This window comes from Aphis gossypii, unplaced genomic scaffold, assembly GCF_020184175.1.
Source record: "Aphis gossypii isolate Hap1 unplaced genomic scaffold, ASM2018417v2 Contig00225, whole genome shotgun sequence".
Taxonomy (NCBI): domain Eukaryota; kingdom Metazoa; phylum Arthropoda; class Insecta; order Hemiptera; family Aphididae; genus Aphis; species Aphis gossypii.
Genome location: NW_026083033.1, coordinates 146,569 through 290,747, shown reverse-complemented (window position 1 = coordinate 290,747; position 144,179 = coordinate 146,569). Strand labels below are relative to the sequence as shown.

Here is a 144,179-nt window from a genome sequence, read left to right as displayed (position 1 = left end):
AATTTTATATTATTATTATATTATTATTATTATTATGTATTTATTTTTAATTACAGTAAAATACAACGAAATGTAATATCAAAAAGAACACGTATGAACGTAATTGGAAGCGGACTTATTCAATTAAATCGGTTTAAAAAATGTTCAAAAACGTTTGTTTTAAAAAACGATTATAATTTCATAGACTTAAATCAATTTTTTGACTACGGTTTTGAAATGATTGTAAATTAAAAAAAATGACACAACAAACTAGTATTAAATTTAACTTATATCTCGACTGTGTTTATGTACATGTGTTAACACAGGAATACCGAGATATTTCATTTAAAACAGTGAATGTGTTGGCATATACAAATTCAAATTTCGAAAATTTATTAAAAAAAATGTTTGATAAAATTAACAAAGAGGAAAGTAATTTTGTAACTAAAGGAAGTGGTTGGAGTTTATATTCAATTGATGCATTACAATTAAGAATCAATATTGTAAACCCTTTAACCGGATCTTCTTATGTAATTTTACCAGAATGTATAAGGAATAAGAAAGCTGTTATAAATGTAAAAAATAATGATAACAAATGTTTCAAATATGCAATTTTAACAAAATATAATACTCGTTCAGATAAAACTAAATTTAGTAATCAATATTTTAAAATACTTGAAAAAAAAAGTAGATTAAATTTTAAATTGTATCGATTTTCCGACACCAGTTAATCAAATTAAATCATTTGAACGTTTAAATAATGTATCAGTTAATGTTTTTAGTTTAGATAATAAAAATGTTGTTTTCCCATTATATATGAATAATGTGGAAAGTAAAAACCATTTCGATCTGCTTTTAATTAATAATGGTATAACGTCACATTATTGTTTTATTAATGATTTTTGTAGACTTATTCGTAATCAAAAGACGAAACATAAATCTAAATTAATTATATGTAAAAGATGTTTTACAGTTTTTAGTAATATTCCTTGTAAATTCAAACTATGGGGTATTGATGGGTTAACATAAAAAAATTTGTGGAAAACATAAACTTGGAAGACCTGTAATGTTTGATAACGGTGATGACGATACTATTTATTTTAAAAATTTTAAAAGATCTCAACGAATACCTATAGTAATTTATTCTGATTTCGAATGTTATTTAAAACCTATAATAAACAACCAAGACATTAAAACTAAGACATTGATAACTCATAAACATAAACCTATGAGTTATGCATTTTACGTAAAAATAGATTATGACATTATACCTAAATATTTAATAAAAAAATATAAAATTCCAACAAAACTTCATGTTTATAAAAATCGTAATGCAGCAAAACATTCATAAAGACAATGATAGATATAGGTTCAAAAGTGTGTAATCTTTATAAGATAAATATACCCATGGACAAATTAACTGTTGATGAAGAGCATAAAATTCAAAATGCTAGATTATGTGAATGCTGCTTCAAATCATTTAAAAACGATAATTTATTTAAAGTAAGAGATCATAATCATTTTACAGGACGTTTTAGATCAGCTGTTTGTTTAAATTGTAATTTTGAATTAACCAATGTTTCATTTATTCCAATATACTTTCATAACTTAGTCTATGACAGTCATTTTATTGTTCGTGAACTTGGTTGTAATGAAAATGATATTCATGTAATACCTAATTCATCATAAAAATATATATCATTTAGTAAAACTATTTAAGATAAATTCAATATAAAATTTATTGACACATTTCGTTTTATGTCAGAGTCTCTTAGTTCACTAGCTGATAATTTATCTGAAAACAAAACTAGATTTAGAGAAACATTAAAAATATTTTCTTTGACGACATTAAATTTAGTTACACGAAAAGGTGTGTTTCCTTATGAATATATTGACCATCCTAATAAATTAAATGAAACTTGTTTACCACCAAAACAGTTTTTTTATAATTCATTAAAAGATGAAGATATTAGTGATGAAGATTATGCGTATGCTCATAAGGTTTGGAAAAAATTTAATATAAAAACATTAGGAGAATATAGTGACTTATACTTAGCAACAGATGTATGTTTACTTTCTGATGTTTTTGAAAATTTTAGAGATCTTTGTTTACAAACACTTAAACTCGATGCTTCACATTTTATGACCGCTCCAGGATTTGCATTCGATTGTATGTTAAAACATACTAATGTTAAATTAGAACGGCTTAAACAGTATGATATTCAAATTTTTCTGGAGAACGGATTACGTGGTGGAATTTGTCATTCAGTTAAAAGACATGTAAAAGCTAACATTCCTAATATTCAAAATATTATTATGATTCAAAAAACCTGTAACGTGGTTAGCTTACTTGGACTGTGTAAATCTATATGGAAAATCAATGCTATCTGCTTTACCTCATAAAAATTTTGAATGGTTTAACGATTTGGCAATAGATATAACACAAATTGAAGATGATGCTGAATATGGTGATATTTTAGAAGTAGATGTTATTTATCCAAAACAATTACATGACAATTACGGTAAATGTAAGTTGCGTCCCAAAAAAAAGGTTCCGATAACAACATACGTAAGTTGCGGCCCGATATTTCTCAGGTACATATGTAAGTTGCGGCCCGTGTTTCTGTCATGTCTATCAATTGCGTCCGATGGAAAATCCGTAAAACTAACATTTATAATGTTTTTATTGATGGCTGGATAATAACGACTCATATCAAAAGAGTATATCCGGTTCTCTATCTGCTAAATTGTCTAAATTTTACTGTATAGTAACATTACATACGACAAACACGTATTAGTTCAGCGATAACCGTTCTATACGAATGCACGTGGTGATTTTTAAAAATGAACGTAATAAATAGTGAAATGCAAAGTGAAAAAAATAAATCATTAAAAGTGATTTCAGGTTATAAGTTTCGTTTTCATAAGTTTTTAAAAAATGATGTTGAACGTTGGTGTTGCACCGTCAAAACATGTAAGTGCTTTGCAAAATTAATTATTGATACTGAAATTGAAATTTTTAATGAACATAACCATGAGTCATTACCGGAAAATATTTTAACTAGGCAAAAAATTAGTAACAATGTAAAACGAAAAGCAGTTGATGACATGTTTGTTAGACCATCGAAAATTTTACATTCCGAATTAAAAAATGATGATATTGAAAATATAACTTCTGGAGATGTTTTATTAATAAAAAGAAATATACATAATGCTCGATATTCAAAGTTACCCAAATTACCAACTTCATTAACAGAAATTCACGAGACTTTTAAAAATATGGAATTTAAAACAATTAAAGGTGAAGACTTTTTGTTAGTTAATAATAACGAAACAAATATATTAGGTTTCTCGACAGTTCGTAATTTACAAGCTTTATGCAGTTTGAACACGATATTTGTAGACGGTACTTTCAAAAGTTGCCCGAAATTATTTTATCAACTTTTTACTATTCACGGTGTGTTAAATAATAATTATATCCCACTTGTTTATTTTTTACTGCCATCAAAGTCAGCTAATTGTTATAAATATGCATTTCAACATTTAGTAGAAGAATGTAGAAAAAATGACATGCAATTCAACCCAGTCCAAATATATGTCGATTTTGAAAAGGCTATACATACTGCTGCAAATGTTATCTGGCCTTCTATTCAAGTAAAAGGGTGTAGATTCCACCTAGGACAAAGTTGGCACAGAAAGATTCAACAGTTGGGGCTTAGTAACGATTATAAAAAAAAAAATACAGAAATAAGTAATTTTTTAAAACTCTTTTTTGGACTTCCTTTCTTAAATCCACAAGATGTTGAAAATTGTTTTACTGAAGACATTATGGCAATACAACCGCAAGATGCTCGAGTATTAGAATTCACAGACTATATATTAGATTCATATATAAAAAATGACGCTGACTTTCCACCAGAAATATGGTCAGAATATTCATCATCGACATTACGAACGACTAACAATTGCGAATCTTTCCATAGAAAATTAAATAGTTCATTTAATTCCTCTCACCCTAATATTTATAATTTTATAGATGTTTTAAAAAATATACAAATTGATACTTATATAGCGTTACGAAGTCAGGGCTCAAGAAACAGAATAACAATTGAAAAAGAAGAATATATTAAAAAAAAAATGAAAGAATTAGAAACTAAAAAAATTAATCAAATTGAATTTGTGAGGCAATTGTCATTCAAATTTTTACCTGCTTTTATATAGACTTATAAGTTAATAATTGACAAAGTAAGAAAAATTCAACAGCTTAGTAACGATAAAAATATGCAATTTTAAATAATAATAAATAAATACCTACAACAATAAATATTTTTAACCATACCAACATTATAACAGTAATGTTGACAGTCCTAAGTCTGATAAAATGGGAAGGAAAATATTGGTTGTAAATTGGTAATATACATTTTAATATTAAAACACCCGGGACGCAATTAACATATACCAAAAAAATACCCGGGACGCAATTTACATAAAAAAGGTAAATTGGGACGCAACTTACAGTCACCCGACAATTATAATGATTTCCCATTTTTACCTGAGAATAAATGTCCTCCCAATTCAAAAGTAAAAAAACTATTAACAACATTAGAATCGAAATTTAATTATGTAGTTCACTATAGAAATTTGAAACAGGCCATCGTTAATGGATTAAAAATGAAAAAAGTTCATAGGATTCTGCGTTTTTCACAATCTCGTTGGATGGCAACATATATAAATTTATGTACAAATATGAGGGTTAAGTCAAGGAATGAGTTTGAGCGACAATTCTGGAAACTGTTAGTGATTAGTGTCTATGGAAAATGTAAGAAAACGTATGTCAATGTTTCTAGTATCTAACGAAAAAAAAGCACATCGATTAATGTCGAATACAACATTTAAAAATCGAACTATATACACAAAAAATTTAATGGCCATTCATATGAATAAGGAAAAAATTAAATTTGATAAGAATATTTATGTAGGATTTGCAATATTGGATATTTCAAAGTCGATAATGTATGATTTTCATTATAATGTAATGAAAAATATGTATAGAAATAAAATTAACATTGTGTATTCAGATACTGATTCGTTAGTTTACGAAATAAGAACTTCTAACTTTTTCGATGACATAAAACGAAAATTATTTTCTTACTTTGATACTTCAAATTATCCGAAAAATCACTATTGTTCTAGTGATCGTAGAAAAAATCAACCAGGTTATTTTAAAGACGAATTAAAATCTGAAATCTTATTAGAATTTATTACTTTACGTCCTAAACTCTATGCATATAAAACAAATAAAGATGAAGTAAAAAGAGCTAAGGGTGTTAAAAAAATATGTTATTAATAATCACATGAAGTTTGACGAATATTTAAATATATTAAATGCATATATCAATAATTCAGCTAGTCAACAATTATGTAAATCTATGAATTTTATACAATCAAAACACCATTTTGTTTATTCTAAATCTATAGATAAAATTGCTCTTAGTGCGAATGACGATAAAAGGATTATTATGCGTGATGGTATTAATACTATTGCATATGGTCACTGTTACGGACCTATACTGTCCGTATCGATTATTTTATATGCATAAGATCATACAATGTCAAATTTCCTAACTTGTAAAATTAATACCACAGGCACACGAGTACAGGACACGAGAGAGTAGAATATTATATTAGTATAATAATTTGACAATTAAAGTAAATTCACACGTCTCTTTGCAAAAGTCGAAACTCGGTGTCTTAACGATTCGATAAGAATCATGGATAAGAATACACAAGCAGTCGTTCCGGGACCCCTCGTATGACGAAGTCACCGCCCACTCTTGTAAGAAATCATATATAAGAGGGATCGAGACAAGAGCTCGACAGACGGTTACAAGTAGCAGACGGTTACTGTATAACCAACGAATAGGGATATCTATGACACTCAGAGGCCGGTCGTAACACCACTCAAGTCATTTTGATATCAGTTTCTGAGGCAGGTCGTAACACCACTCACCATCTTATTTTATATATTTTACATTAAGCTTATAATATTTGTATTCGTGCAAGACTTATTTTAATAAACAATTAACTTATACTTGAACAACACAACGTATTCATTTTGTACGTTGATGCATGAATCGACCTAGTCGGGACGCAACAGAAAAATTGGCGCTGTGGACAGGGTTGATTTCCGAGAACGAGACAGATCAGAAATATTGCTAATATTTTCCTGTCAACTTCTTCAACCAGAGGCAATTTCACCAAGTGGATCACCGTTGGATTGAGACGTCTTTCCAACAACTCTGTGGAAATCGATCTACAATCATTGTTGCAGTTCAGGCACGGCGAGAAGATCAAGCAAGCAGAATGAAAACAGCAGTTTTGTAAGCATAATTTATATATGTAATCGTCTCCTTTGGTCTATTGGTCCATCGTAGTAGGGAAAATTTTTTATTATTTTTATTTTGGGAATATATGCCAGTAAGGTTATTTGAGAATTTTATTATTTTGAGATTTATATGAGATTATTTGAGAATTTTTTGAGATTTATATGAGATTATTTGAGAATTTGTATTGAGATTGATGAGAATTAATTATTTGAGAGATTATGAGATTAATTGTGAATTGTATTTGAGATTATATATGAGAATTATTTTGAGATTTATTGAGAAAAATATTAATTAATGAGTACGGGTTCTGCAGAAAAGGACGCCGAAATTATTGACGACTTTGAAGAAATAGCTCGAGAAACATTAGATAAGATAATAGGTATATAGAAAACGATAGTAGTATTGTAGATTTAAATGATAGTAGTAGTGAATTAATTACTGAAGCAGAAATAAGTAGATTAATTAAGGAAGATATAGAAATAAGTAACCCAGCAGATTTAAATAAAAGTATTAGATTAATTAATTTAGAGGAGTTTGAAAAAAGTCCTATTACAAATAATACGCGTACAATAGGATTATGAAGCAATAAAAATATTGTTCATTCAGAATATATACCAGTAAAAAGGGCGGTAAAAATTAAAAAAATGGCAACTCCAAAAATAACTACACTTAAGGTAACCGAAGCTTAAAAAATAATTCCCCAATACTCAGGTCTAGCAGAGACCACTTATCCGTTTATTTCCGCATGCGAAACCATAATTGATGCAGTAGAACCCGATCAATTACCACTTTTATTAAAAATGATTGCAGCAACTAAATTAACTGGTAAGGCTTACAACGCGACTAGGTATAAAGAAATTAATGCCTGGGAGGACCTTAAACAAATAATTTTAGACGCGTTCGAGTCACCATACGGTGCCACGAATTTACAGATAGTATTAAATATTATAAAATTAAAACCTAACGAGTCCATACATTCTTATAATAATAGAGTAGAGGAAATATTTCAAAAACTTTGCAATGCGGTAGCCGTAGGAAAAACATCGTCTCAGACAATGACATTACGCGAAAACATTGGAGAACAGGCTCTGATTAGCTACATTAATGGGTTAACAGAAGAAATAAAATTTGAAGTAAAAGCAAAAAATCCGACTACTCTTGAACATGCTATGCAAATAGCTCTAATGGCCGATAAAAATATTCGAACTTATAACGATGTACAAGACATTTTTAAAAATAATGAACCGCCTAATAGACCTTTTAATAAGAATTTTTCTTATAATGAAACACAAAATATGTTTAGAAATAGTGACCAGTATAATAATAGACCGTATAATCAAAACTTTAACCACGAACGGAATAATAATCCGCCGAATTATAATAGATACAATAATATTAATAACGTTAACAATGGGAATACTAATGGCAACCAAAATACTAGGTACAACAATTTAATTGTTAGGCGCTGTTTTACGTGTAACCGCGAAGGTCATTTCGCATCGCAATGCCGCATGAATGTAAGACCACCCAATCGATTTAATCAAACGAACGACGGAAATGGCTTCATAACATATGCAAACGAAACGTGTTCATATTGTAATAAACGGGGACATATGGCCGATGTATGTTATAAAAAACAGCGCGACGAACGTGGAAATATTATTAACTCGGGAAACGGACGAGTGTCACACGTGACTCGCGGAGCGCGTGCGATAAATTACGTATCCGTGAATCCGACAGAGATTGCTTCCCAATCATACTCACAACAATAAATAATAACAACCATGTTAAATGCATTTCACCTGCTTGTATAAACGAGTTGGAATTTCTTGTAGACACAGGTAGTGAAGTGAACGTTATAAAAACTGATGTTTTACGTAGCGGATTAACAATAGACAACACACGAAAAATTTATTTAAAAGGGATAAGTGATAATACAATACAAACGTTAGGCAAAATAACAATACCCTTAATAATACAAGGACAGGAAATAAGTACAGAATTTAATTTAGTAGATAAGCATTTTCCCATAAGGAAGCATGGTATAATAGGTAATAGTTTCTTAACAGAAAATAATTCTATAATAGATTTAGCAAATAAAACATTAGCGATTAATATAAATGTAGACAATAGGAATATAGTATTAAAACCTAGGACAGAAACTATAGTATCTATACCTATAGCTGCGAAAGATGTAGAAAATAAGGACATTTTTATTCATAGGCAAGAAATTAAGGAGGGTGTATTTTGTGGAAATATTGTAAATACCGTACAAAACGGTGAAGTAGTAATAAGTATGTTAAATATAACAGAGGAACCTCAAAATATATGGGGACACGATCTGAACAAAATTCAATATGACCGCGAGTTCGATTATAACATTCAACCGGTAATAACTAATAACAATAATAATAAGCGTGTAGATAAAATTAAAAAATTAATTAGAAGTGGGCATATGGATGACGAACAAAGACAATCCATAATAGAAATTTGTGAACAATTTCAAGATATATTCCATTTAAAGGGGGATATATTAACGCACACAAATACTATGACGCATAAAATAAATTTACAAAAAAATCAACCGCCTATATATAGGAGGCCATACCGCCTACCCCATTCGCAAATGGAGGAGATAGATACACAAATAAAACAAATGGAAAAAGACGATATTATAGAGCCATCCTTTTCACCATGGAATGCTCCATTGTTATTAGTGAAAAAGAAACTTGACGCGAGTCTAGAGGAAAAATTTAGAATAGTAGTAGATTTCCGAGCTTTAAATAACGTAACAATTAATGAATACCACCCGTTACCTAACATAACAGAAATATTAGATCAACTAGGACAATGCAAACTATTTAGCATACTAGATCTTGCATCAGGATTTTATCAAATTAAATTAGATAATGACAGTAAGGAACTTACCGCCTTTTCAACCAACAAAGGGCATTGGCATTTTAAAAAAATGGCCATGGGGTTAAAAACCTCTCCTTCTACATTCCAGCGTCTAATGAATAATGTAATGACCGGAATAGTAGGCATAAAATGTTTAGTCTATTTAGACGATATAATAATATACGGAAAAAACCTAAGTGATCATAATAATAAGTTACGTGATGTATTTGAACGATTACAAAAACATAACTTAAAAATACAACCGGATAAATGTGAATTTTTAAAACAAGAATGTTAAATTTAATGGAGACCCATGATCTAATTTGTAAAACCAACCATAATATAACCCATAGTCATGACCCCATAGCAGACGTAATAATCACAAAATGTCTGTTTAACTATATTATAAAGGATATGGGACCGATACAACTTTATAAGTTGTGTAAATGAAAAAAAAAAGTTAGAAATATTTGACCAATAGATTAGGGAGCGTCACATATATATAAATTATGTATATAAAAAAAAAAGGTACTGGTTTGTTATAGCCCCGCCGCGGCGGGTGAAAACTTTATAGCCCCGCCACTCAGGTTTGTTATCGCCCCGCCATTCATATAACAATAAATACATCGAATAAATATAAATATAAAATAATGAGACGGAAAATACGTACCATAACTGTTAGTTGCCTATCATAGGTGTACATCACAAATAATCAATAATATAATAATATAATAAACCGATATTATACCGATCAAACATCACAGTACGACAGTACGCGTTTGTTCGCATTTCATACATCATCATTAAAATGAATTTTAAGGATTTGTTAACACAAGTGCCCGATATAAATGCCGGAATTAAATTTCTCCAGTCCAAAAATATAATTGAAATGACCAATACATGTGAAAATGGCCACGAAATGTTTTTGAAAGGGTCGAGATGGCGATGTCAACGAAGGGATTGTCGTGAAGAGAAAGGTAAAAGGGTAAATAATTGGCTGAACGGTTCGAGATTGCCGATAAATAGTATTGTGTATTTTATATACTCTTGGGCTCATGAACTTACTTCAGTGACATATTGCAAACGTGAATTGAATATTGGAAAAAATGCGGTAGTCGATTGGAACAACTACTTACGAGAAGTTTGTGTTTGGCGCATGGAGAGCAACAACAATCAAGTAGGTGGTCTAAACTTAATAGTGGAAATTGATGAAAGTCTTTTCGTACGGCGGAAAAATAATGCAGGACGTATATTACCTCAACAATGGGTGTTTGGTGGTATATGCCGTGAAACTAAGGAATGTTTCATAGTTAGTGTACCAAATAGATCAGAAATTACATTGATACCTATTATTAACCGATATATTAGACATGGTTCTATCATTTTTTCTGATAGTTGGAAAGCTTATGCTAATTTGCAACAACATGGTTTTCAACATAATCAAGTCAATCATAAATATAATTTCGTGGACCCTAATTCAGGAACCCACACACAAAATGTCGAAAGAATGTGGGGTGCGGCCAAATGGGGCAACAAAAAACGTAGAGGGACGGATAGAAATTTTTTAGATTCGTACTTGGCAGAATTTATGTGGCGATCAAAACTAAATAATAGTGATCCGTTTGAAACAATTTTAAAAGATATACAAGAATTTTGGGAATCACATAAAGCATAAATTTTTTGAATATTAATTTTTTTTAAATCAATAAATAAACATTTTTAATTATATAACTTTTTTATATTAATTATTATTCAATTTTTTAATATTAATTTTTTTTAAATATTTTATCAATATATCGTCAATAAATATACATTTTTAATTATATCACTATTTTATATTTATATTTATTCGATGTATTTATTGTTATATGAATGGCGGGGCGATAACAAACCTGAGTGGCGGGGCTATAAAGTTTTCACCCGCCGCGGCGGGGCTATAACAAACCAGTACCAAAAAAAATGTTTATGTATTTAATTATAAGACAAAATTGTATTTTACTTGTAAGACAAATATATGTCATATAATATATTGTTAAATTAAGATATTAATAGGTAATTTTAATTTTCAGCAAATAATGTCTATGAACGTACTATATTTAATTAGAACTTAAGAGACTAACAAAAAAAAAAAAATAATAATAATATTTTATGTTAAAATTTTAAAATTTTGTAAAACACTAACACTAAGTATTAAGAAATCTTACATTAAATTTTATTTTAGATTTCTGTTCAAGGATGTTGACGCCCAAATAATATGCGATCGCGAATAACGCAGACTAGTACGCGATAACCGGCCGTCCGACACACACACACACACACACACACACACACATAGGATATCACATACTGTTTATTTATATTGTTTTATTTTGTATTTTAATGTTATGTGAATTATATAATGGTAAGATTACGCGTGAGGAAGCTTAATCAGCCACACTTGTGTGTCTTCCCGTCCGTCCGCGTCGGCCGTGTAATATATTATTTTAAGATTTAGTCTATTCTCCAGCGTTGTCGCAATAACGCCGTACGTGCGCTAATCGCCGTCGTGCATTTTTATATTTTTAATTGTATTTTTTGGGTGCTAATCATCAGGCTTTAATCAGCAAGTGAAAAACGTGAGCGCGAATCGCCACTACCCGAGTAACAATAAGTTGGTTCACGGTCGGTTCACACGACCGAATGGTGTATGGAAAGTGCTAAGTTCAAATATCGAACTTTTAATAATTTTCCTATTTGTCGAGGTGGTTGGTAAGTTCAAAGAGCCAATGTTCAACGGTTCAGTGATGTGAACTTAAGATCTTTATTTGAAGGTCGTGCAACAGAGCTGGTGTGTAAACATTGAACGTTCAACCTTTTTTTCTTATCAGTTATCAATAACATTTGTCTACATAATTTATTAATGTATTATGCGCGTGTGGAGACTTCTTTTAATTAATTAATTTTAAATAAACAACTACATTACTACAAGTTCCTATTAGAAAATTTACTAGTAAACAAATGACTAATTTTGATACAAGAAGATATTACGAGAAAAATTCGTTAGATAACAAGTATATTATTCATTATGGAATAGATACGTACTGATACGTTACGTTTCGTTAGTATATTACATTTATGCACCGATACGTTACGTTTCGTTGGTATATTACACATGTGTACCGATACGTATCTCTTTAGTATACTTGTCTATGGTCTTTACCGTTTCTTCACTTTCTTTACACATACCTACACTAATTTACAGCGCGTGTTTTGTGTTCTCTGTTCTCTACATAAATCGCGGAATAATATGCAGACAAATCATGTAAGTATATTAAATGTAATGTATTATACAATATTAGTTGATTACTATAATAATACAAAATATCAATATATTATTGTTAATATACCTTTATTTATAATGCCTGAAATACAGTTAATAATTTATATTACTACCTATTATAGATTATTATAATAGCACTATTTTTTCTAATTGTATACTATGTAATCATATAAATTACTATTAATTTAATACACTTATGGTTTATTTATGATTTAAATACTATTTTTTATATACCTTGGTATTTATTTAATCTCGCAAAGTAGGTAACTAATTCTTAGTTATACAATATACATGCACACATAAATAGGTATATAATTCTTAAAACCTGAAGTATATAATTCTAGATCAGTACCTATGTATTTGTTTCAGTTTTAAATGGTACTAATAAATTGTATTTCTATAACATAATAATTATTAAATAGTAATAAATACACCTTCTGGCAAAGTAAAAGTGAGTAAGGTACTCTATAATATGTAGTTGATTACAGTAGAAAACTTTGTATAATTAATTGACTAAACTTCAGAAATCATGTTTTTGTATTTGAATAAAAATTAAGTAATAATATTGTTTGTATAATATAATTAGAAAAAAAAAGTTGTTAAACAACAAGCTTAAACATTAGAATACTTTTTTAAATTTTATAATTTAGAACTAATTACCTACCTAAATTAAGTTTTGTTTTTAAGAAGTTACTAATTTTGTTGTATTTAATATCCTATGTTTGTATTTCAAGTAATAAGTACTTAACCAAAATTTACATTGGTACCAATTTAATAATTTACATTTTTATTAAATAAAATTAAATAAAATGTTAATTATTTTCATAATACCTAGTATCTACCTATGGTTAATTGAGATATCTTATATTACCCTAGCAATACTAATACCTTTATGTTGTGTATATATTATATTAGATGGAGTAATAACATAAATTAAAAAGTTTATAAAAATAAATAAATATGTCTTATTCTACCTATAATAATATTAATCTACAGCTAGAAAATAATTATTAAGATTTTTATAGGCATAATAATACAACTATAAAAATACAATTTTAAAATTGTATTTAATAATAATTATAAAACATAAACTTAAGTATTATAATAATATTATTTTACAGCTAGAAGATAATTATTTAGATTTTTATATGATAGACTTAACTACTTAGTTATTACAATATATTATAGCTATATAAATGTTTATAAAGTATATTTGGTATTACATTAATAGTTCATAATTATTATGAAATCATTAATTCATTTAAAAAATGGTTATTTTATAGTTACACATGATGGAAGGCCTAAATAAGAAATTAAAGCTCAAAGTTAGCAAAAGTTCTAAGTATAGGGCTAGAAAAAAAACTACTGCTATGATATATGCTAGTTCTGACAGCGAGAACGATTTAAATCAACCCATAAAACATAATGTTTCTGCAATAACACCTCTTTGTCATTTAAATGATTTAGTATCTGGCCAACTAAATTTGAACAATTGTTATAATGTTAACTCTATGTCTCTTGAAACTGCAGAAATTGAAGATACCCCATTAGAGGTTTTTTCAGATGGTGATGAATGCTATTCAACTTCAACATCTTCTGAATATGAAAATCCATCTATTGATAGTGAAGATTTATGTTCTGTACTAGCAAAATGGGCTTTATTATTTAATATTTCAAAAGTAGCAGTTAGTGACTTACTTAAAAGATTAAAATTAGTATTGAATCTAAAGGAACTTCCACAGGATGCTCGAACATTACTAAAGACACCAAAAATTACTCAAGTAAGAGCTATGGAAGATGGACATTATTATTATTTTGGAATAGAAAATTCAATCAAGATGTTAGATGAAAAAACTGTAGGCCAATTGCCATCAGAATTATTGTTAGTGGTTGGTATTGATGGAATATCTGTTACAAAAAATCCACCTAGTCATCTTTGGCCAATTATGGGTTATTATTCTAATTTAAGTTTTAAAAAACCAGTTGTATTTTTGATTGGTTTATATTTTGGAAAAAAAAAACCAAACGACCCAAATAATTATTTAAAAGAGTTTGTTGATGAATTAAAATTTATGAAACAAACAATAATAAAATATAATAATAAAGAAGTTACAGTTAAATTGCATGCTGTTATCTGTGATGCCCCAGCAAAGTCTTTTGTATTAAATTGTCGTGGTCACACTGGAAGATACTCTTGTGTCCGCTGTACAACTTCTGGCGAACGAGCTCAAAATACATCATGTTTTCCAGAGTTAGATGCACCTCTGCGAACTCATACCAGGTTTATTAATTACCAATATGAAAGTTTTCACAATGGTACTACAGTACTAGCTGAAGTTCCTGATTTTGATATAATATTGTCTGTGCCCTACGATTATATGCATTTAGTTTGCATTGGTGTTGTTAAAAAAATTATATCATTCTGGATCTCAGTAAAACATAGACATAATTTACCACCGAAATCAATTGCTGTCCTTGATAATAAGCTCACTTCATTAGCTCACCACATTCCTGTTGAATTTCAAAGAAAACCTTCAGAATATTCTAGAACACATCCATTAAAAGATATAAATAGATGGAAAGCTACAGAGTTGCGTCAATGTTTGTTGTACACTGGAATAGTTTTGTTTAAAAATGACATAATAGATCCTGATATTTATAACCACTTTCTTGTTTTATCTATAGCAATGAGAATTTCATTATCAAATAAATCAAATCAAGAATATTTATATTATGCACAAGACCTTCTAAAGTATTTTGTTGAAACTTTCAAAAACATTTATGGTACTAATTTTGTATCACATAATGTACATGCTTTAGTACATCTAGCACAAGATGCATTAAAATATGGACCACTTGACTCTATATCAGCATTTCCATTTGAAAATCATATGCAGGTTTTAAAAAGAGATGTAAAAACAGGAAACAAACCTCTACAACAAATTGTTTTAAGAAATGCGGAACGATCATTTTTTAAAATGAATATGTCACAAAACAATTTACAAAAAGAAGTTGGTCCAATTGAATGTAGACATGACAATAGTAAACCAAAAGCATTGTTGTCGAACACTTGTAATCCTCAATATAATGGATGGCAATTTAAACATTTTATCATAAAATTAGACAAGGCCAATAATTGTGTGAAAACAAGTGATGGACAAGTAGTAATGGTTGAAAATTTTGCTACCTTAACTTCTAATAAATCGCAAGTTGTAGTAATTGGACGTAGTTATGTTAGAAAAGAAGAATTTTTCGACAATCCTTGCAAGTCATCGTCTTTAGGGATCTACAAAGTTTCTGAGCTAGGACCACTTATTAGTTGGGAAGAAAGCGATATTGTTGAAAAACTTGTTTGTTTGCCTTTTGATGAAGTGCATAACATTGTAATTCCATTTATTCATCAATAAAGTTATTATAAACAAATTATCTATAATACCTATAATATTTTTATTATTTATTTTCATTTAAATAATTTTATGGAATACATACATGTATATTAATATAATTAATTATATGTGTACTAACTAAAAATATAAAATTAAGACATGACAATCGTATCTTTCCAGTTCAATTAATAGCATGATTTTCCCATTTTAGATTAGTATTTATATAGTAATACTTAGAAATTTTGCTTTTTAAACTGAAAAAATAGAAGTAAAATTACACTTACTGTATGCAGTTATGCCTTATGAAATTGTGCTCGTTAATTCCTACCTATTGAATGAACACGATGTAAAATTAACACGATAAAATAATAATAACTATATATAATATGTACTTAATAAATTTTTTTGGTGGTTTAGGTCATGGTTAATCGTAGAATTTTCTGAATGCAATAGTATACAGCATGTTCCATATAATTGGTACAAGCCATATACTCAAGAAGATCCGACTATTGAAGCTCCTGGAAAATGTTGGTTTCCACATTCAAAAGCTGATCTTAAACTACCACAGAAAGGATTTTCGTTTTTTAAAAACCAACAAATTGATAAAATGATAAAAGAAGCGTTTGAACCAAACACTATAGATGGTATTTGGCATGATTCAATAAAAATTGCTGGACCATTTGGTAAAGGAAATAAATTAATAATTTTTATAGTTTTTATGTAATTACATCTTATTTATCATTCAGCTTTTATTATTTAATCTGTAAAAGCGTTTTTAAATATTTAATTTTTTTTTTAGATAGTGTACTAATTGCTAGAAACGTTGCTAAAGCATGGTCTGGGAGCGATAACGATAGTGATACTCGTGTGCATGATTCACATAACAATGAGAATCGCTGTAGAAAAGCACCGAAACGTTTCTTACCTGATATTGACAAGACACTTAAAATAAAAGTGTTAAAAAGTATTACAAATAAACAGTCAACATTACCTACAAATATGACATTACCAATACCACCAAATACAAGTTTTTTGAACCAAATCAAATTGCATCAACTGTAAGTACCATTATATAATCAATACTTAGAAATTATTTATTTTTTATTATTTGATTTCTAGTTGATAATGATTTGAAAAGGTTTTATAAATTCTACTATTAACTTTTTAGAGTACTGTATTAAGACCTTTGAAAATAAACACTAATGAAAACACAGATTATAACTCAACACCTGCAGATTCAAGTTGTACAGAAAAGAATGAGAATGAGAATACAGCAAATGTAGATGATTATAAAGGTCAAGCAACATTAACACTAAATATGGTAAAATAATAGAACAATTTAAAATATATCTTGTGATTTTAAAATTATAAAAAAATTTAATATTTCACATAGGATATCACTAATAATGATTTAAGTGGAAATTCTAATAATGATTATTTACCACTTCATTCAACAATCACTGACAGTGCGTTTAATAATACCCCAGCTAATCTACATACAGCTAATGAAGTTGCTGCTAAAGTTGTATCTGATTCATTAGTATGTAATTAAATCAATCTAATTGTTAACCTTAATGCACAAAATATATTTATTAGTTATAAATATTGTTTTAGATAGCTGATTTTTGTAAAGAAATAGAAATTGATGAGAGTTACATCAATGAGAATAATGACAATTACTGCAGTTATGAAATTGACATAAACACTGTAATATTAATTAATATCTATGATAATTAGTATAAAGTATAAATATGATTTTTTCAATATTTTAGTTTGAACCTACAGTAACATCAAATCATGTTGAAAATGTAAATGAAGATAATAGTCATGTAACACCTACTGCAATGGAAAACAATATTTCTGTTTCAGGTAAATCACTAAAATGAATATCAACAACGTTAAATATTAATTTATTATATTTTTTCAGAGGTTATTCCGACTAATTCAAATTTAAATTGTTGCTGTAAACAAATAGATAAATTGAAAGCTAGTATTATGAAAAGAGAAAACTTCATCCTAACTCAATTTACATTATATAACACTCAACAAACAAAAGTCTCAACTTTTCTCAGCAATTTAGATAAAAAATTAAATACATTACTTAACAATTCTCGATCTGCTATACCTCTTCCAAATTTACCAACACCTTTTATTGATTTCTTACCATTGAAATCTATGAACAACTTAGATTTGGTAGAACAAATATTAAAACCAGAAAGTGAAAATTCAAACTTTAACTGTCATGCTGAAGAACTAGTAAATTCAATTACACATTGTATAACATAAATTATATTCTAATATGGTTTACATATTTGCAGAAAAATTATTTGGTTCTCCAAACAGGATCAAATCTTTCATTGAGTGCTGCTGTTTCAAAATGTTTTGATTTATGTTTTACCAGACATGTGGCGTCAAATTTTAGTTTTCATGGAAAAACAAAAAGATCATTCAAAGTATTACACTTGTACAAAGTAATGAATGGTATGTATATTGATGTATATTTATAAAGAATATCTAACTGTTATAATTTATTATTATTTTAATAGTCCTTAATATAAATAATTTTTGAAATTATCTTATGTCTAGAATCTTTATCTGGACGCATAAAAACTAAAGATGACGTTTCTGCAGCTATTCAAGTCATCAATAACATTTTGAAACACTCTAAACCTCTATTTGTTGATTAATTTTTATTTTATTCATATGTATGATTACAAAATGTAATAAATATATATTTTTTCTTATTTTATAACATATATATGCCTTTATATTTTTAAATTTAGAACACCTCTCGAAATTATAATAAAACTGTTTAAAAAATGAAGTACTTAAAAATTTAAAGTTATTATTAATTACCAACTAAATGTATTTATATATGTATTTTAGAATAAAATGTATTAGCAATAAATACTTTACTTGACTGTCTATTAAGAAAATTTATTATATTTAATTTACAATATTTGTGAATATTCAAAATTAAACCAAAACACTGTTGTAGCATGGTCTAATAATGAACAGTGAACTAATTGGGCACCGCCCTAACTTAAACCAAAACACTATTATAGCACGGTCTAATAATGAACAGTGAACTGAATGGGAACCGTCCTAACTTAAACTTATACACGGTTACGTAACGTTCAATAATTGAACCTTCAGACCGGTCAAAATTTGAACTTTTAAACCTTTACAGCACTCGGTTCACACCAGGTTAAAATTTGGTATTCAAAATAACCAACGGTCGGGGCAGGGAACCAATATTGAACTGAGTGCAGCACCGTGATCTCAGTGTAATTTGAACTGAGTAGGCACTTGAATTGTTACTCGGGTAGCTTTTTACTTATATTTTACAAAGATATGGGCGCGAATCGTCACCATTGATTATCATTTTGTCGTGAACGCGAATAGCCCATATTATTATTATTATATTAATTTTTTGTTGTACGCGAATCGCCACACATTATTATTATTATATTCATTTTTTTTGTGAGCGCAAATCGCCACACATTATTATTATTATTATTATTACATTCATTTTTGTCGGCGCTAATCGCCTTACCTATTTGCTTATTATTTTTGTGTATTATTTAAATTATTATTTCCGTGTTGTGTGTGTTAATTTTTCATAGGATAGTTTAGGTAGCAGCTGGCCAGCCGAGCACCTACAAAATTGTGAGTTTTTATTTAATTTATTATTACCTATTCATATTTATACTATTTTCTATTATTTTATTGGTTGTGCCGAACCGGCAGCGTTATATTATATTATTGATATTTTTGTATTGTTGGGCCAGAAGGGCCGTAGTTAATTATTATTATTGTATTATATATTATTACCATTTAAACTGAGTTACCATACCATTTATTAGAGTTACCTATCCGTGTTAGCATTTAAGAATACACACATACACACCTTACACAGGTCGGTCGGTTGTGTGAGTTGTAGCGTACGAAGCATTTGGTGACCGGGCATCACGGGCTATTATTGTCCGTACCCGGCCCGTACAAAGGATTTAAACATAAATCTTTTTTTTGGTAGGGAGGTGTTACGGATCTATACTGTCCGTATCGATTATTTTATATGCATAAAATCATACAATGTCAAATTTCCTAACTTGTAAAATTAATACCACAGGCACACGAGTACAGGACACGAGAGAGTAGAATATTATATTAATATAATAATTTGACAATTAAAGTAAATTCACACGTCTCTTTGCAAAAGTCGAAACTCGGTGTCTTAACGATTCGATAAGAATCATGGGTAAGAATACACAAGCAGTCGTTCCGGGACCCCTCGTATGACGAAGTCACCGCCCACTCTTGTAAGAAATCATATATAAGAGGGATCGAGACAAGAGCTCGACAGACGGTTACAATGTAGCAGACGGTTACTGTCAGGGGGGTGTAACTCTATACGGTAGATCTGATACTACGTTTAAGACACGCGGCATACCAACATAACTAAACATCTTATATTCCCTTTATACGGCGACACTTCAATATTATACGGATGCGTCATCTAAAAATTTTATATTTTGAAAATGATCTGTTATTCGGTTGTCGGTTCATCGTTCATGTGTATTGCATGTGTACACTGTACAACACCGATGTCCGACATTGTAACATTTGTAACTCACAGTTTTTTTTAACTTTATATTTCGTGGTTCCATTCTGTTATATTGTTTCACTAACTCATATTGTACTTCCATTGCTCCGTGATCGTTTGTTTATTTATTAGTAGTTTTTTTTTTAAATAATAATAAATAGATAATGCCTTCCAACCATTGTATCGTCATTGGATGTGATACAAAATACAACGATAAGTACACCATTCGACATCGTTTTCCTAAGGACGAGGAGACTTGTAGTGTATGGGTACAGAAATCTGGAAATAATAAATTGTTGAACAAATCGGCGATACAGATATTTCAATCTTACGTGATTTGTGAGAAACATTTTGACGCCAGCTGTAAGAGCCCGGGTTTTAAAAAACTTATTCATGGTTCAATTCCTACACTAAATCTGCCAGGTAAAACATTATTCTTCTACCTATCTAATATAATAAATATTTAAGTATTTTGTAAAAGATTAATTATTATTGTAATTCATATTGTGTTTGATGCACAATAAATGATAGTAATATAATTACAAATAGTTTTTTTACTTAAGTACCTATCTACCTAATTGTTTTTTTTTTCCAATAGAAATAATTACTGTTGATTATAAGAATATAAAAGAAGATCCCTTAAAAAGGTGTTAACATTTCAGTTATTTTAAGCTGTCTTCATTTTAAAATCTTTTTAAACTGGTCGTTAGCTATTGAAAAATATTATTTTCTTTAGCTAATTGTATTACCCTAACCATACTACTACTAATTAAATGAGTAAGTTTAATTCTAATTAATGTACCTATAGCATTTAGCATGATTGATTGCTGTTAATTAAGAAGGTATCATTAGTGTTGGCATGTAGTTGTTACATTTTTAGAGAATATGTTAGCATGACATAGTAGTTTGATATATTTTTATATTTTAGTATATTAATTTACATTGATACGTTAGTCTTTAACTTAAAATTGAAATTATGTGCATGAATAAATATTGCTTGCCTACAAGTTGAATACCTAGCAAAGTAAATTTGGTGTTATAAAACTTAAATTTGTAAATAGCCTATATCATAATCTATATTTAGACTTATAACAGCCTGTTCGGTAGCTTGTAACATGATACATTTATTTATTTGCTGTATATACCTACTATACCTAGATTATAATATATAGTATTATACTATTTATTAACTAATAATGAATATTATACATATTTTTTAGTTGCTTGCCATATTTCTGATACTGAAGTTGAGGAGAATATTGAGCCATCAACATCTACTGCTATGAACATGTCTATCAATATGAATCATTCTGATGGTAATATCATAAATCTTTTATATTAATAAATAGTATTTTTTGAGAAAAGCTATGTAAATATCTAGTTTTAAATTAACTGTAGCTATGTATACAGAAGCATGACTAATAAATTAGTTTTTAAACTGAATACTAATGGTCTTTTATTCATATTTTTTTTAGATTCTTGCAATATGTCAGTTACTGAAACTTCTGAAACCTTAAGTTCAACAATTATTATGGACAATGATGCAACTACACCAAATTGCAGGGAAATAACACTAAAACCTAAAAATTTGTTTAATAATGCCAAAGGTACCTTAGAAGAAATAAAAACATATCGTGTTAATGATCTAACTCCTCGAAAGTCATTGTTGTATCATGCTTCTCAAAGATACAGACAAAGAAATTCAGTTCTTCGACAACGTTCTTTAACTGCAAAGCAGCGAATTTTAAAAGCTGAAAGATATATGCAAACAAATATAAAATCAATGGGTAAATTAAACACATTTACACAACAGTTTATTCAATCCCAGATACGTATGCAACCTCAAAAACCTCGAGGTAGACGTTTTACTACAGATGACAAGGTATTTGCTTTATCTCTTTATAAACAAAGTGGTAAAGCATATAAGGTACTTTCGAAAATGTTTGCATTACCCTCACGGAAATGTATTTTGGATTTGTTAAAGAAGATTCCATTTGAAGCCGGTATAAATAAACGTATTTTTGAACATCTCAAGACAGCTGTACAGAAAATAAAGCATAAACTTGATCGCTATTGCACAGTGGTTTTTGATGAGATATCACTTTCGGCGTCATTGCAGTATTTGGAACAATATGATAAAGTGATTGGGTTTAAAGATTTTGGTGGACAAAATCGATCATCTGATTTTGCAGATAAAGCTTTAGTTTTTATGGTCAGAGGGTCACGTAAAAAGTTTAAGCAGCCAGTTGCATTCTATTTAACTAATGGTAACATGGACAGTACACATTTGTCAATTATTATCAAAGAAGTTATTAAAGCTGTTCAATTGACAGGACTTACAGTAGTATCTACCGTTTGTGATCAAGCTCCTACAAATGTTGCAGCAATCAACCGATTACTCAAAGAAACAAAGGAGAAGTATGTAACGGAAGGTAAACAAAGTAGATTTGGTTTTGAAATAGGAACTCAAGACATTATACCTCTCTATGATGTACCTCATTTGTTGAAAGGTCTGAGAAATAATTTAGTTTCAAAAGATCTTCATTTCACATATGACGATAAAAAAATGATTGCATCATGGAAACATCTCATTCAGTTTTATGAAATGGACAAAAACCAAAGTACTGGAGGGGATCGTCTAGCTCCTAAGCTTACAGATAACCATATATATCCTCAAAAAATGAAAAAAATGAAAGTTTCGTGTGCCGCTCATGTGTTTAGCCAAAGAGTTGGTGCCATTATGAAAAGGTTACCTTTTATGTTAAATACATCAAACGAAGAGTGTCCAGAAAATAAAATAGTTCAATCTTCTATAGAAGATACTGGATCCTTGTGTTTATTTATTGATAACTTATTTGATAGTGCCAATGGTAATACAATTAAACCAGTTGCTGGAAAAGAATTGCGAAGTGCGGTTTCTTTCAATTCTGTCCACTGGGACTTCTGGCGCAAAGCTTTAATTGTGTTACAAAGTATGCAGTATGAGACAAAAACCAAAAAAGTAATTCCTTCTGTTGTAAACTGGATTAAAACTATTAAAGGATTACAAGCACTTTGCACAAAGCTTCTTAATGATGGGTTTAAATACATACTCTTGAGAAATTTTAACCAGGATCCAATTGAAAACTTTTTTGGTTCGATACGGAGCCATGGTGTACGTAATATTAAACCAACGTGTGCAAACTTTATTTCATCATTTAAGGCACTACTTATTAATAATTTTACTTCAAGTCACTCATTTGGGTCCAACTGTGAAAATGACGACTGTGATGGAGCTCTAGACAACCTAAAGGATTTTTTATTCAATGATATTCCAATTGATGAGACTAATTTAGTGGATGACGAAATCAATTCAGTTTCTTTGGAGACTCCCGTTCAAGAATTTCGACCTCATCATATACTCAATTCAAATAGTAGAGCCTATGTTACTGGTTGGGTCATCAAGAAAATTAAGAAGCTCACAAAAAATTGTAATTATTGTATGGAAAATATCACTTCTCACCAAATGTTAAAAGAACATATGGTAATACAAATTCGTCAATATGACAACTGCAACTTAAATTATCCAAATGAAGAAGCAATGGACATCTTTAATTATTTAATAGAAATGTTCAATCTCAATTTTGATAAATTTGTATACAAGTGTAACTCTAAGACATCATTTAACTATTTAATTACAAACTTTATACCATCTAGTTATTTAACATGTCCTATACATGATTTATTTAATATGTTTTTAAAGACTACTACTAATCTTCTTATTTATTCTTATATAACTCACATAAATAGGATACTGACAAAAGGTGAAAAATCTGTAACATCTGATCAGATAAAATATAATGCTATGGTATACCATGAAAAATATGCAAAGAAGAAAAATGTATTATTAAGACAAAATGTAAATTATGTATAGTTAATTATGTAAATGTTAAATTTGGAAATTGTAAAAAAAAAGAATTATCTATTTGTTGTATTAAAATATTTGATTAAATATAATTTTTCTATATAAACAAAGTATTTTTTTTTTTAATGAAAAAAACTTAAAATGGGTGAATATAAAATATAAAATTAAAATCAGTACGATCTATACACGATATTATCGATAAACAGCTATCGATTATTTACTATCGATAGTATAGGATTTAGTTTTTAAGACAGCCACTTGGAGCGATAGTATCAATGGTCATATCAAAATGTTCTACAGGAGTCGCCTTTCTATTTAATCTCTTTTCTATGGTTACTGTATAACCAACGAATAGGGATATCTATGACACTCAGAGGCCGGTCGTAACACCACTCAAGTCATTTTGATATCAGTTTCTGAGGCAGGTCGTAACACCACTCACCATCTTATTTTATATATTCTACATTAAGCTTATAATATTTGTATTCGTGCAAGACTTATTTTAATAAACAATTAACTTATACTTGAACAACACGACGTATTCATTTTGTACGTTGATGCATGAATCGACCTAGTCGGGACGCAACATCACTATCGTTTAAAAAAATAGTTTATTTTATTATTTTTAATTATGTAAAATTGATATAGTATTCAATAAAAATAATAATATTAATAAAATAAAATATAGGATAAATACAATTTAAAAAAAACAAAAAACGTTATTTATTCATTATTTTTATTTTTATTACTAAAATGCATGTTTAAACAATTAGCTAAACAGTATAACATTTAATTTTTCAGAATGAACAAACCTAGAATATTCGTTCAAAACCTATAATTCCAAATTAGAAATCGATATTGAAAATCTGAGTGAACTCTATTTTATTTTAGACAAAGTTTTACATCGATTGCCAGATTAGTAGGGATATGGTAATAAAAAAATTAACGGATTTAATTTAATTATAACATTCGGTAATCAATTAAAAAATAAATTAACATAAAAATGAAATAGATCCAAACATTGTAATAATAAAATGGTTTATACAATTAAAATAATAAATATTGATTGATACATTTCGTTTATTTACTATTTTAAAGTATCGTTTACATCAATCCACGAATTATGACTGTTGTTAAAACCTAACCATTTAACATATAATTTGTTTTTTTTTTTTTTTATAATACGTTCAATGAGAAAGATGTCGGGAAAAAATGTTTTTTTTAATTCTTGTGTATAAAAACAGCCTAATATTATATTATTTGAACTATCTTTTAGTTGATTAGTTAATGGATCTGTATTTAAAATTTTAGAAATAGTGAACACTTCTGTTGACCAATTTGGTGTATAACCTTTACTGAAATTATGTTTATACTTAGATATTCTTACTTTGTCATTAATTTTAAATTTAAGTTTATTTGATGTATTAATTTGTAATGTTTTTCTTTTAATTGTAACCGGGTTGATCCGAGCTTCGTGTGGTGAACATTTTATTGTTGAATGTTTTGTATTATTATAATTATATATTAATTTAAAAATTGAATTTATCCAATTCCATGAACCTGTTGATGTAAAATATTTGTAAATTTTATTTTTATTGTTCTTATAACGCGTTCAACCATACCAGCCTTTATACTGCTGTATGTTGAATAATGTCTAATATGATACTTATTCATTATACTTTGAAATTCATTATTGTAAAATTCTGTTCCGTTATCTGTTTGTAATAATTTTGGTTGATTTTTTTTTAGTATTTTTTTTTAGTATTTTTATTATACCTTTTGTACACTCCTTTGCTGTTTTATTTTTTAGTGCTTCTACCCACACATACTTGGTAAATGTATCTATAATAATTAAAATGAATTTAAAACCATTATTTTGTCTAGAATGTGGTTGCATGTCTATTAAATCAGCTTGCCAGAGATCATCTTTAAACCGTGTTACTACGCTTCGTCTAGGAAATATTTTTCTCGCTGGTCCATGTAACTCCTCAGCTAAACTGGTTAAGATTGTCATTATACTATAATATTTCTCTCGCGTAATTCTTCTAAAATTGATATAATTTCATTATTGACACCAGTATTACCAACATTTTGTGATGATGTTAGAAGATTTAATCTAGTTACTAGTTCATTCGGATCGTCATAATAAACTAATTGTGTTTGAGGTATTACATCTTTATATAAACCAGAACCTCTCTTAACCTTTGGGGTTGCAGTAAAATTAAACATTTTTTCATTCTTTGGATCTGTAGTCATAGAACTGTTTGCTGTTGGACGAAATTCAAATGGATCATTTGGTATAGTTGTATTATTATGAATATTACTACGTTTAGTGTTAGATCTAGATAAATGATCGGTAATTTGTGCTAAACTTAATCGAGGAGTTCTTGAGTTATTAATTTTATCTATTTCTTCGTTTAATTGCTTTTCCTCATTTTTCATTCTATCGTATAGAGGTTTTACAACATTCGTCCATTTATGAAACTTTGAGGTTTTAGGTTTCCCATCTGCTTTTAAATGAGCTCGTGAAGTTTTTAAAATGTCGTAATAAGATTCCATATCTTGTAGAGTTGTATTTTTTGGTTCTTTCTCACATAGTAAAGACCATAGTCCATCAGTCCATGGATAGTATTTATTAAATAACTGTAAGTTACCATGACTAAAAGTTACAGAGTAGCCTCCTATTTTATATGAATCACTGGCTTTATCATAATACATACCATATGATTTATCATATCGTTTTGATGTAGGACGTTTATTGAAAAAATTTGAAAATGATGAATTTAATTCGTTATCATTATCATCATCACTAACGTCTGAAGTTTCCGGTTTTATTTCATCAGCCGGTTGTGTATTCTTTTCTGTTTGGTTGCTCAATGGTTCTATTATTGGTTTAAATGCTTCACGAAAATAGTTGTCGGAATCTATGATACCACGTTTCAATTCCATTATTTTTTGTTTTATATTTTTTTTTGAGGTTATTAAATTTTCCAATAAAACTTTTTCTTTAATCATTTCAAATAATAATGTGAATATAACTGTATCGTATGACTATTGACAACACAATGTATATAATTTCAGTTATACTTTATATTTATATTTATACTTACATTTATTTTATTTTAATAAAAATATGAAAACCACATCTATATCTTCCTTCATTCATTTCCCGAGTTTTATCAATAACCATAAACCCATAATCACTATGATTCCAACATAAATGAGAAATTTTCCGAAATTCAATGAAATCCATATCTGTAGACGAATGATCATTGAATATATGTCGTAAATTTGTATCGTCTTGTTTTAGTATTATTAAAAAATTTGAGTTATCTCTTACTAACTGTTTTGGTATTTTAGAATATGTTTGTGCTAAATAAAATACTGAACTAGCACCTGAATGTCTACAAATTGAGAAGTATTCTCTGATTACTGACTGCGGACCACATATAACGTCATCAAAAATTATAATGGAATTTTTTTTAGTTAAGTTTGGTTTTATAACTTTATCAGCACTTGTAAAAATGAAAAAATTAGCACCTTTTATATCATCTATTATTTTTTTTAACAAAACATATTTTTCTTGATTTGAGGTTTTAGAGTATAGATAAATATTTTCAAATCTTAACCCGTTTTCATGGGTAATTAAATTATACATTATATTTGTTTTTCCTGAACCACTAGGACCAACTAATATAGCACGTATGGTATCAGGTAATAATGATCCATGTTTTGATGGTTTTTTTTCTATCTGAACATCAACATTTGTAATATCTAATTTATCTTTCTGCTCAATCAAGTTCATTTTTTCGTATAAATACTCATGCATTTTTACTTTATAATCAGTTATAAATGATACGTTCAACTCATAAGTGTAAATCAGGTAAGACTGGTAAAGGATTTGTAAACTCACTTATAAATAGTCATCCGTTTGAAGCTCGTATTTCAAACTATTAGTATTGTTGACATGGTGCAAAATTAAAAAAAGTGACTAGATTGTGTTGATAAAGGAATAAACCCGTTGATTACTGCATGTTACGATCAAGGTATTTTGCATGCAACTAGAAAACATTTAGAAGATAGACATAAAGTGTTAGAAGTTCGGGCTTGGGAAAGATTTAAAGCAAAAGATACAATTAGAAATAGAAAATCGTCGCGTACACCGTAATAAACGCAATGAAAGCTAAAAGAAAAATAGGAATGGGTTGTAAACGTAAACGGAAACGTACTACAAAAATAAAAATAAATGGTATAATGTTAGCGAAAAAAAAAATGTTGGTAAAAGGTTGATTTTAACACCAGGTCAGACAGGTGGTGCAATTTCCTTAATACCTATTTTTGCAGGATTATCAGCACTTGGTAGTTTAATGTCTGGAAGTGCCAGTGTGTATAATGCAATACAAAATTCAAAAAGAAAGAAAGGTAATGGATTATATTTAAATAATAATGGATCAAGGAAAAAAAACTGATGAATACGCTACCTAACAGACCACTAACTTCTAGAGATATTATAAAATACGTTACAAAGTTTAATATCAGTCATTTCCGCGGAGAATTTTCACGTGATAACTTACCTAAAAAACCTCTCGCAATCGAATGTGGTATATTAAACTTAGACGTATCTTCCGGTAATGGAAGTCATTGGGTAGCGTTTTATAAAATTAAAGATAAGGTTGAATATTTTGATAGCTTCGGTGATTTACCTCCACCGATTGAACTACAAAACTATTTTAAAGGAAACAAAATTAAATATAACTACACAAATTATCAAGATTTTAATTCATTTAATTGTGGACCTTTATGTCTTAATTTTTTACAATGCAAGAATCAGTTACTTTAAGTTTATCTGGTAATACAACCACATTATCTGTACATTATTGTCCACCAATTGATGTATACGATGACTCGGAAATTGCTTTGTTAAATTTGCAAACATAAACGAAACTAATAACAACTTCGTAATATATTTAGAAAACCCCGATCGTTTACTAAATAATAATAAATTTCCAATCTGTTATATCACACTGAAAAAGGGGTGTTACGATATTAAGGATATTAAAAATCAAATTTTGACCCAAATAGATGACTTTAATAATGATAACGATTACTTTAGAATAAAATCGACAGAGAAAATGACTTTTGATATCGGGATTGATCAAATAGATTTTAGAACAACCATATTCAGTAATGGTATAATACGTTTTAACGTAAAGAACAGTATAGGACCTTTATTGGGGTTTGAAAAAAAAAGTTATGAACCACACAATATGCACATTGAGGGTCATCGATCACAGAAAGTGACAAATTTAATCAGTGTTAACTCAATAAAAGTAATGTGTAATATAGCTCAAGGTTAATTCAACAACCACATGTCAAGTCATTCAATTTATGAGTTTTCCCCTAGTGAGAACATAGGGTCTAAGCTGATTCAAACACCAATTAACCTAATATATTACAAATTAAATAAAACAAATATCGATTCAATAACTATACAATTAGTTGATCAAGATCATAATCCGATAAACAATTTAGGTGAGAAATTAATAATCAATCTACATATTAAACGTTACGGATCTTAATATGGGATTAAAATTTAATATAAGCCCATTACATAAAATAAATCTTGTTAGTCAAAAGACTAAAGCGGTACCGGTAACATCGAATAAAGTAAAAAAAAATAACAACGAAAAATAAAACAATTTTAAAGGCTTTAGGTTATAAATTAAAGCAGAATGCCTGAAAGTGATATTTTAGATATAAGTTCGCCGTTTGAAACCGATTCTAAAATTATGAAAATCGAATATCATTCATATACACCGTATACAACTTCATTTAATAATAGTGATGAAATACGTACATCAATTCAACAAACAGATGTTTATCCATATCTGAATGAAAGCTTTATATATTTAGAAGGTCAAGTATCAGATGCTGGAAAAGTAAAACTTACTAATAACGGTTTTTCCTATCTCTTTGATCAAATACGACTTGAAATCAATGGAATAGAAGTAGATAGAACACGTGTACTTGGTATTACCAGTTCGTTAAAAGGTTATCTATCAGGTACACCTGATAATTATAATTGTTATGAAAATGCTGGTTGGATTTTTAAAAATAGTTCAAACCCAGCAAATAATAATGGAGAATTTAGTGCATGCATTCCGTTGAAATATTGGTTAGGTCTATTTGAAGACTTTAAAAAGAAATTAGTTAATTCTAGATTAGAACTAATATTAACTCGATGTCATAACGATTTAAACGCTCTAAAGGTAATAACCAGTGCAAGTACAAATTTTGGAAAAGTTGATTTGAATAAAATAGTTTGGAAGGTTCCACATATTACTGTTGATGATGAAGAAAGGTTAAAATTATTAAAACTTATTGAAAAAGAAAAAAGTTTGTTTATCCCGTTCAGATCTTTTGAAACTTTTGAATATCCTGAACTCGGAACCACAAAAAAAGTAGTGTGGAACTTGAAGACAGCATCAAAATTAGAAAAACCAGTATTTATCATAATTGGATTACAAAAAGGACGTAAAAATTCGTTAGAAAAAGATTGTAGTATATTTTATCACTGTAATATAACAAACGTTAAAGTATTTCTTAACTCAATAGCTTATCCATATGATAATTTGAATTTAGATTTTACGAAAAATAATTTCACCTTATTATATGATATGTATACATCGTTTCAAGAATCGTACTATGAAAAAAATATACGAAACCCATTATTAAGTCCCTCTACTTTTCTATCGAACGCACCAATTGTAGTTATCGATACTTCAAAACAGAACGATTCGGCTACAGCATCATCAGTAGATGTGCAATTGGAAATTGAAGCATCGGAATCTCTTACAGGTGTAACTGCTTATTGTTTATTAATTCATGATCGCATTGTTGAATATGTACCTTTTACTAGAGAAGTAAGAAAACTAGTGTGAACAATATTAAAAAACTGATTTATTTAAAATATTTGATGTTAAATACTATTAATTAATTTAAAATAAATAAACAAAATGATAATAAAAAAAATGATTTTATTTATTTCAGAAATTTAAACGAAAATGATTCGTTTAACTAATAACTAATCATGTTTTATTTTCAGTAAAAGTAATAGGGAGATTTTTTATACTGAAAGAAGGACATTCCGCTTTAAACATTTTTTGTGTCCCTATAAAAATGGAGCCAAACGCCTCATGGTTTCCCTGAAACAACGTGGGGCGACTGACTCCATTTAACAGCGGGAATTTCCTCAAACTTTTTTCATCTCCGCTGAAAAATGGAGCCAGACGCCCCATATTTATACTAAGAAATGGTTAGAAAAACCATGGGGCGTCTGGCTCCATTTTACAGCGGAAATTTCTTACACTGCAAGGGGACCATACCCCCTCAAACTTTTTTCATCTCCGCTTAAAAATGGAGCCAGACGCCCCATATTTATACTACTCCATTGAGTGCCGTCCCGGAGACGCACTCGGTGATTTTATAATTTTCTTATTCAGGCATGTTGTCTGGTGGATTGGAGAAAATATATTAAAGAAATAAATGGCCATTGCCGGGCGGGTTATACACCGGATAACGTTATATAAGAGTTACATAAGTGTTAAAATAATATGTTTGGCCGGTGTACTTTACATTAATACCTACCGTTAATTAAATGTTAATTGGATCAGTGTCGGCCGGTCAAATCCGAACCAGGGGTACTAGGCATATGTGACAGTGTGATCAATGTGTGTGTGTAGATCTCGGTATTGCCTTTGAGCGGGGGCAGAGGGGACCGCGGGACGGAGAGCGTTATCGCATGTTTTATATAAATAATGATACTAGAATTTCGATCGTTACAGTATTTTTAAAATAAGTAGTACATCAGCAACGCTTTGACTCAATGTTTAAGCTGCTAACCGAACATTCATTTTCTCATTGCGGAAATTGATATGTGTCATTGTCAGTTTAGTCCCAGCTCTTAACCCTTGTTCTCTTTCTAATTAATACAGTTTTTTTGTACATCCAATCAATAATCTCTCCATTGGAATTTTTAATAACTGACCTGTGTTCCCATGCATTTCTGATTAATTTCAGCATGTGAGCAGAATCAAGAAAAATAAATAATTTTTCATCATATTTACTAATAATAAAAGCATGAAGGTTCTCATAATTGAAGTTTGAACCTAATTTAGTTCACATTCTTGTATTTACATTTGCTCCATCAAATGATATTGATTGTAGTTTAGCACAAGTATTATGCAATAAATTAATTGCTTCCTCTAATAGGTTAGCTCTTTCTTTACCTCCTAATTTATCTATAAGAAAATAAGCCAGTGGCATCTTCCAGTAACTATTTATGCTTACCGCCAAAAAAACTAAAGCATTTTTTGCTAGTGGAATATCATCACAGTCATAATAATGCTGAGCTCCCATGTTAATATATTCATGAACATTTTTTTGACTATTGATTTCAACTTTCTGCCTAATACACATCTCATCAATAACTAAATTGCAATATATAGTGATTTCCTGCTTCTTTTTTAATTGCTTCAAAATGACTCTTGTGTGAATCCAGGTTTACCACCTACGTAATATTGTTGACGAGGTAAAAAATTATGAAATCTTTTCTTGACGTATGTGCAGGGACCAGAACCGGAACCGAAAAGAACCGGTTCTGGAACCGGTTAACCTTAAAAGTTTAGGAACCGGAACCTTTATTTCCAAAAATGAAAAACCGTAACCGTAACCGTAACCTTAATTATAAAAGGGTTATTTTGGTTAGGTTAGACTAGTTTTTTGAACTAGTAAAACTATAGAAATTACTATTTTGGTAGACAATTTTCAGGTTCAGAAAAATAAAAGTCAAGTTTTTGACTTTTTGTGTTGTACCTAAACTTAACTTGTTAGTTGTTATTCGTCCGTCGTCGACGTAGAATCATAGAGACGTAACAACTAACAACACTCAACAGTAAACACTATCAACCAATTGATTATTAATAGAAATAAACCACTAATCGAGTGAAAATATATACTAATAAGTAATAACTAATAATACGGACATATTATTATTCAACATTGAAGAACTAAAAATAGTAGATAAGAAAATCCATTCTATTTCTATATGACATTATCGACGTGCGCCAACCTGGCACGGCGGCAGTCAGCACTGGAGAGGTACGGTTGCCGGTTGGTATTGTGTTTTATACTTTTATACAGTTTGTTGTAATTTTGTAAACTTGTAAATACTATTTCTGAGTTTATGCCATTAATGACTTGTGTAGTTGAGTAATTGTGTTACATTCTTTTATTTAAAAAAATTAAACATGGGTCGACCAATTAAAAGTGCAATTCGAAACCATTATGAATATGATAAAATCAATAACGAGTCAAAATGTAAAATATGTTCTGCAAAACTTAAAGTAAGTATCTATTATACATTATTAAACCTTTGAACTTTAGAACCTATCTCAAAGTTAAAAAAGTTATGACCTAGGTAGGTAAAGTCCTATAAAATATAATTGTTTATGAAGTAGGTATTACCTAATCAAATGATTATGTCAAAAATAAAATTGTTTTTTTATTTATTTGAAAACTGTCAATAGTATTTGAAAAATTGAAAATAATAAAATATACTATCCTATTTTATCCAATTAACTTCTGATAATATGCACAATAAGTTAACTCAGAAGTGTACAATACATATAAGTTAATCAATAAACTCCTATTTAGGTACCATTAATCTTTAAAATATATCTTCCTATATTATACCTAAGTTATTATATAAAAATATTGTAACTATTTGTTTGAGACGTTTGATTTAGGTTATTTTATTCCATTTCATAGTAGGTAACAATTATTATGGAATATGGATGTAATCTAAAAAAAGTATATTTGTATTATTGTATTCAACTATTAAATGCATAAATATAATAAATTGAATATATAACTTTACTATTTAAACATACATTTGCTGATTCTTATTTCTTAAGTAAAATATTTCAAAGTTTTTATGTGAAAATGAAATTCAGATTATATTAACTTTTTAAATACATACACATCTGGAATTTAGTCATGGTTTTTAATTACTTTGTTGGTTTTTATATTTTGTATTTGTATTTTTTTTTTGTATAGACTAATCATGGAACAAATTTGAAAAAACATTTAGAGCTACATCCAGATGAGTATGAAGAATTTATTAAATCACAGGATAAAACATTTATAACTACAAAACCAGACAAAATTAATGCAAGTAAATTCAAGCAAACTACTCTTCATATGACTCCTGGAATAAGAGTGAATCATAGTATGAAAACTCTAATCGACGGATGTGTGGAAATGGTGACAGTCAATGGACGCCCATATTCAAGCTTCATATTACATTCCCAAAAAATAAAAAAAAGGTAATCAAATGAGCCTTGAGGAAAATGTATAGACTACAGAACATACTATTCTACTGTCACTGTACACCTAGATAAAATACATTGAAAACATGCAAGTATATAGCAAGTACTAGATATCTAACTTTTATATATTTTATTTCAGAAATTATGTTCGTAAAGAAGCTTTGTTATTACAAAATGATATAAAAGCAGAAGTGAAAAATAAACTGATTTCTCTTAAAGTTGATGCTGCATCGAGAATGAACAGAGGGTTCCTTGGTATAAATTTACAATATTTTTTTGATGGTCACATTAAACTAAGAACTATTGGTTTAGTAGAACTCACTGAAGCCCACACTGGTTAGTACAAATTATTTATAGAATTTATAGTATTTTATTTACATTATCATGCAATATTTAATAAAGGTTTTTTTAACTGAATGCAGGAATTTATTTAAAAGATGTGATACTTGAAACATTAAGCAAATATGGAGTACACCCAAAGCAATTATATACCATCACATCGGACAATGGTGCTAATATGATAAAAGCTGTAGATTTAGTTGAAAAAGAAGCATTTATTGAGTTAGAAAATGAGCCAGAGTCCATGCTGTCTAGTTCAAAAGAAAAAACAAATTCTAATCAAGCAGATGATACTTTTGACAGTGATAATAATAGGTAAGCTATTATCATTTATAAGTTCATAAGACATAAACTAAAGACAAACAATTACTTAACCTAAATATAGAGTTTGATAGTTTTATTTTCAAGTTTTCAACATCCAGTACTAGTTGTTTAGGTTTTATTACCTCGTGTGATTTAATGTATTATAAGTTCTAATTATTATACTATTATATTATGTTATAAATTATAATAGTATAATATTATTATTATTAAAATGTATTTTTATTTTAGATGTTTTTTTGAATAATTAGTATTTTTCATTAAATTGCTAGAAAACTATTTTGGAGTATATTTTTATTTTTAGTGCACATTTTAGGGTTTTTAAGTGTATATAAGTGCTTTTATATTTAATAATATTTTTGATTTATATGTTCTTTGTCATAATTTTAACTAACAATATTTAAAATTAAATATTGTCATTTATAATATGTTTCAGTGATTATGAAAATACAGACTTAGGTAAAATAAATAATGATGATATCAATGATTTACTTGATATAGTTGATAACAATGAATATGATGACCTGGTCGAAACAGATTCGGAACAACAAAATGAGTACTGTGAAGATTTTCTTCTTAATATTGAGTCTCAATGTGTTGGAGATATTTCAATTTTTACTGGTAAGTTGGATAATCGGATTATCTTACAAACATGATTTACTTAGTTCAATTTGATTTTTTTTATTCATTAGGTATGAGATGTGTTTCACATACATTACAACTGGCAGTCATTGATTGTTTAAAAGAAGCCAGTGTCAATGCAGTTTTGAACAAAGTCAGAGCCCTTGTAAAAAAACTACGGAATCAAACTTACATGTATTTAATTAAAAAAGAAAAACTTAAGACTCCAATTCTTGATTGCTTAACAAGATGGCATTCAACCTGTGATATGTTGGAAAGAGTACAGGATTTAAAAGTGTTCATCAAAAACATGTCTGCAAATGATAAAAAGCTAAAATCATTTTGTCTAAATTCCAATGAATGGCAGCATGTCGAAACAATTTTTAAAGCTTTATTACCAGCCAAAATATGCACAAAGAATCTACAAAGTGAACAGCTTACTCTTACAGACTTTTATGGAGAGTGGATTGCATGCAAATTCAAAACTGAAGCACAACATTCATCGTTTGCTCAAAAATTATTGCAGTTTATGATTTCCAGAGAAAAGTTCATACTCAATAATAAAGTTTTTGTTTCTGCTATCTTCTTGGACCCGCGATACAAAATAACATTAAACGAAGAACAGTGTTTAATTTCCATAGAACATTTAATAAAAGTTTGGATTCAGTTAAACAAATTGCAGAGTGATGATAATGATAATTATGATATAGACTTAAATAATCAAACTTCTATAGATGAACATTTTGATAACTCTGATTCGGACTCAACTGATGAAGTAGAGCAGTTCTTGAAGTCCAAGTCTACCGAGATAGAAACATTAGAAACATTAGAAATAAATTCTTCACAAACATCTGTCATATTCACACAAATTGAAACTATACTGAAGAATTATAATATTCATCAAAAACGAATAAATTATAAAACTGATATACTCAAATTTTGGAAAAGTATGGAATATACTCATCCGGAATTGTATCAATTAGCTAGTGTTGTATTTTGTGTGCCTGCAACTCAAGTCAGTGTTGAAAGACTTTTCTCAGGTTTAAAATTTGTGCTGTCTCCATATAGAACTAATATTAGCTCCAAACATTTGGAAGACCAGTTACTGATACGTACTAACAAACTTTTTGAAAAAAAAAAAACGACTACAGATGTAAGTTTATATTTTTATAATATACTAAATATTCAATATTTTTTAATATTATGTTTTATGATCATTTTCACAGATCTGAATTGGAAACAAACACATCAATCAAACGTAAAAAAAAATAGATTATATATATTGTAATATTATTATCATTATTATTATTATTTTTATTTTTGTATGTTTCTTAATATATTACAATGAGTATATTGTCTATTAAGTATTAAGTTTTTTTCTAGCAAAACACTTTTCTGGTCTGTACAAACCACAAAATATAAATGTTACAAATTACAATATATTTTATACTATATAGTATATACCCACCTACCTACAATGGCTATAACAAAATATAACAATAGCCAGTGTCAACTTTGTCTTCTAATTACAATTAAATTAAAATTAAAAATATATATTTCATCAAATCATAATATTTCACAATATTACAAATATGAAATATTACTTACTATTTTACAAATTTTTACTATGTGATGGAATAAAATATCTTAACTTAACCCACAGAATTATTTACATTATTATCTTATTTTCCTATAGATCCTAGGCTAATATTTATAAATATTATATATTTTTATAATTATTTTGTAACTATTACTTCATAATACCTTCTATTTTCATGAAATAATTACAATTTAAACAAGAATAATTAAAATATTTTATACTATTTTTTTAAATAAATCTTTAATAGTCAGAAATTAGAATTAACCGAAAATAACCGGTATTTTTCGGAACCGATATTAACCGGTTCTAGAACCCTTATATTTTTTTAGAAAACCAGAAAGAAACCGAAACCCTTAAACAAATTAATTTAATAACCGGAACCGAAAAACACTGTAGGTTCCAGTCCCTGCGTATGTGTACGCTTTTGGAGAGTAGTTGGTACTGTAAAGTAACAGAAAACTGTTAAATTGTGTTACAATATACCTATTTTTTACCTTCTAGACTTCTTTGAATACATTTTTACAGAATATCTGAACCAAAAGCCTAGGATGAACAAATTAATCATGTATTTTCATTCAATTATTTATTTAAAAACAGTAAAACACAAGTATTGTTAATAAAATATTAGAATAGAATAAAATACTAATTAATTACAAAAAGTTAATACTAACTATACAATGAATCATAAACATAAGGTTAAATTACAAATCTAAAATGTCTAGTAAATAAATTTTGTATGAACTATTATAGTATATAAGTATATAAATATTAGTACATTATTAGTAATAAACAATAGACAATAAATAAGGAGAAACAGAGAACATCCAACATATACATCACATTACTTTAGTACCTTCTAAAATAAATAAAACATAATAATTAATAATTTTACATTGTTAAAAAATTTCAATATTTTAACTACTTTATAACATTTATTTTATTGCCCAATAATTATATAATGATATTTTTTACTATTAATAACTTCATAGTTCATATTGTCAGCTATAAATTCAGTTATTAAAGATTTTTGTTTCAGAACTACAAACATATCATTCATTGATGCAATTTTTTTTTTCTAAACGTCTGTTTTTTGTCTCAAGTTTTGAACTATTTGTTTAACAACTTTCAGATTTCTTGATGACCGTTTAGGAGTTCCAAAATCAAATTATGTAAGTTCGCCAATTCTACTTGTGTTGTAGACTCTTTTTCTTAAGACACCTGATAAAAAGTCAAACAGTTTAAATAATAATACTAAAATTATTATTACATAAAAAAACAAGGTATCAGAAAAGATAACATATACATATATGTTTGGAGAATGCTCATAGGATAAATCTTTCTTTGATTAATGGGGGTCGAACAAGAATAATCTATAGGACTCTCACAACGTCTAAAATGTTAATTGATAAAAATATAAAACATTCCATCTCAGTTCACCTATCATTAATACAATTAAATTATAAACTGTTAAATATATAATACATACTTACCTATGTATATTGTATAGTTATAGATGTAGAAGGAATTGGTGATATTATTGATGGATCTGGGCAATCTGGTATACTTTCAAATGAATTAAAATATAATATTATATATTTAATACATTAAATAGTAGTAAACAACATTATCTGAACATGCTTATCATCAATAATAATATATTATAAATAGTGAAATACATAATACATACTCATGCATAGTTATAGATGTAGAAGGAATAGGCGATATTAATGGATTTGGAATATTTTTAGTTGAACTAAAATAAAATAATCTTGAATAGTATTTTACATGTTTATCAATATTAAAAATAATATGTCAATGTTTGATAAATAATTATATTCTTACAGCGATGGAACAGCAGATGGTTTGAGCATTTTTCTACTATAACCAAAATTATAGCATCCTGGATCAAAATGATTACAACCCACTGATTGGTTAGGCATAACTTTTGAACAATTTTTTCCCAACTTCTTTAAAAAACTATTAGATACCTACTTCATTTTTTAATATTCTTTTTTAGACATGTTATTATTATCTTCACTATCAAAACTATTATAATACTATTTTCAGTTTGTTAAATTATTTACATCTATTGTCATTATAATTGTTAATCCCGAATAAATAAATTGATTTTTTAACCTTTTATTATTATATTTATCCTCGTTTTTAATCATATTGGAATAGCCTTTTTGTCTTTAAAATTAAACGTTATTAAAATAAGAACAATTTATACTTAATGGTAATAAATAATAATACTTTGAGTTCTTGATTTTCTTTTGTGTATAAAAGAATTTGTACACCGCATATTGTTAATTTTGATATCGGTACTGGTTTGTTTGAAATCATCATACTCTTTCCAATGTCCGTCTTTTCTAAGTGCAACTGCTACATAATGTCCTAAACTTGTTCTTGCAGCAGATCTTTTCCAAAAAATACAGCTGCTCCACGTAGAATAAAAAGTGTATTCATACTAGTTATTCTAGTTGGTATGCTTTCCAAACTACAAATAACATCACCATACACTGCTTCTACTACATTTAATAAGTTTTCGTCTTCATTGTTAGAGTTTTGATAGAATAATTTATCTAAATAAAATACACAAATAGATAGCAAAAATGTAATCTATAATGATATTCTATTCGTGGAGGATTGGGTAGTGGGCAAATTTTGATTATTAAAAAATTTTAAAATTTGTTATGAGAAATAATTAAATTAAATTTATGTACTAATGTTTAAGACTTCTATTAAACATAAAACATACAATTACTAGGTACATTAATTGTTTTAAAATCTTATTACATTACACCATTTAAAAACTATTTTTAATTTTCTAATGGAAAGTTGTCATTAAACAATAATAAAAAAAAAATGTGTTTACCTTCTGGAATGTTCGAAACTTCAATTAAAATGTGTTTTTTCAATATTGTCTCAATAGTCCATAAACCTTCACAATTATTAAGATCGCATAATGTTGATTTCGATTTTATTAAGTCATCAATATGTACTTGTAAATCCCCAAAATCTTCAGTGTGAGATGAATACGTATTACACGTAACCCAGATAGCATTTCCGTAATCATAATGTTATTAATATATTATTATTCCATGTCAATAAAAATATTATTTTAAAAACATTACAATTTCATAATTATAACATTTATATCATAACATTATAATAGATATGATTTTAAAATATTATATAAATATATTATTAATTGTGTATTTATAATATTATTAAAAATATATTTTCGAAACATAATTATGATATTATAATTGTAATATCATTTTCGTAATATAATAATAATAGTAAATAAACGTTTGTACGGAACAATATAATGATAATAATGTTGTAAACAAAAAAAAAATCATTTTTAAACCAGCGTATTTTATATATGGTAAAAACAATAGATAAATTATTGTATTAAAATCATGTCTACGTGTAGTTTAAATTTAAGACAGCGGGTAAGTCCACTAGAATTATTTCATTTATCACGGGCAACGCCGAGCCGCTGCGCTTGGCGGTTGTCCCGCATACGCATGGACAACCAATATTATATAATTATATATATATTGTATACTATTAATTATTAAAATAGTACATATTATTATATATTATCATAAATTATAGAATTGAATTGTATAATATTATGGACTTGAGGCCATGGGGTTTTCTTGGTTTCTTAATCATAGACATAACAATATACAGTAACTATATATTTATAGTAAGCTCTAATAAGTTATCAGTTATCAGAATATTATTATGAGTTTTGAGTTCTAATAATAAATAATTGTGATTTGTGTATAATATGTGACGTAATCTTAAAATTACTCCGTGGACGACTAAACGATGGTAACTGGAAATCCCAATGCCGATTGCTGATTATATTGTATAAGAAAAAATAACAAGAAGACAAAGGTTACAAACTAGTGGAGCGCTGAAGCCGTTGTCGTGCTGTTATTATACTAAATATTATTCACATATTTTCATTTTTCACCATTCATCGTCAGCCACTCAGCCGTGTTGTACTTCGACATCGACACTTCGTGTTCCGGATCATTATCCATCATTGAATACCGTTTATATGATTTATAATTTATAACATCCAACAGTACAGGTAAGATATTATACTATTGTAGTAAGCCGACGGAGTCGTCTCACTATTTTCTTTTCTATTTTAACTTATCTACATGTACTACAAGGTTCTTCGCATTTAAATATTTTATTATCGTACTCGTAGCAATACGTAATTAAATTTGATGGCAATTTCCAAGAATCAAAGCGTATGGGAAAACACAGTCACAAACAACTTTTTCTTTCCCTTTTGACAAACAAACCATGCACATAAATCATAGATGCGCACGCCTTGGTATAATAGCACAACAACAAGTCCGATCCAGGGTTAAGTGTCTTGGGCGCAAAACCACTTTTGTAGCTACAATGACAACATTCTATAACACACCTTTTTGTCCATCTCCTAGTCTCTATCATGTACAACCAGGGGGTACAGAGAACCATATAAATACAGGTCTCTGTCCGTCTTAATTTTTAGAATTAGTTTCATATCTACATAGAGCTAGTCTGCGTCTAAATTTTAGATTAGCTTTTTCTCGGGCAGCTACTTAACGTGCTGTCCTCAAATTCTTATACACTTGTTTTATTGTAATAAATTATAACTTTAATTTTAATAAACTCTTGTATTAACATTGTGTCTTTGTCTCACTTTTAAAACCCGTAATCTTTTCTCGACAACTTGATCCAACTGCAGATGTCAAGCACTCATTTATAAACGATAGTGAGAGATCACTACACTATGTATATTATAATATTATTAAGAACAATATAGTAGGTACGTTATTAATTGTACATTTTTAAGCCAATAAACATTAAACGTATTTAAAGTTTTAAACTTTATGAGCTCCGAAAAATATTATTTATACAACTAGATATTATTTAGGTAGTCGCGTGTCAAATATATCGGGTTCGGTGAATTGCGTCCCAAAAAAAAAATGTTAATACACAGATAGGTTAATTGCGTCCCCGATATTTTTTCTGAATAGGTGAATTGCGTCCCCAATACTTTTGGAAAGGTTACACACGAAATATTTCGTTCTAAGCGATATAACTGCAGAACAGTAGAACCTTTATTTTATTTAATTTTTATTTATATCATTTATCGGAATATCCAAGAATTAAATAATATTTTATCTCACATGACCGTTTCAGTATCAATGCAATACGCGCGTTTAGAATCGGACTGAGTAAATTTTTATATTTATATTCGATCGTTCGAGATAATAATTGCGATAACATATAATTACTATATAATATTTGTGAATTGTGATTTCAAATTTCCCAACGTATACAGTTGACAAGCAGTCGTCCGTCAGTCCGCAGTCATCAATCGTCAGTACTCAGTATATAGTGTAATTTATTTATTTATTATTAATTTTAAATGGAGTTTTCAATTAGTGAAAAAAACAAAAAAATAGTTATAATTGAAGGTTTTAAATTTCGATTCCAAAAACTATTAAGAAATGACGTACAACGTTGGTGCTGCTGTTTAAAATCTTGTAAATGTTTTTTTAAATGTGAAAATAATTTTAATATAATAGAACAATCTACAGAGCATAATCACCCAAAACCAGAACAAAAATTATTAAATCGACAAAATATTAGTAATTCTCTTAAAAGAAAAGCTATAGATGATATTTCGTCAAAACCATCTAAACTTTTACAAGTAGAATTAAAAAAAAATGACGTAGAAACAATAACAACCAGTGTTGCCAAGTTAGTGGTTTTCCCACTAAATCTAGTGGCTTTAGGGTTCTTAATGGTGGGAGAAATTGCTACTTAGTGGCTAGTGTAATTTTTAGTGGGATTTTGAACGCTATCTAGCGGAATATGAAAAACTAAATCGGCAACACTACACTGCTGGTAACTGTAATTTTTATTATGATTAATAGGTGATAAAACTGATTAAGTAGTGGCATTGGTTATAAACACGGCTATAGATAATATTTTATCTATCTATATTATCTATAGCCGTGGTTATAAACACAGAATATTTCTAGTATAACTACAATACTTATTAAATACTAGTATTTAATATAATAAATGATATTATTCCGTGTCTCCGTGACCATACCAGTAATTCTCCGGAGTTATGATAAGGAAATTGATATAAAAAAAAAATGAACAGTACATTTAATATTTATTTTAATATGAATCGTAAAAAACCATATTATACACAGAAATGTCGACCTGAATGGAAGAATAATTCGCTACTAAAAGATTGGATTGAAGAAGTGGAAGATAGTACTCTAGTTAGATGTAAGTTTTGTAAGAGTAGTATGTCAGCAAGGTTAGCAGATCTAAGTGCTCATGCGCTTACGAAAAAACATATAAAATCTTCTGAACCATTTTCCTGTGCTCGGCAAACTAAATTACCTTACCAATCAATATCGAATGACACGAAACTTAAAGCTGCTACCTTAGAAGCTAACCTATCTTTATTTATCAATAGCCACTGTGCAATATCGTCGATTGATCATTTATCTGAGGTTATAAAATTGTGTCTTAAAGGCAATAACATAACAGATCACGTTCAGTTACACCGTACTAAATGCACTGCTATACTGAAAAATATAATTTACCCATATTTTAAATCCAATTTGAAAGAAGACATTGGATCAAGCGTATATAGTCTTTTACTGGATGAGTCGACTGATATAAGTGTCAATAAGCAGTTAGGAGTATACATCATTTATTATTCTGAGTTAAAAAAATCTATTGTTTCAACTTTTTTAAATTTAATTGAACTTGAAAGTGGTACTGCTGTTAGTGTTATAAAAGGAATTAAACAAACCCTGTCAATATACGAACTAGATATATTAAACATGCGAGGAATTGGTTGCGACAATGCCAGCGTTATGGTTGGTCAACATTCTGGTGTATTTGCATTATTGCAAAAGGAAGTACAACATCTTGTATTGGTAAGATGTATATGCCATTCAATACAGCTAGCAGTATCTGCTGCTGTATCTAATAGCTTACCGGACTATTTGGAATTTTTACTTGCAGAGACTTATAATTGGTTTGCACATTCAACTAATAAACAGTTGTCTTATAAAATCTTATATCATAGATTAAATAACGGTATTGACCCTTTAAAAATTGTTCGTGTGTCTTCAACACGTTGGTTATCGATTGAAGTTGCGGTGTCTAGAGTGCTAGATCAATGGGATATTTTGAAAGAACACTTTATGGAAGCAGGCAACGCAGAAAAGTGTTATAAAGCTAAAACATTATATAAAATGTATAGTGATGTGAATAATCAGCTATATTTTATTCTTCTTAAGCCAATTTTATCTGAAGCACAACACATCAATAAATTATTTCAATCAAATACAGTAGACCGTATCAAATTATTAGATGATCTAGTTTTATTTATTGAAGGGTTAGCTCGTAAAGTGGTTACACCAGATTGCAGGGCAAATCTATTAGAAGTAAATATAAAAAATTATTTACATCCTAACCCCTACCTTGGGTATGAGTTTGAAGAGAAATGTAGAACACTAAAAATAAAACCAGAAGTCGAAAAAATTATTCGCAATGTAATAATAAGTTTTATAATAAATCTTGTCACTGAACTCCAAAAAAGACTTCCGGACAATATAAAAACATTAAAAAATACATCACTTTTGTCTCCGGAAAAATGTTTGAATGCATCTAAGGATTCAATCGTATCATTGGCCAAATTAATGAAGGTTGAATTAAATGACATTACTAAAATTGAATCACAATGGCAAAAATTAAATTTAATTCAATAGGGTTCAAAAAAATCCACAGAAGAGTTATGGACCGAAATATTCAGCTTTAAAGATAGTTCGGGTTTAAATCCTTTCCATGAACTTGGCCAATTAGCAAAATGCCTTTTAGTCCTTCCGTGGTCTAATGCTGAGGTAGAACGTTGTTTTAGCCAAATGAATTTGGTGAAAAGCAAACTTCGCAATAAGTTATCAAACGCCTCAACAAATGCTATTTTGTCAATTCGTGCTGGGTTACGCAGACAAGGGAAATGCTGTAATGAATTTAAATTTCCTGAGAGTGTCTTACTTCAAATTGGTAATTGAATTGATGACTAATGTTTAATTGTTTGTTTATAATATTTTAAAAATTTTAAATTTATCTTCCTATAGGTACTATGAAAACGTATGATAAGTGTAATGACCAAGAATGTAATACTACTAATACTTCAACAAATTCAAGTACACCTGTAACCGAAATGGTTTATGAAGATGATGATGGATGGGATATTGACGAGCCGGATATGCCTGTATCATATGAAAGTTAGGTGTTAAATAACTTAAATATTTATTTTGTTTTTAATATTATAATTTTTAATGTTGTTAAATATTTTTAAAATGTTTTCCTGTATTTTTTAATTATAATTTTTTACTTAATATTAATAATGTTATTATAAATTTGTAAATGGTAATTGAAATATGTATTACAAATTACAAAAAGTTTTTTATATATTTACCACTTTAACAGTGATATTTGAACAAGAAAGTTCCTGATTTATATTGTTATTAATATTATAATTTATAGTGTTTTTGAAATGTTTTCCTGTATTTTTTAATTATAATTATTATTTAATATTAATAATGTTATTATGCATTTGTAAATTGTAATTGAAACATGTATTACAAATTACAAAAAGTTTTTTTATATATTTACCACTTTAACAGTGATATTTGAACAAGAAAGTTCCTGATTTATATTGTTATTAATATTATAATTTATAATGTTGTTATATTTTGTTTCGGTATATTAAATCATGGTAAAACAATGATTTTGATTTTAAATAATTGTTTTTATTTTTTAGCTGGTGCCGACAAAATATATATTATTAAAAAAAAAAAAAATAGTGGGAAATTTAGCGGATATTATCAAAATTTAGTGTAATTTGGCGCCAATTATGTAGTGTAATTTTTAGTGGGATTTTGAACGCCATCTAACGGAATATGAAAAACTAAATCGGCAACACTGATAACAACTAGCGATGTGGCACTAATCAAAAGAAATATTCGTTATGCACGTACATCTGTTCACCCAAAACTACCAAAAAGCCTTTCCGAACTTCACGATTCTTTATGCATGTACGAAATAAAAACCAATAAATTGGAAAATTTTTTATTAGTGAATGACAAACCAAATGGCATAGTTGGTTTTTCAACGATATCAAATTTAGAGGTATTATGCAAAGTACAACATATTTATATTGATGGTACATTTAAATCGTGTCCAAAATTTTTTATGCAAGTTTTTACAATTCATGGACTCCATAATGATAATTACGTGCCTCTTATATATTTTTTACTACAAAACAAACACACTGAAACGTATGTGCAATTATTTAAACATGTATTACATCATTGTGATACAAATAGTTTCCTGTTTTCTCCTACGTATGTCCACATAGATTTTGAATCCGCAATACATTCTGCTGTAAGGAATGTATTACCTACAGCTCAAATTAAGGGATGTCGTTTTCATCTAGGGCAAAGTTGGTGGAGAAAAATACAGTCTCTTGGTTTGACAAAAGTTTTTAAAGATTATAATTCTGAAAAAAGTCAATTTTTAAAGTATTTATTTGGGTTGCCTTTCTTACATTCAGATGAGGTAGAAGAATGCTTTCAGAATGATTTGCAATCTATTTTACTTATTGAAGACGAACGAATTAATAAATTCATAGATTACATATTTAAAACTTACATTACAAAAGATGCAAGTTTCCCACCAAGTATCTGGGCTGAATTTACACCAACAACAAATCGGACAACCAACAGTTGTGAGGCGTTCCATTCTAAATTAAATAATCTATTTATTTCTAGTCATCCAAATATTTACAATTTTATTGATGTTATAAAAGATATTCAATCCGAAACATACATAAAAATACGTAGTAATCGACAAAGAAAATCACGTCAAATTATTGAAAAAGAAAATTATATTCGAGAAAAAATGGTTGAATATAATAACAAATTATTAACCAGATTTGAATACGTTAAAGCCGTTTCATTTAAATTTTTACCAGTTTAATATACTTTTATAATAATTTTACTTTTTTTTACATAAATAATTGACCTACAAATTTAACTAAAAATTAAAAATAAAACCAAATTTTTAAAATTTTTAAATCCTATATTTTTATTTTAAAATTAATAATTTTTTAACATTTTACTCAGTGACATACTATATTATGATATATTTTTACATTATTAGAACCTTATGCAATTTTATATAATATTAAATTTAAGTGCTTTTTGTTCATCTTACCAATAATCAAGCTGTTTAATTTAATTGTATGATATGATATAATATAATATAATATATTATTATGCTATTACTTATTTAAATTGTATATATTTATTTTGTGAATTGTAGCCACTGGGTTGTTTCTTTTATCACGCGATTTATGTCATACTTAAAAATTTAGCTCATATTCTAATTAAAAAATAAAAAAAATAATAAATATGTTTATTAATGTTTGATATATAATTTGTAAATTATATTTCAACTAATGTATTAACTTAGTATATTTTATGTATTTGTTACATATTATACTAAGTATAAATATCTAATTATTATTAAAATGGGACGCAATTCACCTAGCATTAAATATAACAGGGACGCAATTCACCTAGTATTAAATTACAACAGGGACGCAATTCACCTAGTTTTGTGGAAATGGGACGCAATTCACCTAACGCCAAATATATAAATGCATGAACTGAAATAAGGGGATACAAGAAAATAATAATGTGTTGTTCCTCTTTTATTGTAGAATATATAATTACTTTACTTACTTATTTTCGATTTGATAACTAAATTAATATGTAACATAATATTTTTTTTTAATTTAAAATTAATAATTATAGATAGGTATAGGTAGGTATCTACTACTTTATTTACTTGAACATAATTATTTTTATAATATGTATCACCTATAATCATTATAATATAAATTAAATATATTATATTATGAAGTCTGATGATATGTTTATAGGTAATTTATTAAATTACTAATTAGGTGTCCTATATAGTTACTTAAATTATTATTATTTGTACCTATGCAATTTCCATATTTTTTTTTTATTCATACAAAAAAAGTCCTATCAGAAGAAATTAATGCCCCACATTCTGAATATTATGTATTAATATGCTAATTATGTAAACTTTATATACTATCTACTTCTTCATTGGTCACTGTAGAATTCAAATTCAAATTTAAATATACCTATTATAAATTCTTAGCAAGTATCTGTCTATAATTTTAGAATGAATAAATTTAAAAGTCGCCGTTCAAAGAGACGCCGAATTCAAGAACAGTTATTTGCCTACACTTCAAATGATGTTCCTATAATTTCACCCAATGTCTTAACTGTAGAAGATGAATCAAATCCTAATATTCAAGTCCAAACCATCTCTGAAGTTCTTCCAGATGCTTCTAATACCATTGATCATTTTTCTCCCAATACATCTTTTACGGAAATTCCAAATATCAGTATCCAACAGACGAGTCATTCAAACCAAATACCCTGTGATACTCAATATATACCTCAAAATGTTAATAACAAATTGGACAAAAATCAATTTTCTGACAATATGTCATCAATGTGTAGTATGCTCTCTGCATGGGTTTTGAATAACAATATAACTCATAGTGCTCTTGACAGCCTTTTGGTAATTCTTCGAAAACATTCATGTTTTTCAAATATACCAAAAGATTCTAGAACAATACTTCAAACTAAATCAATTGATAATACCTGTATGCGAGTTATTGACTCGGGAAAGTATTACCATTTTGGTCTAGGCAGTGGAATTGAAAATAATTTTCAACATGATGTCACTGAAATAAAACTAGTAATAGGTATTGATGGTTTGCCAATTTCCAAAAGTACGTCCAGTCAGTTTTGGCCTATACTGGCTTATATAAGACCTCATGACAATTTAGTTTTTCCTGTTGGAGTTTTTCATGGTAATAAAAAACCATCTAGTTGCAATGAATTTCTTAAAGATTTTGTAATGGAAGCTAAACATTTAACCTCAAATGGTATTATAATAAATAACAAGTCATATGAAATAACTGTAGATGTTATTTGTTGCGATAGTCCTACTAAGTCATTTGTGTTAAATGTGAAAGGACATACTGGGTATTTTTCTTGCACAAGATGTAAAATTGAAGGAGAATTTATTTAAAATCGTACTTGTTTGCCATATAATCAATCTGATTTACAGCCTTTAAGTAGAACACATGGTGAATATTTAGATAAAGTAGATAAAGAATATCAAGCGTCATTAGATATATCATGTTTACCAGAAATACCAAGATTTGATGTAGTGTCAAACTTTTCACTAGACTACATGCACTTGATTTGCTTAGGTACAGCTAAAAAGTTGATATTCCTATGGAAAAAGTGACCATATAGTGTGAGACTACCTTCATGGAAAATTGATGCAATATCAAGTGATGCAGTGAGTTTAAAAACATCATTCCCTTGTGAATTTTCAAGAAAACCCAGAAGCCTAGATGAGTTTGCTCGGTTTAAGGCCACTGAGTTTAGAACTTATTTACTGTACATTTTTCCTATCATTTTGAAAAAGACTTTATCAATTAATTGCTATAAACACTTTATGGCTTTAAGCATTGCAATGATAGTGTTACTAAGTCCAGATCATTTGTCTTATGCAAATTATGCACGCAATTTATTGAAATACTTTGTATATTCATTTAAAGACTTATATGGCAGTCATTACATATCCCATAACATTCATGGTTTATTGCATATAGTTGATGACTATGAGCGCTATGGACCTTTAGACAATTGTAGTGCGTTCCCTTTTGAAAACTATATGCAAACATTAAAATCACTTATTAGAAAACCGGATAAACCTCTAGAACAAATAGTGCTTAGATATCAAGAACGCAGGCAACTTATCAACAATGTCAAATCCAAAAAAGAATACAAATTAGCTGGTCCTCATAATAAAGGTCCACTAATACAAAGTACTACAAGTCCACAGTATAATAAATTATTATTTTATAATTTAAAATTTAAAACTCAAGTTGATGCAGATTCTTATTTTTGTTCCAATAAAAATGAGATTGTAAAACTAATAAATATAGCCTACTGAAAAAATACTAATCAAGTCATTTTAATAGGTAAAACATTTGATAGTATGCAAAACTTTTATGATGAACCTATAAAATCATCAAATTTTGGCATTTATATAGTTAATAACTTATCTAATACCCTACAAGCTTGGCAAATATCTGACATAAAGAAAAAAGTTATGATTTTTAATTTTGAAAATAAATTAATTGCTGTTCCATTTCTTCATTCCATGTAAAATATTCTAAGAAACAAATATAGTAAAGGTATATTTTGATTATTTTAATGAATGTTGTGTTTTTTTTACTAACTAGTTAAAATTTTAGGATGTATACAGTTGTTTTTTTAAAAAATGAAGACACAGTTGATGCTGTACCTTCACATTGGGTTCAGAATAATTTATGTGCATGGCCAAAAAAAAACATTAAAAAGTCTATAAAATATAAGCTTCAACCAAATGATGTAGAGTATGACTATTTTCCTGTCAGAGTATTAAAAAAAAATATTGGTAACTTAATTTTTATTATTATTACTGTACCAATTATTTGAAATAATTTGAAACATATTTACACATTACACTATTCTAGAAACTTTACAAGAAGCTAAGACTAAAGCCAAAATTGCTGAAATAACATCGGATTAGACCATGAAGTGGTAAGAAGAAAAATAAGAAATCGTGATAGTACTACAAGTTCAGTGGAAATTCCCAATCCACCTACATATATTCCGGATACAAATGAAATTGGTACGATCTATAATTTTTTAATTATATAATCTGCCTCACTATAATAGTACATAGTATATATTTAAGTATAATTTGTATTACTGCCATTATTATAGTAATAACTATCAGTAAATAATTATTATTTAGATTGTGATAGTAAAACTGCCATTAACAAACATAGTGATGACACAAGTGGAGATCCATCATTTCAGCTTTCCGAGAAGAATGATTTGTTTTTAGGTAAGAAATATGAATACATTTTAATTTTTATAATATATGTACTCATCAATTATTATAATTTCATCAAAAATGAAAATAAATGAATTATTTGTAAAAATATCAATGTATATTTATTATTTAATACTTTAATAGTTTGCGATAAATTAAAGTAAATCGGTAGTTGTTTTAGGTTTTGGAAAATAATTATTTAACGTAATTTCACGTTTTATTTTAGCATCACCAGTGTCATGTGATAAATTCAATAATGTCTCTTCATATAATACAAACCAAAGACCAAGTAAATCCCATAAAGGTAAATGCTAAATGTTTAATTATGTTATTCATTACCTATTTTACCTACTTTTACTGCAAACAAATATTTATTCATTTTTAATATTAATAGTTATTTAAACTACCTAATTTTATAATGTTTATAAAATATAAATACATATTTTTGTATAGATGACAACTTAAATAAACGTGTAAGAAGGCATCTCAATTTTGAAGACAAATCATCTTGTGATAGTAATACTTTTCATTTTTAGTATAAATAAATAATCTTAATTTTATAATTTATATATAATTTTTAATTTTGTTTAGAATCTCTTAACCTGCAAAATATAGATAAACCATCATCATCATCATTTCTAAGACCCTTAAATTGTAATGCTTCTACTTCACATATTCAAGAATCGCATGGTAGGTAGTAAGTTATTCTTGAATACTATTTGATGTATATGTCTAAATTTATTCAAGCACATTCTGTTTTTTGTTACTTTTTTATTATGTTTTATCTAGTTAAGCTTTAATAATTGTTTAATGTCTATGTTTATTTTAATATTTAGAATACAGTATCCCAAGAAGTAAGGCTTATGAAGACAGTTATATTATTCATACACCAGCATCACCTTTTAAAGTTACTAATTATGATGATTCTCGCTCTCCTACTAAAGAATTTCAGAGTAGTACTCGTAAGTTATTATCTTGATAACCATTTTATATATCTATTTTTTTTTTATTGAAATCTTACCTAGTTATTCTAGTTAACATAAAATGTTTTGATGAATATTACACCTTATTATAATTTTAATTATTTTTATATGAATATTATAGGTGTATCAAGTACAAATATGAAACATAATGAAAATAACTTTAAATTTAAGGAAAGATGTAGGTACTACATATAAGAGGTCAATTCCAAATGAAGCTAATGCAACAACCAATAAACATAGTAGTTTAGGTATACTTATGTTATGAGTACTATAATTATTGTGTACGAGATAGATATTTTAATGTTAACAGTATCAATAGAGTATTGCTATGTTATATTATGATGGCAACCTGGTAAATTAATCAATTCACTACACAATGTATAGTATACATCTATACACAATTAATTTAATAATAATAATAACAATAACAATGTCGATAGATAATTATAAATGTTTCTTTTAATATCTAGAATACAGTAACCCAAGAAGTAGGGCTTATGATGAAGATCATTACATTATTCATACACCATCATCACCTTTTAAAGTTACTAACTATCATGTTTCTCGCTCGCCTATAGAAGAATTTCAGAGTAGTAAGTTATTAGCTTAATAACCATTTTATATATCTTTATTGAAGTCTTACCTATAGTTAGTCTAGTTTAAATCAAATGTTTTAGTGAATACTATACCTTATTTTAATGTTAATTATTTTTATATGAATATAGGTGCATCAAGTACAAAGATGAAAAATGTAACTGAAAATAACCTTAAATTATTAAAAGCAACCACTACATCTACATATAAGAGACCACTTCAAAATGAAGATAATGCAACTAAACGTTGTAATACATTAGGTATTTTTCATTATTAACATAATATTTTTAATTTATATCTATTTTGAAATCATTATTGTAAGTGTAATTTTTGATTGTTATTTATTATTTCTTTTACAGACATCATGCAAAAAATATTAAGAACTATATTAAAAACCAAAGATTATGTTGAGGCTAATGGTGAGAGGTTGGATAAAATTGAAAGCTTCTTATATAATTCAACACCTCATCATAATCAAAATTCATATAATGTAGTAGAAACAGAAAACATATTTGCTGAGTATTTTCCAATTCTCAATGAAGATCTCTTAAGCGAATTTGAAACAAAATTAAGCGAAAGAACATTCAGATCAAATGTAGTAAGTTTTTCTTCAATATATATTATTAAATTTAACTCGCGTACTTAATGTCAATTAGCATTGTCTTTTTTTAAATATTGCTTTACCTAAATAAAAGTGAGCATATAAAACAATTATTTTTTAATAACTTGTTTTAGACAAATGAAATTAAGCACTACTCTAAGAAAGATTTAGTTCCTACAGTCAGAGAAATATTACGACAAATGTTCCATGATGAACTATTGAAGAGTTACAGTTATGTGGGGCAAAAAGGAAAAAAAAATTTTTCATCTCTGGCTTCTTGCACAGTGATAATAGGTAAGAGCATAGTTTTTAAACAAAATCTAATATTATTAATTTTTCAAAATATCTAAAAGATTAAAAATATTTTTATTATTAGCTTACTCAGAAAATTTTCAATATATATGATATAGGTATATCACAAGTAAAATACCAACAACTCAATCACAATATAATTTTTTATTAGTTTTAGTATTAAGAGATTAAATTTATCATGTTTAAACTACAATAAATTTATTATCTGAATAATTATTTAGCATTCATTATTTTTAATTAAAACTAAAACTTTTATATATACCTATATAAAAAAAATTGTAAATTAAGTGCTACATAATTTGGGATAACATAATATACTTTTTCTTTCTAATGTACTTATTAAAATGTATTAAAATTATTTGTTTCAGAAGCAGTAAAAAAAATGAGTGCTCATAAAGATGCTACAAATGCACAAATAGCAGCACCCATTGATACATATTAATCGGGTGCAACTTCTCGCCTTTTTGAAAAATCAAAAAATGTAATGGACTGATAATTATAATTGTTGTATAATAAATTAAAACTTATATATCTACCCAATTTTTATTGTTTTTTTTTTCAAATTACTGATATGATTGGTTTACTATATTTTGTCAAAATAAATATGACATAATATAATATAATATGATATGTACATATTGTAATAATTATTATAACATATAACAGCTACCTAAGTATAATTAATAATAGCTAGGTATATCTAGAATATATATTAATTTTACTGGTATTTACTTATCTACATTATATTGTGTAGGTACAGTAGATTATGTATGATGCATCTCAGTTTTATGTAAAATATATAGTAAGTGCACAAATAGTTACTTTCCAGTTTCCATTACACAATATAATATTATATATTATGTAGTTACATTTTTTAGTTACATAATATGTAACTACAATATTAAGATTTTTATGTGCACAACAATAATCATCATCTGTATATTAATAATATATTATTAATAAAACAGCCTAATAAGCGTAATAGATATATAAATTATATATCAAATAAATTTTTTGCAAATTTGCAATTTTTAATCTAAAATATATTTTGAGGTAAAAACGTTATTATAATATGATTTTGAATGTATGAAAAAATATTTATATACTGTTACAAAATAAACGTCATAATAACATTTTGATAAAAATGTTATAATAATGTTTTACAAATGTCATTAATATAATGAGATTGCTCTGGCCAATAAATATTACTAAAACGTTATAATAACATTTCTGTTAGCATAAAGAATTGAATTAATAATATTAATTTATTATTAGTAATTATTTACATAATATTATAATAACATAATAATAACATATTTTTGCTATCTGGGAAGTGGTACGGTTTTCATTAGCCATTGACACTGGTCATTAGAGCATCTATACCCAGTAAACACTGAAATGTATATTAGACGTCTAATATACTAAACCATCATAGACATAAGACATACATGTGAAGTAAATGTAGATGTCTATGATAAGTCTAAGGTTAGTACTTAGTCTATATGCGCCACTTTTTTTTTTTAGTCTATTTGAAGACTGATCAAAGTATCTATCATATATCAAGTAGTAGAACAAATTCAAAACTTTTATAAAATCTATACATAGACATAAATTATACCTAACATAGTAAGTAGATACTTACCATAATAGGTAAATATAAAATTATCCTACTTAAAAATTAAAATAATGTATCTACTGTATAATATTAAATAATTATATATATATATATATTATTAGGGTGGTCCTTATTTCAAAACTTAATTCTATTTAGTCCGTACCCGCTAGATTTGTTAAGTCATATAAGAAAGGAATTTTGGTAAAATTTGGGAGGCATTACTCAACTCCTTCTGGTGCCGATATGAGGTTGAAAAACGGCAAAAAGGGGTAATTTTGTTGTATTTCAAGTTTATGTATAAAAATATAGCACTTAGCATAAAAATGTATAGGATCTTAATTATAGACCTTAATAATGTCTATAAAAAATAAAATTACGACATTTTTCGTAAATTCATTATTTTCCAAGAAAAATATTGAAAAAACAAAAAAAAATTTTTTTACAAAATCGATTTTTTTAAAAAAATTTTATTATGTTTAACAAATAATTGGAGACACCATAAAATATATAGAGTACACATTAAACTTAATTAAATTTTCTTAAAAAAAGGTTATTATGAACATTTTATTTAGGCTAGATGTTTTATTGTAACAGTCAGCTTCATGTAATTAAAACCGCGCTTCAAACTTTTTCAACCATCGTAGAGACATTTATTAAAATTGTTTAATAATAGATTGTTGCTCATTGCCCGGTATTTCAATAAAATATAATCTACAACCATTGATATTATCTATATTTCACTTATTATCTTAATATGTTTTCAGATAATAGTATACTGATTACCTACTGAACAATATATTTGTAGATAGACGTGTAAAATGATACCTAATTTTTAATACACACTTACGTATTTGATCATTATGGCTCGGCTGTCTCGCGAGCATAGTATTCAATGTTAATTTTTCACTGTTTAAAATGTCACGAAATAAAATTTTTCTCGTAGGCACGATGAATAACCAAATTACAAGTAGTAAATTGCCTTCAAAACGAAATTGTTTAAGTGTATTATACTATAATATGCGAAATGTACATTTAAATTTAAACTCAAGTGCCTTATTAACTATTGACGAATGTTTAATATACTGGAAGAAGGCACGGATTCCAAATCAAGATCGTGATAATTGTGCAAAAAAGTTAAAAAAATTATATGAAGAACTACGAAATTTAGAAAAAAATAAAACTAAAATTGGAAATTTATATCGATTGAGAGAGAAACAATTTGAAGAAACATTGGATGATTTATTTGACATCGCGCATTCAAATGCAATGAATTTAATTAAAATAGACGAAGATAAAGAATTTTTATCATTACAAAGACAAAAAGGAAGTGTTGGATGCATGCTTGGTAGAGATGTAAAATTAGCCGAAAAAGAACAAAAAAAAGCAACACGGATAGAAGCAGAATATAAAAGAAAAGATAAACAACAAAATTCTGAATATTTTAAAACTGGTAATAAACATTTATATAATATCATAATTAGGTACTTAAGTAGGTGTAAAATGAGAGTTCTGGAACCTAACCAGCCCTCTATCCAGCTGACCCGTCTAACCAGCCCTCTATCCAGCTGACCCGTCTAACCAGCCGCCGCCGTAGCTGAGCCGCCGCCGTCGTCCCCGCCCCCGCCTCCACCACCGCCACCGTCCCCGCCGCCTCCCCCACCCCCGCCGCCACCGTCGTCCCCGCCCCCGCCTCCACCACCACCACCGACGCCACCGCCGCCCCGCCGCTACCATGGTTATCATATTATTGTACTATATTACCGTACACATATTACCGTACTATATTACCGTACACATATTAATGTATATTCAACAGTTATCATACACAGAACTATTTTATCATATATTCAACAGATAACGCTATCTGTCCCTGTTGTTATCACATATTACCGGCATATTACCATTTGAAAAATTATAGTATAACAAGCATGTAGAGTCTTGTCTGCATTACAAACAATAGTATTATTCAATAATCTAACATGTTCTGACATGCATACTTTAACCTGTAGAAGAAATCCCTACCATAAAATATACATGTGAGGGTTTCAAAATCTGAAATGAAATCAGTCTATCTCCACTCTTCGTTCGATTAAGTGCGTTGTTTTGTGATAAAATTTTTGAATATGGCTGGTTCGATTGAAAACATGCGTGCTGTTTACAAGAAGAATGTTTTTACATGTGCCTCCGTCACCACCGGCTAACCTAATCGATTGCAGTAATTTTTTCCTTGATTTTTCATCTCGCAAGTTTTTAAACATCGGACTCGATCCGACAGATGAATTCAACACCGTGATTCACATTATAACACCATCACGTTTTGTAAATATTTCCGCCGATTTTCTCAAACGTATTTTCCGACTTATGGGAAACATTTTATCATTTATACTCGAACAACCACAAAAGTATAAGCGTAATTTATTTTTGGATTCCGATTCAATTACAATATCTAGTATGGTGTACCAAGGAGAGAATATGCTCATTATAGAGTCTAAAATTCAAGACGGATGTCGCATACTGTTAAATCGTAACGACTTATTAAAGTTACAAGATTTAGAGTGGTCAATTTTCGAGATCATCGAGAGAAAAACCAAAATCGTTAAACCGCTCGTAATACAGCAAATTAATCAAATCGCATCATACTTAAAAACAAATACCAAGGTTGAAACTAGAACGCTTGAAGATATGACAATTCGCGTGAAAAGCATTAACAACATTTGCATTGCAACACATGTAAATGACTACAATTTCACAAGTCAGCTTCAATTACATGCAGCTGAACATATCGCACAAAGATGGTTGGACGAATTAGAAAAAGATGAGGTAAGAAAAAAATTTTTTTTATTTTTTTTATCATACCAATATTAATATATTATATTTTATAGGGATACGAGAAACCTTTTTCACCGCCTTCATTTTACACTATATTTAATGAGGTAATATAACAAAACCTACTTTATAAAAAACAAATATTTTAATATTTCATGTTTTAGGAAATTCTTTCTGATATCTCCCCTCCATCACAGACAAGCTGGACAGACGAAAACGATAGACCATACGGACCGCAATACAATATTACCAACTTACTACCCAAAAGACGACACACTGTTTAATGTATTTTTGTGTAAAATAAAAACAAGTCAGTTATTTTTAAAAAAAGTTTTCTTTTTATTTATTAATAATACGGTAATAAAAATATTCACAAAGTAAAAATAATATATTACAAGGTATAAAAAAAAAAAATAATTACAAATAGAAATAATATACATATTTATGTATAAAAATTACAGTTTTCTAACATCACCGCTAAACGGGTTATAAGTTATAATCTGATCATGTAAAATTAAACAATAAGCTGCAGTTTTCTCAGGAATAACCGTATCCGTTTCAAATTCTACTCGTAGGTCTATGGTCGATGCTTTTACGTTATCATTCTGATGCGATAAATCGACAACGACGATTGGAACATATGTTTGAAAAACATTTTTTGATAACAATGGTTCAGAATAATCTCTCTCGTAATACGATTTTTGAAAGTCTGTATAGGCTTTATACAGTAAGCTGATGGTATTATTTTTAAAATCAGCACGAAAGTCTTCATATGGAAACACTTCAGAATTTAAGTGTACCTTAAGATTTTTTAGTTGGCAGTGGTCAAAGCGCCCAGCGTCGTTTTCTATATTTTTTTTTCTATCTGTTTGTATCCAAACAAAATAAATCTAGGTTTTTCAAGCAAGCTGCTAGACTTTATCGTCATGAATGTGAAGTATTTCTAGGTAGTACAGGATATTCACATAGATCCCAGGTTCTGAACGCACATGATAACGTTTTACGTGAATCTATCACTTTCAACAGTTTTAATTTTTCTTTATCATTAACTCTGATTATAGGCATCTTCCATATCACTTTAATCAATTCAATCGTAATTTTTTTATTTTTTTCAACGTTTTCGGGGGTTACGGTTTGCGTCATACGTAATGCGTCTAAATCGGTAGACGAGCGATTTAAAATCAGTTGTTGATTGCAATTTAGTAATATTTTTTTATAATCTTCGCAAAATCCGAATAAATGTTTTAGAGGTATACAACCGGTAAATACATCGTTGCTCATAAATTTTTATTATCTTCGCCGTCCAAGCCCGAGTCCCAAGCACAATTGTCTAACGTATTCAAGTCACTTGGTGTATATGAACAGTATGCTTTCAGGCAAGACGAGACTCCGGGTGATTTCAATTTTTGTATTTCTATTCCGTTTATTTCATATCGCATTTCGGAGAATAAAAATGCCAAACCATTATTCGAAAAACGTACGTCTCCTTCAGCATCGTAAGGTTTTCTTAGCTTTCCTTCAATGTAAATATAACTTTCACACGGTAGAGTGTAAGATTCCATATTTTGAATATTTATTCTAATTTCATCATTGTATGAAAAAGACGTGTTTGAATACGGCGTGAACGAATGATATTGCATTTGCGTTATTTTACAATCGTCGACATAACGGGCCGTTACATCTAAATATGTGTCATCCATTATTGTAGTGAACGAAGAAAATCTAAGTTATTTTTCGTGAGCTTGAACTCGTTGTTTTTCGGTTTAGATATAGGTGTTGACTTCTTAACTGCAGTCACTTTTAATGACGGGTTTTTTTATTGCAGTAGTATTTATATTAAACTTGAGCGCCATCTTATCCGTGTGTTATTTGTAATCGAATCGTAATTGGTTCACCACGTAAATTTATCAATCGATCTTTATGATCTTTTAGTATGATTTCAACTTTACTTATAGAAGTAGTATTAAGACCATAAAAAACTAAATGTCTAGGCACTTCAACAATTTTATAGCCCACAGCAACAGTCGGATAAAATTCATGTATAATCTGGCTCGGCGATCCGTCACAAAATGAGTCGGTTATTAAGTTGCACTCTATTTTTATACAGTTTATTTTCATTATGTTGACTGTATTTTCAGATTCGTGTGTAGTACCAGTAGTATATACAACATTTCTAAATCCTAATAATGTTGCTATACTGTTTTCGATTGAAAAGTCAATCTCATGGCTACAGGATATCATACACTTTAACGTGTTACCATCTGATTTTAATTCGAAAAAAGTTATATAGTCGGGCTTCAACTTGTTTATAACAAACTCTAAATCTTCCAACTCATACGTTCCAGTAGGTATAATTACGTTTTCAACTTGTCCAATCATATTCCGAAAACCTATGGTATTGCAACCAGGTTCTATGTTTGGAATTGAATTATTTGTTAGCAAGCTCAAAAGACATATTTGTGCTGTATTTTCTACCTCTATGGGCGGAAAAAAATCGCATGACAGTTCACTCGAGTTTCCGTTTAACGTTATCGTGTACATGATAAAAATTGTATACACAAGTGTCCACAGTTTGATGTATTAAATCTCTGCTCTGTGTTATAATTGTAATTAATATCGCATCCTTGAAAATATTTCTGTACTTCTAGCGGAGGTGCTAAATTTCCAAAGCTGTCGTAATATTTTACTTTTTTTCCGATTTTTTTATACGCTACCCAATGCGTACCTGTACCGTTTTCAGTGTCCAAGTTAACAATCGCCGATTCAAATCGTTTAGGACGAACGGGCAACTTATCTCTAGTAAACACGCGCGATGAAATGTGGTATTTTCAACAAACGTGCGATTTTTATAAGTTCGAAATCGTACAACGCTCTCTTGGGTAACGTAGATATTAGTTTTTTTTCGTCTTTACTCTCCCACCACCATTTTTATATGGTGTGATATATAGACCATCGCCTATTTTGTACGAGTTGCCTTTATATGGCGTCAGGTATAAACCATTTCCCAAATGTGATGGAACGTTCCTTTTAAATTCATTAGCCACCTTAACAACGTTGGCAACTCCACCAGAGCGCCTAGAGCTGATAAGCCGGCGAAAATCGGAATAAGTGGTAATGCACCACCTTTTTTCGGAATGTTTACTATTCTCGGAACTTTTATCTTTGTAGATTTAAATGTTTTTCGTGCGACGGCTACACACTTTTTTGTTAATTTCATTAAATTTTTTTCACCGACATTTTTCTTTAAAACGTTTTTAGTCCTTTAACCGCTGCTTTAAACCCACAATCACAACCACTACCAACTTCACGTTTTGCCTTCATGGCGGTAGTCACACCCCAAGCTACAGCTTTTTCTTTTAAACCAGAATCTTTCGATTTGAACCTTTCCCAGGCTCGCTGTTCTAATATATGATCAGCTTCGTTACGATCGGCGATAGAGTTACTACGTTCGTATGCGATATCGTGGTCTCTACACGCAGCGTCTAACGGGTTTATACCTTTATCACCATGAACTAAACGTTTTTTCAATTTTGTACCAGGTCCACAATATTGATAACCTACAAAAAAAAAATATTATTATTATTATTATTATGATAATATCGGATTTAATAAACTTACCAGGCACGTGAAGTTCGACCGGTAATTTGTTTATAAGCGTGTTAATAAGCCCGCCACCTTATTCTTGTTGCTTCTTCGAGCGAGTGACATTGTGTACTGATGACATTCTCATCACAACATAGATATTTATATCAAAATGAAATTCATTAAACAAGAAACCGAGCTTACAGTTGAGAACGTAGATCCACCTACTTCGTTTCAAAACTATAGACACGGTCCGCTTCTACCTAATACGATACGTGCGCTTATTGTGGGTCCGTCCGGCTGTGGAAAAACGAATTTAATGTTTGCATTATTAACTAATATAAATGGAATAAGATTTCACAACGTTTACATATATTCGAAAACTCTGGATCAACCGAAATATAAAATGTTGAGTAATATCTTATCAGATATCGAAGGAGTACAATTATTTACGTTCTACGAAAACGAACAAGTTATTGAACCTGAAAAAGCCCTACCAAACTCTGTGTATATTCTAGACGATATTTTGACAGAGGGGCAAGGAGTATGTAGATCAATCTTTGCAAGGGGAAGGCATAACCTTATAGATGTGTGCTATCTAGCTCAGAGTTATTCAAGAGTACCAAAACAACTTTTGCGTGATAACGCTAACCTTATCGTTTTATTTAAACAAGATGAAACTAATTTAAAACATGTTTACATGGAGCATTGCTCTGGTGACATGTCGTATACAGAATTTAAAGATTTCTGTACATCGTGTAAGCGTAAGGGGTTCAACTTTATCGTAATAAACAAAGAGTGTGAACGCGATAATGGGCGTTATCGTCACGGCTTCGACACGTTTGTTATTATATAAACTTACGTTTTTTAAAAAACATCTCATTCACGATCATGGACGCCAGTGGTGAAGTACTCGAAGAATTGATAAAAGCAAAAGAAAATATTAAACGAAAATATATTGCATTAAAACAAGGAAAAGCCGATATTCAATCGATAGTAACAGAAACATTTAAACCGATTATCGATCCGTTAAACGAAATACAAAAATCTACTTTGGATAAAACTATAGACAACACTGAAGATTTACATTTTTATCAAATAGATGAATTGTTAGATTCATACAGCATAGACAAGACGTATGGTCCTAAATTACAACCTAATAAAACGGTACGTTTAGGTAAAAAAGAAATCAAACTTGTAAATACGATAATTGTTGATGATACTACATACCCGTTAACACAGGGTCTCTGTAGTTTAATATTTTCAAAAGCCCCGAAATTATATACCGAAAACGATTTAAAAACATATAAATCTATATTAATTCAAACATCAGCTCATTTAACGTCAAACAGCAAACAAATTAAAAAAGTGGTAATAAATACAGAGATATCACAACATTATTTCCATCTGGTAGTGGACTATCTGTACAATTACAGAAACATACACTTCAATATTGGAACGATCCGAATGAATTGGTTTCCCGTTTAAAACTACTATTAGCATCAAAAGCTGCTGGCAATACAGGTGTTTCCAACGAAATACTATCAATTTTCGAAGAATTACGCGAAGCTGATTACATAAAACGTATACCAAATGTCTAAGCGAGATATCGCATTTGAACTACACAAACCTGCTAGAAAAAATTACATAAGACGTATAGTTAATGTATACGGAAAAAATGATCTATGGCAAGCTGATCTGGTTGAAATGATACCATATTCGAAAAAAATAAAGGTTACAAATATATTCTATGCGTCATAGACTGTTTTACGAAATTTGCATGGGCGATAGCATTAAAATCAAAAACTGCTAAAGAAGTTTCAAATGCAATGTCGAAAATACTACTCAAACGTTCACCAAAACTACTACAGCTTGATAACGGAAAAGAATTTTATAATACAACATTCGATAAATTGATGAAAAAGTATAACATACACAAATATTCAACGTATAGCACCATGAAAGCATGTATTGTAGAACGCTTCAACCGTACATTAAAAGAAAAAATGTTTAGAGAGTTTACTGCACGAGGTTCATACAATTGGATTTTTATTTTACCTTTATTGATTAATGAGTATAATAATACAAAACATAGAACAATAAGGATGACTCCGACACAAGCTGATTTAGATCCAACATCAGTTGAAATAAAAACACGCAAAATTATTAATAGAAAAAATAGTTTAAAAATTGGTGATTACGTTCGTATAAGTACATATAAAAGTGTATTTACAAAAGGTTATTTACCAAGTTGGTCTGCGGAAATATTCAAAATTATCAAAATTAATCAAACCATGCCTATTACATATCAATTACAAGATTATACAGGAAAACCAATTGCTGGCTGTTTTTACTCTGGGGAAATATGTAAAACAAATTACCCAAACGAATATTTAATCGAAAAAATTATTCGTAGGAAGGGGACACAGATATTTGTAAAGTGGCTGGGGTTTGACAATGCACATAATAGTTGGATAAATAATAAGTGACACTAGAAAGTAATTTAGTTGAGTTTCTACTAGTAGTTCTCAGTCTGGTGAAATAAAAAAAAATTATTCAAATCTTGAACATTCGATTAAATCATATTCGGATAAATTAAATAAATTGAACATTTAATTGAAGAAAATCATACATCTATTCAATTACAAGAAGAACAAACAGAAAAGTTGGAATTAACGTGTTTAGATATAACAGAGCATATGATAAAAGCTGAAGTTACATTACAAACTATTCTAGAAGCTGTAAACGATTTGAAAAAAACATTACCTGCTATACATAGTCAGTAGTATACATTTGTATGTTCTGCGCACTTTTGACTGCGGAGATTGCAAATTTTTAAGGGGGATTTTTCCCCTCAAACTTTTTTTTTCTCCGCTCTACCAGACTGCGGTGATTTTAAAATTTTTAGGTGGATTTTCCCCCTCAAACTTTTTTTTCTCCGCTGTACCAGTAAAAAAACACTGATTTTCAAAAACCATAATGTATGTTCTGCGCACTTTTGACTGCGGAGATTGTAAAATTTTAAGGGGGATTTTCCCCCTCAAACTTTTTTTTTCTCCGCTGTACTAGTAAAAAACACTGATTCTCAAAAACCATAATGTATGTTCTGCGCACTTTTGACTGCGGAGATTTTTAAAATTTAAGGTATAGTTTCCCCCCTTAAACCAATTATTTTTTCCCCTGTTACACATAAAGTTTAAACAGTGTATACACACTTCAACACTATTTATTTCCCTTGTAAGTTAAACATTCAGGTTACACAATAAATTATAGATAAAAGTCGTTTTATTGAATTCATTTCAGTTCAGACAGTTCAGTTAATATTCAACCATCGTTCAATCAGGTTCTGTTAGTTTTAATCAAGTTTAATTCATTTAAGTTTTTTTTTTATAAAAAATGAATTTTCAACAAATTAACAACAGTTTTTGTTCACTTGTTTCGTTAGTACGAAACAATGCATATCCTACATATCCAGAATTCACTACATTTATATCAAGATTGAAAACATTCAATTTATTTCCGTTGACTTCATCTCAAGATAAATACTCATTAGCTGAAAGCGGTTTTATATATTCAGGAAAAAAGATATTGTTGAATGTTTTTGCTGCGGTATTATATTGCATCGTTGGGAAAAAGAAGATAATCCATGGATTGAACATTGAAGATGGAATCCGAAATGTGTTTTTGTATTATTATCAAAAGGAAATCAGTTTGTTGAAAATTAGTAAAAAAATATGGTAAGATTATCGATATTTGTGATTGTGATTGTGGATCAAGGTCATATGATACTGTTGTTTAGTTCATTTAACTTTCTATATTTCAATAAAAAAAATCTGAATTTAATAAACTTAAATGTGTTAATAACTTATTTAATACCTCGTGAACGTTAAACGAAAATATTTTGACTTTTTTTGAGCTATTTATAGACAACTGAAATTTTCAATTTTTCTGAAAAAAATTTTTGAAGTGTCGATAAAAATTTTTTGGCCCTATCAAAATACTTGAAAATTTAATACAAAGTTCCTCATATGTTATTCTTATAGTGATAAAAAATTATAAGAATACATAGGCACAATTTTTTTTTATTAGCATTTGAAGTTCAAATTTTGACGAAAATTCGTCAAAATTATGAATATTTGCGAAATATTTGAAGTTGAAAAATCATAAAATTTTTTGTGTTTATAACTAAGGATTAAAAATACAACACTAAGTTTTCCATAAGTTTACCTTCAAGTATCTATAGAGAAAACTCGAAGCATCATTATAGGAAAAATTTTAAGTGTGTTTGAATTTTAAATTTTAACGAAATAGCGTAACGATAACGGTTTATCCTCAAACGATTTTAAATATTTGTTATTATTCAAAAAGTAAGTCGCAGATACTGAAAATTTTACCAGTTATTAAGATTCGCGTTTTATTTACGTGATTTAATTTCAAAATATTTTTAATATAAGCTGGTTTTTTAAACCACCTTTTTCACCAACCACTAGAAATTATCCTAGGCTGACAAATCATCTTCGTTCAGAATCGTTTTTCGTATACAATGATAACTATCATTGGATTCAATTAACACTTCTATAATATATAATAATGATCCATACGGCACCTAATGTACAGCAGAGCGGTACTCACTTGCCCACTTTTTTTTAACCTGATTTATATTATTTCTTTTTTTTATACACCTACTTATATAGAAGTATTACTTTGTTCATAATAGCTTTTCAAAACATAAAAAAAAAAATGTTTTTTTTTAGAAAATGGATTTACTTAACCATATCTTAATTGAAATTCATCGATTGGATGAAGAAATCGATGATAATGATGAGAAGGAAGTACAAAGTAAACATGAACAAAGAAAAACTATAATTTTAATCAAAAGAAAAATTAAAATATTAAGATATGAAAAATACTTAGCTAAAAACTTTTACAAGATATAAAAAAATAAAAATCTTAAAAGAGAATATAATAAATTTGAGAAATGAAATATTACTGTTAATAAATATTATGATTTGTATGGTTATGTTAGATTTCGAAAACAGACGTTAGCTTATCATCTGCATAGCGATTATTGTACATTATTGGATGATCTAAATTTATTAACAGAATCTTTTTGTTTGAATCTAAAATGATTTTTTTTTTTTTAAAAAAAAAAAAAGTACTCATTGTTTATTTAAGAATTTTATTATATTATTTTTTTTTTTAAAAAATGTAAAACAAAAAAAAACATACATTTATATATATATATAAATTTAATGTGTTTTTTTTTTATTATTTCAGTCTCATTATGAACAAAAATATAATAACAAAAAAACAGCGTATGAACACGATTGGAAGTGGACTTATTGAAATAGAAAGATTTAGAAAAGGTTCAAAAACTTTCGTAATTAAGAACTGTGAAAATTATATAGATTACAAATTATTTTTTAACTATATTTTACATGAGTTAATTTTAAAGTTAAGACAATCGTGTGTATTAAAACGTCGATCAAATTTAATTTACACGTTGACGCTACTTACACACGTCCTATAACACATGATAAACAAGATGTGGCTTTTAAAACTTCGAATGTTTTAGCATGTAATTCATCCGATTTCGCTAGTTTGTTAAACATAAAGTTTGATAAAATATTAGCTGAAGAATCTGAATTTATTGCTAAAGGTTCAGGATGGACACTTGTTTCAATAGATGGGTTACAGTTGAGAATCAATTTAGTAAATCCATTAAAAGGAGGTACATATTTAGATTTACCTAAATTTATACGAGAAAAAAAGGCTATTATAAACGTTAAAAATAAAGATAAATACTGTTTTAAATATTCTATACTAACCAAATATGATAAGCGTTCTAATAAATCACGATTTAACCAAAAATATTTTGATTTTCTTGAAAAAAAGAGTGGGTTAGATTTTAAATGTATTGATTTCCCAACACCAATAAATCAAATTAAAAATTTGAACGTTTAAATAATGTTTCAGTTAATGTTTATAGTTTAAATAATAAAGGTACTATTTTCCCTCTATTTATAAATAATAAAGAAGAAAAAAATCATTTTGATTTATTTTTTGTCAATAATCATAAAAACATCACATTATTGTTATATTAAAGATTTTTCAAGATTTATTAGAAGTCAGAAAACTAAAAATTGTTCTAAATTAATTATTTGTAAGAGGTGTTTTACAACTTTTGGAAATAAACCATGTAAAAGTAAACTTTGGGGTGAAACAGGATTAACTGAACATAAAAAAATGTGTAGTAAGAATAAATTAGGAAGACCGATAATGTTTGAAGAAGGAAAAGAAAATAAATTCATTTTTTAAAAGTTATAAAAAAACTTCTAGAATACCATTTGTTATTTATGCTGACTTTGAATGTATTTTAAAACCTAAACAGACAAATGAATTCACTAAAACTAGTAAAACTTATATCACACATTTACATGAAATTATGAGTTATGCATTTTATGTAAAAGTTGACTATAAATTATCACAGAAAAGTTAATGCAACAGTTTAAAATTCCAACAAACATAATAATTTATAGAGGTATTGATGCGGCAAAAAATTTTATGGAAAATATGATTGATATTTCAAAAAAAATAAATGATATTTATCAAATTAATGTACCAATGATTACGTTGACTGAAAAGGAGGAAAAAGAATTTCAAATAGCAAAGGTTTGTAAAATATGTTTATTATCTTTTGAAGAAAATGAATTATTTAAAGTTAGAGATCACTGTCATATTACTGGTAAATATAGACAATGTATTTGTTTTAAATGTAATTTTGAAATAACCAACCCATCATTTGTTCCAATTTTTTTCATAACTTATCTTACGATAGTCACTTTATAATTCGAGAACTTGGTTTTGATGATAAGAATATACATGTTATTCCAAATTCTGTAGAAAAATATATATCTTTTAGTAAAGAGGTTGCTCCGAGATTTAGTATAAAATTCGTTGATACATTCCGTTTTATGGCCTCCTCATTAAGCGAGCTTGCAAAAAATTTACTTGAAGATAAATCAAGGTTTAAAGAAACTTTAAAATTATTTTCTAATAAAACATTTGATTTAGTCACACGAAAAGGGGTTTTCCCTTATGAGTATATTGATAGTTGGAGTAAATTAAACGAAACTCGATTACCTTCAAAATCTGCATTTTATAACTCTTTAAAAAATGAAGAAATTAATAATAATGATTATTCTCATGCTAAAAAAATTTGGAAAGTATTTAATATTAAAACTTTGGGTGAGTATAGTGATCTTTATTTGAAAACTGATGTCACCATACTAACGGATGTGTTCGAAAATTTTAGAGATTTATGTTTATCTACTCTTAGTCTAGATCCTGCTCATTATATGACTGCTCCAGGCTTTGCTTTCGATTGTATGCTTAAATATACTAAGGTTAAATTAGAAAAATTGGCTGATTATAACATGCTTTTATATTTTGAATCCTCAATCAGAGGGGGTATCTGTCAATCAGTTAAAAGATATGCTAAAGCAAACATACCAAACATTAAAGGTTTGAACTATAATCCTAATAAATCAATTTCATGGATTACATATCTTGATTGTGTAAATTTATATGGAAAATCGATGTTAACTGAGCTACCTTTCAAAGATTTCGAATGGGTTGATGACTTGAACATAGATGTTACTAAAATTCCTGATGATTCAAAAGTCGGATATATATTAGAAGTTGATATTGATTATCCTGAATATTTACATGAAAAACATAATGATTTCCCGTTTTTACCTTTAAACGAATGTCCTCCAAATTCAAAAGTTAAAAAATTATTAACTACTTTATCATCAAAAAAAAAATATATATTACACTATAAAAATTTAAAACAAGCAATTGCTAATGGTCTTAAATTAGTAAAAATTCATCGAGCAATCAAATTTTCACAGAGTAAATGGATGGCCTCATATATCGAACTATGTACGAGAATGAGGAGAGAAGCTAAAAATAGATTTGAAAAAGATTTTTGGAAATTATTAATTAATAGCGTTTTTGGTAAATGTATGGAGAATGTTCGAACTAGAGTTTCTTTAAAACTGGTTACATCAGATAAACAAGCAAATAAATTGATGATGAAAAATACTTTTAAAGATAGAACTATATACTCTGAAAATCTTATGGCTATTCACCACATAAGGAAACTATCAAATTCGATAAAGCAATTTATGTAGGGTCTGCAATTTTAGATGTCTCGAAAACATTTATGTATGATTTTCATTATAATGTAATGAAAAATAAATATAATAATAAAATACGATTATTGTACTCGGATACAGATTCTTTGGTATATAATATTCGAACATTTAATTTTTTGATGATATTAGATATGATTTATTTCCGTATTTTGATACATCAAACTATCCAAAAGATCATTATTGTTTTAGCGAAAATCATAAAAATCAACCTGGTTATTTTAAAGATGAAATGGGGGGAAAAATTTTAAAAGAATTTGTTTCATTAAGACCGAAATTATATGCTTACAAGACTGAAAACAACGATGAGGTTAAAAAAGCTAAAGGTGTAAAAAAAATGTAATTAATCAACATATGTATTTTAAAAATTATATAGAAGTATTAAATGCGTACATAAACCATATCTCTCTTGATAATAAACAAACTTGTAGAAACATGAATTTTATTCAATCGAATAAACATGTTGTTCATTCTAAAACAATGAATAAGCTTGTACTAAGTGGTAACGATGATAAACGTTTTATAACAAACGATGGGATTAACTCACTAGCATACGAACATTATAAATTAAAAAAAATATTATTCTAATATTCTAATAACAATGTTTAAAAAAATTATATAAGTATTTCTAAAAAATTTAAATTATTATCATCAGTAGGTGTTTTTTTCCACGCTATCTAGTGATAATAATTATTTCTAAATTTAAATTATTATCATCAGTAGGTATCGTTCAAAGTGAAAGGAAAACATTATATGAATAACTAAAAAAAATAATTTAATTTAATACTGTTTTTTTTTTATTTTTTATAAAAAGGTAAAATATATATAAAAAAAAAATTATTTAATAATATCTTTCGATAATATCCATGAATTATGACTGGAATCAAAACCCATCCATTTAACAAGCATTTTATCTTTAACTTTTTTTATAATACGTTCAATTAGAAATGTGTTCGGAAAATCAGTCAATTTAATTTCTTGCTCATAAAAACCACCTAGAATTATATTGTTTGATCCATCCTTTAGCTGATAAGTTATTGGTTCTGTATGTAAAACTTTTGAAACTGTGAAAATTTCTGTTGTCCAATTTGGTGTATATCCTTTACTAAATATATGCTTATATTTTGATATTCTTACTTTATCATTAATTTTAAATTTTGGTTTATATAATGTTTTATTTGTTTGTATATTTGATTTGATTTTACTTGTATTTATTCTAGCTTCATATGGTGTACATTTAATTGATCTATGTTTTGTATGATTATAATTATAAATAATTTTTGATATTTTGTTATACCAATTCCATGTACCTGTTGCAGTAAAATGTTTGTATATATTATTTTTTAGAGTTTGTATAACACGTTCTCCAATTGAACACTTGATAACGCTATACGTACTATAATGTCTAATTTTTTTTTTTCATTAACTGTTGAAATTGATTATTATAAAATTCTGTACCATTATCTGTTTGTAATAATTTTGGATTAGCTTGTTTTAATATATTAAACATACCTTTTGTACATTCTTTTCCTGTTTTATTTTTCAATGATTCTACCCATACATATTTCGTGTATGTATCTATAACAACTAAAATATACTTAAAACCAAGATTTTGTTTAGAATGAGATTGCATATCCATTAAATCAGCTTGCCAAAGGTCATCTTTAAATCGTGTATTATACTACGTCTTGGAAATACTTTTCTTGCAGGTCGATGTAGCTCATTAGCTAAACCCTCTAATGTAGACATTAAACTATAATATTCCTCTCACGTAATTCTTCTATAATAGATATGATTTCATTATTTACACCAGTATTACCAGCATTTTGGGACGATGTTAAAAGATTTAATCTAACAACTAATTCATTTGGATCATCATAATACACTAATTGTGTATGAGGTATTACATCTTTATATAAACCAGATCCTTTCTTAACTGACGGTGATAAACTAAAGTTAAATAGCTGATCAGTTGGAGGTTCTTCAAATTTAGAATTAATCACTGAAGAAGAAAAATCAAATGGTTCATTTGATATGGCTGTATCATTAATAATGTTTCTTCGTTTTGCGCCTGAGCTAGATAAAAAGTTATCAAATTCTTTTAATTTTAATTGAGAAGGAGTTTTAACTTTTGTGTTATTTATTTTCAATACTTCCTCATTTAATTGTTTTTCATCAATTTTCATTCGATCATATAGAGGTTTTACAACGTTCATCCATTTGAAATATCTTGAGGTTTTAGGTTTCCCGTCTGCCTTTAAATAAACTTTACTTGTTTTTAGAATATTATAATATGATTCCATATCTTCTATCGTCATATTTTTTGGTACTTTCTCACATAATAAAGACCAAAGTCCTTTAGTCCAAGGGTAGTAATTATCAAGCAAGCGTAAGTTACCATGATCAAAAGTGACAGGAATATCTGATATTTTAAGTTGATCATTAACCGAATCATAATGCATGCCATACGATTTATCATATCGCTGTAATTTAGGATTAGAAATTAAAAAATTATCGAACGATGAATTTGATTCGTTTTCGCTATCTCCATCACTAGTGATCAAGGTATTTTTTTTTTTAGTAGTGTCAGAAATAAATGAAGTGTTTTTTTCTGGAATTGAAGTCAATGGTTTGAGTAAAGGTATAAATGTTTCGCGAAAATAGTTATCAGAATCTATAACACCACGCTTCATGTTCATTATTTTACGTTTGATATTTTTTTTTGATAATATCAAATTTTTTAACAAAACTTTATCTTTATTCATTGAAAATAATGAACTTAATATATCTGTTTCCTTCAACTAAAGATAATGCTATGTAGATTTTGTCTATATTACAACTATATTTATATACTTATTTTTTTTAATAAAAGTATGAAAACCACATCTATATCTACCTTCATTCATTTCACGTGTTTTATCAATAACCATAAATCCGTAATCACTATGATTCCAGCAGAAATGAGAAATTTTCCGAAATTCTGAGAAATCCATATCTGCTGATGAATGATCATTGAATATATGTTTTAAATTTGTATCATCCTGTTTTAGAATTATTAATAAATTTGAATTATCTCTTACCAGTTGCTTCGGAATTTTAGAATATGTTTGTGCTAAATAGAATACAGAGCTAGCACCTGAATGTCTACACATTCCGAAATATTCTCTTATTATCGACTGCGGACCACATAAAACATCATCGAAAATTATTACAGAATTCTTTTTAGTTAAATTCGGTTTTATAACTTTATCAGCGTCTGAAAATATAAAAATGTTAGCACCTTTTATATCATCTATTTTTTTAATAAAACATATTTTTCTTGATTAGAAGTTTTTGTATATATAAATATTTTCAAATCTTATTCCGTTTTCATGAGTGATTAGATTATACATTATATTTGTTTTACCTGAACCACTAGGACCGACTATAATAGCACGTATAGTATCAGGTAATAACGGTCCATGTCTTGACGTTTTTTTATTATTTGAGTATCAACGTTCGAAATATCTAATTTATCTTTCTGTTCAATCAAATCCATTTTTTTTTTCTTATAAATACTCTGGATCTTTTAAATTATAACCAGTGAAAGATAGTGTGCTCAACCTGTAAGTAGAAATCAGATAAGACTGGTGAAGGTTTTATAAACTTCTTTATAAATACTGAAATAAAGTATGATGAAGGTTAAACAGAAAATAGGTATGAGTTATAAAGGTAAACATAAAAGTAATAAAAAAATAAAAAAGAGAACACTAGCTGCAAAAAAAGGAAAGGTTAAGAAAAATCCTAATGGTAAAAGATTGATTTTAACACCAGGTCAGACAGGAGGTGCGATTCCTCTAATTCCTATTTTCGCAGGGTTATCAGCTCTCGGTAGTTTAATGTCTGGGAGTGCTAGTGTTTATAATGCAATTCAAAATTCGAAAAAAAAGAAAGGTAGCGGATTGAATTTAATCAATAATGGATCAAGGAAAAAAACTGATAAAAACGTTACCTGACAGACCACTCACATCTAGAGACATATAAAATACATTGCAAAGTTTAATATCAATCATTTCCGAGGAGTCTTTTCACGAGATGACTTACCTAAAAAACCACGAACAATTGAATGTGGTATATTAAACTTAGACGTATCTTCAGGTGATGGAAGTCATTGGGTAGCGTTTTACAAAATTAAAGATAAGGTTGTATATTTTGATAGCTTCGGTGATTTACCTCCACCAATTGAATTACAAAACTATTTCAAAGGAAACACGATTATATATAACTATTCAAATTATCAAGATTTTAATTCATTTAATTGTGGACATTTATGTCTTGAATTTTTACAATGTATGAATCAATTACATTAAGTTTAACTGGTAATACAACTACATTATCTGTACATTATTTTCCAGCAATTGATGTGTACGATGACTCGGAAATTGCTTTGTTAAATTTACAAACATATAATACATTTCCAAACATAAATGAAACTAATAACCAGTTTGAAATACATTTAGAAAACCCCGATCGTTTACTAAATAATAATAAATTTCCAACCTGTTTTATCACACTGAAAAAAGGGTGTTACGGTATTAAGGATATTAAAAATCAAATTTTAAAGCAAATAGATGACTTTCATAATGTTAACGAATACATTGGAATACAACTAACAGAGAAAATAACTTTTGATATCGGGATTGATCAAGTAGATTTTAAGACAACCATATTCAGTAATGCAACAATACGTTTTAACGTAGCAAACAGTATAGGACCTTTATTAGGATTTGAAAAAACAAATTATGAACCACACTTGCAAAACATTGATGGTCATCGTTCAAAGAAAGTGGTAAATTTAAACAATGTTAATTCAATAAAAGTAATGTGCAGTATAGCTCAAGGTTCATTCAACAACCACATGCCAAGTCATTCAATTTATGAGTTTTCTCCTACTGAGAACATAGGGGCGAAGCTGATTCAATCTCCAACTAACCTAATATATTATAAATTAAATAAAACAAATATCGATTTAATAACTATACAATTAGTTGATCAAGATCATAATCCGATAAACAATTTAGGTGAAAAATTAGTAATCGATCTACATATTAAACGTTACGGATCTTAAGATGGGATTAAAATTTAATATAAGCCCATTACAAAAGATAAATCTTGCTAGTCATATAACTAAAGCGTTACCGGTAACATCGAATAAAGTAAAAAAAAAATAACAACGAAAAATAAAACAATTTTAAAGGCTTTAGGTTATAAATTAAAGCAGAATGCCAGAAAGTGATATTTTAGATTTAGTTTACCGTTTGAAACCGATTCTAAAATTACGAAAATCGAATATCATTCATATACACCGTATACAACTTCATTTAATAATAATGATGAAATACGTATATCAATCCAACAAACAGATGTTTATCCGTATCTGAATGAAAGCTTTATATATTTAGAAGGTCAAGTATCAGATGCTGGAAAAGTAAAACTTACTAATAACGGTTTTTCCTATCTCTTTGAACAAATACGACTTGAAATCAATGGAATAGAAGTAGATAGTACACGTGTACTTGGTATTACCAGTTCGTTAAAAGGTTATCTATCAGGTACACCTGATAATTATAATTGTTATGAAAATGCTGGTTGGATATTTAAAAATAGTTCAAACCCAGCAAATAGTAATGGAGAATTTAGTGCATGCATTCCGTTAAAATATTGGTTAGGTCTATTTGAAGACTTTAAAAAGATATTAGTTAATTCTAGATTAGAACTAATATTAACTCGAAGTCATAGCGATTTAAACGCTCTAAAAGTAATTACTAGTGGAAGTACAAATTCTGGAAAAGTGTTTTGAAAAAAATAGTTTGGAAGGTTCCACATATTACTGTTGATGATGAAGAAAGGTTAAAATTATTAAAACTTATTGAAAAAGAAAAAAGTTTGTTTATCCCGTTCAGATCTTTTGAAACTTTTGAATATCCTGAACTCGGAACCACAAAAAAAGTTGTATGGAACCTAAAAACTGCTTCAAAATTAGAAAAACCTCGATTCATTATAATCGGATTACAAAAGGGACGTAAAAATTCGTTAGAAAAAGATTGTGGTGTATTCGATCATTGTAATATAACTAATGTAAAAGTATTTTTAAACTCAATAGCATATCCTTATGATAATTTAAATTTGGATTTTGCTAAAAATAATTTTACCTTATTATATGATATGTATACATCGTTTCAAGAATCGTACTATGAAAAAAGTATTCGGAACCCGATATTAAGCCCATCTACATTTCTAACGCAAGCTCCAATTATTGTTATCGATACGTCAAAACAGAATGATTCAGCTACAGCTTCATCAGTAGATGTTCAATTAGAAATTGAAGCATCAGAATCTCTTTCAGGTGTAACTGCTTATTGTTTATTAATTCATGATCGCATTGTAGAATATGTACCTTTTACTAGAGAAGTAAGAAAACTAGTTTAATCAATTTAAAATTAATTTAGAATAATGAGACAATACATATAAATATATATTTTTATTTTGAACCAAAACGTATTATTTTTTATTTTAAAAAAAAAACATGACTAAAAAATATAATTATGAAGTGTGTATATACACTGCTTAAACTTTATGTGTAACATAGAAAAAAATTTATTGGTTGTAGCGGAATACTCCGTCTGTGTTACACGGGAAATAAATAGTGTATACACTGTTTAAACTTTATGTGTAACAGGGGAAAAAATAATTGGTTTTAAATTTTTTTAAATCAGTGTTTTTTACTAGTACAGCGGAGAAAAAAAAGTTTGAGGGGGAAAATCCCCCTTAAAATTTTACAATCTCCGCAGTCAAAAGTGCGCAGAACATACATTATGGTTTTTGAAAATCAGTGTTTTTTTACTGGTACAGCGGAGAAAAAAAAGTTGAGGGGGAAAATCCACCTAAAAATTTTAAAATCACCGCAGTCTGGTAGAGCGGAGAAAAAAAAGTTTGAGGGGAAAAATCCCCCTTAAAATTTGCAATCTCCGCAGTCAAAAGTGCGCAGAACATACAAATGTATACTACTATATCAACTCAATTACTATTGAAAACTTATTTTAAAGACAAGTCATAAGTCTAACAGGCATCAGACATTCAATGCATTCTTGGAGCGAATAACAAAATATGATTTAAGAGATGTCTTTGCAGACAAAGAAAAACATGGGCTTTACTCAAAACACTGGATTTTAAAAATTCAAAATCTAATCAAATAATAAACGTCGAAAAACTAACAAGTGGCTACAAAATTTTCATCAGTATCTATAGATTATGGTGAATTGAGTATGAAGAACTGGCAGAATATTGAATTCGTTAAGTTTGACTGTATTTACACCAAAGGCGAACAGAAAAAAACATTACTTATAGAGTATATACCACACGTTGCAGTCATCAACATTGAAGACTTGGGTTGTCCTCGACTGGATCAAATATGTGATGAAGAAAATTACCTTGTTGTATATTTCATAAGGACTTAAATCCTAAATATTGTACATTTTATAAAGTGTTTGCTTTAAGAAAATGGTTTGTAAATAATTCATAAAATTGTAATCATGTTTTTTTATTTCAAATAAACAACATATTTTTTATTTCAAAATTGAGTTTTATTTCTATACCATACTAACTATCAAAGAAAATGGTTTAAAGTAAAATATACAAGTACAAAAATATGATATAGGAAAAATTATACATACAGAAATAATCTTTACAAATATATACTACTAACTATCAAAGAAAATGGTTTACAGTAAAATATACAAGTACAAAAATTAAACAAGTATAAAAAATTATACATACAGAAATAATCTTTACAAATATATACTACTAACTATAATATTGACAAAGAAAATGGTTTAAAGTAAAATATACAAGTACAAAATTTGACATAGAAAAAATATTTACAAAAATTAAACAAGTATAAAAAAAATTATACATACAGAAATAATCATTACAAATATATAACTAACTATCTAGTTCTGCTTCGAGTTCCTCCCTATAAAATTCAAAATTATTAATTAAAAAATAATTAAAATATATATATTTATATACTCACTCTATAGAATAGTGTCCATGAGCTAGGGTGTGTACTTTGTCTTCAAGTATAACCCTTTTATCATCAAAACTGTTATAAGTTAATTTATCGGATTTGATGGTCTTTAATTTGTGTTTGAATGAACGAATAGAGACGTTTGACGTTGTTACTTCCAAACTGGTATCACCAAACAAACACCGTTTATGATCTTGAAAGGTCATATGGTTTCTAACAACATGTCCACGGATTCTTTTGCTTTGATTTTCTCATTATCTTCTAAATGTAAGCGTAGGACTTTGCACGAAGAGCACAAAACTCTCTCATAATACGTCCATCGGTTTCATCAGAAAATAACCCAGGAATCTTCTTTCTCTCAGCAATGTAACACGGGTGGTCACGGGGTAGATTTGCAGTGTCCATTCGATTCAACAAGTTTGGATTGTTCAACAGATCATTGTAAAAATCATCAGTTTGAATATAGTACACCAATGAATCTAAAATAATAAATTAAATTAATACCAATGAAACTAAAATAATAAATTAATAATAATAATAATTTACCTGTATCTGTATACATGAGCTCAATTTTATCATCATAATGTTTTTGCATTACGTTATAGTGATAGTCATACATTAAATACTTGGAAATTTCCAGCACTGCAAAACCTGATAAAAATTAAAATATTAATATAACAATAAAAAATTAAAATAAATGTAATTTACCTATATAAATAGGTTTACAAAAATCAATGATTTTGTTTTCTAATGCAACTGCATTTAGAGTTTCATTGTATGTGGTACAGTGTTTGAATGTTGACTGATTTATCAGTTTTTGTAAACGACGATCACTAGACACCAGTTCCATTTTTATTCTTTTCCTCATAGACTCCATGGTTTTCCAAAAACCGCATTATTTAAAAGTTTGAAAAAGTCTTTCTCAAAGTCATTTGCTGCTTTTTTTCGCATCTCTGTGTTTAGTGCTATGTATGGAGCCAGCCATGGTGATTGATTAAACTGAACTACTCTATGAACCTATAATAAAAAATAATTATATTATAAATGTAAAATAAAAACATTTATACATTTACTTTTTCAACTATGAGTCCATTGGCTATAGCTTGTTGGAGGTTTCGGTAATGAATAATATAGTTTTTTTTCGACTGAAGTGGTGCCATGCGTTTTTTTAACTTTTGAACCAACTGGGATACCGTTTTGTGGTAGGAAAGGTAAGTCGTTGTGTTTATCATGGAGTTCTTTCGGATAAGTAATGTCAACTTCATATATCCGTCCGATGGGTGATGTATCGTTCAAATCATTCAGCCCTTCTAGTTTAGGTTCAACCCACTTAAAACCACCATAGGGCATATGTTGTGACATTGCCCAACCGTATAGATTATTACCTAAAAAAATAAATTAATATTAAAAAATAATTAAAGTTTATGTATATGTATACTTACAATCTTGATAAATTAACCATGATTTGGACTTTGTTGGATCATAATCTGGGGTCTTTTCATTATTAGCTTTAGCATACCTCATACTTGCTTGTGTCAAACCGCCTCGAATTCCTATAAAAAAATTATATATTATAAATGTAAATTTTTATATATAATTATTATAATTACCCTTTTCAATCATCAACAGCATATCATACTCTGTGAGTAACTCTAATTTGACTCTGGTATATTTTAACATACAATCAAAGGAGAATCCTGGTGCTGTATAGTAAAAGATGGGTCCAAACAGTATGTGGTTAAACATAGGTCTCTGAAGTTCTCAAACACGTCAGCCAACAATAAAACATCAATTTTCAGATATAGATCACTGTATTCACCCAAAGTCTTGCATCCAAAGTGACTCCAAACAGTTTTTGCATGTTCATAATCTTCTTCTTGTATATTTGATTCTGTTAGTGTACTGTAGAAATCTGCTTTCTCTGGTAAATTGGTTTGCTCCAGCTTGTTCCAACCATCCGTATACTCATAAGGGTAAACACCTTTACGAGTAACGAGTGGCAAGTCTGCGGTATTAAAATGTTTAGCTGTTTCTCTAAACTTTTCGAACCCTGGTGTTAATAAATTGTCCGAGAGTGTTGATAAACTTGAAGCCATAAATCTTAATGTGTCGATGAACCGTATTGAAAAGTTGTTGGAAACGTGTTTTGAAAATGAGATGAATTTTTCTTCACTGTTTGGTATAACAGAAATTTTTTTCACATCGAGACCGAGTTCAGTTACAATAAAATGTGCATCATAATTCGATAAATTGTGAAAAAAACATGGTACAAAATTTGGTGTTTGAAGCTTGAGGTTACAGGTATTACACAATGTTTGTCGAAATTTACCCGATAAGTGACAGTGATCAGCAACTTTATGGTTTCCCACAGAGAAACCGTTTTTACATAAATTACATGTCTTACATAAATTATGTGCTGGTTGTTGTTCTGTAGTAAAGGTTATTGGTATGTTGGTTTGTAGTAATTTTTCAATGTTTTCAGCTATTTCAACGATACTCTTCACAAAATGTTCACCCACATTCTGATTATCTTCATTGCCTCGAAAAATTATAGGTGAAGTTGGAATATTAAATTGTTCAAGCAGTTCTGCGGGAATGTCGTTATTTGCTTTAACCATAAAACCATAACTCATGGCCTCGTGTTTTTGAATAGATTTTGTATTGTTTCCACATTTTTCATCTGATTTTTTTAGTAGTGCTTCAAAATCTGCATATATAACTATCGGATGTCGTTGAGTTTTTTTCCATGCGTCGAATTCTAACATCGATCCAGGAGCAGGCATTCGAGGTAAAATTGGTTTATGTGTTCCGCATATTAACTTGTGTTCTTCAAATCGTATGCGCTCATTTAATTCGTATTTATTAATATTTAGAGGTTCGAACGATGTAAAGGATCGTTTACAAAATACAACGCGTCCATTATGTGGGGTTTTCTGTGATCGCACAAGTCGGGAAAAATTAGAGATGTAGGTAAAATGAGAATTTTCATCATCGGTTATTAGTAACAAGTCGAAATGATCTGTTTTTTCTTCATCTACCACCTTCAATGGAAACACTTCATATTTTGGAAATTTTTGCGGTGATTGGAAATGTTTTTCGAATCCGTAAACATTGACAGTTACGTTAGGATTATTTTTTTCGAAAATGTTAACCTGATGTAATTTTGTCGGGAACGTGATACCGGAAAAATTATATTTTTCTTCGTGCGTTGTATAATTTTCTATACGTTGTTTATTTGAACCTGTAACGTGTTTTGCTAATAGAGCCCACTTGAAGCACTTTTGGTCTGAGTTTTGCGGGTTGATTACAGCTTTTTTTCTTTCAATGAAATCAGGTAACGGAATATAAGACGATGCGCTCATAGGCGTATATTGATAAACACCTAATAATATTCCGTCAATACACTGTAGCGTATAACCACTTCCCTTGCTAGAATATTCGTCTTGTTCAGCCATTAATTTTATAATGCCTTCTTCAACAATTTCCCGTACACCAGTTTCGGCAAAAATCGGTCTAGCTGATTTCTTAAATGAACGGTTTTCTGATGTATTATCAACATTTGGAATATTGTATGTAGCTTCCAGCTTTAAATTAAACTTGATCGGATGTTTAGACGCTTGTGATTTTAGTAACTCGACTAATTCAGATTTAATCGAATTAAAAAATTCAATATAGTTTTGAATATTTTCGATATATTTTGCGTAATACCATACGACTTTTCTATTTGCAGAAGACGAAATTTCGATAAAGCCGGGAGACTGTACAAGAAGTAAACGTGCTTTTTTAGCTTTGATAGCAGACGTAGTGTTTGCGGAAGAAGTACGTTTTCCGTTATCGGTTGTAGTGTAAGAATCTTTGAAAAATAATAAACCTAATTAATATCTAAAAATGTGTTGTCGAAAATGTCGCGAGTAATAAAATATAAATACCTGTATTAGCGTCTAGCATTTCATATGCGTCCATTGCAAGCATACAAATATCGTCATCAGATAACATGTTTGAACACCACCGCCGGTATATCTGGAACAGTTATTTGTGGTGTTATCTGTATATCTTCACGTGCGGCGGGTTGACGATGAGCAGGCACGTTAATGATACCTTGAAAAAATTATTATAAATTAATATAATGAATGATGAAAAATAATATTATATAAATACGTACCATGAACATTTTTATGGTGTCTATTAAGATCTGACTTGTATTAAATGTCGTTGGGCAAATAGTGCACGGGAAACGTATACCGGCATGTGTTTTTTGGTGTCTATTAAGATGTGACTTGTTTTTAAATATCGTAAGGCAAATAGTGCATTGGAATCGAATTCCGAGATGAGTTTTTATGAGTCGACAAATTACGCTTCGCGTTAAAAACCGATGGACACTTATCGCATTTAAACATGTTTAAATAAAGTGTTTAAACACTTGGAAAAATTGTTGTGTGAAAACGCGGAGATAATACGTACGAAATGGTTGTCTAGAACAGACTGAACGTACATCGACGGGTAACGGAGCAAGTGTCTTAGCATTTGCGGTGGTGAAGATAAATTAAGCCAGGGTTAGGTAAAATATTATTTGGGAATTAGGTATATCACTATAGATTTTTAACTATTTTGGGTATCATTGTATTGAACAGAGCATCGATAAAATTCCTGAAACTGACCTGCACTTGTCGAGAATAGACCGGTTGGGACAGGGCATTTCCGCTAACAATAGAATATTTATACATGTAGTGTTGTTTTTCGATCAAATAGTCTCGTAAAACCCAACGACGTATTATTTAATTTGTAACACATTTTATATATGATTTATATTACTCACCTAAAGATGTGATTGTACGTTTTTCACCATATTTCCTCCTCGTCATTTTTATCATGGAACGTTATTTTTTTATTGATATAATCTAAAATCTTATAACTATAGTCTATATTTAACGAATCTAAAATTAAACAGCTAATTTTTTTCTTTTTTCCTAATTCTAATTTTTTCTTATCTTCTAATTTTTCTCCTAATTTTAAATCTAAATTAAATATAATTCTACTTAAATTAATATTTACATTATTTACATTATTTAACTTATAAATATAAATCTTATATAATAACTCCTCCCAATAGTTTTTTCCTATGGAGGAGGAGTTACGAAAAAAAAAACACTTATTTAATAATTTATCTATCCAATTGTTATGATTTATTTGGAATATATAAAAATTACAAACTAAACTATTATCTAATAAATGAAGCTTCCATTGGGAATGCCCATCGTCACAATGTAATTGATAGGCTTCTTCGAAGATTTCACATAAGAAAAATTCGATATCGAAGCTCGAGTATTTGGTTATGTCCTCGATTAACCATTGCGGTCTACCAATAAACTTATTATTAATAAACTTATACCATCTTGAGTTTTTTACAAGATGGTATTTACTACAAAAATTTTTTTTCTTAACCTACAATCTAAACATAACGAATTTAGACTACAATCTTTACAAGTAACCTTAATTAATTCTTCGAATGAAGTATTTAAATAAAAATGGAATACTTCATAAACTAAAAAAAAAAAATAAAAAAAAATCTTAGATGTATTACATATAAAAAAACTATAAAGGTACTTACGTGTCATGAGATCCATATTTAAAAGAAAAAAAAATGTACAGAAAATGTATGTAGAAATGTGCTGTTGCTTGTTGATCGACAAAAATACAACTAATTTCGAAAAACTCTGTTTTTCGAAATCTTAGGATACATTTGACTTAAAGGACCCAGGGTATATTATATGAATTAAATAGAGTCTAGACAGACGGATACTTACCTGTACTATTGTTTGTTAGGGATTTCTTTTTTTTAGTGAGGTGTGTATTCAGACATGAACGTTTTAATTTAAATGTGTGACAATACGCAGTGACGATCTATGGTGGTCATCGAGGGATGAGGTAGATGAAATATACATTTTGTTTTGATTATACAGATATATTTATTGAAAGGAAATAACTGTTGAATATATATTAATATGTGTGTGTACGGTAATATAGTACGGTAATATGTGATAACAACAGGGATAGATAGCGTATGATAATTCGTCTGACTATTGTTCACAGAATTTATATTTATTTTGGAATTTATACTTTTTATTTTCACTTACAAATATTTTGCTTACACAGGGTGCTTTGCATAAAAAATATAATATTCTGGGATAGAATCGAACCGGGATATATACAAACGTAACCAAACATATATTCCCCCGCTACTATTCTACCCCATTGACATGTATCATCAAAACTGATACATTTAAAGAAAAATTACACGGCCATATGAAAAACTTACTAGCCAAGCATTTACATGATGTGAGTACAATAATATGATAAAATAGTTCTGTGTATGATAACTGTTGAATATACATTAATATGTGTACGGTAATATAGTACGGTAATATAGTACAATAATTTGATAACCATGGTAGCGGCGGCGGCGGAGGTGGAGGCGGGGGCGGGGACGACGGCGGCGGCTCAGCTACGGCGGCGGCTGGTTAGACGGGTCAGCTGGATAGAGGGCTGGTTAGACGGGTCAGCTGGATAGAGGGCTGGTTAGGTTCCAGAACTCTCATTTTACACCTACTTACTTACATTTTAAAATATATATTATTTATTAATATAAACAATTTTTTTTAGCGAATATTTTAAATGAAGTTGATTCAGACACATCAGAGTTGGAAGAAACAATAATTGAAGACTCTGAAATTGAACTAAATATTCCGTCTTCAAGTACATCTGTTAGGAAACGAGCTAGAAGAGAAATTTTGACCCTTCGACTTTCAGCATGTTTTGATAAATGTAAAATTAGCGATAGGGACGCTGTTCATTTATTAACAGCGTGTATCGAAGCAGTTGGATTAGATATAAAAGATTTTGCAATAAATCGAACGTCTATAAGAAATGGTCGACAAATATTTCGAAAAAATAATACGGGTAACATAAAATCTAAATTTATTGATCTAAATTTAAATTATGGCATTGTGCATTGGGATTCTAAGATCCTACCTACTTTAGTTGGAAAAGAAAAGTGTGATAGACTTCCCGTTGTTATAACGGCCCAAAAAACTGAACAACTTTTGGGAGTTCCTCACATTTCAAGTGGCACAGGCAGTGAAATATGCTCGGCTGTGTATGATGAATTAGAAAATTGGGGATTATTAAATAAAATACAAGGATTTGTGTTTGATACCACGGCTTCTAACTCGGGTAGATTAAACGGTGCTTGCGTTCTTTTAAAACAAAAATTAGGAAGAAACGTATTATTTCTAGCTTGTCGTCATCATATTTTCGAAATAATTCTACAAGCAGTATTTACTGAAGCTAAATTTGCACCATCATCTGGCCCAGATATACCACTTTTTAAGAGATTTGTTAATAATTGGAGTAATATAAATAAAAATGAATACTCGGTGTGGACTGATGATTCTATGACTTTTGATATATTAAATAACGTTCGCGATGAAATATTAGAATTTGCAAAAACAAAACTTCAAGATAGTTTTCCTCGTGATGACTACAAAGAGTTTTTGCGGCTCATTGTAGTATTTCTCGGAGGAAAACTTGAGGAAAATTTTAATTTTCGGCAACCTGGAGCTTATCATTTGGCACGATGGATGGCTAAGGGTATTTATTCACTAAAAATTTTATTATTTAAAAATCAATTTAAGTTAACTTCTGCAGAAGAAATGTCACTTAAAAAAATTAGTTGTTTCATTATTAAATGTTATGCTGAAGTGTGGTTCACTGCTCCTGATTCAATAAAGGCTCCTGTTAATGATATACTTTTTATAAAAAAAATTATATAACTATAAAAACGATGACAAAAAAATAGCTGAAATTGCATTAAAGAAATTTATAAACCATCTTTGGTACCTTAGTGATGAATGTGTAACATTTTCTATTTTCGACAATCGTGTTACTATTGAACAAAAAAGAAGAATGGCAATTAAAATGCTAATGAATGAGCATGAAGATTATGAACAAGTTGGAGAAGTTAAAAAAAAACATTCATTAAAAATCGAAGACATCCCTAATTTCATACTCCAAGATTTGCCGGTGGATTTAATTACATACAAATCAATAAAACTTTTTGATAGATTTGATATCCAGACAAATTTTTTATCATTAGATCCAATATACTGGGAAGAAAATGAAGAGTATAAAAAAGGAAAACAGATAGTTAGATCATTAAAAGTCGTTAACGATACCGCGGAACGCCATGTTAAGTTGATGGAAAAATTTAATTGTAAAATTACGAAAAATGAAGAACAAAAGCAGTTTTTGTTACAAGTAAATACATTTTTTTCAATAACTATTTAAGCTAATATTAATTTTTTAATTTCTTCCAGACAGTTCAAGATTATCGTAGAAAATATCCTAATCACAATCGTGAAACTATGTGTAAACCGTATGAATTATAAATATTAAATATTAAATTTACGTTTAAGTACACATTTCTTAGAAAATAATGAATTTTTGTGAATTTTTAATTACATGAATCTGACGTGAATAATAACCTATTTAAGAAAATTTAATTAAGTATCATTTGTACTCTATATATTTTATGGTGTCTTCAATTATTTGTTAAACGTAATAAAATTTTTTTAAAAAAATCGATAATATAAAAAAAATTTTTTTTTTGCTTTTTTAATATTTTTCTTGGAAAATAATGAATTTACGAAAAATGTCGTAATTTTATTTTTTATAGACATTATTAAGGTCTATAATTAAGATCCTATACATTTTTATGCTAAGTGCTATATTTTTATACATAAACTTGAAATACAACAAAACTACCCCCTTTTTCCATTTTTCAACCCCATGTCGGCACCAGAAGGGGTTGAGTAATGCCTCCCAAATTTTGCTAAAATTACTTTCTTATGTGACTGAACAAATCTAGCGGGTATGGATTAAAATATATTTAATAAAATATTTCACCTATATAAATAAAGACCACCCTAATATATATATATATATATATATATTATATAGTATTGTTTTTGGTGGTATTATAATTAGAAAAAAATAATTAAAACACACATTATAATGTTTACACATCTAAAAAATATATTAACATACTAATTAAAACAATACTTATAATTTAAATCAAACATACATTTTAATCAATTTTTAACATATATTTTATAAATAAAATAATATTAATTTTGTTGATCCAAAACAAAATCATACATCAAAATTCAAATAATCATCTCTATCAAACAATGAAAAATATTTTGCAATAAGCTTAGAATATAAATAATTTAATAATTAATCAAAAAATTAGGAACTTATAGTAAAATTATATGATATTACAGTTTTAATGGTTGGTATATATTATAATAATTTGTAATCATAATTACATTTATTAAGAATAAATAATATACATTTTCGTAGTTAAATTTATCTTGTTAGATGTTGCTATAGCCTATATTTTTTCAGCAGTTGTCATATGAAAGTTTAAGCATTTAGAAAATAATAATAAAAAAAAAAATAATTACAATAATATTATGGCTATGGTTAAATTGCAATTTACTTATTTTTTTGTTTAAGAGTCTGGCGAATTATTTTATTTGAAATTCTTGTGGAAGCTAACCTTAACCAACTTCTAATTTTTGTTTTAACGTCATACTCAGTTGCATCGGTGTGGAAATTTAATACAACATCTAAAAGTTAACAAAAAAGAAAAGAATAATATATAAAAAATAATTTAGGTATTAGTATAATAATATGTTTAGATTATAATCACTATGAGAATATACCTATTATTAAAGAATTAAGAGTTAATTCTTTAAATGGGTTCTTCGCATTGTTCTTTCCATCAAAATTATAACATTGAGCTCATGTATTACTCATTATCTTATTAATATAGTAGTGACGGTTTCTTGTATACTATTTCGGCACCCACACTGTCTTAAGGCCCCGTCAAACAGAGCGCATTATTCACGTCGCGTTATTAACGCTACCGCTGACGTTACATACGTCACACAGAAACCAAAACGTCGTGTTAAAATAGGTAGGTTAATATCAGTGTTGTTAGTACGTTTGCAAGGTATAGATGGTATAGATCATATTAAAAAATATGTTCAGAAGTTCAGACGAAGAAGAACTTTTACTTTTATATGCAATAGCTGGAAGTCAACAAAAGAGGAAGCGAATTTGGGTTCATGAAATAAATAAAAAAAGATAAAATTATGGTGAATACCACCGTTTATGTCGTGAACTGGAGTCACATGAAGACCGTTTTTATTTGTACTTCCGGATGTCCCGGGATAGTTTTGAAGAATTGTACCAACTGATTTTACCAAGGATTGAAAAAATAACTAGAAATTGGAGGAAACCAATATCCGCAAGAGAAAGACTTGGAATTTGTCTCAGGTATGCAATAAAAAATATCTAACATAAAAAAAAATAAAAAAATAAACAAATTACATTTTTAATTAACCGAATTAAGTTATAGTTTATTATACTTTAAATTAATAGCTATTATAAGTGTGATGGTAGTTATATTCATCATAAGTATACTCCGTAGAACAGTTTTCTGATGGTGACATTACGTTTTGAAAAGCACTTGATTTTGGTTGAGAAAAATCAGAGTCGGTTGAATAATTGCTCATTGGAGTATGCAGGGAAAGTGAACTTGCAGAAGGGCCGCGTTCATCTAGTTCTTTTAATTCCATGTCACTGAATAATTTAGCTAGTTCTAGTTTAACCTTTATTTGATTTCTCTCTGAAAATTTTTTGAAGGTTCCTGCATAACTGAGAAATAAGTGGTCGACACTATCATATGTATGTTTCTTTTTATTCTCCAGGTAACTAATGACTTTGTTTACGCCAACATGCTGATCATTAGGTTCTTTACTTTTTGTTCTGATTTTTTTCGGTGCTGGTAATGTAGAATCAGTACGCGTGTATAATTCTGGAACATCTGATTCTTCGACGTCTAAAAATGATGTTGATGCATGTGGAGATGTTAATTCTTGTGTCTGTATCTCTAATGGAATGTCAGTTGTAATATTGGATGTCGTTTGTCTTGGAGCTAAAGTTTTATCTAAAAATCGTAACTGACTTGCCCATGGCCAGTTTTGATACTTTTTAGTAGCTTGTCCTGTTGTACCTTTTATTTCTTTTTTGTATCGTAAATAGTTGTCTCTTAGGCTTTTCCATTTTTTTTTTAGCACTTCGTCTGTTAATAATACATTATAATTTTTAATTATTTAAGATTCTGAATGGAGTGAATATAATATTGATTTATATAATGATGAATAATAAATATTTGAAAAATTAAAAATTCAAGCGTAAAATAATGATTTAATATAAAACGGTTTTAAGATATAAAATAAATAAATATAATATCCTAGTATAACTGCATATTTTTTTTAGGTACTTGGCCTCAGGTGATTCCTATCAGACTATATGATTTTCATTTCGTGTCGGGCGTACAACTGTAGGCATAATAGTGAAGGAAGTCTGTACAGAAATGTGGAATGTCTTACAACCCACATACATGCCTAAACCTACGGAAGAACCTTGGAAAAACTCCGAGATCGGTTACAGAGAAATATGGAATTTTCCAAATTGTGTAGGCAGCATCGACGGCAAACACATATCTATAAAGTGCCCTCCTAATAGTGGATCAGAATTCTTTTGCTACAAACAGTTTTTTTCTATAGTACTCCTCGCAATTGTGGATCCATTTTATAAATTTATCATGGTAGATATTGGCAGGTACGGGAGGCCACAGTGATAGTGGTATATTTGAAAATTCATTATTTTATAATGAATACATAAGTAGTAACTGGGTCCCTGGGGGGCCACCACCGCCACCGCCACCGCCACCGCCACCCCCGCGACCTACCACTCACCCAAGGTACCGCCACCCGTACCACCACTCGCTGCCCAGCCATGGTGAGCGCCGCCGTCACACCACCCCCCTCCCCTCGCCATAGATGCCGCACCGACACTCTCAGCCGTTATCTCGTAGTACACATTATCTTTATACCTATATCTATACATCTATATACGTACAAAATATATGCCCCACCACTAATCCCCACTACTAATTAACACCTAACTTCCAGAACTCGATCATCCCCCACCATTCATAATAATAATAATAATATAATAATAATAATATTAATAATATTAATGACGATTATTATTAAGCACTAATATTCAGTCATAGTTTTGTTTTAACAGTGTCAAGTTGTAAATCTCGGTTTAACTTTATCAGTATTAATATAGCAGGGCCAATAAGTGAAATGAACCGTTTGTATAATATGTTGCACCTTCATCGCCGTCCGAACTCATCGATTGTAGTAATTTCACAATTGACTTTGAAAATCGCAAGTTTTTAAACATCGGATTCGATCCAAAAGATAAATTTAATATTGTGCTGCGAATATTACACCGGCACGGTATGTTAATATTTCTCCAGACTTTTTGAAGCGTATTTATTCATTCATGGGTAATATTTTATCCCACATTCTCGATCCTGCTGTGAAATATAAAAAATTCACTTTTTTGGAATGTGAATCGGTTTTGATCACAAGTATTGTATATAAAGGAGAGCATGTATTAGTCGTAGAGTCTAAAGAAACAAGCGGATGTAGAATTTTATTGAATAGAAGAGATCTTATGACAATTCAAGATTTAGAGTGGATGATTTTTGAAACCGTATCAAGAAAAATCAATATCGTAAGACCTAATATTTTAAATCAACTCGAACAAATATCCGAATACTTTAAAACAGATTTTAATATTGATAAATCCGCTACACTCGATGAAGTTATATCAATAATCAGAGGAATTCATATTGAATTAATCGCGAAACATATACAAAAGAACAAACAGAGTTTTTTAACCCAAATAATATTATTTGCAACTGAACAGCTTGCAATCAATTGGATGACAAAATCGAGAAATTCGTTAAAAGTAAGAATATATTTTGAAATTATTAATAAAAATATTTAACAAATGCATTAAATTAGACAGTTGATGCACCGGCAGAATTTATTTCACTAACCAAGAGAAATGAGATGCACGATGCTGAGGATTAAAGGTGAAACATATTGTACATATTTTTATTACGATTACTGATTTTTGTTAATTTTAGTTTTATTCTGAAACCTTTGATGTGGAAATGCTACAACCTTCACCACCAAGATACTCAAGTATGTCTCCGTTGATGAAATATAATGAAGACGATCCTTCACAGTCACGAGTAACTATAAATGAAACCAATAAAATATTCAGTACTAAATTTTATTTTATTCTTAGGGTGCTGACGAGGAAAAGGGATTCAGAGAATATTTAGTAACAAATTCGATGAATCCATTAGAGGCAGCATGGGCTCCGATTCGGAAAACTATACCAAGGACGATACACGTATGTAGTATATATATATATAATTTGTATGAGAAAAAAAAATAATTATTACTAATTTTATAGGCTGTCGATGAAAATGATGGTCCTACGTATTTTAACAGACCATAATCCCCCACCATCTCTTTCCGACTTCATAGATGGCAAGTCAGCAGAACAATCTACTCACTCCAATACAAAAGTCTTTTTATAATTATTAATAAAATCTTGTTAATGATAATAATAATAATAATAAATATTTCTTATATCATAATATTTGTTATTCAATACGTTATCAATACCCAGACTATGTTTCCTTCCATAACCCTGTTTTATATCATATGAGTTTTACTCCCACCCTGACTTAAGAGTAGGGATTCGTCCCCGCTCTAAACAAGCGCTCGATAGCACTACATAAAAAGGATGACACGACCATATGACAAGTCAGTCGTAACCCGCTCTTCAAGTTAACAAGTAACATTAAGTAACAATTTCTGCGTTTAACCTTCAGTGTTACATAATGGCTAATAATCTGATCGATTGTAACACGTTCTTTATTGATAGCAATGTTTATTTACACATTGGCTTAGATCCGGAACTTTTGTTTAATTGTGTTGTTTGTATTACAAGTAACTCTCAGTGCGTGAAAATGAGTGTTGAATTGTTTCAATCCATAAATACACTTCTTAACAACGTAAACTTTAGACTTCCATCGCACTTACTGTTAAAGGAGTTTAAATTGATGTCAATAGAGGAATTCAACGGTGTCAACATTCTGTCAATCAAATGCTTGCAGCAAGACCAGAATGTGCAGTTGACTAAGGAGAATGTTAAAAAGATTTTACAATTGATCGATGCCGTAGAAGAAGTTATTCAGATGAAAAATATGTATGTTCGGTCCGCTTCATTGCTTCAGGCCTGTAAGATTTCAATGTTTCTGGGGAAAGAAATGCCGTTACCCAAAGATACAAAAATAAGCGATGTTGAGGATTATCTGGAGCACATTGAGGTCAAGAAATTGAAAGAACGTATTTCAGTCCAAGGTACTTGTTTAATAGCAGATTTAAAGATTAAAGCACTCAAACAATTGGCAAGGTGCTGGTTATCTTCTTCGCCCTAAACTGAGGTAATACTAATATATTTTACATAATGTTGTATACTTAAACAACATTTTTTTTTTTTTAAGGCTGAAGTCAACAGACCGAGGACAAGAGCATTTGTAGCGCGTGAAAGGGCAAAGGCAAGCCGTAGATTAAGTTATTTGAAATAATTTATTATGTAATATTTTATTGTAATACAATCAGAAAAAAAAAATGTTTATAATTATATTTTAATATGGCGAATAATTAAATAAAAACATCATAATTTTTTTTAAAAAAAAGTTTTTTATTTTTACAAACTATTTACAATTTCCTTACATCACCATTAAACGGGTTATAAGTTATAATTTGATCGTGTAAAATGAGACAATAAGCTGTGGTTTTTGCTGGAATGGCCTTGTCTGTTTCGAATTCAATTCGTAAATCTACAGTCGATGATTTTACGTTGTCATTCTGTCGTGATAAATCCACGACTACGATTGGTACAAATTGTTGAAAAATATTTTTAGGAAGTAAAGGGTCACTATACTCTCTCTCGTAGTATGATTTCTGGAATTCAGCATATGCCTTGTACAATATAGCCGTAACATTGTTTGTGAAATCTGCACGAAAATCTTCATATGGATATACTTCAGAGTTTAAATGTACTTTTAGGTTTTTCAAATAGCATTGATTGAATCGTCCTGATGGATTAAATAAATTATTTTTTCGATCGGTTTGAAGTCCGATTAATGCAAATCTAGGTTTCTCCAACAAACTGCTTGATTTTACCGTCCACGAATGAGAAGTGTTCTGAGGGAGAACTGGATACTCGCACAAGTCCCAATTTCTGAACGCACACGCAACTGGTTTACGAGAGTCTAATACTTTTAACAGTTTTATTTTTTCTCTATCACTAACTCTGATGATGGGCATCTTCCAGATAATTTTATTTAATTCAATGGCTACTTTTTTAAGTTTTTCATTAGGAGTTGTCGTCAAAACATACAACGCATCAAAATCTGTAGATGATCTGTTTAAAATTATTTGTTGATTACAGTTGAGTAGTATTTTTTTATAATCTTCACAAAATCCAAACAAGTGTTTGAGCGGGATACAACCAGCGAATTTGTTATTTAACATGAAATGTTTATTTTCACTGGCATCCATATCTACGTCCCAAGCAGCATTTTGTAGATTGTTCAATTCACTCGGAGTGTGCGAGCAAAAACCTTTAAGACTCGAAGATATTCCAGGAGATTTTAATTTTTGTATTTCCACTCCGTTAATTTCAAATCGGATTTCAGAAAATAAAAATGCTAAGCCATTATTTGTAAAGTTGAATTCACCCTTCTCTGCTGTAATATCTGAAGGTATATTTAATTTACCTTCAATGTAAAGATAGCTCTCGCAAGGCAAAGTGTAAGCGTCCATATTTTGAATAGATATTCTAATTTCATCGTTATTGGATAAAGCTGTAGTCGAATACGGAAGGAAAGAGTGGTACTGCATTTGAGTTATTTTGCAATCTTCTTCATATCCGCCAGCTACGTCCAAATACATTTCATCCATGATTATAGAACTTTTAAAGAGCGTAGAAATGATAGATTGTTTTTGGTTAGTTTCTTTACAATCGGTGTACGTCTTGACGTATTAATCTTGCTAGTAGAACTATTGATTTTCTTGATAACATTTCTTTTTATATAACTGTTGAACTTAATAGCCATCTTTATGTTTAATTTGTAAACGAATTGTGATTGGCTCCCCTCTTAAATTGATTAAGTTATTATCTTGATCTCTTAGCACTATATTTACTTTACTTATAGACGTGGAATTAAGCCGGTAGAAAACTAAATGTTTTGGAACTTCAATGATTTTATGTCCAGGCGGCGAAGAAGGGAAAAACTCGTGTATCGTCTGGCTTGGTATACCATTACTGAATGAACCAGAAATTAGATTGCAATCTATTTTTATACAGTTAACTTTCATTATGTTAACTATCCGTTCAGATTCATGCTTTGTGTTTTCAGAGTAAACTTTATTTTCAAAACCTAATATTTTGGATATATTATGTTCAATCGTGAAATCAATATCATGACTACACGTCATTGAACATTTTAATGTGCTGCTATCAGCCTTGAGTTGAAACAAAGTAACATGATTTGGTAAGAGTTTTTGAATCGTTGACTCCAAATTAATTATTTCATGTGATCCCGTTGGTATAGTTACATTTACACATTTGCCGAGCGAATTGCGAAATCCTATCGTATTACAATCCGGTTCTATGTTTGGTATAGAATTATGTGTTTGCAGACTTAAAAGACACAGCTGCGATGTAGTTTTTACTTCTAACGGTGGAAAAATATCACATGACATTTCACTGGAATTACCATTTAATGTTATCGTGTACATGATAAAAATTTCAAACACAAATGCCCGCAATTAAATGTGTTATAACGTTGATGCCTAGTGTAATTATACTGTATGTTACATCCACTGAGGTACGACTGTAGTTCTAGTGGAGGCGGTAGATTACCAAAACTGTCGTAGTATGTAACTTGTTTTCCAATTTTTTTATACGCTACCCAATGAGTTCCTGTACTTTTTTCAATGTCCAAATTGATAACCGCTGATTCTTTATGCTTTGGTCGTGGAGGTAACCTATCTCTAGAAAACACTCCGATGAAATGAGGTATTTTCATTATGCGCGCATGTTTTATAATTTCGTAATCATACAGCGCTCTTTTGGGTAACGTAGAAATTAGTTTTTTTGCCGTTTTGGAGTTTTCTTTAAAGATTTACGGGTACCCTTTCTTTTATACGAACCACCTCCGTGTGGAGCGAGATATAGTCCTTTTCCTTTCTCTATTTTATACGCACCGCCTTTATTAGGTGCGAGATATAATCCTCTGCCCAAATGCGAAGGTTCATTTCTATTAAATTCACTAACGGTTTTTACAACGTTAGCAATGCCACCTGTTAGCGCTCCGAGTGCAGATAAGCCAGCAAAAATTGGTATCAACGGTAACATACCACCAGTTTTCGGTATAGGGATGACACGAGGTACTCGAGATTTCTTGCCGTTTTTACGGAATATTTTTTTAGCTGCCGCAACACATTTTTTTGTTAATTTCATCAGGTTTTTTTCATTAATATTTTTTTTGAGTACATTTTTAGCCGCCTTTATTGCAGCTTTGAATCCACATCCTGCACCAATTTTACGTTTTGCCTTCATGCCCTTTGTGACTAACCACGCTGCAGCCTTTTCTTTTAAATTTGAGTCTTTTGACTTGAATCTATTCCAAGCCCTATTTTCTAATATATAATCTGCTTTTTGACGATCTGTCAAAGATTTGCTGTGATCATAAGCGATATCGTGTTCTTTACACGCCGAATCTAAAGGATTGATACCTTTATCACCACGATCCAACCGTTTTCTCAATTTTGTCCCCGGACCGCAGTACTGATAACCTAAAATGATAAATAAAAACTATAAACTTGTAAAGTGATATTGTTAGTTTATGTGTGTGTGTGTGTGGTAGAGTTTATAATTACCAATTACCTGGTAAATGAAGTTCAAGTGGTAATTTATTTATAAGAGTGTTAATTATACCTCCGCCTTTATTCTTGTTGTTTCTTCGAACGGTTGACATCGTGTAATGGTCAGATTACAAAGATTACACAGCTATTTATACATAATCATTATATTATAATGAAGTTTGTCGATCAACAAATAAAACTTACAGTGGAAAATATCGACCCACCTACGACTCGTGAATCAAGACATGGAGCGCTTTTACCAAATACCTGTCGTGCTTTAGTTGTTGGTCCTTCTGGAAATGGTAAAACGAATTTAATTTATGCCTTATTGACTAATATCAATGGTATACGATTTCATAACGTTTATATATACTCGAAAACACTCGATCAACCTAAATATAAAATGCTTTGTAAAATTTTAAAAGATGTGGACGGAGTACAGCTATTCACTTTTCATGAAAACGATGAGGTTATCCCTCCAGAAAAAGCATTACCAGATTCTGTTTTTATATTTGACGATATTTTATGTGAAAATCAGAATATTGTACGTTCTTACTACACGCGCTGTAGACATAACAACATTGATGTGTTCTATCTGGCGCAATCATTCGCACGCATACCAAAACAACTTATTCGAGATAATAGCAACATGATAATATTATTCAAGCAAGATGAGACTAATTTAAAACACGTTTACATGGAACACTGCTCTGGTGATATGAATTATCCCGAGTTTAAAGAGTTTTGTACTTTGTGTTGGAGTAAGGGGAGATTCAATTTCGTCGTAATAAGTAAGGACTGTGAACGTGACAACGGACGATATCGACACGGTTTTGACACGTTTGTCGTTATATAAAACACTATAGTACGATATTAACCATGGAAGACGATAGTACAGTGTTGAACGAATTAGTTATTGCTAAGGAAAACATTAAACGTAAATTTGAAGCATTAAAAAGAGGTGATGCCGACATTCAATCTTATGTATCACAAACATTTAAACCAATAATCGAGCCTCTGAACACATTACATAACCAATCGCCAACACCACAAACTTCCGAAGCAGGTAATGATAATGACATTTCGAATGCAATTGAAGATTTAGCTACCGATAATCGGACGGGAACTTACCGGTCATTAGAAGAATGTGAAAGATAAAATATATGGTCCAAGAAAAAAATCTGATGGTGTTATTAAATTAGGTCATGAAGAAGTAAAATTTAAAAACAATGAAATAATTATCAATGATTCATCTTATCAGCTAACACCCGGGCTTGTTGAGTTATTGTTTTCTAGATATCCAATGCAATATACTGATAGTGATTTAAATACATATAAATCAATACTTATTCAAACATCGGCACATTTAACGCTGGACGGTACAAAAATTAAGCAAGGTGGTGCAAAGTATAAACAAATTATTTGTAAGCTATTTTCCTCGGGGACCGGTGTGCAATTACAAACGCATAATTTAGTATATTGGAATGATCCGAATGAGTTGGTTGATAGATTAAGACTTCTTTTAGCCTCTCAATCTGCGGGAAACACCGGAGTTTCAAACGAAATATTATCTATTTTTGAAGAACTCTATCCGGTATAACAAAGAAAATACCTAATGTCTAAACGTGATATAGCAATCGAACTTCACAGACCGGCTAGGAAAAATTATACTAGACGAACAGTAAATGTGTACGGAAAAAACGATTTATGGCAGGCAGACTTGGTCGAGATGATACCACTTTCAAAGAAAAACAATGGATACAAGTATATTCTATGTGTGATTGACTGCTTCACGAAATTCGCCTGGGCTATTCCATTAAAAACAAAAACGGCTTGCGAAGTGACCGGTACCATGTCAAAAATACTTATAAGTAGATCGCCTAAACTGCTGCAGGTAGATAATGGAAAAGAATTTTACAATTTGAAATTTGACATGTTAATGACAAAGCATAATATAAAAAAGTATAGCACATATTCAACGACGAAAGCTTGTTTTGTAGAAAGGTTTAACCGAACTTTAAAAACAAACATGTATAGAGAGTTTACTGCTCAGGGTTCACATAAATGGTTATCTATTTTACCCATCCTGATAGATAATTACAACAATTCAAAACATAGAACGATCGGGATGACACCAGTCCGGGCGGAAGAAAATCCTGCACTAGTGACTTTGAAACAACGCACAATCGTTAATAGGAAAGTAAAATTTCATGTTGGAGATAAAGTTCGAATAAGCACTCAGAAAGGAGTTTTTACAAAAGGATTTTTACCTAATTGGTCAACAGAAATATTCCCAATAGTAAAAATAAACAAAACAGAACCACCCACTTATCAGTTACACGATTATCATGATGAACCAATAGCCGGTTGTTTTTACACCGAAGAAATATCTAAAACAAATTTTCCTAATGATTATTTAATCGAAAAAATTATACGAAAGAAGGGGAATCAGATATATGTTAAATGGATAGGGTTTAACAATTCTCATAATTCATGGATAAATAAGAATGAAATTAAAAAATAATTTCAGTCGGTGTTCAGAAGTGAATGTGCTTGGTACCACGAAATTATTTTTCAATATTCCACACGGTGAGTCAGCTTAACAATATGTCTTCGGCTATTTTGGACATTCATTGCATTCTCGGAGTCAACAACAAGTATTTTATTAAAGAAATGTCTATAGCAGACACTGAAACATGGACCCATCAACACTTATATTTAAACATACATCTTTAAAACAAGACGCAAAAAGTCGAAGCGTAAACAGTTTGCTTGAACGGTTGCAACACGGTTTATCATTGGAATACGGTGATATCGAGTATGGAGAAATACAGAAAATATTTCAATCATTAACATTTGATAGAATTTACGTCAAAGGTTTGCAGAAACAAAAAATTATCGAAGAGTTCATGCCGCACGCTACTGTCTTCAACATTGAAAACTTAGAATGTCCACGGCTTAGTCAATTGAACGGAGAAACACTACCATGTTGTATTTTTCATATGGATTTTAATCCTCAACAATGTACATTGTAGAAAGTATTTGCTATAAAAAAATGGTATGTTTATAATGTTTAAGATTGTATTCTATTATTTGAATAAACAATAATAATATTTTAACATTGTTGGATTTTTTTTTATTTACTATATAACACGGTATAATGTTAATAAAAACAAAATCAAACAGATATTTACATGACCTTAACAATAAATTATAGAATATATATATATATATAATATTATGTACACTGTATAACATTTTTTAACATTTAGTTGTTCAAGTTGTACATTGTATAAAGTATTTAAAAAATGGTATGTTTATAATGTTTAAGATTGTATTCTATTAATTAAATAAACAATAATAATAATAATAATATTTTAGCATTGTTGAATTATTTTTTACTATATAACATGGTATAATATTATTAAAAATAAAATCACACAGATATTTACATGACAATAACAATAAATTATAGAATATATATATATTATGTACACAGGCAATAAGATTTGTTCGGTAAAGGTCCTATATAACATTGATTTTCTGGAGTGTTAAAAAAATGTGGAAAGTATCCTTTTTTCGCTTCTGTAAGTCCAAACGTTTTTGGGAAGTCAGATAGTTTAGACTGTATAAAATTAAGGCTATCGATGAATTTTATGTTCAAGACCCCTTCTTTTATTTCGAGCATCATAACTTTTGTCCCGTTACGAATTATTTCGTATTTGACTGTTGGCATGTATTTTAAAATGTATTGTATTATAAAATATGTATCGTATGATTTTGAATTGTGTGCTATGTATGTTGTTCCTTTCATATCTTTACTTAGTGCCCATTTGCAAAATTTATCATTAGCCGTGGCCACGTCATCTGTCGAAAACACATATTTTGTACCTTCAAAATTGTGCGCAATTACCATATTTGGTATGTGTGTTCCTGTGTTTTGTTGGGCTTCGTAATCGAAAAATATATAATTCGTTGTGAACGTACAGTCTTTCCGTTTTTCTGATGATTTGTTGTTACAAACGCAGGCTTCAACACAATATCCTCCTTTTCCTATTTTTCGTTGCATAAAACATTCATGTAGACACAATTTGATGTTTTCTTGTTTGCAATTATGGCATTTTCCATATCCGCAAACGCTATTGTGTGTGTGGTCATTTCTTTGTACGATTAAATTACATCCACTGCATTTATACTCCTTATCGCAAACATTTCTATGTTTTCTTAAACATTCGACATCGACACAGTAACGGTTGCACTCTTGACAAAAAATTTTTTCTTTTCTGAAGTCATGGATATGATATTTTTCGTTACACAGCTTACACTTTAGCCCGGGTCCTTTTTTACACACGTGTTTATTTTTATTATTATTATACCCCGTATCACATAATTCGCAGTAGTATACACGTTCCTTAAACGAAGGCATGGAATAAATAGTATGAAAATGATCATTTTTTTTCAATAGATAAATCTTAATTCTATTTTCATTTCCCGAGTAGTCGATTTCACAAAAATTATCCACATTCACGACTTTCACTTGAATGTTCAACAATTTTTCGACATTTTCTATATCGCGGTAGGTAAACGGTCGGTTATCAAATATTTTTAATTTTTGACATATTTGCTTTGTCAAACGCGTTTGTATATTATTTCTGCCATTCCGTAGGTCTTTTATTTGGCTATCGGTTAATTGATGTCCCAATATATCAGCAGTCTTGTACGATAATCCAACTAAAATAGCACGGGGGCAACATAATTCATCTTGATTATTAATTTCTGTTACACATCTTTTGTTTTTGGTAAAAAGATTCAAGTATTCCCAAGACGGTTTAGGTTTACCACCTTTAGGCATTATAATAACTTGAAAACTGAATACCGTTTCGTTAATATTCACAGACTGATCCGATGTTAATATACTACAAATTTTATTTAAAATTTTCTGCCCTGAGATATTGGATGTCATGTTACCTGTGGATATTGGCGAAAAAAACTTCGGATTGTCTGCGTGCATATTAACAATGTCCCCATCAGTAAAATTTGTAATTGTTTTAATATTTGTTATCATATTTTCTAAACCATCCTCTAATAGTGCGTTTAAACTAACTATATCTAATTTCCCGGCACAGGTTTTAATGTTATACTATAGTCAATCATATAAGCATTATACTTTTTTATAAATCTATTTTTCTTATTAAAAATGCTGAACAAATTTGATTCTAAAAGTGAAGTTTCAGTTGCTGGTTCTATTAGTTTCGCTTTTTTTCTTTTTTCTTTTGTTCCGACCGTGGTGCCAACGTGTACACGCTTACCTAAAAAATGTACACATAATATATAATATAAGCGTTTCATAAAAATGTTAATTAAATACTTTTGTTAGACGTTTCAGCTGGATTATTTTCCACGAAAATGTTGGGGGCTATTTCAAGCATGTCCTGTTGTTTGGCATTAGCTAAAAACATTTAATAGTGTTATATTATGTAGGTATGTATAGTTTATAAAGTGTATCATACTTTTACATAATTCACTATTTTCGACCTCTTCCAACAATTGAACACACAATTCATCGTCACTGTCCTCGAACATTATATTATTGTCATCTAATTAAAAAGTAAAAATATTTTTTATTTTTGACACCGAATAAACAAAGCACGTCTTACTTTTACATAATTCAGTATTTTCAACCTCATTCAACAATTGAACACACAATTCATCGTCACTGTCTTCAAACATATTACCATCTGAAAAAACATTAAATATTATAATACTCAACTATAAACATATATATATATATATATATTATATATATATAAAGTTCTTACTTATTGCTTCAGGTATTGTTGGTACTAAAGGTGCTGCTGGTGCTGCTGTTGGTACTGCAGGCTGTTTATTAATACCTAAAATGGATCAATACTATAATATTTTAAACTTGAACACAATTTATTGTCTATCTGTGATGTACCATCTGGTGAGTGGTAGGTCGCGGGGGTGGAGGTGGCGGTGGCGGTGGCGGTGGTGGCCCCCCAGGGACCCAGTTACTACTTACATAAAAGGAAAATCTCTGTTACCTCTTAAGGCACTACCTGGTACGACTGAATTAATTCCACATGTATTAATAGGCGATGAGGGTTTTGGATTGCAAACTTATCTCATGCGCCCTTTCCCGAAAACGGCAGTCTTACATGATGAAAGAAAACGAAAATTTAATAAAAGGCTATGTAGATCAAGACGTGTAGTAGAAAATGCGTTTGATATACTAACACAAAAACGGAGAATTTTTTTAAGACCTATTGAGAGTGACGTACACACGACAGTACATGTAGTGAAAGCCGCATGCTGCTTGCACAATTTTATTAAAATGAAACAAAGTACAACTATTGTCAACGACATTGAAACCCCACATGACATTCACGGGCTTACTTCAACAAGACCAACAAATCGCAGATCAACAACTACTGCATTAGAAGTTCGAGAAAAATTTGTAAATTACTTCAACCAATAAAATACAATACACAATGTAATAACTATTGTAATAGCTTTATAATAATTATTATTATTATAATTAATATAATTTGGTTACTAATTATTATATTGGTAAAAATAATACACATTTCATACTCAAACATATTATTTTATATTTACATAATATAATATATAAGATTTTTTACATACCATTTTCATTCAATTCGTTTGCAATATTTTTCCAAGTCTCATCCTTCAAACCAATATTCTTATAATTTTTGTTATTAGTATCATACAGAAACGTATATTTTCTCACCAATTCTATGAGTTGTTCTGCCATATTGCAATATTGATCGACAACGACGGAACGAAAGCTATTGCAACAATGAATCGAAATAGTAGTTGTTTTTGTTATATTATATAATAATATGTAATATATTATATTTATAATATAAATAACAGGGGGCCTTGATTGGGATGTTTTGTAGCGCCTACGATATGTACTCCTCGCCAAAAATAAACGCTGTATCGCTCTTGATTTTGTAATTTTGTACAACGTCGCGTTCTACCGGCGAGTTAATCACGCTGACCAGCCATGTTTGACGGTCGATATGATTTTTAATTGAATACAACGCGACGGTCTATAACGCGACGTTAATAACGTTTTCACGCGCGTGAATAACGCGCTCTGTTTGACGGGGCCTTTAAGCGATTTTTCTAAAATTATAAAAGCAAATGCTAAAATAAATTTGAATTAATAATTATAAATAACAAATTACCATTAAATGCTGTGATGCTGGATCTTTAAATTTATTTTCCATTTCAACTCAACAACATCTTCTAAGGAATTAAGTGGCAAATTACATACATGAGATTGTAGACGTTATAGACTTATACATAGACGTTTAGACATATCAAAGACATCACGTAGACTCTGTATGTTTGCTGGGTAGATTTCATCTGCCATAATTTCCTCATTCAAAACTTTATTGACCATTTCCCTTACATGACAGTGACAGCCAACTCGTACAATAGATCGTAAAAGTTCATCGTGTGAAAATATATAATATAAAATGTTAACTCTCAAGTCATATACTTTATTAGTTGCACCATTTTTTGTTTATATTTTATTATTCAAAAATATATTTACCAAATTAAGTACTGTCCGTTGTTGCACAAGCAAACAGTTGCACCAAAGTATCAAACCCACATGTATTTAGTAATTCAATTTTATTCTTATTAATTATTCTGCATTTCACTTTATTCGAACTACCATTTAAAATAACACCTAAAGACTTTCTATTTGTTCGAGAATTAAGATCTACATATAAAGCGTTCGAATCATTTGAAAAATATGTTTGTTTTTTTCTTTGTTAACTTAACCTCTCCTTTTCTACACCAATTTTCTACTGCTACTATTTCGTCATCATTTATTTTCTCAAATACTACTAACGGTAAGCTGTTATTACCGAATATTATTGGTGTATCCTCGAAAGCTATACAATTGTCCCTAATTTGTTCGTAGATTTTTCGTTACTTTTTTTATTAAGCTATCTATGTTTTCCATTGTATCAAATTGGTTTTTACGAGATTCTAGCTCTTTAGTTTCGTACAAAATCATTGCCCCGTCCAAAGAATCCAAATGATTTTGAATAAAATCGTTTACTCGACACAGTAATTCTATGAATATCCTATGTTTAACATTATTAAAACTAGCTTCAGATGCGCTACTATTTGCAGGTTTTACCGGAAACGTGAAAGCTTTAAACACAACATTTGATAACAAGGGTAATAATTCAAATGACTTAAGAATAAATGGAATCACGGTAGGTATGTACTGTGCATTTTCATGGTCGCCATCTTCAACTAATTCTCCGCATTCTATTAATATTGATTGTGCCCATGTTTTAAATAAAATGTTATGTAAAATTTCATCACTAAAGAGTAACAGATTGTCTTCAAATTCTTGAACTATATTATTTTGAAATTAATGAATACGGTTAATCTAATAAGTAAGTAGGTTATAAAATAACATTATATGCATTTTAATTATTTCAATTACATTGTTATGGGCTATGAAATATCTGTAAGATATCTACGAGATATCAAGGCTAAGTAAGTATGACCATGCCTCGTGTCGAGGGTAATGCGGATGCTACTATGACCATGACACGTGTCGGGATAGTAAGCGCACCAATAATTACAGTACACTAATGATGCATTTGAGATGTTTTTGCGCATTCTCAAATTCGTATCCGAATTTGTAACAACAACTACAAGGACACCTGGTTTCACCCAGAAGGCGACAACACGACGTAAACAAGAGACGCACCACAATATATAAGGGAGCCCGAAGACCAGCAACGGCAGATGTACCAAAGCTATCAACAACTGAGCACTTTCACGACACTCAGCCACTTATTTTGTTTGTTACATGTCTTTTATTTATATGCAATAAAGACATATTTCGTTATTAAGTTTAACTTTCATTCAAATTAACCATTTGGATTCAAATCTGATACTGGCACTCAACAATTTGGCGCAGTCGGTAGGATTCACTTTTCAAGGAGGCAAACTGTCAGAGGCTACCATCAACAAGGAAGACTTGATCATTCTTTCTTGTTGATAACTCCAGAAGAGAAGACCATTCAATTCAACGTTGCAGAAAGTATCAGACAGGATGACAACATCAACGAACATCGCATTATTGTGAGTGAATAGTTAATTAAATTATTACACGGATATATGTTACAAAAATATAAAACCTAAGAAGTATCATTTAAGTAACTGAATATATTTAAGTAGGTCGTAAAAAAACTATTTAGGAATTTTTTTTTTTTTTTATTATTAAAGGGCAATTGATTTATTTGAATTATTATTGAGAAATATTGAATTATTATATTATTATTGAGGGCATATTGTTGAATTATTGAGATTATTATTGAGAATTATTATTGAGGGCATATTGTGAATTATTGAGATTATTATTGAGAATTATTATTGAGGGCATATTGTTGAATTATTGAGAATTATTAAAGGGCATATATTATTGAGATATATTATTGAGTTATATTATTATAGTTGATTGTAAAACTTATCAAATGAGTGTGAAAGCAATTTATGGAGAACACAGGTACATCTCCTTTGGAATTAGCTAATCCATCGAATAAAACGTCTTTAGAAACTCCAGATTTGAGTTTAGAAGTATTAAATAAAACCCAACTGTTGATTAATTTTGGGAAGCCCTAGTAAAAGCCCTAACCCTACTGAAAGCCTGAAAGAACGCCCTAGTCTATTTAGAAGCCCAAGTCAATGCCAGAGTGCTAAAATAAAACACAGCTTAGCGAGAAGTTTAAGCTTAGACAATAAAAAGGTTACACGTAGCAAGGGTTACGGACGATTTTGAACACACTGAGTTAACGTTCGGAAGAAAACCGCGTGTAAAGAAAATGGTTACCATAAAATTAGAGGAAGCATTTAAGCTTATACCTATGTGTACGAGAGAAGACGATATCTACCCGTTCATAAATGCATGTGATATGGCAGTAAATTTGGTTGAAGAAAAATGCGCACCGACTTTAGTTAAATATATAACAACTAGGTTATCAGGTAGAGTATTAGAAATTATAAAATATAAAAATGTTACTAAATGGGTAGGTATACATTAAGAGTTATTTATCGGATGCTTGTTGAGTGCCAGTATCAGATTTGAATCCAAATGGTTAATTTGAATGAAAGTTAAACTTAATAACGTAATATGTTTTATTGCATATAAACAAAATACATGTAACAAATAAATAAGTGGCTGAGTGACGTGAAAGTGCTCAGTTGTTGATAGCTTTGGTACATCTGCCGTTGCTGGTCTTCGGGCTCCCTTATATATTGTGGTGGGCTCTCTGTTTACGTCGTGTGTCGCCTTCTGGGTAAAACCAGGTGTCCTTGTTGTTGTTGTTGCAAATTCGGACACGAATTTGAGAATGTACATAACATCTCAAATGCATCATTAGTGCACTGTAATTATTGGTGCGCTTACTATCCCGACACGTGTCATGGTCATAGTAGCATCCGCATTACCCTCAACACGAGGCATGGTCATACTAACTTAGCCTTGATATCTCGTAGATATCTTATAGATATCTCATAGCACATAACAACTCCCCACAAAAAAAAGGTTTATGTCTGCAAGACAGAAATCTTTACAATTTTTCTTAAATGCACTCAGTTACACTTACAATTTCAGATTTACATTGGTAACTTAATAATAATATTAATTATATCAAATTTTAAATCAATTAAGAATACAAAATAAAGTATGTTAGTATAGTATATGTTATTAATATATATATATTTTTTTAATATTTGAATCTCCTTCACCTTGATTAATACAATTAAAATAATAAAATAAATTTGTGAATAATTAATTAATATTACACACTAACGTTACGTTCTACCCACATACCAAATTAAATGACTGAATAACTAAACTTAAACATAGGATATAACAGTATTTATATTCTAAAAATGTTTTATTAAATTCTCGTATTGTTGCTTTTTTAACACATAGTTGAATATACAATTGGTATATTCCACATCCAATCTCGGATCATGTGCATACGTAGTCTTATGTTTTTTTACACATATTCTGTCATGCGTTTCTACTAAATTCAACAATCTTCCTGTTTTATCAAATTTCCCTATATCTATTTCAAAAATAATCTCCCTAGTGCTCAATTTCTCAAACTGAATAAAAAAATTCTTATTAAAATACTTATCATAACATGTAATGTTTAACATTGGATAATTTAAATTTAACCTTTGTAAAATTGTTTTATCCGAATGCCCATTCCATACTACTATTATATTACTTTCCTTATTCCCTTGTTTGATATAATGATCAATATACTCTCTCGTTAGATTATTTCTTGTTGAATTTAAACTTTGTTGTAACTGTTCTAAACACGCATCTCGTAACTCCGTTTTGCATACAAATATTCTTTTTATCTCTTTAACTGCTACTTGCAACTCTTTCTCAATCATAGGTCTAGCTTTTTCGTCAATTGATAGCAATAAAGGTCTACCTTCTAACTTACTAACCTCAAATTTTTCCAAGCTATTTGATATAGCACCAGAGATAACTACTATACTCGTTCGTTTTACCATTAAAAATTCAAAGTCCATGATTATGAATTTATGTGTTTCTTTTCTGAATAATATAAATAATTCAATATTAGTTAATTATATCCTATGTTACATTTTATATATATTTATTGATTATTATATTATACTTATTTTTATATTATTTGTTTTTATTTATTATTTTTTTTTTTTACGAATAATATGAATTTTTATGTTAATATTAACGTGGTAATGGTGGTGCGCTAAATGGTACTTCATCATATATTTCTGAAGCAAAATTTCCCCTTCTTACATTTCGTATTTGTGATCTATAATTAGCCAATCTTCTTGGTATATCAATCACTTGGCGATTGCTAACGTATCTACATTTTAATAGTGATATAGCTATTATTAATATAATAGATAGTATAGCCAAAACTATTGTAACATACAAAAGATTTGAATGTATGAACTGGTGTTTTTGACTTTGTTCTCTAATAACTTCTTCGTCTATCATTTGCTGAATCTCATCAAGTGATTTTGACACACTGTGCAGATCTGTTAATTGTTTTTTGATGTATTATTCCATACATCGCTCAATTTATATTTATGTATATGTTCAGGTATTTTATTAAATATATTTTGTATTTAGTATTAGGTACAAAATCTTTATAATTTGTACTCGAAATATCTTCTATACGAGTCAACACTGCGTCACGTGTGAATACTTGACAATTTAAGTCTAATATAGTTATTGCACCTGAAACCTTAACTTCTTGAACAAAAGATTCGGGTAAGTCTGTGCAACTTATTGTCAAAGTATCATCTCCAGCATGTATCCATGTGTTTTATTAAGATTCTGTGGTAAATGTTTCTAAGTAATGGAATTTGTTGATACTACATCCCGTTTGTAATGCATCCGGTGTTTTAAATATTTGCATTTCACATGGTGTATTATCATTGTTATCTAACATTGGCTGTGTAGCCTTGCATATTCTGTATATTGCTGTTTCAATGCAATCTTTTATCTCTTTTTCGTGTAGGTAGTAAATTGTTTTCTATCCTTAGTTATTGCAACGTAAGTATATGTATTTGTGGAAATATACCAGAGTCAACTCCATCTCCAACAAATTTTATTGGTATAGGTATTATATTATATAATGAAAGTTCTACGTCGACAACCAATGGTATTTTGTAATAAATACCAATTGTTCATTTTCATAGTATACGCTTATTTTTGTTATTTTAAAAATTCACTTAATTCTGACGCTTCTGTTCCATAGGTATAGCATATTGTTTTTTAATTGTTCGTTCTGCTGTTTTCAATGTTGATGCAAGTTCTTGTGGTGTCATAAGACTTGGATGTATTAACCCCTCTCTTGCAGCTTTTATTATCTGTTCCAACGTTGAGGTTTCATACGCATACTGATTAGTTATTATAGTGTATAGATTATGGACTTCGTCAGCCAATAGTAAATCTAATACGTCATCAGTTATATCCTGTAATTGCATCATTCTCTCATGTAATTTTTGTTCTTTAGTTGATATTTCTTTATATAAAGCCTCTGTTTGATTTAGTGAACTAGCAATCTTTTTAACTGCTGTTTTTACTACCGTTGTTTGTGATTTCACTATGTGTAAAATATTAGCTCCTGTTTCCTCTGTTTGTTTGATTGCTTCTCTAGTTTTCTTTGCACATTTATCATCACATACACCAAATAATGTATACATTGCGTTACCCACAAAGTTTATTAATCCCCTTTTGTTTCGTTTATTTTCTTGATATATATCGGTTTGATTAACACTACCTCCTAATGACATATACAATATGTTCTTTTTGATTAGTTATTTCATCATATAAATTAGTTATTACTATTTGATATTTCCCACACAAATCTATATGACGTTTGTCAGTGCATATATTTGTTATATTTTTCATTTTCAACCCTAATAAGTCATACTTTGTACTATATTCCTTAAGTGAAAAATACGTAACCAGTTTATACTCTGCTCCTATCACCTTAGTGGGGCCTAAATTTTCATAATAAAAAACCTTGGATTGTTCATAGGGTACATATGTATAATATCCGATGAATATATTTCATTAGCACTGTTAAGTCCAACCATCATCACCAATCTAAAAGTAAAAATTATACCTTCATTATAATACTACTTAATAACATCTAGTTATATGGGTTGTTAGTTTATTACATATCATTAATTATTATATTTTTTTTTTTAACAAACTTCCTTAATCTATTCATTTATACTATAATTTTATATTTAATTAATCATTTGCTTTATCATTATAATACCGTTTTACATTATTTTTATATACGGTAATGCCTCGTCGGCCACGTTGTATAACTATATTTTCATCTCCTATTACTTCAGTTACTTCATATAGTAGGACCATAGTAAATTAAGTTTGTTTTTATGTGCGTTATCTTTTAAAAGTACTAAATCTTTCACGTGTATGTAGTAAAATAAAATAAGGTAAACAAAGCTATATGTGGGGGCCCATATGTATTAGAATCAAAAGTACGATGTAGGGAAGTGATATTAAATTGGTGATTGGTAAAATAAATAAGCCATATGGGTAATAAATTATTAAATGATGGTAATTGAATGCCTTGTCTACATTATTTTATTCTGCTACGATATATTGTTATATCGATGTGAAATTATATATATTTAGATTCCACTTACCTTCTTTATGGATGGTCGTATTATTTTGGATTGCATAGATGTCTCGGTGTCATGAGTTGATGAACATTATTAATTATGATCTTATTACTCTTTACACAAACTATATAATATTGGACTCGAGTTATAACTTATATTGATATATATTTGGCATAAGTATGAAAGGTCGAATAAAGAATAAAATTTGGTTGTAGGATTTAGGATGAGTATTATTGGATGTATGGTAGTGTTGTAAATGATTGTATAAACAATTTAGGTTTTTAAGAATGAAGAAGATATACCAATATAGGTTTATACTTAGAGAATGGTGAACCAAAATAACGTTAAGAAGTTTCTTGAGAATATGTAAATAGAATTCGTTTCTGAAAATCGATGTTGTCCAATCCTCCAGGTGTCTTCAGTATTGGGATGCACTACTACGTTCTTGTGTATTACGCTCTTGTGCACGGTGGTCTTATACGCTGCTGCTGCTGCTCTTGTACACTGACGGTTTTTGTACACTTCCTTTTGTACATACTACGCGTTTTGTACAGGCTACGCCTTTTGTACACACTACGCCTTTAGTATACACTACGCCTTTAGTACACACTACGCGTTTTGTACAGGCTACGCCTTTTGTACACACTACGCCTTTAGTACACACTACGCCTTTAGTACACGCTACGCCTTTTGTACATACTACGCGTTTAGTACACACTACGCCTTTAGTATACACTACGCCTTTAGTACACACTACGCGTTTTGTACATACTACGCGTTTAGTACACACTACGCGGATGCTGTGTGGGTGTTATGGTTTTTATACACTTTTCCCAATACATAAGGTCATCTGGTAAGGTCAGGTCGCTTATGTGACCCGAGTGTTTATTGCGTAATTTTGGTATTTGAATTGGTATTTAGTTTTAAATTGGTCACTTGCATTTGGTTTCACATTCTCTAAGTATGCCTATAATTGGAAATCTATACTTTATACATTTATTATAGTATAACACTGTGATATTTATATATTACAAATTGCACGGGATTTCAATTTGCACCGTGCCCTCACGGTGCACTCGGTGTTACATAAATAAAATTTGAACAAATTTTTGTTATACATTATGGTTTTTATAAGTTAATGAAGTTATATAATGATAAAACGAATGTGATTGTACATAATTATGTTTGTAGTATAATTTATATATAATTAAAAAAAAATTGGTTAACAATTGTAATGCTAATTATGATGCTATAAATATTAAAATAAGTAAAATTATACATGATTGTGTTCTTTATATAGAATGTATATAATTGAAAATAGGTTTGGTTAAGTGCTTTGTTGTTTTTTTTATAAATAATGATAATCAAGGTATAGTTTTAAGGTACAATAATAATGTTTTTTTTTTTTTTTTTTTTTTTTTTAAACAAAAAAAATGATTGAATATAATTTGTTAGTTTGAATGTAGCTTTTAAATTAGTTTCAGTTAGTATATTTTTTTTTTATTTTTACGTACTACTAGTTATATTTCCTTTTTCGGGAAGTATTTTCTGTCCTGTGTTGGTTGTGGTTGTTGTTGTGGCTTATGTTTCTTTCTGGTTTGTATTTGTGAAGTTGGCTGGTGTTGAGATTGGTCTTGATGTGATGAATATTTTGATAGGAGTTGGATTAATGATTTTTGCTTGAAGTGATGTAGCCATTTTCTTCTTTGAGAGATGTTTTTGCATAAATAAATATAAGCTACTTCTTGTTGATGGATTTTGAAAATCGAATTAGGTTAGTAGATAATTAATTGTTTATGTTATAAATATTTTTGTGAATTAAAATATAGTCGATTCTTATTTCTTATTCTTAGACTTATTCTTATTACTTATTCTTATTCTTACGTGTAATCTTAATTTTAGTTACTTAAATGTATGGATTATTATTGTTTAGTTATATTATGTATATAATTTTTAAAAAATTTTTTTTTTTTTTATACTATAAATTCCTTTGTATAGATATTATATAGTTATAAAGTATATAAAATTAAGTTAGATTAATGTGATGAGTACCTAGTTATTTGATGTATCGATATTCTAATATGAGTATATGATTAATTTATTATGTTTCATAATATGTTAGTTTTATAATCCTTTATAAATTAAATTTATTATGAATATTATAGTATCTTATATAATGTTAGTAATGATACAGTAATTAATACTAATTTTATAGTTGTTGATAATTTATTTTTTATGTTTAATATACGTTTTATTTATTATTAAGTGATAGAGCTGAACAATTGTATTTTCTTTATAATGATCTACTTGATGTTTCAATGTTAATGGATGGGTATCCTTGTCGTAATTGTGGTGTGGGTTGTGATACAATTTGTGATGTGGGTTGTTCTGTAATTGTGTTTAATAAATAAGTGTTTTGTTCATTGATCGGTTCTTCATCTTTTGTGTATGATTTTTGTTTTGAATGTGATTTATGCATAAAATAATGTGTCAGGCTTGCAAATACACCTGCTAGTACTTTAAAACTGCAGCCAAATGTTTGGTATAATATTGACATGTTAATTGTAGTATTTAAACATATCATTAAAAATTTCCATGCTGTGAATATTCCTAAAAGTCCGGATATGAAGTTTCCGAATCCTACAAACCAACCCCACATTTTACTTAATTTTTCATCGACTAATTGGCTTATTAGTTCTCCATCAATATGGTGTTTTTAATTTTAGCCCTTGATCGAGTGTGTTATAACCCATTGTTTGTCTTGCTATATTGCTTTGTGCTGCGTCGACTTCTTGTGGGAATAGTAAGTGTTTTTGTAAAGCATTTATCATATCACTGGAGTATAATCCAGCATTCATTAAGTGCTCTGGGCTTCTGTATGACCAAGTCCAGGTTGTTCGTGGTTTCAATGTTTGTGGTATTTTCCCTGAACCTAGTTCATTGTAGTTAGGTGACATGCTTATCCATTCTCCTTCCATGAAGTATCCTGTTGGTAGTATTATTGTACAATCGATTTCCGTTCCATATTTTTGTAGAGAGTGGTGTTTTTTGGTGCCATGAATAATTTTTGTTTGTTGTATAATACTGGTAGTTCCTGGAAACATGCACTGTGGCTTCTGTCTAGTTCAACGTCTACAGGTTTGCATTTAATAGATATACTATTTCTCCTGATTTTAGAGCTGTGTATCCAGGTCCTTCACCCATTGAATAAGCAAATTCGGATAAGCTGTATGATGCTACTGATAGTTTTTGCATAAGTATTTGTCTTTCTAGGTTGCATGTTTGGTTACTAGATCGATGTACATTGAAGTTATCGATGCTTTTAGAATGTTTTGTATATAGACAAATTTTGTATTTATATATGCCATAAGGTCTGTGTTGTACGTAGAAATTGGTTTTGTGTGAAAAAATGGTATGTTTTCTTGATCAACTAAAATGAACAATCGTGGGTGTTCGGTTTGAAATACTGGTATATGACATGCATAGTCTAATTTTAGTTTTGTAATGCAAAAGTGATTTTATCTGATTCGACTAGAAATGTTTGTATTTCCGTGGTTGAATCAAGTGATTTTTTTGATGTTATTAATGTAGCTGGACCTTCATATAATGTGTCATAATCATTGGTGTTACAGTTTGTTTGTTTATTAAATGTCCATATTATTTCGCCTTGTGTGTGAATCGATGCCGTATGAGTCGGATAATCTTAGGCGTGTTCCTGTGGGAAGTATGATGACGTTATCTCTGCTATTAGCAGTTGCCATTCCTTCCGATAATAGTATTTTAAATTTTGCTTGAACCAATACGTTGTCCCATTCATATTTGTCTGTTTTGAATGTTTCTCCAGTGCAGTCACCATCATGGTTTACTCTGCCTCTGATGACATCGGAAAAGTACATAGTTTGATTTATTTTTATATTGTTAGCAGTTGTGCCTTGGTAAAATGTATATGCTCGTTTAAAGTGTGCATCTGCGCATTGAGCTGCACCTGCTTGTATAAGTTCTGTGAAGTACCCATGTTTTACAATTTGTGCATCATCGAAGCCTGCACATCTCGTTATTAAATAGTCAGCGCGATAATATAACATGCTTGAAATTGTATTTGTTTTGTTTCTGTTATTTGTAGTAATTTTATTGTAGGGAGTTTTTCTATTTTGTTCGGCATTGGAGGTGTGCAATCATCAACATTTAATGTGTTGAATGATGTTATATTCATTTTAGTGTTTGAGCAATCGTATGCTATAAACCCTTTAGCATGTGGTATTATGTATAGTATCATATTAATAATAAATATTAGTAGCTTTATTTTGACATATTGTATATTGTTTAATATTAGTTACTACTGTGTGTATTATATTCCTTTCCTTCGCTTGAATCAAAGTTGTCCCTTTGGAAGTATGGTTTCAATCGTCTAATGTGAACAACATCTTGTGTTAGTTTGTTATTTAATATGAGTTCTATTATGTAGTTGACATCATTAACTTTTGATATTATTTTATATGGACCTCTATATTTGGGGGCTAGTTTGGAAGTTTTATTTGGTTCTTGAAATGGAAATTTTACTAATACGAGTTGATTTGGTTCATATGTAATAAGTTTGTGTAATTTGTCGTGATTTATTTTTTGTGTATTTTGAGCTTTTTTTATGTACTCTGGTATGTTTTCTCTAACTTGTTTTATTTCTTCAAGTGATTTTTTAAAGTCATAAGATAAGTTTTCGGGAATTATGTGTATCTATGCCTATATTTGCATTGAATCCGTGTAGTAAATAATATGGGCTATAGTTTGTAGATATTTGTGGTGAATTGTTATAGCTAAATATTATGTATGGTAAATAGAAAGACCACCTTGATTGGTTATTGTCTTTTATATAGTGTCTTATGGCCTGACATATTACCCCATTGATTCTTTCTGTGAATCCTTGAGATTGAGGTGCGTAACTAGATGAAAATATTTGTTTTATGCCAAAATTTGCGCATGCGTCATTCATTATTTTATTTTACTACGATATATTGTTATATCGATGTGAAATTATATATATTTAGATTCCACTTACCTTCTTTATGGATGGTCGTATTATTTTGGATTGCATAGATGTCTCGGTGTCATGAGTTGATGAACATTATTAATTATGATTATTACTCTTTACACAAACTATATAATATTGGACTCGAGTTATAACTTATATTGATATATATTTGGCATAAGTATGAAAGGTCGAATAAAGAATAAAATTTGGTTGTAGGATTTAGGAGTATTATTGGAGTGTTGGTTAGGTAGTGTAAATGATTGTATAAACAATTTAGTTTTTAAGTTTTTAAAGAATGAAGAAGATATACCAATATAGGTTTATACTTAGAGAATGGTGAACCAAAATAACGTTAAGAAGTTTCTTGAGAATATGTAAATAGAATTCGTTTCTGAAAATCGATGTTGTCCAATCCTCCAGGTGTCTTCAGTATTGGGATGCACTACTACGTTCTTGTGTATTACGCTCTTGTACGTGGTGCACGTGTGGTCTTATACGCTGCTGCTGCTCTTGTACACTGACGGTTTTTGGTACACTACTCCTTTTGTACATACTACGCGTTTTGTACAGGCTACGCCTTTTGTACACACTACGCCTTTAGTATACACTACGCCTTTAGTACACACTACGCGTTTTGTACAGGCTACGCCTTTTGTACACACTACGCCTTTAGTACACACTACGCCTTTAGTACACGCTACGCCTTTTGTACATACTACGCGTTTAGTACACACTACGCCTTTAGTATACACTACGCCTTTAGTACACACTACGCGTTTTGTACATACTACGCGTTTAGTACACACTACGCGGATGCTGTGTGTGTGGGTGTTATGGTTTTTATACACTTTTCCCAATACATAAGGTCATCTGGTAAGGTCAGGTCGCTTATGTGACCCGAGTGTTTATTGCGTAATTTTGGTATTTGAATTGGTATTTAGTTTTAAATTGGTCACTTGCATTTGGTTTCACATTCTCTAAGTATGCCTATAATTGGAAATCTATACTTTATACATTTATTATAGTATAACACTGTGATATTTATATATTACATGTATATTTACAGGATTCTCATTTTTGTCATATCGGTCCTTACTTTTTACTTAGTGTTCTATTAACTTCTCTCTCGCTAATTTATGCGACACTTGCATACTCTGTTTCAAATCATATAAATAATCATCATAATTATATTGTGGCCCTGGTTCGGATTTTAATTTAATTGGTATTTCTAACGTACGCCCGTACACTAACGCGTATGGTTGAAAATTAGTTGATGTATGTACCGTTGAATTATATACAAAAAATGCATATGGTAACAAATGATCCCAATTATTTAAATTCTTATCCACATAATGTCTTAAGTACTAGGCCAAAGTTCTATGTGATCTTTCAAGACCTCCATTTGTCTGTGGTCTAAAAGGACTAGTATTAACTTTATTATTTTAACAATTTGCAAACTTCCGTAAATGTTTTGCTAAGGAAATCCGTTCCCTGATCTGTCAATATCGTTCCCGGTATTCCATGTACACACACGAAATGTATAACAAAAGCTTCCGCGACCGTGTTTGCCTGATGATTAGGTATTGGTACTCCTAGCGTGTATTTAGATAAGTCATCTTGCATTGTTAAAATATAATTATCACTTGACAAGGTCGTTGGTAATGGACCTACAATATCTAAAAATATTTTTTCAAATGGTTTTGATTTTGTTGATGTAATAGCCATTGGTTGCTTTACATGCCGATTTGAAATTTTATTTACTTGACACGATGTACAATTTTTTACGTACTTTTTAATATCATCTTTCATACCTTTCCACCTAAATTGCTTCTGTATGCGTTTAATAGTTTTATTAACACCTAAATGACCTCCTAGTTTAGAATCGTGAAACTGCTTTAATATAGTTACTTTCTCTTCTTCCGTATATTCTACGTTCGCACATACCATAATTTCGATCTTAGTATTACGAAATATGTATCTTAACATTGACCTTACTTTTTCCCACTGTAAATCATCATTCATACCTAGTTTATTCATTGCTATTTTATCTAAATTATTTTCCTCACAAAACTGTTTCAAGTTCACTAACGCTATAAACATATTCTCGTACGTTGACCTCTGACGATCTTAATTTTTCGTTACTAGAAATATTATACACCGGTCATTCTGTACTACATACGGCGTATCGCCTATCACTTTACTAACTGGTAAAAATGAAGTAATTCCAAACTTACGTTTTATTTCGTAATTTATTCCTGATGTTAAATTATATTGTTTCGCTATTTCTGTCACTATATGATACTCTACTGGCGACTCCAACAGTGTACCTATAGCTTCTTTTACATTGCTATTAGTAATTAACTGTGTTTCCATTTTCCCAAGAAATTCCTCGTACGACTCGTTTTTAATTTCTTGTATCGAATACATACGACTTAACGCATCTACGTTAGAATTTTGCACCCCAGTTTTATATCGTATCTCATAATCATATTCTTCAAGTTGTATTCGCCAACGTGCTAACTTCGATAATGGATTTTTTAAGTTGAAAAGCCACATCAAAGGGCGATGATCACTAAGTATTATAAATTTCCTTCCATATAAATATGGTCTAAACTGTTTTACCCCAAAAATTATAGCTAGACATTCTAACTCGGTTGTGGAATAATTATTTTCACTTTTATTCAATGCCCGTGACGCATAAGAGATTGGTAAGTCTTGACCTATTTCTCCCTGAGATAATATTGCCCCTAGTGCTTTATTACTCGCGTCTGTAGTTAATATGAAAGTCTTAGTGAAGTCTGGATATTTAAGTATTGGTTCAGAACATAAAGCTGATTTCAATTTATCGAATGATTTTTGACATTCATCACTCCATAAAAATTTAATGTCTTTCTTTAAAAGATTAGTTAAAGGTTTCGCAATTGCACTATATGAATTTATAAATTTCCTATAATACCCACTGAAACCTAAAAATGATTTTATATCTTTTACATTAGTTGGTTTTGGAAATTCTAACACAGATTTCACTTTCTTTTCATCAGGTTTAATTCCATTTTCTGATATTACGTGTCCCAAATATACACATTCACGTTTAAAAAATTCACATTTATCTGGTTGTAACTTTAAATTGTTAATTTGTAATCGCTCAAATACTTCTACTAACTTCTCATTATGATCATACAAATTTTTCCGTAAACAATTATGTCTTCTAAATAAACTAAACATTTTATTCCTATTAAACCAGCTAAAGCTGAGTTCATAACTCTTTGAAAAGTTCCAGGACTAGTTTTGATGCCTTGAATCATACGTTTAAAATGCCAATGACCTTGATTGGTTGAAAAGGCTGTTAATTCTCGTGATTCTTTTTCTAATTTGATTTGATAAAACCCACTAGAAAGATCGAGAACAGAAAATAATTGACATTGTCCTAACTGGTCCAATATTTCTGTAATATAAGGCAGAGGATGGAATTCATTTATGGTGACTTCATTTAATGCTATAAAGTCTACCACTATTCTAAACTTTTGTTTACCTGAATTGTCAATTTTCTTTCGCACTAGTAAAAGAGGAGAGTTCCAATGACTCCTTGAACTTTCAATAATATCGTTATCCTCAAGTTTCTTAATTTGCGTATTTATCCCATCTTGTTGTGCATGAGGAAGTCGTCTATAAGGTCTTCGGTATATAGGCGGTTGGTCGTTCTATCTTATTATATGAGTTCCCGCGTTGGTGAAGGTTAGCATGTCCGCTTCCATATGAAATATGTTATTATACTTCTCGCATACTTTATAAATACATTTTTTCTCATTCTCATCCATATGATCGGTTCTTATTATTTGTCTCAAACGCGTTATACGTTCATTATAATTATTTTTTGTTTCTACCGTATATATCTCATATTCACTATCATAATTTATCTTATTTATATCGGTTACATCTATGTCTTTTATCTCCTCAGATATATTCAACATACTAACTATTGCTTTCCCTTTATTCACAGTAGACACCGTACTACTGCAATATACGTCCTTTGTAATTTGTTATTTGTGTATGTATATACTTTTACTCTCCACGACTGGAACAGCTATTGCTATTTCTACGACGGTTTCCGTACGTGGTTGCAATTTAAAAACAACAGAACCGCAATGTTCTTTGTGCAAGGTTGCTTCATCATCTTGAATAATTAACCTATTTTTGGCTACGTCCACCATTACTTTGTTTTTTAGTAAAAATTCATGTCCTAATATACCGTCCTTAGGTATAGGAAATAACATTAACACTACATAAAATTCTATGTCTATATTTTTGTTATTTATTATAACTGGTATTTTTATTTTGCCTATTGTCTGTATTAACTCATTATGAATGCCTCTTAAATTAATTTTTTGTGTTTCATCTATATTTAATTGTCTATGTAAACAATTTATCTTAAGTATATTCACCTGACTACCTGTATCTATTAATAAATTTAACTCGTTTGTTTTGCTCGCAGGTGATATACATGTTATGTGATTGTTTTCTAAAGCATCGACGATGTGGTAACATTGTGCATTTCCTCCGCGATTATTTGGTTTATCGAACGAGTACCACGGTCCTCGCCCGACACGTTCACGTTTCCCGAATTGCGGTTCCTACTTTCATTATTACGTTATTTATAACACGCACTTATATCATGGCCACTTCGTTTACAATATGCACATGTGGTTGCGCGTGCGTTATAATTTGTTGGTGGTTGAGTAAAACTATTCCGATTAGATGGACGATTATTATTACTTGCAGGTTTATTTCTACATTGAGCTGCATAGTGATTACCATTACAGTTATAACATTTAATAGGTGGTCTATTAAAATTATTTAGCTGAGTGTAATTATTTGTCCGTCCTTGATAACTTGGTTTACTGAAGTTATTTGGTTGGAAATTCCTATTATGACTATTCGTATTATTATTTCTTGTATTATTCACACGTTGGAAATCATTATTATTTTGTCGTGAAGCATTATAATTGCCTTTATTAAAATCGATCCTGTATCCGTTATTTTCTCTTTCTGAATTATATTCTACTTCTTCTGCCTTTGCCAATTGCTTAACTACCTCTAATGTTTAAGGATTTCGTGCCTTTACAATTGTTCTTATAGGACTTATTAATCCTTTTATAAAAATATTCAGTGTTTGTTCTTTTAAGGTTTCGTGAATTACTTTTGCTTCTGACTGCTCTTAATTAAGTGTACACCCATTACATAATTTATAATACAACTTTTCTACTCTATGGCAATAATCATTGACGTCCTCCCCATGACGCATTTTAATGGAATTTAATTGTATCTGTAAACTTGAAGCGGTTGTCGTATCTTCAAAAGCATCCGATAAATAACTCTTAATGTATACCCATTTAGTAACATTTTTATATTTTATCATTTCTAATGCTCTACCGGATAACCTAGTTGTTATATATTTAACTAAAGTCGGTGCGCATTTTTCTTCAACCAAATTTACTGTCATATCACATGCATTTATGAACGGTTAGATATCGTCTTCTCCCGTACACATAGGTATAAGCTTAAATGCTTCCTCTAATTTTATGGTAACCATTTTCTTTACACGCGGTTTTCTCCCGAACGTTAACTCAGTATGTTCAAAATCGTCCGTAACCTTGCTACGTGTAACCTTTTTAATGTCTAAACTTAAACTTCTCTCCAAGCTGTGTTTTATTTTCGTGCTCTGACGTTCACTTTTGTTTCTAAATAAACTAGGGCGTTCTTTCGGGCTTTCAATAGGGCTAGGGCTTTTACTAGGAGTTCCCAAATCAATCAACTGTTGCGTTTTATTTAATACTTCTAAACTCAAATCTGGAGTTTCTAAAGACGTCTTATTCGATGGATGAGCTACTTCCAAAGGAGATGTACCTGGGTTCTCCATAAATTGCTTTCACACTCATTTGATACGTTTTACAATCAACTATAATAATATAACTCAGTAATAAATCTCAATAATATATGCCCTTTAATAATTATCAATAATAATCTCAATAATTCAACAATATGCCCTCAAAAATAATTCTCAATAATAATCTCAATAATTCAACAATATGCCCTCAAAAATAATTCTCAATAATAATCTCAATAATTCAACAATATGCCCTCAATAATAATTCTCAATAATAATCTCAATAATTCAATAATATGCCCTCAATAATAATTCTCAATAATAATCTCAATAATTCAACAATATGCCCTCAAAATAATATAATAATTCAATAATAACTCAAATAACTCAATATGCCCTCAATAATAATATAATAACTCAATATTTCTCTATAATAATTCAAATAAATCAATTGCCCTTTAATAATCAAAAAAAAATTCCTAAATAGTTTTTTTACGACCTACTTAAATATATTCAGTTACTTAAATGATATTTCTTAGGTTTTATATTTTTGTAACATATATCCGTGTAATAATTTAATTAAATATTCACTCACAATAATGCGACGTTCGTTGATGTTGTCATCCTGTCTGATACTTTCTGCAACGTTGAATTGAATGGTCTTCTCTTCTGGAGTTATCAACGAGAAAGAATGATCAAGTCTTCCTTGTTGATGGTAGCCTTTGACAGTTTGCCTCCTTGAAAAGTGAATCCTACCGACTGCGCCAAATTGTTGCGTGCCAGTATCAGATTTGAATCCAAATGGTTAATTTGAATGAAAGTTAAACTTAATAACGTAATATGTTTTATTGCATATAAACAAAATACATGTAACAAATAAATAAGTGGCTGAGTGACGTGAAAGTGCTCAGTTGTTGATAGCTTTGGTACATCTGCCGTTGCTGGTCTTCGGGCTCCCTTATATATTGTGGTGCGTCTCTTGTTTACGTCGTGTTGTCGCCTTCTGGGTAAAACCAGGTGTCCTTGTTGTTGTTGTTGCAAATTCGGACACGAATTTGAGAATGTGCAATAACATCTCAAATGCATCATTAGTGCACTGTAATTATTGGTGCGCTTACTATCCCGACACGTGTCATGGTCATAGTAGCATCCGCATTACCCTCGACACGAGGCATAGTCATACTAACTTAGCCTTGATATCTCGTAGATATCTTATAGATATCTCGTAGCCCATAACATGCTTTTGAAGATACGACAACCGCTTCAAGTTTACAAATACGATTAAATTCCATTAAAATGTGTTATGATGAAAACGTCAATGATTATTTTCATAGAGTAGAAAAATTGTAATATAAATTATGTACTGCGTGTACATTTAATAAAGAGGAATCAGAAGCAAAAGTAATTCACGAAACTTTAAAAGAACAAACACTGAATATTTTTATAAAAGGATTAATAAGTCCTATAAGAACAATTGTAAAGGCACGAAATCCTAACACATTAGAGGTAGCTAAGCAATTGGCAAAAGCAGAAGAAGTAGAATATAATTCAGAAAGAGAAAATAACAGATACAGGAAGGATTTTAATAAAGGCAATTATAATGCTTCACGACAAAATAATAATAATTTCCAACGTGTTAATAATACAAAAAAAATAATACGAATAATCGTATTAGGAATTTCCAAGTTACCAAGGTAAACCAAGTTATCAAGGACGAACAAATAATTACACTCAGCAAAATAATTTTAATAGACCACCTATTAAATGTTATAATTGTAATGGTAATCACTATGCAGCTCAATGTAGAAATAAACTTGCAAGTAATAATAATCGTCCATCTAATCAGAATAGTTTTATTCAACCACCAACAAATTATAACGCACGCGCAACCACATGTGCATATTGTAAACGAAGTGGCCATGATATAAGTGCGTGTTATAAAAAACGTAATAATGAAAGTAGGAACCGCAATTCGGGAAACGTGAACGTGTCGGGCGAGGACCGTGGTACTCGTTCGATAAACCAAATAATCGCTGAGGAAATGCACAATGTTACCACATCGTCGATGCTTTAGAAAACAATCACATAACATGTATATCACCTGCGAGCAAAACAAACGAGTTAAATTTATTAATAGATACAGGTAGTCAGGTGAATATACTTAAGATAAATTGTTTACAAGGACAATTAAATATAGACGAAACACAAAAAATTAATTTAAGAGGCATTCATAAGGAGTTAATACAAACAATAGGCAAATTAATAATACCAGTTATAATAAATAACAAAAATATAGACATAGAATTTTATGTAGTGAGAATGCAATTCCCTGTACCTAAGGACGGTATATTAGGACATGAATTCTTACTTGTAACGTCACAGAATTTTAGGCCATTTCCTTATCTCCATGCGTAACTATAAACAACATCCTAACGATTATGTAATAATGTTTCCCCGCTCTCCTACCCAATGTTCGGTTTTCGCTGTCGGTCTGACTCTACCACCGTCGTTGGCTTTGCCGCGCCGTTGGTATGCGTCAGCAGGGCATACCTGGACACCCAAATTATTGTATTTTCCCACCTCAAGACGACACTGCAAGACACCAAAATTCACCGACTACGTCCATCACGATCTCCGTCTGCGCATTTTGTCAAAAACCGTCCACTCGGTCACTACTCACTACTCTTGGACACCGCTTTCAACAATTCATTTATCGTTTCACCCACGTGGTTGATCAACGTTTTTCTTTCTATTTTGCTTTTTCTCTATCATTTTGTTTAACGTTTTGTCCGTTACAACATGATGGGCTAACTACATCTGCAGGCCCGTGGCTGGCGAAGCCACCACATTCACAACGGTTCTCCATCACGTCGAGATCTTCATCAACACCTCAAGCCTTCAGTCGTCGTAACGTATCAATTTTCCCCAAAAAAACCCCCTTTTTTAATGTCTATCCACTTTACCATACCGTTTTTCTTATATCTCATTTCTCTTTTTTCTAAATCTCTATACCCCGGTAACCGTTCTCATGGAGCCGTGGGTCTTTCTTAATATATAATATATTATAAAAAATAATGTCTAATCCACGGCTAAATAACATGTTATGACAGCAACTGCTTACTGCGCATGATGACTACGTCATCCGGTCTCGGTAAAAAGGCGCGAAATCAAGTATTGTATTTTCCATTTTTCCATTACTCTACATTATGAATTATAATCACTATAAATATGCAGCAGTAATAATAATAGTATAATATATTTATAGAAAATGTTCAACTCAATATAATATATTATTATAATACAATAAGAATTTCCGCTAAATAGTATTTCAAATTGTGGGACCGGCTGACGTCATTTTTCAAGTGATAACAATGAATGCGCGTAACAACTGAATATCGTCAGAGTTGCTGTCATACCATTTTATTTAGCCATGGTCTAATCCACTTTTCCATACCGTTTTTCTTATTTCTTATTTCTCTTTTTTCTAAATCTCTATACCCCGGTAACCGTTCTCACGGAGCCGCAGCCCATATTAGTATTATTCTATCTTCATTTATCCCCCCCAATCCACTGTCTTTTCAAATACAAATTTATCATTTAATAAAAAACTGTACACTTATATATTTTATACATTTGCCATGTGACAACTATTTTATGTATTCTTGTAATGCTTTATATATTATATCTGTATTGCCATTTTTGCCATTTAACTATTGCTTCATTTTTAAATTATTTTTATTGTTAATATTATTTATTCTCATGTTGAGTATCTCATGTACAATATATATTTATATCTATTACCCTAACTTTCTCTTATTATTTCATAAGGTTCCTCTAGACTTAATATTATTATTTTATTTTTTGTTTATTTCAACGTTAAGTTTGTTTAAAGACCACAAGACACTACGCGGTACGGTCTATGGGTCATCATATAAGTGTTCCCCTTATGTGATGGGTGGTCAGTAAGCCCCTAAAAAGGCTGAAAGGTCATTGGCATTTTAAACGTATGATTCAAGGCATGAAAACTAGTTCTGGAACTTTTCAAAGAGTCATGAACTCAGCTTTAGCTGGTTTAATAGGAATAAAATGTTTAGTATATTTAGACGACATAATTGTCTACGGGAATAATTTGTATGATCATAATGAGAAGTTAGTAGAAGTAGCTATTTGAGCGATTACAAATTAATAATTTGAAGTTACAATTAGATAAATGTGAATTTTTAAAACGTGAATGTGGATATTTGGGACACATAATATCAGAAAATGGAATTAAACCTGATGAAAAAAAGTAAAATCTCTATTAGAATTTCCAAAACCAACTAACGTAAAGGATATAAAATCATTTTTAGGTTTTGAGTGGGTATTTTAGGAAATTTATAAATTCATATAGTGCAATTGCGAAACCTTTAACGAATCTTTTAAAGAAAGACATTAAATTTGTAAGGAGTGATGAATGTCAAAAATCATTTGATAAATTGAAATCAGCTTTATGTTCTGAACCAATACTTAAATATCCAGACTTCACTTAGACTTTCATCTTAACTACGGACGCGAGTGATAAAGCACCAAGGGCAATATTATCTCAGGGAGAAATATGTCAAGATTAACCAATCTCTTATGCGTCAAGAATGTTGTATAATAGTGAAAATAATTATTCTACAATCGAGTTAGAATATCTAGCTATAATTTTTGGGGTAAAACAGTTTAGACCATATTATATGGAAGGAAATTTATAATACTTAGTGATCATCGCCCTTTTACGTCGCTTTTCAACTTAAAATATCCATTATCGAAGTTAGCACGTTGTTGAATATAACTCAAAGACTATGATTATGAGATACGATATAAACCTGGAGTGCAAAATTCTAATGTAGATGCGTTAAGTATTCGATTTAAGAAATTAAAAACGAACCGTACGAGGAATTTCTTGAGAAAATTGGAACACAGTTAATTACATATAGTAATGTAAAAGAAACTATAGGTACACTTTTGAAAGCACCAGTAGAGTATCATTCAGTGACAGAAATAGCGAAACTATATAATTTAACATCAGGAATAAATTACGAAATAAAACGTAAGTTTGGAATTAGGTACTTCATTTTTACCAGTTAGTAAAGTGATAGGCGATACGCCGTATGTAGTACAGAATGATCGGTATATAATATTTCTAGTAACGAAAAGTAAAGATTGTCAGAAATCAACGTACGAGAATATGTATATACCTAGCGTTAGTGAACTTGAAACAGTTTTGTGAGAAAAATAATTTAGATAAAATACCAATGAATAAACTAGGTACGAATGATGATTTACAGTGGGAAAAAATAAGGTCAATGTTAAGATACATATTTTGTAATACTAAGATCGAAATTATGGTATATGGGTAGAACGTAACGTTCGTGTGTAATATTAATTAATTATTCACGAATTTATTTTATTATTTTAATTGTATTAATCAAGGTGAAGGAGATTTAAAGATTTAAAAAATATATATATTAATAATATATACTATACTAACATACTTTATATTGTATTCTTAATTGATTTAAATTTGATATAACTAACATTATTATTAAGTACCAATGTAAAACTGTAATTGTAAATGTAACTGAGTGCATTTAAGAAAAATTGTAAAGATTTCTGTCTTGCAGACATAAACCTTTTTTTTTGTGGGGAGTTGTTATGTGCTATGAGATATCTATAAGATATCTACGAGATATCAAGGCTAAGTTAGTTTGACCATGCCTCGTGTCGAGGGTAATGCGGATGCTACTATGACTATGACACGTGTCAGGATAGTAAGCGCACCAATAATTACAGTGCACTAATGATGCATTTGAGATGTTATTGCACATTCTCAAATTCGTGTCCGAATTTGCAACAACAACAACAAGGACACCTGGTTTTACCCAGAAGGCGACAACACGACGTAAACAAGAGACGCACCACAATATATAAGGGAGCCCGAAGACCAGCAACGGCAGATGTACCAAAGCTATCAACAACTGAGCACTTTCACAGAAACAGTTTTGTGAGGAAAATAATTTAGATAAAATAGCAATGAATAAACTAAGTATGAATGATGATTTACAGTGGGAAAAAATAAGGTCAATGTTAAAGTACATATTTCGTAATACTAAGATCGAAATTATGGTATGTGCGAACGTAGAATATAGGTACGGAAGAAGAGAAAGTAACTATACTAAAAGAGTTTCACGATTCTAAACTAGGAGGTCATTTAGGTGTTAATAAGACTATTAAGCGCATACAGAAGCAATTTAGATGGAAAGGTATGAAAGATGATGTTAAAAAGTACGTAAGAAATTGGACATCAGGCCAAGTAAATAAAATTTCAAATCGGCATGTAAAACAACCAATGACTATTACATTAACAAGTACAAAACCATTTGAAAAAATATTTTCAGATATTGTAGGTCCATTACCAATAACTATGTCTATAGTCCGTTTCACAACACTAGATATTCGATTGCAGCGCGCCCCGTGGACTAGGTTTGACATACCATTGTTTCCCAAATGTGCGCCAATTTAAAAAATAGTATCATATTTTATATTTATTTCTTAAATAACGAACACATTTTTTTTTTTTTACAGTTTATTAAAATACAATTTATTAAGTAGATAAAATATTATAAATGTAAACAAAAGTATTTATTTTATATAATAAATCAAAATATTTTCAGTCATTTTTAATTTAAAAAAATTAAGATTCTTCACTGTCGCTCTCGCTATCACTACTGTCATCGGGATTGATTGTCAGTATTATTGGTGTCAAAATTTCGTCTCTTAAACCTTCTTTTATGAAATCTTCTTCTTGTAGGTTATGGCAGTGATCGGTACATTTTTTCCAATTGTCAACAGTTACTGAGTCCAATGCATCATTTAGCAATTTTTCGACATCGTCAAATTTAAAGGTAGTATTGTTTTTAGCGACTTCTCCTTTCACCTGTGCCCATATTAGCTCAATAGGATTATATTGGCAATGGTATGGCGGCAAACGTACAACTTCATGGCCCATTTGAAGTGCGATTTCATCAAGTTCATATTTTTTTTCTTTAGGTATTAATGACTTAACACGTTCACGTAACTCACTCAGTGTTTCCAATGGAGAAAAATCTACTCCGTTTTCTCTGAGCCATTGTTGAACACTTGATTTAATAGCATTTGATTTTGGATAATTGACAGAATAAACAGAATGGTAACTTGCATTATCCATTACTATAACGCAAGGTTCTTCCAAATTATTTAACATATCAATAAACCATTTCTTAAATATAGTGGCATTCATTTGGGTGTGGTAATCTGGATGTGTAGCACTTGATTTACAGCGTAATACTAATTTAGAACCATTTACAAAACCAAATTTACTTGAACCAGCATGACAAATAAGCAATCGACCTCCTTTCCCAGTCGGTACCTTTAATCCTTCCGTATTTTGGGCATTTTGCCAAATTTGACCGCGTGAATGATTTTGGTTGACCCAAGTCTCGTCCAAGTAAACTACAGGTCGAGTGTCATTACTTTGACGAAGGTTACACATTTTACGTAAAAATTTAACGCGCATAGCAACAATATCATTCCTTTCCATGAGAAATCGTCTGCCGTCATTACATTTTTTATATTTAAAATTTAATGATCTTAAAATTCGCCACATTGAAGTTCTAGACCCACTATAACCCGTTTTTTCTTTATATGAAGCTACAATTTTTTGTGTAGTTGGGTACTCACGGTTGTCATAAAACTCATGCACAGTCCTCCGTACAATATCCACGTCAAAATCGTCAATATCAGTCGCATACTTCACACGTTTGAATGTTTTCCGGGAGACGTAAATTTCGGTTCTGACTCGGATTCAGAACATGAAGACTTAGATGCCTCACTAGTTATACGCCTCACAGTCGCAATACTCACTTCACATGCCTCCGCAGTAATTTGCTGAGCTTGTTTAAAAAAATTAGCCACTTCAGGATTCGATTTGTCATTTGACAATTTTTTAAAATATTTATAAACACTAAAAATTGTTTTTTTAGTTTGAGAGTGAATGTCAGGACGAATAGACATGATAAATTATTCACAGTAAATGGCAAAATAATTTTTAAAAAAAAACTGAAAACTGCAGTGAAAATGATTAAATAATAAATTCAAATCACAGATAGTCAGAGCGGGAATACGTGCGTACGTCACAAAGTTAGTTCGAAAACTAGAATTGAAGAATGTGAAAAAAAAATAAGGTATTATAATACAACAATGCGCAACGGATCAAGGTTGTAGTCGACAGCTGCAGCTGCCCTCTTCCGTTTTGTATAACTCAGTATGACGTATATACGAGCACGTGAGTTGACTATAAGCAAAATGCTGGATATAATAGCAGCTGCTGTGTTGAAATATACATTGGTAACTAAAATGTCAAGTATACATAACAGGTGTTTTTATTTTTTTTAAATTGGCGCCCTTTTATTCGAACACTTTAGGAAACCCTGAAGAAAATTTTCCACGGGTCGCGCTGCAATCGAATATCTAGTGTTGTGAAACGGACTATAGTAATAATTATATTTTAACAATGCAAGATGACTTATCTAAATACAATCTAGGAGTACCAATACCTAATCATCAGGCAAACACCATTTGAATTAATTGTAGTAATAGGAGATGAAAATATAAATATATATTATATGGATACCATAGCGGTAACTGTGGGATAGGGAGGAGGCGAGGTCATGAGCAAAATATTGAAAATGTTTAACTGTAAAATTATTATTGATTATTTTATACACCGAATACCAAAATCGGTTTATTTTGTGTAAAAATTTCCATTTTTTCTTAATTTTTCATTTGTCATTACAGTGTTTTTGAAAACTACTTGAAAATTTAAAATTTTGACCCCCAAAAATACCAACTAGATTCGCTTTCCTATCAGAAAACATACTGTTGAAGAATATCTAAGCATTATTACTGTCCTGGTGACTGACACAAAAAAAAAAAACATCATTGTGAAATCAATACATTCATCACTCTGCTGAGAATCTAAAAGGTGGGCAAGTGGATTTCGCTCTTCTGTATAGTAATTTACAAGTGGGTCACTAAAATAGATGGTATTCAATTTGTATTCAATGATATAATACCACTATAAACAAAAAACGATTCTGAGCGAAAACAGTTTATCAGTATAGGATATTTTATATTATATTTTTATTTGTATTACTTATTATGTAATATGTATACAATGTTAGCTGGTAAATTTAATTAAAATTATAAAATGACATAAAACAACTAAAAATGTTAGAAATTTTGTAACCAACAAATATTATAATATACATGCACAGTTTTTTTTTTTTTTTTATAGTTCTTTTAAGTTCAAATTCGGACGATGAAATTACATAATTTTGAATAATAACATATTAAGAATAACGTTTTTAGTTATTTTTTTGTAATTTTATAATATTTATTACATAATAATTTCACAACATTTTGGTAGGTAGCTATCAAGTTATTAAAGACACAGAAAGAAAATGTTTTAATGTTTAGTTTATATAAATTTTACCGTTTGTCATAAGACGATTTGCTTCTTTTTCTCTAAAAGTTTCGCTTGATTCTTTTTTTAAAATCACAGAAGATATTGCCTTTTCTTTTGCTGGTCCAATTAGATGTCTTTTTTTTGTTTAAATGATGCACATCAAAGTTCCCAATATACGTACATTCCATCAAAACTCTATTGGATAAGATAAAATGATACATGGATTAAATTTTAAAAAATATTTAATACTGAAATTCAAAATCGTTTATGTAACAGGTAGGCATGTCAAAGCTAATAATGTATAAATGTATAATTATAAAAAATTAAAAAATTATCTGGCATTTTCGGATGGTTGATTTAAAATTACACCCTTAAAATGAGGGGCTATAAAATCGAGGAAAGTTATATAGAGGAATGACAAAAACGGGAAAGTAAAATATAGGAAAATAATACGAGGGAACAATAATTCGTAGGAAAATATATGTACAGGATTAAATAACAGGAAAAATAATTTGTAGGAAAATAATAACCAGGAATATATTACAAGGGAAAAACTTTACCGGTAAATTATAAATCAGGAAAATAAAATTCAGGAAATTATTTCGTAGGAATTTAAAACACAGGACAATAAGAAACGGGAAAATAATTTATAGGAATTTAAAAATTAGGAAAATATTTATACCGGAAAATAATACACAGGAATTTCAAAACCGGGAAATATCAGTGAAATAGGAGTACTGTATAGACAATTTCTTGATACATTTGTATTTTATGCTAGGTACATGATTAGATGTATTTATCATTATGTAATAGTATGTATCACAGGGGGTTCAACCCCTTTTACAGGGAGGGGGTCAACCCCCTCCCATGGACACTTAACAATTATAATAATATATTATGTACTTACATATAATTATAATAATTTATTGGGAACAAATCTAGTTCAGCGTCCATACGAATTTTTAAATTTTATTTTGTTTAATACGTTCGTATATAGTTAAGCATACTGAAAACGATAGGGAAGTCTGAATTTAGCGGTCAGACTTAATTTAAAGTTATAGCTAATTGAAATTTTTGGTATTTTCATACGTATACATCTAGCGTGGTGCCTCGCTCGGACAATAAACTTCTAAACATCCTTCGACTTGTTATATAAAACCACTATGAGTGTGTCAGAATTATTTTTGCAACAAAATGTTTAAAACATTAATTTACCTAGGTTTCAAAAAAAAAAAATTAAAATTCGTTATACCTAAGTGCTGTAAACTATAAGCGTTGTACATGGGCGAAAAACACCGAAAATCGTGAACTTCGGTAAGGCTACACCATAAATATATTAATATAGACTAATATAACTTCATGTACCGAAATATTGCTTTGACCCAAATGCATATCCAGGGTGACAAAGTTGCAATATATGCAAAAATGTTTGTAGTAAACCAATATATAAATGTAGCAAATGCATGTTGTATTTAATATTAGAGTAATTTATCAAAACATGTCGGTTGGAATCTAATTTATTTCTTAGAAGAAACGATCTGTAAAATAAATACTGCGTAATTGACATATTTCACTTGTTATCAATTTCCATGTAACAAATTTGAACAGTGGTAACATTTTTATTAAGTGCATTAACAAATAATAAACAATAACTGAAAGGTATTAAAAAAAAAAATAATTAATTAACACACAAAATTGATCAATATATAGTACAAAATATATACTTATTAAAGAATATTATACCAACATAGTACATACATTTTTAAAATACATTTAACAAATTCATTAACTTAGGCTATTATTGAAAAAGAAATCAAATTTGGAGAAATGTTCATTATTGAAAAGTAAAATTCTATTAATTTGTTTAGATGTGGTAAAAAGTAGGTGATTTTGGTGTCTAATGTTGATTGATGGAACCTTGGAACTGGTTTCAACCAAAAGCTCAAGGAAATTGATAGAATTGTTTAACAGTTTATATATAACTAAAGAACCGATTTTATCTCCCCTTGTACTTAGATGGGATATTCTAACATGGTTCTCAATATCCGAAATGGGTAGACCAGACATATTTAATTTGAAATAAATCATTTTTATAAAACTTAAAATTTAATATATATCAATGTTGTCAATATTAAACTATATATAGTTTGTCGAGCATAGGCGCAACTTGGGGGGACTTGGAGTGGCTAAGCCCCTCCAATATTAAATTTAGCCCCTCCAAAAATTTGTATTTTAATTGAAGTATTAAATCCTTCATTAATTATCTAACTAATCTACTATAACAGTAAACGTTGTTTTTAAGAATTATTTTATTAAGTTAAAATATGATTTATTATTAAAGTGTTTTCCATAGTAAATATCGATTATCGGATCCCCTCACAGAACATAATTTTATATACGTTTAATGTAGGTAAGTATTACAAATTAGTAATAACTATATTATATTAATAATAACATTTCGATTTGTCTAGAACAGCGGTTCTCAACCTTTTTAAATCCTCGTACCACTTACACAGTTTAAAATTTTTATGTAGGTACCACTTGACAAAATAATGTTTTATTTTCTTATCAAAAATGAATACGTTGTGAAATTTATTTTATTAGGAACTACAAAATTTTGATAATTTAAGCATTTAATGCATAAAAATAAAATTAAATACTCAAATACTTACATATATAACAAAATAATTGTTATATTTAATATTATTATTAATATCAAATAAAACAAATAATATTTATTGTGAATAATGATCTATATTCTATTTAATTTTTTTTTTATAGTTTTTTACAGTTACAATAACTAAAGAACTAAAAACAGTACCCTAAACGTTATAATTTGTTTTAGTAAAAATAATTTTCATTTTAGTAGGTACCTAATAGAATAGATAGATGTATAATTATAATATAAAATATATTAAATGTAATATATTAAATGTAGGAAAGTGAGTGAGAAAGAAAATGATAAATATATTATTACATAATATAAGTAATGTATTTTAAAGGTATTTAAACAGAAAAAAAGATATGGGGGAGCAGAGCAGTGGCGCGGCTTGGCTGTCATAGGGCAAAGTTGGGCAGTGCCCAGGGGCCCCACAATATTACGTGTATATTTTGGGAGGAGGGGAGGCTAGTTTAGCTTATTTAACTACACCACTGGAGCAGAGCCACCCATTCTGTTTCATTTAAATATGTATACTGTATAGCACCTCCAAGTCAAAAACTGAAATTGCGCCTATGTTGTCGAGGTTTCCAATTATTATGTTTCAAATAAATGAGATGGTTACTTTGAAAGTTTTGAATGTTTAAGTTTAAAATATAAAAATAATAAATTAAAAATAAATATTTTACTGAAACTAGGTGTATTGATGACAGTCATTGATTAATAATAGGAATTTTGTTACTTTACCGGAAACCCTTTTTTTTGCAATTTCTTTGTTAGACTTATGTAGTTAATTATACTGAGAACGATGATGAAGTCAGAATTTGACGGTCTGACTTAGTTTCGAAGTTATAGCCTAATGAAGTTTGCTATTTTGCGATTTTTACGCATTCACGCATTACTATAGTTTACTGCCCTTTTACGAATATTGATTCTTTTTTTTTGAAACATATGTATTTCAACTATATTTAAAAATGATGGTACAAAAATAAATTCGGGTAAACACTAAGTTTTTGAGTTCCTTGTTAGATCCTTGTTTACCCGTATTCGGAAAACGTTAACTGCCACGATGGTGGGGTACGCTCGCGGGGTCGGATCGTTTACCATTCCCTATTTCACGTATTAAACCACGATTATCCCACTGTTGCATTTCGAAGTAATTCATATCTATTTTTAAAGTATGATTTCCAATATTTTGTTTATTTTTGTTATTATAATGAACATGAATGGACATGCATGAACAATTAACAATATATTATTATAATAATAGTACAAGGGGGGTATTAAAGAGGGGTTAAGAAAAAAAATAATAGTATGACAAACAAATTCACGATTATCACAAACGTCAAGAGTGAAAGACAGAAGACACGTCGTGTATTTTCAATTTTGTACTTGACTCGTTTATAACTTGTTCTTAACTTTTTTATAACTTAGTAAGACTCATAAGTTGTATACCTATTTGTATTTACTTGCAAGTTATTGAAGTGGCATTTAAAATAACATTCATCAATCAATTAAAGTCGTAATACTCATTTTCTCAATGAATCCAAAAGAGCATGATGGTTTTCGTTATAAGTACAATGGCGGTGTTAAAAATGGTGTTCGGTAAGTTAATTTTACTAATATTACTACCTACTTCCTAGATTATTACTTATTAGATATTATTTGAAATGTAATATAATAACAATTTCAGTTTTGACTATTGAATTTTCTTAATAAAGAAATCAATACATGTATCTAGGTGCTTAAGAACTATTTTTTAAGTCACTTACGATACACTAATCTGTTTTTACAACATATTTACAATTTTTTAATCCACGAGTCAATAATAATATAATAAATAAATTATACTAGGTAGGTACAATAGGTACCATATAATGATTTTTTCACCATAGGTTTGCATGCATATTTTGATTTAAGAAAAGCATATTTTGTTAATATAATCACATTCAAATTTGAACATTTTGTGTTTTTATTATGCAAAAAACTATACCTAAAAATACTTTAAAGTAGGTGCATTTAAAATGATATAGGTGCCTGCTATTTAATACTGTAAAATATATTATACAACATAGGGTGGAATCATCAGGATTTTTTTTTAATTTAATTTATTCTATCTTCGGTCATTGAAAAAAATTTAAAATTGAATCATAAATACTTCATAAGTTCACTAATAACTGTTTGAATTTCAAAGTCTTAAGAACATTGAATGAGAAATTTTTATTAATATTTTAAAATTACATTTTTTCTTTCTATGGTCATATTAAATCTATCTATGACCAGTCATTTTCCCCTTATATGGCCACTGTAAAAATATTAATTGTTATTTTATTACAAAATTAATTATTAATTTATATATAACAGGAACTTTTATTTTCCAAAAACAAATTATGAAAATACAACAATCTAGTTATTTATAAGTATCTATACTTAACATTTTGGTAACTTATAAAAAAAAAAATTAATCCAATTATAAATATTTGAACAAATATATAAATAAAATGAACAATTTTTTAACAATATTATGAAAACTAATACAAATTCAATATGTTCTCCATCAGAAGCTTCAAAGTATTGTACTTTTACTTCAGTTTCAGAAACTACTTTAATAACTGTGGCCATATATTATGTACAACATTTTTTTTTACCTACAGGCTTACATTTTACTAGTATATAGTCACCAGATTTTAAGTCTTGTTGCAAATAATTAAAAACAACTAAATATGTGGATTACACTGAATTTAACTTACTTGATGGTACAGAAACAAACATAAATTTATAATTCCAACACAAAATTCAGAAACTCACATATTTTTAATTCTTAACGATTTTGCTAAGCGATGAATGAAAAAGTGATAACAAAAATATTGAAAATATTTTTACAATATTCTCAACCTTTTTGTAATAATTGTTATCCCCCAGTTAATAAATTATATGATGAGGAATCAATCAGGTAACCCCATTTATCTTAGTTCAAAAATGTATTATTGCTGCGATAAATAATCATTACATAGTTCAATAATAGTTACTTGTTAAACGAAACTAATAGAATCATTAAAAATAGATAGTTTAACCTCATTAATACTTAAAATGCATTGAAAAAATCACTTTAATTTTGTTTCAATATAATTATCAAGTTCTAAATAGATGAGTCTCATAAAATAATTTATTAAATATTTTTTTTATAAAACTGTTTTATATGTAAATATAGTTAACTTACCAATTGATAATAATTTAGGTATTACAAATATTATTTAAAAAGTTATTTTTAATATAGCACCAGGGGAAGACGCAATTGTTGCAGAACTACTGAAAGAAGGAGGAAAAGAACTAATGACACGACTGAAACGACTAGTAGATAATATATGGAAACAAGAAGAAATACCAGTAACATGGCACATGTCAGTTCTATGCCCGGTTCACAAGAAAGGAGACGCTATGGTTTGCCAGAATTACAGAGGAATATCCTTACTAAACACTTGTTACAAATTAGTTTCGAACATCATACTGAACCGTATCAAGCCATACACAAGGGACATAATAGGGGAATATCAGGCAGGCTTTACGTCAGGGAAATCTACAGTGGATCAAATCCATACAATAAAACAAATAGTAGAGAAAAGTCACGAGTTCGACATAGATGTGTACCTACTATTTGTTGATTTCAAACAGGCATATGACTCCGTAAATCGAGGTAGATTATGGAAAGCAATGACCCAACTCGGAATCCCTACAAAATTGGTGAGATTGATAAAGACATGTGTGCAAAAGTCCAAGTGTATAGTTAAGTTCAACGAAGAAATATCTGAAGATTTCTCAGTTGAAACAGGTCTTAGACAAGGAGATGCGTTATCCCCCACATTATTTAACATAGCCCTAGAATCGGTAGTGAGAGAAGTACTTGATGATGATGTCACGGGCCTAAGAATTAGAGGAGGACACCAAATCACACTAGCTGCGTATGCTGATGACATAATAATTATGGGAGAAACCGAAGAGGACCTAAAACGGTCGGCAGAAAAACTAATAAGTAGAGGAAAAGAGATTGGACTACAAGTTAATGAAGGAAAAACGAAATACTTAATAGTATCACGTAGAGAACAAGTACAAAATTCGTTAGTAGTCGGTGGATTTACCTTCGAAAGGGTAACAAACTTTAAATACCTGGGAGTAGATGTTAACCAACAAGCAAACAGCCATGATGAGATTAAAAGGAGAATAACTGCAGGAAACAAGAGCTATTTTGCGCTCGTACCTATATTTAAATCAAGATTAATCTCCAAAAATACAAAAATAAGACTATATAAAGTACTCATTAGACCTATAGTATTGTATGCTTGTGGAGCATGGGCATCAACAAAGTCGGAGGAGAAAAGACTACTACTATTTGAAAGGAAAATACTGCGAAGAATTTATGGACCCAAAAGAAACGAGGAAAATGTATATGAACGAAGAACTAATGCAGAATCAAGGGCAATGTTCAATGAGCCAAACATAGTGGGAATACTTAAAAGCAGACGAATAAGCTGGGCCGGGCATGTATGGAGAGCGGAGGGCCAAACAGTATATGATGTCACAATGTGGAAACCAAAAAAAAAACGACCGATAGGAAGGCCAAGACAGCGATGGACAGACCGGGTTAAAGAAGACCTCAAGCTCCTGGGGATTAGAGAAGGAGAACAACTGGCGAAGAACAGAGAATTGTGGAGAGGTGTAGTAGAAGCGGCGATGGACCTTCAAGGCCCGGAATAAGCCTAAAAAAAAAAAAAAAAAATTATTATATACTATAGTATACATATACTGAAGTAGGTACAAATTACTATTTTAGATGTAATTGAGCTGCAGAACATTATTGTTGGCCTACAGCAGAAGCTTCAATGCGTCATGCACGAAAAAAAATTGTGCCTGCTTTACCAATAAGCATTAATGCATTGGCAGATTATCTTGATCAAAACCCAGAGCGTTACACTTGTTGTGAACAAGCGTTTTATCAAGATGGAACTGTAGATAATGATGGTAAAACAACAATTATATTTGGATGTTCATCACTTATCAGTGATGTTGTAAGTCAAGGAGGAAACGAAGTTCATGCTGATGCAACTTTTAAAGTTACAGTCCAGGGCTTATTCTAAGGATTTTTATCAACTACGCATTTTTAAAAATAAGCCTATATAAATAAAACAGTAATAATCTCGAAATATAATATCAAACTATAGTTAAACATTTTTAGTTTCAATGTGGAATAATTTAAAATTTAACGTATTATAAAAAAATAATATCAACATTCACGTTTAAGATATTTTATTTTAATTAATGTTCTTTTTACTTTTTAAAATAATATTTATATACATAATACTTAGCTACTTTGTACAATGTTAGAACATTCTTTTTTTAATTTTTTGTTCAGTTTGGTCTTCAGTTTGGTCATCAAATTTTCTTTTTCTCTTTTTATGCCTGTGTTTTCGTTTTTCTTGAAAATCAATTAATTTTATATCTTTTAGAGCTTTTCCATCAGTACCTTTAAGTTCATCTTCGAGTACATCTACCCAACCTCCAACTAATTAATCGAACTCAATGATTTAATTTTGTTTACAACTGACTCAGTATGTTTAACAAGATCCAAGTCTGTTATTTTATCACTTTGAATAGTTTGTTGATAACGACTAAAAATGGCCAATACATCTGCCAAAAATGCTAATAAAAAAATAGTGTCTTTATTAGTTAATAATAATAAAAATCCATTGAACTCTTTCTCTTTGGAATTTTGCATATATATAACCAGAGCTTTCCATGAAATTAATATTGAGTTAGGTAACTAAATTAAAAGAAAATTCTGTCCATCGCACTTGAAAAAATGTTGGTATCCTTATTAGCTGCAAATTATTTTCCTTAGACAGTTGTTATAGTTCTCTAGTTCGAAGTGCTGAGTTGTGGAAAAAAGCAGAAATTCCTGACAACTTGCTTACGATATGAGATACTTCTGCTACGGTAGAACTTAGTCCAGTACTGGATCTAGGGGGGGGGGGCGATCCGGGGCCCATGCCCCGGGCGCTTATATCATAGAGGGGCGCAATTTTCAAATTTTAAGCTCATCATTTTTATTACATTTAATTTTTTTTTTTTAAATTGAATCTTTTTTTTGGAATTACACAAGTATTTCAAATTAAATAGTTTTAATTCAATATAGTCACACTAGTAATGATTAAGAAAAGACATTCGTCATATCATATCATATTATACTTTCGATTTTATGATTTTACTGAAATAGCCAAAAACACAATCGGAGCAATCTGCAATTAAGATAAACTCATATTGTATACATGTATCGGTCAATCGTAGACGAACTAATTGGACAGCGATAAGCCGATAACCAAGCATTGCGTATTCATGTATTTTCTGCTATTTAACAGTTGTATTTATTTATTATAACAGTGTTTAGCGTTCACTTCACTGTTCACTGGAAGGTATCTAATGAATGTTACAGTTTAAGTATAAGTGTTTAAGTATATTTTTTTTGTGATGGAACAGTCTAAAAAAAAAAATTATCTGGATATGAGTTCCGGAAAAAAGCTCTCGAAAAAAAAAAGAAAATGAGCGAACTTCGGCGTATTTTCATAATTGGCTGGGTAATACTAACACACATTGTAGCACAGGTTAGAAATTATTTATAATTATTATTCTATATTATAATTATTATTAGATTTGTATTGTATTATAATAATTAATGGCGTAATTTAGTATTATTATTATTTATTACTATCGATATTATAATACGTACTATTTTAATATTTAATACCTAACCGCGAATTTAATACAGGTATAATTTCTAAAATAATAGTTTTCGGAAAACAGTGAATTAATTTTTATAATATATTAATATTACTATATTATATTGAAATAATACAGTACAATAAATATCTAATATTTTATAGAAAATGAAGAAAATGGGACAGATGTAGAAAAGAATGAGAATACTGAGAAATGTAGTTCTGGGGTAATTGTCGAGGAAATTAATTCTAATCATCAGTTTCAATCAATCAATCAGTTTTGTCCTGACTGTGATAGAGGTAAGACGTGTGTTCTTGCTTCGTACTATTACTAAAATTAATATTATCTATACCGGTTAATATCTTAGTTTATATCATAGATATTAAAGAATGGATAGGCCATTTGTGCTTATCATACGGGCATGAATTAGAAATAATTTTGAGGTTATAGAGGTCTTAACAGAATTAGGATTATTATTTAAAAATTATTTATATTATTATACAATAAACATATTACATTTTATAATAATATATTTTAATAATTTATAAATTCCAATATCTATTAATTGTCTATACATCCATCAATGATAATAATCACAAAATATAATTTATGATAAGACCTCTGCTAGAGTGAGAGGCATTAATAAAATCTGTCCTTCTCTCTTCCCCATTCCGGCACACTTCCCTCTATACGATTAATATAGCGATGGCCTATCCATTCTTTAATATCTATGGTTTATATAGTGTATATATACATTTTTCTTCGTTTCTACTCATACGCTAGTATATTATCTTATTTTTGTTTCGTCTATTGATCGATATCTTATCTAATTTGCCGTAATATATAAAATGCCGTTAGAATGTGTGAAATGCTGCGATGCATTAACGAAAAGTGAATCTATGGAATGTTCTATTTGTAATAATGTGGCACATTACTATTGTGTGGGATATACGGAAACGTATTTTAATAAAATGACTAATAATACTAAATCTAAATTTGCTTGTTCAAACTGCTCAAAAGTTAATCAAAAATCTCCGAAATCAAAGTTAAATGAACCAGTGTCGTTAAATCCGAAGTCTGTAGAAAAAAACATTGAAGAGCTTATGAAATCAGTTACATTTTTGAGCTCGCAGTTTGACAATTTTAATGAAGAAATTGATAGTGTTATTATAGAATTGAAAACTATTAAATTAGAAAATGAGAAAATTATTAATGAAAATAAACGTTTGTCCGAAGAAGTTACTATATTAAAACACAAAATTGATTCAATTGAACAACACAATCTTGGTATAACAGTTGTCAGTAGAATTAACAGGCATACCTAAAACTCAAAATGAGGATTGTGTTCCCATTATTGCAGAAATTGGTAAAAAAACAAATACGGAACTTAATATTATTGAAGCCTACAGAATTCATTCTACTATGTTAAAGCAAAATATAATAGTAGCTAAACTAACTACAATTGAAATGCGGAAAAATTTAATACGTAATGTTAAATCGTTGAAGGTAACTGCGGATATGGTAAATAGTAAATGGGCAAAGGATAAGGTGTTCATTAATGAGCGGCTTACTAAATTCAAAAGGATGCTTTTTTCTCAAACCAGGTTAGCGGCTAAAAGTAAGCAATATAAATTTATATGGATATCTAATTCCGATATTCTGGTGAGGAAAATGAAAATTCAAATATTATAAAAATTAGATCATCTGATGACGTTTCTAAGCTTTGATTAGTTAATATTTATAATGTTAAAATATCGTTAAATTAATAAATTAATTTTCTATGAATAATAATAATACGCTAATTGTAGATAATATTTTAATTGTATTTATGTTGACTCTTTAGTAGATATACCTCTGTCTAATGATAGTTTTTCCGTTTTTCAAATTAATATAAGTAGTATTAAGGCACATTTTAATGATGTTGTAAACTTATTAGGCTCAGTAAATAATCTTTTTAGTGTTATTGTATTATGTGAAACCTGGCTTCTGAATGATTTTGAGTTTAAATTAAATGGTTATAAAACTATTAATTCGTTAGGAACATTAAATAAATGTGATGGCGTAACTGTATTAGTAAGAGAACCTTTAAACATAATAGCTGTTAATACACAAGTATTAAAAAATTGCAATTCATTACACATCACTCTTAAAATAAATAACGATTTATTCCATCTATTTTGTATTTATAGATCTCCTAATGATAATATAGATAACTTTATCAATAATTTAGAAATTTTATTATCTAGTTTGTCTAATAAAAATGTTACACCAACCATGCCACAGTCTCGACAACTTTTTATTCTGCACATAATTGTTCAAAATCATGTGAGTTTTAGTTATAATTGATTTGTATTTTAACTTTATGTGGGGGAAATAAATATGAATAATTATAAAAATATTTAAATTATTATTTCAGCCAATACCCATAATCTACGCATTGATGGAGTCCAAGACGGAAGCAGCATACACTTTAATGCTTACAAAATGTAAAGCTTTATTTCCTTCCATAATACCTAATTGCATGATGACAGATTTTGAGACAGCTTTGCAAAATGCATTTGCAACTGTTTACCCTGAAACTGTTGCACATGGTTGCTGGTTTCACTATGTCCAGGTAATTAACAAATAATGTTTATTTGTATATATATATACATGTATATAATTATTATTAGATTCTGAGAGTAGCAATTAATGAATTGATTTTACAATGTGTTTTTTTTTTTAATTAAATACTGGCCCTAAAACTATTATTGTATACTTTCATGTTTCAATTTACTATTTTCTAGGCATTAATAAAAAATGTTAAAAGACTGGGTCTAGCACAATACGTGAAGGACAATGTACAAGCCCAGATCTGTTTAAAAATGTGCGCTGCTTTAGCATTATTGCCGGTGAACAAAATTGATGAAGGTTTTCAATTAATACGTCGCCATGCCATAGATAATAATGTTAGATTTGCTACATTTTTTATCTATTATTCAAAGTATGTGAAATTACTTAGGGATATATTTTTGTTTAAATATGTAATTCTGTAATATTATAAAATCAACTATCTTCGATTTAAGCTATTGGCTACGGAACAGAGGACCTGACGTTTTTTCTGTATATGGTTTACCTAAAAGAACCAACAAAAATGTTGAATGCTTTCATTCCCAATTGAAGGAAAATTCCGAATTCTTCATCCTAATTTATGGACATTTTTAGGTAATTAAATCACTATATTCTAAATTTATAAAATCATATGGGTATTTGGTAAATTATTATTAAATATGGATTATAGATGTACCCTGGTAAATATATTTTCATCAAAGCTAATTTTATATTTCTTATAGAACACTTGAAAAATTTGAACAGCAAGTACCATGTGACTGTAAAACAACTAGC

At 29.3% G+C, this 144,179-nt stretch overlaps 8 protein-coding genes and 5 pseudogenes across 9 annotated transcripts; 5 read left to right on the top strand and 8 right to left on the bottom strand.

Annotated features, from left to right (window-relative positions):
* The first annotated feature begins 17,905 nt into the window (after window positions 1-17,905).
* On the top strand, window positions 17,906-18,744 carry LOC126553401 (uncharacterized). Its single transcript, XM_050208570.1, has 3 exons — window positions 17,906-18,224; window positions 18,287-18,449; window positions 18,555-18,744. The coding sequence occupies exons 1-3, from the start codon at window positions 17,964-17,966 to the stop codon at window positions 18,653-18,655; spliced, it is 525 nt and encodes a 174-aa protein (XP_050064527.1). The 5' UTR covers window positions 17,906-17,963; the 3' UTR covers window positions 18,656-18,744.
* A 7,511-nt stretch (window positions 18,745-26,255) lies between these two features.
* Window positions 26,256-27,085, bottom strand: LOC126553400 (uncharacterized). Of its 2 annotated transcripts, none has more exons than XM_050208569.1 (2): window positions 26,603-27,085; window positions 26,256-26,523 (listed from the first exon to the last, which is right to left on the bottom strand). In XM_050208569.1, the coding sequence occupies exons 1-2, from the start codon at window positions 27,035-27,037 to the stop codon at window positions 26,497-26,499; spliced, it is 462 nt and encodes a 153-aa protein (XP_050064526.1). In that variant the 5' UTR covers window positions 27,038-27,085; the 3' UTR covers window positions 26,256-26,496. The 2 variants fall into 2 exon arrangements, with proteins under 2 accessions (XP_050064526.1, XP_050064525.1); XM_050208568.1 differs by having other exon boundaries at window positions 26,256-26,745; window positions 26,806-27,085.
* Window positions 27,086-33,786: 6,701 nt separating this feature from the next.
* On the top strand, window positions 33,787-37,379 carry LOC126553399 (uncharacterized). The gene is made up of 7 exons (XM_050208567.1): window positions 33,787-33,882; window positions 34,595-34,863; window positions 35,006-35,202; window positions 35,289-35,520; window positions 35,963-36,147; window positions 36,219-37,300; window positions 37,374-37,379. The coding sequence occupies exons 1-7, from the start codon at window positions 33,787-33,789 to the stop codon at window positions 37,377-37,379; spliced, it is 2,067 nt and encodes a 688-aa protein (XP_050064524.1).
* Window positions 37,380-38,698: 1,319 nt separating this feature from the next.
* LOC126553380 (uncharacterized) lies at window positions 38,699-39,618 on the bottom strand (annotated as a pseudogene).
* A 292-nt stretch (window positions 39,619-39,910) lies between these two features.
* On the bottom strand, window positions 39,911-57,875 carry LOC126553398 (keratin, type I cytoskeletal 13-like; annotated as a pseudogene).
* Window positions 57,876-78,675: 20,800 nt separating this feature from the next.
* LOC126553396 (uncharacterized) lies at window positions 78,676-80,020 on the bottom strand (annotated as a pseudogene).
* LOC126553395 (uncharacterized) lies at window positions 79,746-81,061 on the bottom strand. Its single transcript, XM_050208565.1, has 3 exons — window positions 80,279-81,061; window positions 80,111-80,221; window positions 79,746-80,053 (listed from the first exon to the last, which is right to left on the bottom strand). Exons 1-3 carry the CDS (start codon window positions 80,412-80,414, stop codon window positions 79,746-79,748), a joined length of 555 nt encoding a protein of 184 aa, XP_050064522.1. The 5' UTR covers window positions 80,415-81,061.
* A 9,576-nt stretch (window positions 81,062-90,637) lies between these two features.
* Window positions 90,638-91,712, top strand: LOC126553394 (uncharacterized; annotated as a pseudogene).
* Window positions 91,713-92,571: 859 nt separating this feature from the next.
* Window positions 92,572-93,171, top strand: LOC126553397 (uncharacterized). The gene has a single exon (XM_050208566.1). The coding sequence runs from the start codon at window positions 92,572-92,574 to the stop codon at window positions 93,169-93,171; it is 600 nt and encodes a 199-aa protein (XP_050064523.1).
* Window positions 93,172-93,454: 283 nt separating this feature from the next.
* Window positions 93,455-94,702, bottom strand: LOC126553393 (uncharacterized). Its single transcript, XM_050208564.1, has one exon. The coding sequence runs from the start codon at window positions 94,700-94,702 to the stop codon at window positions 93,455-93,457; it is 1,248 nt and encodes a 415-aa protein (XP_050064521.1).
* Window positions 94,703-101,779: 7,077 nt separating this feature from the next.
* On the bottom strand, window positions 101,780-105,942 carry LOC114123866 (uncharacterized). Its single transcript, XM_050208563.1, has 7 exons — window positions 103,909-105,942; window positions 103,340-103,846; window positions 102,490-102,564; window positions 102,328-102,408; window positions 102,181-102,267; window positions 102,039-102,119; window positions 101,780-101,979 (listed from the first exon to the last, which is right to left on the bottom strand). The coding sequence occupies exons 2-7, from the start codon at window positions 103,467-103,469 to the stop codon at window positions 101,780-101,782; spliced, it is 654 nt and encodes a 217-aa protein (XP_050064520.1). The 5' UTR covers window positions 103,470-103,846; window positions 103,909-105,942.
* Window positions 105,943-128,557: 22,615 nt separating this feature from the next.
* Window positions 128,558-129,394, bottom strand: LOC126553392 (uncharacterized). Its single transcript, XM_050208562.1, has one exon. It carries the CDS (start codon window positions 129,392-129,394, stop codon window positions 128,558-128,560), a length of 837 nt encoding a protein of 278 aa, XP_050064519.1.
* Window positions 129,395-138,874: 9,480 nt separating this feature from the next.
* The window catches only part of LOC126553382 (uncharacterized), a 5,593-nt pseudogene continuing 288 nt past the window's right edge, over window positions 138,875-144,179 (top strand).

What these genes read in the sequence shown, in the direction of transcription:
- LOC126553400 (XM_050208568.1), bottom strand. Translation starts at nt 27,037, where the DNA reads ATGGAATCTTATTACGACATTTTAAAAACTTCACGAGCTCATTTAAAA. An exon ending in ATCTAGATCTAACACTAAAC is followed by an intron (nt 26,746 to 26,805) that starts GTAGTAATATTC and finishes TTCGTCCAACAG; the next exon opens with CAAACAGTTCTATGACTACA.
- LOC126553392 (XM_050208562.1), bottom strand. Translation starts at nt 129,394, where the DNA reads ATGTGTAACCTTCGTCAAAGTAATGACACTCGACCTGTAGTTTACTTG.
- LOC126553393 (XM_050208564.1), bottom strand. Translation starts at nt 94,702, where the DNA reads ATGGATGAAATGTATTTGGACGTAGCTGGCGGATATGAAGAAGATTGC.
- LOC126553397 (XM_050208566.1), top strand. Translation starts at nt 92,572, where the DNA reads ATGGCTAATAATCTGATCGATTGTAACACGTTCTTTATTGATAGCAAT.
- LOC126553399 (XM_050208567.1), top strand. Translation starts at nt 33,787, where the DNA reads ATGGGTCGACCAATTAAAAGTGCAATTCGAAACCATTATGAATATGAT. An exon ending in ACTCACTGAAGCCCACACTG is followed by an intron (nt 35,203 to 35,288) that starts GTTAGTACAAAT and finishes AACTGAATGCAG; the next exon opens with GAATTTATTTAAAAGATGTG. An exon ending in TTTGACAGTGATAATAATAG is followed by an intron (nt 35,521 to 35,962) that starts GTAAGCTATTAT and finishes AATATGTTTCAG; the next exon opens with TGATTATGAAAATACAGACT.
- LOC126553395 (XM_050208565.1), bottom strand. Translation starts at nt 80,414, where the DNA reads ATGTTTAACCACATACTGTTTGGACCCATCTTTTACTATACAGCACCA. An exon ending in GCTGTTGATGATTGAAAAGG is followed by an intron (nt 80,222 to 80,278) that starts GTAATTATAATA and finishes ATTTTTTTATAG; the next exon opens with GAATTCGAGGCGGTTTGACA. An exon ending in ATGGTTAATTTATCAAGATT is followed by an intron (nt 80,054 to 80,110) that starts GTAAGTATACAT and finishes TTATTTTTTTAG; the next exon opens with GTAATAATCTATACGGTTGG.
- LOC114123866 (XM_050208563.1), bottom strand. Translation starts at nt 103,469, where the DNA reads ATGGCAGAACAACTCATAGAATTGGTGAGAAAATATACGTTTCTGTAT. An exon ending in AAATACTGAATTATGTAAAA is followed by an intron (nt 102,268 to 102,327) that starts GTAAGACGTGCT and finishes CTTTTTAATTAG; the next exon opens with ATGACAATAATATAATGTTC. An exon ending in AGCTGAAACGTCTAACAAAA is followed by an intron (nt 101,980 to 102,038) that starts GTATTTAATTAA and finishes TACATTTTTTAG; the next exon opens with GTAAGCGTGTACACGTTGGC.
- LOC126553401 (XM_050208570.1), top strand. Translation starts at nt 17,964, where the DNA reads ATGAAAAGAGAAAACTTCATCCTAACTCAATTTACATTATATAACACT. An exon ending in ACTGTCATGCTGAAGAACTA is followed by an intron (nt 18,225 to 18,286) that starts GTAAATTCAATT and finishes ACATATTTGCAG; the next exon opens with AAAAATTATTTGGTTCTCCA. An exon ending in CTTGTACAAAGTAATGAATG is followed by an intron (nt 18,450 to 18,554) that starts GTATGTATATTG and finishes TCTTATGTCTAG; the next exon opens with AATCTTTATCTGGACGCATA.